The sequence below is a fragment of the Canis lupus genome, chromosome 33, assembly GCF_003254725.2.
Source record: "Canis lupus dingo isolate Sandy chromosome 33, ASM325472v2, whole genome shotgun sequence".
Taxonomy (NCBI): domain Eukaryota; kingdom Metazoa; phylum Chordata; class Mammalia; order Carnivora; family Canidae; genus Canis; species Canis lupus.
Window position 1 is genome coordinate 2,415,118 of NC_064275.1, and position 144,179 is coordinate 2,559,296.

Genomic DNA, 144,179 nt, shown 5'->3' on the forward strand with positions numbered 1-144,179 from the left:
ACATGGAGAAATACATACAGATACATACATACAGATAATGAATATCTACCTGGGACAAGGTCAGCAGTCTCTTTCTAAGGAGTATAGCAGACCCATTCATTCCTTTGATGAGTTTATTTTATCAAAACTTCAGCCTCTATGCTAAGAAACTTTACTATGATCAATATACCAAAAGTCAATGTGTCATTCAGCTACCAGGGACATATATTTACCAAGTTCACAAGATTACTGTGTAAAACCAGAATGATGATTTATCCATTTAAAATAGCATGTATCACTACCCACGGATGGAAACATCCAGGTTAGTAAGTACACATTACAGGAATTTGGTCAAGTCCTATTGATTACGAGTCCCTAAACATACTGTCTCTTCATATCATCATGCCTTTCAAACTTGTGTCCCTGAGTCTTTCTCCACACAGAATATTCCTTAAAGGGAAATTTCTAAATTAAATTTTGACCTTTTAACTCTCCTGCTAAAAAAAAAAAAAAAAAAGCTTTAATATAGTCACACTATAGCCAGGACAATGTCTACGTTGCTTAACCTAATTTTCCATAGTCCAGAATGATTTGGCTTCTACCTGTCTCCCTAGCCTTTTCTTTCACAGATCCTTACCACCTTGGCATTCTACTTCAGAGGATGAAATTTCTTTAATTTCTTGAAAAGGTTGTGTTCTTTCTCAACTTAGGATCTTTGTCCATGTTATTCCTCTCCCTAGATGAGTATTGCTGCATACTCCTCCCCTTTCACTTGGCTGGCTATCTTTTCAGCTTAGCTTAATTAAATTTCTTCCAAGAAGTATTCCCCGATTCCATCTTAAATATGTAAGTATATTAAATGTCCCCAATACACATCCACAGTGATACCTAGATCCCTCTCATCATAGCACTCATCACGCTTTATTGCAAATGGTTTCTTAATTGTGCATGTTCCTCACTAGAGTGTAAGCTCAGTGAGAATGGGCACAATGGCTGTCTTGCTTATTTTTATCTTCTATCACAATTTACAGCATTATAGAAGGCTCTTAAAATATTGGTGAGTGAATAAAGAAACTCACTGTCAGTTTCTGATTTTGCAATAATTTTAATATCCCATGAGAGAATCTAAAATTCAGTATGAAAAGTACATGTTTTCTCTATAATAGCTGGATTTCCATGAGGATTCACATCAGAATCAGAATCCAGATATTGGACAGCAAACATATTAAGGAGATGAATTTATCTCTAAAGACATCTGGGTAAAATAGCTTGATGCATCCCTCTGACCATGAGTTCACCCCAGCAATAGCTGCCAAACCTGTCAGACCACTGGCTGAGTACTCTTTCCTTAATAGTTATTTAGAAAGTCCTAGGGAGAGTCTACTTCTATGATTCTCTCTCATACACATTGTCTCAATGTTTCATAAATTCAACTGCTGGCTGAAGTTGAATATTCCTTCTTCAAATATGTTGAAGTTATGGCTCTATTCTCAGAGGCAGCCTGCTTTGTATCCCCAAAGAGCTAGAAAGGATGCTATTCTTTGTACTTGAACTGACAAATGCTTATACAAAGTAAGTAATTTCTGAACAAATTAATTAAATGAGACAGACATTGTTGATACTAATGGAAAAGTTACTTTAGGTCAACAGATAAAAAAATTGTCCAAACTTCAAGATCACATGGGAAGTTTTGCGAAAAAATATAGATGTCTAGTCTCTATCCTCAGATAAATTCAGTAAATAATGAAATGATCAAGGAATTTATAGAAATCAACAAGCTTCAAAAAAAAATCAGATTCTTTGCTTTTTTTTCTTTACTTCTTTTACTGAATACATATAAATACCCAGATAGTAGACCTTGGCATTTTCACTTCTATAATCTTACTATAAGATTGTGTTGATTAGATGTGTTAAGGCAGCAATTATTTCCTTGGATGGGCTGTGCTAGATTTCAATGTTTACGGTACAATGTATGTGTGGGAGCATGTATTTATATAGATATATGTGAAGAGATATGATTATTCTCCTGATGTAGAATAAGCAAAGTTAGTTGTATCCCTGAAGGCTCCATTCTAATCTCATCTTTACTGGCAAAACATTCTTATCAGACATTTCACAGAGTATTTAACTTACAATGCTACAAAACACATCAACATGTTGCATTGATTTGAGGACTGTAAAAACTACATTATGCAAAATCTTCAACTTGACTGAAGATAGTTTTAATTAAACTTTATAGCTTTAAGCCATCATTTCCATTACTTAGATTTTATTTATAACCAGGACATAGATCTCCATAATTCTGATGGTTAGTAAAATTATGACAAAAAAAGGTGGTATCTTAGTAAAAATAAAAACGACTTAACTCAGAGACTGAAAAGAATTCTGTCAGGTACAAGCTGTGTAAACCAATGTACAGTTTTTTTAAAAATTTTATTTATTTATGATAGTCACACAGAGAGAGAGAGAGAGAGAGGCAGAGACATAGGCAGAGGGAGAAGCAGGCTCCATGCACCGGGAGCCTGACATGGGATTCGATCCCGGGTCTCCAGGATTGCACCCTAGGCTAAAGGCAGGCGCTAAACCGCTGAGCATCCAGGGATCCCCAATGTACAGGTTTTTAAAAAATATATTGTTTATTTGGTATATACAGATTTTATTTCCTCTGCATATTAGGTATGGTTTAAAAAGAGATTACAGGAATAGATAAGGCAGATGTGGTACCCATCCTCATGGGACTTAGAGTCCAGTACGTAACACAGTTGTTAAACAAATATTTACTTATAATTATGCTGCACCCCATGCAAGAAAAGATAGGAGTAACCATTCAGGAAAGTTGTAATAAAAGAATCATATGTCATCTTTTGCAACTGTTTTTTCTTTCTTTTTTTTTTTTTTTTTTTTTTACTTAGCATAACATTTTCAAGGTTTACCCAGGTTTTAGCATGTATCTGTACTTCGTTTTATTGTCAAATAATACTCCATTGTGTGGATGCATCATATTTTGTTAATGGAATTCTTGCTGTGTCCTTTGGTAGAACAATGCTCTGGAATCCAAGACATCCAGGCCCACAAAGCTTAGAGTCTCAGGGAACAGAAGCACAAGTTTTCTAAGTGGGTTCACTGGGCATGATGGAAATAGAAATCGGGTCATTTCTACTTTACCCTGTGCTTCTTGAAGCTGTTACGATCCAACACGTGTGACTGTCAGTGACTTAGGGTGTACACTACATCTTGGGGGAGGGCCCTCTACCCTCTGAGGGTCTTCTCTCCAAGATTGCAGCTCAAAAAGCTGTTTATCATTTTGTCAACTGGCAGCTTCTGAGCCACATGGTATGCAAGAGGACTAATGGATCCCATGGTGATGTACCCACTGCTGAACCTCATTTGCTCCAAAGCAGATTACTCTGTCCAATGAAATGTGATGCAGGATTTGATGCCAGTGAATCAAACACTATAGGCCTTTGGAAGGTGGTGTTGGTTGAGGCCCTGTGGAAAGAAAGAATAAGCAAATTCATTTTCAGAATATTGGTTGATTTTTGTCAAGATGATTGTTATCCCTTGAAGGATAAATGGGTTCAATGGCATCAACCTGTTGCCAACTGGCTAGTTGATCTTCTTAAGTGATGCTGCTGTTGTTAGTCTACATTGTGAGAATTTTAGTTACGTGGTGACAGCAGTAACTGCACCTGTATTGGTGAGTGAGAACTTAGGCTGTTATGTCTATTCACAGACTCCCTTTCTGCCACCACGGGCCATTGTACTGGTATTGAGGTGGGTGGTGACAGTGTTTGGCTACTATCATCTACCTATTATTATATACTAGGCTGTATGATAAATCTGCAATGGCCGATGCTGTCTAGAGGCTGCTAATATGGTACAAAGACTTTTCACACTTTGTGTTCAGCATAATAGCTCTAGTTACATGCCTTTCCCTCAGAATTTTTTGTTTTCTATGTTCCAGTTATTTTTTGCTCACATCACTGACACATCATTGCTCCTGCCCATTAGTTGCTCCATATTCTTGCTCCATGCCACTTTTCTTTCCATGCGAAGTGAATGACCAAGTGCACTTTCCCAAGCTCTAGTGTTTGGGAAGATTTTTCCTCACTACTGCTTTTTCAGGCCACTATAACGTTAAATAAATGGAGCTAACTATTTTGTGAAGCACATCAGCCTTTTGTCTTTTCCTTCTTTTGGTCATTAAGGATACTCCCCTTCCTGACACGTGTCCATTACCATGACTTGAAAGTAAGTGAGTTGAGGAGAGATGATGCCACGGCCTCTGAGTCATCTGCTTATGCATCTTACCTGTGCTTCTGACTGTTCATGTCTGATCCCACATGTACCATTCTGTCTTATGATAAACCACTGTTGGCCTGACATAAGTTTATTACTTTGTGTATCTAGCAACTTTGAAGGCTAGTTCTAATGGCATGGTCCCTGTATGTCCCGTAATCAGGTACTCCACTCCCAAGATCTACTAGGAGTTCAAGACCTATCATTTGAATGTTATATATGTACTGCTGGAAAAAGCCTGGTTAAACAGGTGTCTTATTAGGAGGTACTCTTGGAAAGAATACTCACAAAAGACTGAACAAAGCAATAATGGGCAGAGAAAGAATTTAAACTATGATGAAGAAGAGTGACCTCAGCTTAGCTCTCAGGGATCTCTGAGGCTGAGGTTTTTCAGAGATATTGCAAAATGAGGTAAGGGACTTGCTCTTTGTACCCAGGCACCCATTATTAGGAGATGACTTCCCCTCAGGAAGGGCTTTGCCCCTAGGCAAAGCAATCATGGGGACGGACTCAGTTATGGAAGCTGGGGAATGAATTGCTGCCTTCTCAGGGGGAGATCTTGATGGTGGCCCAAAACTCTGCACCATGTAGTGCTCCTAAATAGTCACTTTTTATTTTTTTTATTTTTTTTTTATTTTTATTTTTTTTAATAGTCACTTTTTAGATCATTGATTAAACTCAAAGAGGAAGAATTAAACACTACGGTCTGTAGTCGGGATTTTTCTCTTCTTCCTCTTGCCTTTTCAAAAGTCCTGTGCATGCTGTAAACCTATGTAAAGATTACATCTTTCAAATATGCAAACTTCTGCTCTCGAAAGCAGAAATGGTTTTCAAGAGCAACCAGTAAAAGAATAGAGGAGCTAGGAGCTCAAGGAGAAGCATCTCTACAAGATGTTGGTTTAGGCAGAGTTCTGCTGAAGGTCATCTCTCCTGATCCTGGAGGATGACTATGGTGTAAGTCGGACTTCCACATCCCTCGGTCATTCATTAACTGCAGCATAAGCTCCAGGCTTCCAGGTCTCTGCTGTAAAGACAAAGAGGCCCAGCAACCGCTGCAGAGCAACAAAAGAAAATCCAAGATGAAGGCTGCAAGAGGCAAAGGCCTGCCAAAAAAGAAGAGGGTACCTCAGAAGAGTCAAAAAAAGTATGGGTAAGAAGGATCTGGAATGAATGGCAAGTGTCAGCCATCGGGAACACTGAGGAGCATCCACTCCCAAGATAATGATTCAGGGGCACCTGGGTGGCTCTGATGGTTAAGTATTTGACTTTGGCTCAGGTCCTGGTTTGGGGTCCTGCTCAGCGGGGAGCCTGCTTGTCCCTCTAGGCCCCTCCCCACTTATGCTCACTCTCTCTCAAATAAATAAAATCTTTAAAAAAAAAATATGACCAAAACTACCTCATTTATCTATTTTTTAAAATTTTCTGGTTTTTTTGTTTATTTGTCAGTTTACTCTCCAGCATTTGGAGGTACTACAATATTCAATTATCCCTCCCTTTATCAGTTGGACAGGGCGAGGCCTCCTCTTTTTGCTTAGAATGTTTTGCTTTCACTTTTTTCCCAAGCTAGTGCAGAAAATTAATGTTATTTTTGTATTGATCTGATTTATTGATTTTGGAAATTGGAGGACACCTATGAGATATGATAAGTATCAAAATGTCAAGTAAAGGCCTGCACTACTTGGAAACATTTCAGTTTTTATGTGAAATGGGTAAGATGCAAAGAGCTTGGCAAAAGAAGATGAGATCTTGGGGGAATAACCACTCTCATTAAGGGTGAGTGTAACATTCTTTGGCTGGTTCCTTCCATACCTCTTGCTCATATCTCTTCCTCCTGACCTAAAATATCTCTTGTTATAATACTTCCAGAACAGGAGCTTGAACCAGGCAGTGAAAAATCAAATAAGAGAAAAGGGGCGTGTGTTTGTGTGATTTATATGCATTTTAGTTCAAAGGTAGTACTTTGAACTGGGTGGGAGATTTCATAGTCTTGTTTCCGTTAAGTAGCAAACATCAGGGCATAAATAAAATATTCTATGATTTTAAAGTCAAGCTAAATCCATCTTCTCTTTGTTATGTTAGAATCCCAAAAGTGCATGGAGGCTCAAAGATACGGAGTGGTTCTGATACTTTACTCAGGGTACCTAAGATATAGCTTCCTTTTAATGCCTTTTGGCTAAGTGACCATATTCATGGCCATTTCTCAGAATCATTTTCTACTTTTTGCCTCTATCATGCAGTTGCAGTTGTCATTTAACAAACTGATAATTGACATTCAAAGACTCATCCATGCAATGAATATGTACATGTTCAGTGTGTGAGTGTGCTCTTTCTTTCTCATAATTTTCTGAAAGGCATGTATTAACAAATAGCTCTTCTGATTAAAGTCTTCAATATATTTTCATTGCTTTTGGGAAAAATGATGGCCTTCTTCCATAACATAAGCATGTTCTTTGCCACCCAGGCTTCTCCTGTTTCTCCCACTTCTTTTGTATTTTTCCCCTCTGTAGCCTAAATGTCAGCTTCCCTAAGCACATTCTCACAATTGTCTAGATAGAGCATACTTTCTCCTATATGTATTTATAACATATATATAAAACATAAATATAAATATACAAAAATGTATTATATAATTATGTAATACATATTATATGTTATATATAACATATTTCATATATATATATATGTATATTTTACTTTTAACTTTCCAGGTTCATTACTATACTGACTCTGATCTATTTTTTAGACCTGATCTCATGTCCAAAATGTTTTCAAAGCTTTCTTTGCCTATTTCCTTCCAGGATGAGTTGAGAATTCTCTTCCATTCTTCTGTATGTAATGTCAACATTGCACCTATTCCACTGAATTGTAGTTATTGGTTTACTTGTGTCTCTGTCCCATCATAATTTATCAAAAGTATTTTATCAAACGAATATAATATCTCAGTCCCTGTGCTTGTGGGACAAAGATAAATGAAATAATCTCTGTTCTCTAGGAGCTCCAAAAGAAATACTATTATATTACAACATAAACATTATAAGGGAGATATGAAAAGGAACCATAAGAGCATATGTGACTAATGATTTGGGAGAAGGGACAATTTGGAAAGACGATAGATGAACACTGACATTTAAGTTGCACATTGAATAATGAGAATTTTTCTGGACTGAGTTTAGGACTAAAGAGTTTTCTATACACAGAAACAGAACAGTCAGAAGGGTTTCTAGAATAAATAATAATTTGTGTCAATGAGAAAACTAAATCTATGTGCAATGAACAAGATTTGTTTCATTATTTCCCTTTCTTTTATAATGTTCATAAATGTACTGTCTTGGAATAGGACATCATTTTTCATGGTACTGTCAGGGAATTGAGAAAAATAAATGGAATGCATTGAATCAGCCACTATACCACCATTCAGAAATAACATTGGCTACATGTGGTAAGCATCATTTCTGGATGCTTCTGTGTGATGTATGGGGTCGAGGTGAGGGGGAAGAGTGAAAAGGAAAGAGAAGGAGTTTTATTTTTATTTTTTATTTGTTTAATAGTTTTTTAAAAGATTTTATTTACTTATTCATGAGATACACACACACAGAGAGAGAGAGAGAGAGAGAGGCAGAGACATAGGCAGAGGGAGAAGCAGGCTCCATGCAGGGAGCCTGACGTGGGACTCGATCCCAGGACTCCAGGATCACGCCCTGGGCCGAAGGTGGTGCTGAACCGCTGAGTCACCCAGAGATCCCCAGAAGGAGTTTTATAACAATGGGATCACAGTACTTAAGGCAGTTGTAATAGAAAAGTATTAAATTTAATTTATACAGAAGAAATGTGAAGTATCACGGTTTAGTTATTTATTTTCACTGTGATACGCAGTACTTTCGACAATGTCTCTGAGACTAAGTAAAGAATGATCAACTTGTGAAGGGGACAAAGATGTATTTTTTAAAACAATTCCAATGAATAACACTAGAGATCAACTCCTTATCATAAACTATTAGGCAATTAACAGTTTTACGTTTCCTATCTCTTCCATACCATGGACACTCAATTTTATTTTTGCTTTTATCATGTTTATTTTGTTAGTTATTTCACTAAGATTCTATTCTAAAGTCAATTTCTCAGTGGCTGTGATTCATTTATTCATTTATTTTTACATTGAATTTTTAACTACTGTTTCCTGATCTCGGGAAATCTAGGGCCTCCATCCCTATGGAATAGGAATGTCCTATTCCATAGAGAAGTCTGTGACCAGCCTGATGCTTACCCCTTCCCCCCAGTTAGTAGCTTGTGTTTTAGATCTGAAAAATGAAAAGAATTTTTTCTTTACTTTAAATTATATAAATTTAAATTATATAACATGTAATATAGCTTTGATTTTGATCCTTTTGTATCATTGCTTGTAGTTGATTCAGTGGGAATCAGAAGTATATCTATGCTATATAACAATGAAACCTCCTTCTTTCTCTAACTGTACTTTTCAAATTTTATTATCTTTTCCTTGTATGGTGCTGCTGGTGACTTTTTTGGCCATAAAAACCCCTATGTTTTCCAACTTATTGGGTGTTAGATAAAAGTCTGTGATCAGTGATGCTTGGGTGACTCAGTCAGTTAAGTGTCTACCCTCTACTTGGGTCATGACCTCGGGGTCCTGGGCTTGGGCCCTGCATGAGCTCCCCCTTTCCTCCCTCTGTCCCTCTGTTCTGCTCATGCTCTCTCTCTCTCTAATAAATAAATATTTAAAAAAAATGAGTCTTGATCATAGTTGACATTACCATCAATATCTAAAAGACCACTAGTCTGAATAACAAATGACTCTTTTTCTTACCCTGCCACATCTTTAGCACCCAGAACAGTGCCTGGTTCAGAGTAAAAATTTAATAAATATTTGTTGAATAAATGAACAAGTTGATATTAGATTATGAGGTAAGAATTGTCTATTGTGAAATATTTTATTGTAAAATTATCCCAGTGATATTATTTGCCTCATTTTGAATCTTCCAGGTTTTATTTTACTTTCTGTCACTTAAATACTATATCGAGGAATTGTTGAACTATTGTTTCTCCCTACACTTTCATCTTGAATGTAAGTTTATAAAGCTAAACATTTTTCTTTGATAATTCTCAAGTAAGCTTTCCTTTCCATTAGTTAAAAAGATATTTAAAAAGTCATAAGACTTTTGTCTAAGTTCTGACATGTAAAGAGCTTGGAGGTCATCACTCCTATTTTTTTGAAAAGAGCAAAGCTGATTGAACACACTGGGAATTAACCACTTTATCTGGATTCATCAAAGAACTGATGTCAGGGCAAACCACCACCTAAAATGTGGAAAGGCCTAAAGATATAGCAACTAATATCTACTTACTTAAAAGAGAAGTCACTACAGCCAAACCCAAAGGAAGCAAGAGGGAAAAAGAAAATCAACTTTGTCTAAAGAACAATGATAACAATTATGGCATGCTTCTTGTAAAAAATCATAATATAGATAGTATACAGTATAGATTAGACTGAGATATTTGAAGAAGGTGCCATCAAATTAGAATTATGTAAACCCAGCAAAATTATTGTCCAAAAGTAAAGGAGAAATAAAGAGTTTTTCAGAAAAACAAAAACTGGGGAAATTTAATGACTTGTCTTACAAGAAATGTTAAATAAATTTCTTCAAGTAAAAGAAAAATAATATAAGCAAGAAACTTGGATTTATAAAGATAGAAAGAGCATAGGAAAATAATAAAGGTAAAATACTTTTATTTTTCTTATTCTTTTTTTTTTAAAGATTTGTTTATTTTAGAAAGAGCGTGAACAGGAGAGGCAGAGGGAAAGGGAAAGGCTCTCAAGCAGACTCTGTGCTGACTGCGGAACCCCACAAGGAGCTGGATCTCACAACTCTGAAATCACAAGAATCAGAAGTGTAACCAACTGTACCTCCCAGGTACCCGGATTATAGTGTTATTTGAAGGTAGACTCATATTGTTTGAAAATATATATTGTATACTCTAGGTAAATCATTGGAAAATTGGTTGATTCTGGGATAGGAGCAGGACAATATAAGATATCCTTTCAGTGTCTTGCAGGGCCAGGAGTAAGAAAGTGCTGAAAAATAATAAAATAAAATAAAATAAAATAAAATAAAATAAAATAAAATAAAAAAATAAAAAACCAGGCACACGATAGAACATGTAAAAAGGACATAAGAGTGACCTGAAAGAGCTGTCAGGGGCCAAAGCTGGAACAATTTGAGCAACAACACAAATAAAATAGAATTGGATTATAATAGAAAATATAAAATAAATATCCATAAGTCCATTCTGAGAGGAGGAAATGATTGGTTAAATTAAAAAATGGAATAGGCATATCTCTTGACCCCCCAAATGCCAAATAATTTATATAGATTCCCATCTACCTTTTAAGAAGTTAGAGCATCTCCTCACTTCTTACCTCTGGGATGAATACCGTAACTTTCCTTCAAATGCTACTTATGGAAAGAGGAAAAACACTAATTTCACAGTGGAAGAGCCTGACAAACACTATCTCAGCCAGATGATCAAGCTCAACATCATTAGTGATACGTCATACATGGATAGCAAGAATTCTTAATGTGATGTGATGAGGAAAACATCTGACAAACACCAACAGAGGGACGTTTGACTTAACACTTGAACAATATTTCTCAAAATTGTCAAGATCATCAAAAACAGTAAGCAAAAGTGTCACAATCTAGAGGAACCTAAGGAGATATGATGACTAAGTGTCATGTAGTATCCTGGGTGGGATCCGGGAATAGGAAAAAAAAATACATGAAGTAAAAACTAAGGAAATCTGGGGCACCTGGGCAGCTCAGCAGTTGAGCATCTGCCTTCAGCTCAGGTCATGATCCCAGGTCCTGGGATCGAATCCCACATCGGGTTCCTTGCGGGGACCCTGCTTCTCCCTCTGCCTGTGTCTCTGCCTCTCTCTGTGTCTCTCATGAATAAATAAAATCTTAAAAAAAATTAAAGAAATATGAATAAAGTACGGATTTATCATAATAATGTATCAACATTGGCTCATTAATTATGAAAAAATCAGACATGAATATTTAATATTTAATGTGATAGTAGTAATCAATCACAATATCCTTGACAAGAATGAAATGGGCATTCTTAGTGGATATGCGTTTCTAAAATTGGTGACTTACCAATGTTTTTCACTGTCCCATCAAGCTTCAGCACCATCTTAGAATCTTAGAACCCTCTAATTTTAGAGATAAAATCAGTGCTAGAAAAATCTTGGAGATCTAGATTACAAGTGATAAGGAAAAGGATTGGATTTTTATTTCATATAATTGCATAAAAAGAATCTGAAATGTGTGGCTGGAGGTGGACAGTACAATTACGTATTAGTTGAAAAATATAATGGAAGGAAATAATCTTCTAAAACTCTTGTTTTCTCTCCTTAATGCTTTATTATAACAGTGCTTAAGATTCTCTTTTCAGTTTAATGAGCAAGGAAATCCAAATTCTGAATCTTTAGTCAAATTCATGGCTGCCTGAGCAGGAGTTCACTCTTAATAAGAGTGATCTTTTGGGGATTCCTATCGATGGCAACCATGGGTGCCTGGTTCTTTACCATGAGACCAGTGGTAAGTGAGAGAAGAAAGTGTGACTTTTTAAAAATAAATCTTTAATTTTATAGTAATTTTTGTATCTGCAGAAAATAAAATAAAATAATAAAGAATTGCCATATATCCCAAACCCAATTTGAAATTTTGGCAGTTTTTTGCTTTATGGGTTATATTGTATATTATATCAAACACTGTTAAATATTTTTGGTGACTCATTTCTTTTGACACGAAGCTGCCCTTACTCTAGTAGGTTAAAGTATTTGTCTTAGATTCTATCTTATATTATATTCTTGAAGTTGAACCAGGTATCTTTTAATTAGATTTTGCCTGATTTTTAGCCCTTAATTTTTATTATTTTAATATAACTGATTTTCTATCTTTTATAATAACACACAGCAGGCTTTTACAAAATGAAATTTAATTTCTATATTGTAATGTTGAGTTTAAATCTATTTGTATTTATTAATTACTTTCATATTTGGACTCATGTCCATTTAAGGAGAGCATTTACTGTTAAACTGTGTTAAGAATAGAAAAAACTCTTTTAGTTCTAATGTGAAATATTCTCTAATAAATGAAAAAAAGCTACAGAATATTGATAACCTGTAATTTGATTGGAAACACACACAAATGTTTATGTATAGAAAATATTTCTGGGAAAATATAGGAGAAACTGATGAAAGTATTTAATATGCTAGAAGAGACATGGGTGGACATAAGATAATTTTCTTTCTGTTGTTGCTATTACTAGTGTTTGGTTTGTAAGATGTCTCTATTGAGTTAACCTCTTTAATGAAGTTAAGATTTTGGTTTGCAAACTCTTCTTAAAGAGGGTATTCTTATATTTCCTTGTGGTTTTTATTTTTTTTCCCATAACCTCACATAAGGAGGAATAGCTTTTATGCCATTTGAACTTTGTACCATACAGATGTAATATAATTGAAAACAATAGATACATGAAGACAGTGGTGCTGTGTGGCAGAATGGAAACCTGAAATTTAAAAAAAAAAAATTCAATGATAGAAAGATAGAACCATTTTTTTGCATGTCTGAATTTGTGTCTGAGGTTCTTATTGGCCAAACAGCCCTTTTTCTGTTTTGATCATTATTAGTTCAAGAAGGAGGAGGAAAGTAATGTATACCATCCAAGAAATTGAGGTAGTGGGTTCGAGTCCCAGAGCGTCCATGGATCGACTATTTGTGCAAGACAAGGTCTCAGTTGACTCCACTGCGAAATGGAGTGATTGCTCTAAGTAGTGTCTTGAGTCCTTCCTAGCCTTAACTTATTTTCGTAACACAACTAATAGCCAAAACTCAAGCATAAAAGTGTTTTATAAAATGACTAGAATATGTAAAATCATGGTGGTAATGCTTTCTTATAATCAACTAATATTCATTTATAAAAGCCTGAGTTCTCTGACTGGGGCTTTTGCTTTGATTTTGTATTATATTTTATTAGTGTTAATGTAACTCAGTGATTAAGCAAGTCACAAAACATAATTTGAATGTCAAAGGGAACAGGGGCCTCTTAATTACCATTTTTAAATGAGCTTCAGAAACAATTTTGAGAGAAATATGACCTTTTGAAAAGAATTCTACTATCTGTAAAATAATTAGACACAAGTGTTCTTTCTCATTTTAGAATTTCGTTGCTTTCTCTGCTCATTTGGTCTGGATGACTGTTCCTTTCTTAGGGCTGCTGTAAGAAGGTATCGCACACTTCTGGGTGGCTTTAGCCAGAGAAATGTATTTATTATCTCACTCTTCTGGGGTCTAGATATTCAAACAGCCCAGCCAGACTCCTGAAATCTGTGGGAGAAAGTTATTCCTCTCTTGGGCTTTTTAGGAAGACATTCCTTGGTTTGCAGCTGCCTTCATTCGGGTCTCTGCCTCTCTCACCACCGGGTGTTCTTTCCCTGTTTCTTCTCTCTTCTCATAAGGACACAGGTTGTATTGCTTCAAGGGCCCACCTTCCACCAATGTGGACTCACCTAACCTCAGCTAATTCCATCTGCAGTGACTCCAGGTCTAAATAATACCACAATTCTGAGATACTTTGGGGTCGGGATTCAACATGTATTTCGGGGGATGCAATTCAATTCCTGCCAATAACACCACACAGATTAAATATACACAGAAAATGCAGCCACAAAATCAGTCTCAGATCATATTTTAAGCGTCCCAAGCAGAGTTCTTCCCAGTAGTTGGTGCAAGAAGATGATGATGGAGGATCAGCGTCACCTTACAATCTAGCAGACAAGCAGTAAGCCTGGAAAAAAGTGAAGATATTATTTCTAGACAACTAAGCATCCTAGCAGAGTTCTTCCCAGGAAGGGCTTATCTATTAAGCTCTCACCTGACTTATGGAAAATAATAGGACACCATTTGGTGGTATTTTTTCAGTGCAGCACACATGGCATGTTCGTGTAGCTTTCTGCCACTTTGTGGGAAGGATGGCACCTGTGACATTCAGACCGGAGGAGGCAGGCCCTCATTAGGCCGAGCTGTTTGCTGCTGCCCAGGGCCCAGTCGATGACCATGCGAATGATTCACTGGCATCCTGTTAGTCATTTCTGATCAACATGCGGTCCCTGCTTTAATACATACCACCAGAATGCATTAACTTCCAAAGCAATTCCTTTTTTCATTAGCTCTCAGACAGGAACCACTTAATTTACACAATAAGATAAGGTTTTGGAAGTCTTTAATAATTACTCTTTTTAATCACTGTTGTGGCCTTTATCAACCCTTCAGTATAGACATTTTTTTTTTGGAGTATTTATTTTTAAAATAGCAGATTTATTATTTTTTTGCAAAATATTTTATATTATTTAATACATTTTGTTGTGATTCTTTTTAAATGTTAAGCAGCATTATCTATCCAAATAAAATTTTTCAATAAGCAGCATTTGTGAATGTATTTTTAATTTTGTTTTCTATTTTGGTAAAAGGCATATAACAAAATTTACTGTTTTAACCATTTCTAAGTATATAATTCAGTAGTGTTAATTATATTTACATTGATTTGGAATTTGAATATATCTATTTTTATAAATTCTACATTTTCTTACACTAATATATTTTTGTGCATGTGTGTGTATACACAAATTGCTACTTTGATAGTTTCTTTAGAAATCTGTATCCATACATACTTTGCCAGGTGCTATTATGTCTGTTTAAGGTATAATTGCACATGGGTATTAATTTTCAAATTGTGACCCAATATAGGTCACATTCAAATAAACAGTATGCATTAAATATTCCAAATTTTTACAAGTATAAAATCAGGCCATAGAATTTAATTGTTAGAAAAAAACTATAAAACTTAGTCTTTGTGTTTGCTGGCAAGTGAACTGTGCCACTGTGGCCTTTGTCTTAATGCTAGAAGTATGAGCTTAGTGACTGAAACAGAGACTGTTAAAAATATTAGCTAAGTCTCTTGGTTGAATCTTGAGCCAATTCATGCTCTTTTTATAGCTGGGGCACGGGAATGCAAGAGCACCGGGTTGGGGGTGGGGGTCCCAGACAAACCAGGTTCAGCCATTGGGGGTTGACAAAATCCCAAGAAGGGAACCAAAGGGTGGAGAGACAAGAAAGGGATTGATTTCAGTGGAGCCAACACCAGGAAGACAGTGCAGCAGCATCTCAAAGACTGTCTTCCAAGTGCCAAAAATACTTCCAGGTTTAAATAAGGAAAATGCAGGCCAAAGACAGGTGGGTGAAGGCAAAATTGACCCCCGTCTTGAAGTCCATCAGGGGTGGGGTCTAGCAAGCTTAGGGCAATCCTTATTTCTTGGTTTCCATCAGAGGATGCTTGACCCTGAGGGCCAAAGCTGGACCCTGAGGCTGGAAAGAAGAACAAGAGGCAGTCCGATCATCTTTCATTTTTGCACACCCCTGGTGCCAGGGATTTAGTAACTAAGGCAACTTATTTCTTTTATTTTTTATTTTTTTAAAAACTTTATTTTATTTATGATCGTCACACAGAGAGAGAGAGGCAGAGACATAGGCAGAGGGAGAAGCAGGCTCCATGCACCGGGAGCCTGACGTGGGATTTGATCCCGGGTCTCCAGGATCGCGCCCTGGGCCGAAGGCAGGTGCCAAACCGCTGCGCCACCCAGGGATCCCTATTAAGCTGAAATCTACATCCTTTCTCTGTGTCTGGGCTTACATTTTATCCCAGTGACAGTCCTTCCTGCATTTGAAGACTGATGTCATGGGTCCCCTTCACATTTACAGGTTCGTTGCTCTTTTCAGTTGTCTCTCCAGAGGGGAACAGACCATCAGGCTCTTTCTTATTCTCCTGTAGACACAATTAAGTTAATCATTTCCCATTTAAATTGTGGGGCAAAAAATGAAAATATTGTCGGAATCTAGACAGCAACTGTCGCCAGGTGGGCTGGAGAGACAGAGGTCCTGTCTGGGCCCTGAGGCTTCCACGCAGCCCCTTGAGGGACACTGCTGGGGGTTACTAGTCTCATTGCAAGAAAAGAATTCAAGAAGGGGTCAGACAGGGTGCTTGAGAAGAGTTTATTAGGTGGCTTGGTCTACTGGATGTTGATAGTCATTTTTTGTTTTGTTTTGTTTTTGTTTTCTTTCTTTCTTTCTTTCTTTCTTTCTTTCTTTCTTTCTTTCTTTCTTTCTTTCTTTCTTTTATTCTCAGGATTGTTGCAGAACAGAAACTGGAGATTTCCCTGGCCAGAGGTTTTGTTTAACCTCTCTGGAAGAATTGATCCATACGCAGCGTGATGTGTTAGCCACTGTAGACTCCCTGATTTCTGCAAGCATGTAGTCAAGGGCCTCTTATAGCCAAGTGGCTTGCTGCCTGATTTTATCTATATGGATTTTTACTTTCCAGGAGGAGTGAACACAGGTATGGCAAGTGGTCGTAATCACATGTAGTCTCTGTTTTGTTTAGCAAGCAATCAGGTAATTAATAAGAGGCATTTCTGTGGAAACAATAGGAAAGCATAGGTTAATGGTTGGAGCAAATTGCAAACCTAGCATCTGAGTCCAGAGTGCTACCAGTGAGAAGATTTCTAGATATCAGGCTTGAAGCATCCTCAGATGGAGTGGAAGCAGGCAGTGGCAGTCTGATGGGGTTTTTTTGTTGTTTTTCTAGTTTGTAATTCAAATGTCTCTGGTGATTCCCTTGAGTAGCCCACAGAGCGACAGGCACTAAGATGATCTATACTTGAGTTTTGTGGCAGTTCCCCTGAAATTGACCTCAAGTTGTCCAGCTTGAGTTTGTAGGGCTTCAGGAAAAGGGCAGTTTTATGTTTTAATGATTTTAAGTCAAGAAATGGAGAAAATTGGTAACCTTAGTTTGGAGAATCATAGTTAGGTTTTGGAGGAAACCAGAAGAATTTAGGATCTAGCCCGGTTTTACAAGCAACAGTAAACCCTCAAAGATAACTAATCAGAACTAGAATCTAATATCCACAAAAGTGTGTTATTGAAACATAATCTCTCTCTAAAATCACTCTCATTTCTATCAAAGATAGCCAAATCAAGACTAATGTGATTGTAAAGCAAGTCTGGTGTTAAGAAAGTTGGCCTGAGGGATCCCTGGGTGGCGCAGCGGTTTGGTGCCTGCCTTTGGCCCGGGGCGCGATCCTGGAGACCCGGGATCGAATCCCACGTCAGGCTCCCGGTGCATGGAGCCTGCTTCTCCCTCTGCCTGTGTTTCTGCCTCTCTCTCTCTGTGTGACTATCATAAATAAATTTAAAAAAAAAAAAAGAAAGTTGGCCTGAGTTTCTACATGAACTCAGTAAGCATAGTGATTGGTCATATAGATTTTTTAGAATCTGCTTTGCTGGAACTTTTTATAAGGAATTTCAGATTGAACTTTTAATAGCGTTCTGAGGCCAGAAACCAAGTCAAATATTTGCCATCAGACTTGCCTGTGATACCTGTGGATCTAGGCAAATTTGTCTTCTGGAGTTCCCCAAAATATTCTGAGGCTTCCTGCACCTGCCAGGAAAGGACATTCTTTACTTACCTGAGAAGGCTACTAGAAACTCCGTGAGCAAGATATCAGGCCAACATTTCCCAGGGGCTTTATTGGCTCCATAAAGTCAACCTTAATCTTTTAAAGCTGTCTGGTCATATCTGAGTACGTGTGTCTCTCAAATGTGACATTCTCATCAAAGCCTTCATAACATACCAGTGTTTCCAGTGGTGTCCTATTATATGGAGAAAGATTCTTATTGAACTTATACAAATAATTATAATCGCTGTAAAAGAAAGAATAGAATACCGAGTTTCGGAATTCTGAAGGTTTCAAGTAGGGAGAAAAGTTAAATGATTCAATTCATTCACAAAGGAATATTCTATCATATATCTGTAAGTCATAGATCCCTTAAGAGAAAATTTCCTTAAATCTGGAAGAGCAAACGTTGGCAGTGTTTCAAATAACAGTCATAAAACCTATGATCATCTTCCTCAATTCATTCAGTCCCATTCGTTAATTCCTGCTTTGCTTGAATGCATCTCTTAGTCAGTTTAATTTTATGATTTTAAAAATATCAGATACCCGTATTTGTCAAAAGTCCTTTTCATAAATTTCTTTGATGATGAAACACATTTTGCAAGAGCATCAGAACAATAACTAGGAATGACAAAGGACCCAAAAATGGACATGGCTAAAGATCTGATGAGAGTTAATTATAATGCAGTTGATAAGTAAATTTGGTTATTTCTGTAACATTTCAATAATTAGAATATTAAGTGATGACCTCATACCAGGACACATTAAAACTTCAGGAGTTTCATATATCTAGTCAAGGACTTGATAAAGACAAAACATAGAAACTTTGTTTTTCTGGACAGATGAAGAAAAAAACCCCAAAACTTTGTAATTTCTTATCAAGAGCAGACCAACAATCCAAGAAAATTTTGTCTTTTGAACAGAGAGAAAAGCAGAATGTCAATACACTTTAAAATCCGTCCATTTCAATTTTAGTCAGTTCTGGCCATCTACAAAATTCTTTTCCCAAGTTTTCCATTCACAAGCCTTCTACAACTTTCTTTTCCATTCAGATTTTGTCTTAAGCCTTCTTGCTCTAAACAGCAACCAAAACTGTATTTCCCCAATGAAAACTGTATTTCCATTTCTTGTATCTGTCTTATACATCAACTTTTCTACCTACAGAGTTGTTTTCCTTATTTCCTTCACTCTAATTACATTTAGCAGAATTTTAACTCTTAGAAACTTAGTCTCCAGTGAAAACTAAGTAGCCACCAGTTGTGAAACAGAATTCTTTAGATCGGAAATTTATGAATACATTTCATAATTTTTTATTTTTAGTTTGTTTTCAAGTGGAGGGGAGCCCTTGGGCCACATAATGCTGATTTGGGAAGTGCTTCAGTTTGAACTTCCTAAGGAGGTTGACCCAAGCTCAGGGGGGTTTTTTGCTCCTCCATAGTGAGGGTAGAAGGAGGAAGAGCCACTGGTGCAGAGGCACCGAGGGTGGTAAAGGAGCCAGTTATATAGGCTGTCCCCATGGTGGTGCAGAAAAAAAACAAGAGGAAGGGAGAAGCAGAAGCAGAGGAGGTCCAGCAAGGCTGGAGACAGAAAAAAGCCCAGACAAAGAGGACTCCAGGTCCTAAATCTCATCAGCTCAAACAGATGAACAGATGCATATTTTCTTTCTACCAACAAAAAGTGAAAATAGGCAGTCCCTATCAGGCCAGGGAAGACAGGGAACCCCCCCCCCCCCCGAAACAAAAGAGGTTTCAGCAGCTGGTTGGGAACACTCCACAAAATTTCTGTCCTGAGGTGGACTGAGCACAGACAATGGACTCCAATTATCATAGTCACTAACCCAGAAACAATGAGGGAGAAGATCCCACACACAACAAAAGTCCGGTAACGTTCGTCCAAGTCTCTTAAGGCATATTTCAGATCTGACAAGCAAGAGAGAAAGCAAACAAAGAGGAGAGGACTCAGGAAAAACAGGAGGACATGTACACAATTTTGGCAGCGATCTGTTTTCAACAGAGATAAAAGGAGGACAGGTAGAGAACCTGAGAGAACACAGGTGTGGTGGCGGATGAACAGAGCTAGAAGGACATAAAGTAGCTGAAGCCATGGTGGATTGAGGTAGGAAGTGAGGAGAGGGGTGTCCTCAGATCCCCTGAAAGAATATGGATCAGGGTTTGGTATAGGGTCATACAGGGCTTTTTGTTGTTGTTGTTGTTGTTGTTGTTGTTGTTGCTAAGGGTTTTATTTCTAACAAGAGGAAAATAATAAAATAAAATTAAAATAGGCTTCAGTTGGAACCAGGTTTCTTGTTTCTTTCTTTTTCTTTTCTTTTTTTTTTTTTTTTGAACAAACTAATTACACACCAACAATCTTCTTTTATTACAACATGAACCCAGGAGGAGGAAAGAAGACAGGGCAGGACAGGGAGAGAAGGTTGAGGTGGTTGTGAGGACGAGCACCAAAAGCTTTCTTCAGATCATAGGGAGCCTGCTCAGCTCCCCAACCAAATTCATTGAAAATAAACAGCTGTGAGCACAGCTATGTGAAGTTTCCTCCTCCTGGGTAGAACAGTCAGGGGAAGGGGGGAGGAAGGAGAGAGAAGGAGGGAGAAAGTGGGATGGGGGGAGGCAGGAAAGGGGAGAGGAGAAAGAGTGAGAGGGAGGTGAGGTTAGTGTAGCATGGCCTGGCCAGGGCCAGAACTGGGGAGAGAAGGGAGAGGAGTTTCCCCCAGTTTGCATATGCACTGGCCTTGTCTCTGGAATGGTGCTGGCCCAGCTCCAGCCACCCCCCTGCCCACCTGCCTATCCATCTGTCTATCTGCCTCAGGTGTCTGGGAATGCTGGTTAGAGGTTACCAGGGAGGGGGACTCCAGGGGCCGGGCCCCCAGGAGCTGAGGTATATGGGATTTCAGTTCCTTTCTCCTAACTTTTATAGAAGAGATCAAGTTGCAGGATGGTGTTAGAGTTAATTAAGACTACCATTTTCTGGTCAGATTTCCCCATCTTCTAGTTTACACTGGGGCCACACAGGGCTAACAAAAGAACATAAGCTTTTTTCTTTTTAGGGTTTTTAATGGGGGTTGATCCCAGTGTCTGAAAATGCATCCCAGAAGGGAAACTTTGGTGATAGAGATGGAATTTCCCATTGTCTGCAGAGAGTTGACTCCCATGAAGAGTGTCACTCAGGGCACTGCTACTTTGTCCCTTTATGGTCACCGAAACAAAGAGTACTATAGGACTACCATCTGCATTGTTCAGGACCCTTTATGTAAATTCTTGGAGCTAAAATACACATCATACCCCTGAGAACCAATTGAATATCATCTTCTCCTGGTGACTATTAAGGTTTTCTAAGAGGAAAGAAGTTAAGGAAAGTGTGATAGTCAATATCATTTTGGTCAACATTAAGACTAGAAATTGCTTTTAAAACTCTTCTATTTAGCTTCTCTGGAAAGACTCAAATTCAGCAATTGTTTTGGTTGGATATACCACCAGTTTTGTGCTTATAAAATAAAAACTATATATACTTAAAAAAACCACAATTTTTCTGAGCATAAAATTGACGTATATTTATTATTTCTTTATAATAGAGGAAAGTATAAAATGACTCCATAATCATTCATATATTTAAAAATTAGAACTGACCATTGATAACACACACACACACTTGTATGTATTATATGAAAGAAGATATTGCTCAGGCTGTTATTTCCTAGTCCTATTGCAATACTACAGGATCTCTATCAACTAATCATAGAGTTTAAATTCAAATATTATATGGATGTGAATTTATTTTATGAAACCCAGGTGGTGTCTCACTTTATTGCCAAACGTTTCTTGGCAACAGGAGGAGAAAACAACTAGAGAATGGATCCTTGTGGTTTGTTGCATTCTTATTTAAGTGACGGTTGTGTTCCAGATCAAGAGCTCAATATCAATTCAATTATAGCCATAGTACCTCACATCCTAAAGCAGAAGAAGTTTAACAATATTGATCTTAACTGACATTAGAATCCTAAAACTCAAAGAAACTTAAATGAACATTATATATATTTACATGGATGCATGGGGACTGATCTTACTGTAAATTATGCACAAAGCATATAAATTTGCGTCAGTTTTGATAAATGTTCCCTAAACTGACCATCATGTTCATCATAAGGAATATTTAAATAAAAATAAGGATATTTTCTCTCTTGGAATATTAATTCATTCTTGGCCAATTATATGAATGACCTATGATCCCACAAAATAAGATACCTCCAGAATTTGAAGTATTACTATTTTTTCTTTTTTATTTCTTTTACCAGATATTCAAGATTTCTGTTGACTTCAGGGAGTGGCCTGCAGAATTTTGCAGAATTACTTCAATTGTGGAAACACTTCATATCCTACTGGAAAGTCATAAAAACAATTGTCTGGTCCTCTGTCAGGACTTTTAAGTAGACACTCCAGTGTAGTACTGCGTGTAGAAGGAGATAACTTGGAGTTTGATGCTCATTCTATTAACTCAGCTTCTGTATGATCTGGAACAAATATTCAAACTTTTGGAGTTTCTTTTGCCATTATTTGTAGAAAGGAGTGAATCCATATCTCTGATTTCCAAGTTCTAGGCTGTTCACACATCCTGTGATCTACAATAAGTTACAGAATTTCAAAAGCCAACACAATGTCATATCCTATCCGCATGCTCACTGGTGCTAAACCTCAAGGGTTTAGAAAGTTTTGAGGGTATGGGGGCTTTTGGATTCATTGCAAGAGTAGAACATATATGCAAAACTATTCAAAATAGTTATGCACGCATTTTTTTTTCATGGAGTTTAAATCTTGCTTTTAAACTTGATTCTAAATCTTAGTAATATTTATCAGGGAAAAACAATATCATATTTTCTTTTTAAGAAATTTAACTCAAAAAAATCCTCCCACTATATGTATTTGGAGAGTGATTTTTTTTAACTTTTTTTTTTTTTTTAAATTTCTGACAGACACAGAGAGAGAGAGAGAGAGAGAGAGAGAGACAGGCAGAGACGCAGGCAGAGGGAGAAGCAGGCTCCATGCAGGGAGCCCAACGTGGGACTCGACCCTGGGTCACTAGGATTACACCCTGGGCCGAAGGCGGGGCTAAACCGCTGGGCCACTGGGGCTGCCCCTGGAGAGTGATTTTAAGTGGGAAAAATAATAGCATTAAATCTTGATTTTAAATCTTAGTAATGCTTATTAGGGAAAAACAATAGCATATTTTCTTTTTAAGAAATTTAACTCAAAAAAAACCCTCCCACTATATGTATTTGGAGAGTAATTTTAAGTGGGAAAAATAGTATCATTAAATCTCTATCGGTAAAACCATCTTAAACTGCTGATATCCAAACCCAAGACTTGTTAGTAACCAATTTCATTTTTTAGCTTGTGATATATACTTTTCAAATTAAAGCCGTCCAAATTTTAATGGTGGCTACTTTTAACCATGCTTCACATCACAACATTTCTTGAATTTAATTTAAAATCATGGCCTACTAATGTAAAAATCATTTTTTAATATTGTACTTAGGAGAGTTAGTGAGCATTTGGTTCAGTAATAAGGTTTGTTTATGCTTTGCAAATATGATAGGAAATTAGATGACTTTTCATTTATAGTTTTGAATGCGTGTATCTGGGATGTAGAAATTATTTTTAGCTTAATAAAATCCCTTTAAAGAAGTATCATAAAAAATGTACAGTATTAATCATATACTTCCTAGAATTAGACTTTAGGATGTTGATATAGTCAATATACATTAGTCTGAACCTTGACTACAAAATTTTGAAATCATAACCTGGAAAAAATACATATATATATATATATATATATATATATATATATATATATATATATTTTTTTTTTTTTTTTTCATCCTGTACACACATAGTCAATTGTAATGCTGGCCATTTTCCTGGCAGCACAGAACCCTGCCAATACAGCATCTTTGTCTATTGATTTAACTCAGCAAGTAGCTATATTAAGATAGATGTGTGAGCCCATCAAACTATTAACCTCAAAAGTGGGTATGACTTTTATTTGTGATAGCTCTTCTATCAGAGTCCTATTTAGTGTGAACTATTTGTCAAATAATAAAGAAAAATAAATGAAACTAGAATGGTGTTATCAAGCTGATGATCCATGAGCTGAATTCTGTCCACAGATGCATTTTTTTTGCCATCATGGTTTATCCAGAAAATGATTTTAAAAATATATTTCCTAGCCAAAGGTTAACCATAAATCATCAGCAGCATGAATGCAGCATTCTTTGCATTCTTTGGTTCCCACCTGCCAACAATTGGCTGTAACTGAGAGCAATTGCTCCCTTATCAAAGAACATGCTTTCTATGCCACCCTACTTAGTCTGAGTTACCCAGTTATTCTATTTTCTGGTCCATGGAAATGTCCGAGTCCTCTACTCCATGGATATACTTTATTCTGCGTCCATACTGCTTCTTGTACGTGCGGCTTAATTTCCTGATGACTGTTATTAGTGCAACCGACAAAATACCAGGGGCAGGGCCTTCCTTCTATCAGATTTTCTTTTCCTCTCTTAGCTTTTATAGTTTTCCTTATTTCCCTGAACATGTTCTCAAAATAAAATCATGTCTAAATTGTAGTCAAGTTTTTTTTGTTTGTTTGTTTTGTTTTATTTCTATTTCTATTTTTGTTTTGTTTTGTTTTATCTCCTAATTTTAAGAATGGAGAAAGCAAGGAACATACCTCCACCCTGACAGAGATATTCATTTGGAGGAAAATGATGAAGTGAAAGGAAAGAGTAGAAAGAGTGAAGGTCAGCAAATGGAAACCCTACTTTGCTTCCCCCGGCAACATATAAAGAACATTCTTCAGATCCCTACTAGGAAACAACAGAGATTAGGCAGAGAAACTGGGCTTAAAGAGGCTCCAACGAATTAAATGTGCTGAGAAATGTATCCTAAATGCCTATCCCCATATATCGTTCAGAGGTTTGCAAATGAAACAGAACCAAAAAGCATGCACAAAAAATACAGCTCAATTTAATCATTCTTCTCTTACTTCTTTATTGGAACACAGAAATTTACAGAAAATAGGGCTTAACCTCAGACATGTTATCAGCAAATGGTCATTCAGACCTAATCATGGACTTTTTGTTCTCAACTGCTACTAGAATTTAGATGCTCTCATTTTTCACTGTTGTTCTTGGTGCTGAGAGCCTTCCAGGAGCACCTCTGGCTAGGGGGGAGTTCTGTTATCAATTCTGCCAGACCTCACGTTGCTTTCCTCTGCCTCGTCCTACACAGACCAGGCAGTGTGGTGGTATTTGTTTCCACTTGGATAGGCTTGAGATTCATGGATATGATCTATGGCCATTTTGTGTGTAGATGTTGTCCATGTTTTTGCTATCCTATTTGTTTTTATTTCTCCTTTTCATTTATTTTGTTTGTTTTGCTTTGTTATTGTTTGGTGTAGATCCTAAGACATGAAAGAACTATGTTGCCATTGCCGTCTTTCCATACTTCAACTGTAGTTTTCTGAGGTGGGGCAAAATAAGACTTGAAAAGAATAAGATAAGAAATTTGAATAAGTTCTAGACATAATCGTAGGCAGGGATAGCCATGAAGTTAATAATTTTAGACTAGGGGAAAATATACAATCAAGTTTTATAAGAATTGTAATTAACTGGAGCTTTCTAATGCTTTTCTCTTCTTTTATGCTTATAACTAATATCTCATCAGGTTCCATCACACTATCCATTTGTTTACTGTTCTTTATTGGTAATCTCAACAAAACTAAATTAAATGAACTCTATACTAAATATCTCTGTTTTGCTTTCAGTGTTAGTCATTTTTTTTTAAATTTAGAGTTTAGCATAGATAGCTTTAGGCCATCTTCTCTTCCTTTTGTTAAATGAAACATTTTAATACCCTATCAATATTTATTTAAAATTTATTTTTAATATTTCTAAGAAGTAAAACATTTAAATTAAATTACTTACTTCCCTAACATGGTCATCTATTAAATAATGCTAACACTCTATAGTTCTCTACGTTGTTTCTCCAATGCTACCTAGGAAGAATAAACTTTCCATGAAAGACATAGTCCTACTCTAAATAGTCTTTGAGATGTAGGTAAGAATGATGTTATTTATGTGGATAACCTTGACCAGACTGTCATTCATAAAAAGCAAATCATTTCCACACTGTGGTACCTTAAATATTGTTTGTAACAAATTACCTGTAGTGCATCCCTATGACTGATTACAACACACCGATTTGTCACTGCACTGTGGCTAAAACCACTGGATTACATTTTGACCTTTCCAATGGCTTTTCTAAAGGGTGTGTGCAAATCTTACATTTTAAAGGAAGCTCCTTGTGTGTGTTGTAAAATGTCATCATAATTTGTCTTCACTGCTGTAGGTATTTTTATTTACTCAGGGGAATTACCTTGCCTCAGGAAGAAGATTTCTGTTCTTGGCATTCTTTAACTTCACCAGAGAGTAATTTTTACAGAATGCCCTCATAGTAACCATTCTAAAGTTCATAAACATGGACTTATTAACACACACTTCTCCTTTGGTACCAGAGCAGTCACGTATAATTGATGGTGTTATGTGACTCTGTTGTTTGAGAAGTAATGGTATCATAAACAGGTGGTTTTTTTCTGATACAAGTAATCTCTGATTTCTCTTGAGCTATTTAGAAATGTATTGAGATATGCTTAGCATTTCATCCTATTCACTCTTAGTAATTGAAAAATATTATTCTAAGGTCAAAACCATTTTCATTTTAGAAGAGATTTTAGATAAGTAAGGTTTTGTTTCTTGGCCGGCACAAAGTCTCACTAGCCATTGGAGTTAGGGAAGAGTACAGCTGACTGTGTTTTTTTGTGTTTGTTTTGTTTTTTTAACTACATATGATCTCAGCTGCCAAAATGTCACTTTACTTTGTAGTGAAATATTTTCTCCTCTGCTGATTGTTACCTGTTCACCCTATAATATGCTTTCCTTCAGAAGTGATCAAATGTCATCTTTACATGTCTTTATAAACAGTATACCTACCTCAGTAGACTCAGCACAGCTACATAAAAATGGAAAAATTCTTATGTTATTTAATGCAAACTCTGTTATTACAATTATTTGAGTTTTATTTTAGAAACATTTACCCGTTCCTTTTTAAGTTCATGAAAAGAAACAGGGACATAAAAGACCAAATCCCCAAGTAATAATGAAGCTTTATTTTATCTAAAACAATGATTTCTTTTATCACTAAACCTTTTAATAGAAATTCCAGTCAATAGTCATATTGTTTGTTATCAATTTTTCTGAATGTTTGATGAAGGAATGGAACAGGTAGAAATACCACAGTGAGTTTTTCTGGGGAAAATAAGAAAATTTTGAATCATGAAATTAAGAATCATTTCGTAAGTAATTTATACGTCTTAAAATAATCATCATATAATTGATTGATCACCCTCACCCCATTACCCATGGCTACAGAAATGACTTTGGCTGTAATTACTAAAACTGAATTTATCAGAAGTATATTAGGTAGCTCAGAGAACTGCTGTGATTGTAAGAAACTAAGCAGCCTGATTGTGCCCCACATTAGACTGCAGATGGAGTTCGGTGAGAGCACCATTCTCCACTAGCAGCACACACCCCGACTTGAAACACTTTCACCATCCACACTGGACTCTGGATGCTGCAACTCAGGAGCTGCCAGTGCTTCCCTCTGGGAGCTGCTTGCTTATTTTCACTGCCACGGCATCCAGGAAACACTAGTCATTTTTCCTATTTCACAGTTTGGGGCAAGCATTCGGATCTTATTGGAAGGCTCTATAGCATATGCTCGCATCCAAGCTGCAAAAGTCTGAGAAAATGAATATTTCTATATTGATACAAGTTTTGCCTCCCACGTGGACTTATAAAGTCACTGAAACATGGAGAAGAGGTTTAGTTACTGGGTAAACTAAAAGGAAAAAAAAATCCATACAAAATGTCTTTTTTTTTTTTTTTTTGCAAGATTTTTTAAAGAGCTATTTTTTTTTCTTTTGTGTTTTACTGGTGTGGATCCTTCAAATACTGTTGAAACTGAACAAATGCTACTACTACATGTTAAAACCTAACCATGTCCAAGCAATTTCCTTCAGTATTTCAAATTATTTATTTTTGTGTGTTTGTGTGTGTGCACCCATGCATGCGAATTGTCAAAAGAGAGTATTGTAATCATTTGCAGAACCTGAATTTCTTAATTTTTTTTTTTTTTGGCTTCTTTTTAAGAGAAATAGGAAGCTCTTCCCAATGGCAGTTGTCTATTCATGAAGTAATTACTTTGTGACAGATTAATCATCAATCAATGTGCCTTTAACAATTTGGGAAGAAAATGCACTAACCTTTTCAAGTTTCTATCCTGAGCTTGGCCTGAGGGCTCAAGTGATTTAGTAACTTATTTGATTTTCTTTTTCCTAAAGTTGAAGAACACACAATTTCTTTGATTTTGCCTTTTATATTCTCTGTGTTGCTTCCTGGACTCCGGTTTTTGACAAAATGTCAAATAACTTAGGGAGAAGGTTTATTAAATGTTGCCTTTATGCCCTGCCACCTGGAGGTAATTCTGGTTCTGGTTCAAATCCAGATTTCTGCCAGGACTTGGAAAAGTTCCTATTTGGCCTTGGGTCATAGTCAAGCTGTGTATACTCAAAAGCCTCAGAAAATATTGAAAATGGAATAGGGGATTCAGTCAGAGATAAAGGCCCTCAGCATGGTTCGTTGTTGCCTGAGAAAATCGACCGTCACCATCACAGTCTATTATGGACATCTCACTCTTAAGGGTACACACCAAACAGAAGCGTGGGTATTTACTCAACAAAATACATGCCCAGAATGTTCATAGAATTGCTATTTGTGGTGACCCAAACTGCAAAGAACCCAGTTGTTCATTCACAGGACAATGGATAGATAAATTATTTTGTGGTCAGTAAAATGAACAGACAGCAATGGGAATGAATGACCTATGGCCATAGCAGCAACACAGATGGATTACACAAAATGTTTTTGAGCCAAAGAAGCAAGACACAAAGAGTATAAGCTGAAGAAGTCCATTTTTTTTTTAAGTATTAAAATAGACAAAATCAATGTGTCCTAATGGAAGTCATGCTGACCACTTTGGATGAGGGGTAGTGACTGGATGTACTGCAAGGGGGTTTTTAGTTACCAGCGCGGTAGTTCTTGGCTTGAGTGCTATTTTCATGGGGGATTCACTTAGTGCAAAACTCTGTAGTTGAACAAATAACTGTACTTTTCTGCATGAATGTTAGAGTTCGGTGAAAGTTAAGGATATAATTCACTAAACTCCAAATAATTTACATTGATACATTTGACTATTGCTTTTAATCTTAAGACTGGGATATTACTCTCTAGACCAGAATAATTTTCAGACTCTTAAAAAAAAAGATTTAGTATCGATTCTGATTCCCCTGAGTATCATTACCATTCTCTATGGAGGAGCAATCCACTAAGCTTCTTTATTAGAGGGCTCTCTCGAGCTGTAAATAAGTTATCTGTGAGTGGCATAATTTTGAAGTAAAATAATGAAACACAGACAGGCCATTTTATTTAATTTTCACAGAAAAATGAAAGACATGCTGTCTGAGAAATATTCAGTGGTAAAATGACAGAGAAAGTGTGTCCCTCTGCAGTGCTTACTCTTAATTCAGATTTTCTGTACTTAATCACATAAATACATAATATTATCACCAGCCTATGTAAATGCTAATTGCTTAGATTTTGTATTAATATGAAGAGATGCCAAATTCCTAAAATTTGTTCTTACAACACCCAGCACCTCCCCAGTTATATTCCTGTCATACCTCTTTGGACTTTCTTGATTAATTGCTAGTCTTTCTAGCTAGAATGTAAGCTCTATCAGAGACTACACGATGTCCACTGTTTAATCTCCAGTATCTTCCACATTAAAGAACATATACTAGATATTTAAATTAGATATTTAATATTTATAGGTGACTGGATGTAGTAATCCAACTAGAGAATTCATGCAGAAACATCTTCCTGACTTTTATTGGGAAATTTTTATGTTGTTCTAAATCTCAAATCCTGATAATAAGCTGTTGGCAAATTGGAAAAATAAGAAAAAATATTTGTAATTCTCCTGTGAGAATTAGAATATAACTATAAATGTAGAAGGATCTGTTACTATCAAGTCAACAGCAAGAGCAGAAAACAGTGATACACATTGAATATTAAGGTCAGCATTTTCGAGAACTTGAACAGGAGCATGTAGGAAGGAACCAAAATCATGCAGTCTTGTTTGTAGCACTTTATATGTTAAAATGTGTTTTTTTGACCTTGTCTTTTGCTAAAGGTGAGTCATTCTTGCAAATAAATAGATGGATTGATAGACATTATACTTTATACCAATCTGATGAATGATATTCCAAGAAATAACAGATAACAAGAATCGGATGCTAAATAAATACTTAAATTAGCAGTTTTGACACATGATTCTGAATCTTGCTGTTACTCTGCTAGCAGCATTCAAAGTCTTCCCAATAATGAACACTGATGTTTTCAAGTATTTGAACTTTTGCTTGGGCTAAAATTCTTAGTAAATATAACTAAAATACTACTGAAATAGTAAAAAACAAAACAAAACAAAACAAAAACAAAAGAGTACTATTGCATATTGTACTAAAAACTAAGGACTAATCCTCCCTTTATAAATGCTACAAAAATGGAGAACAATTAAAAATTTTAGGAATTCCTAAGAATTCCTGGCTATTTTAAGCTTTGTTCCCAAATTCTGAAGATTACTATCTGTTGGACACTTAGAAACAGTTTATCCAACTACGTACACTACGTACTTGATCTGAAGATGCTGTATCTCTTTGGAAAGAAAACTCTACTTATAAAATATAAATTGTCCACATAGCAGAATATATAAGTACCTCTGAAAGTAGGACCTTGACTACAAAGTTACATGAGGTAGAGGAGGAATAAGTATGTGAGATTTCAAGTCTGGATTGCACTGAAATAAGTGGACAAGGGAAGAAAAGAAGGAGGTAATTTTAGGCAATAAAAATGGTATCGTCAAGGCACCTGGTTGGCTCAGTCGGTCAAGCGTCTGCCTTTGGTTCAGGTCATGATCCCAGAGTCTTGGGATGGGGCCCCGCTTTGGGCTCTCTGCTCAGTGGGGTGTCTGCTTCTCCCTCTGCCTCTGCTGCTCCCCCCACTTGTGCACTCTCTTTCTTTCTTTCTGTGTCAAATAAATAAATAAAATCTTTGAAAAAAAGTATATAGGAAAAAAGTATCATCAAAGTATATAGGGAAAAAAATTCTATGGCTAAATCATTAAACACATTTTTTTTTCTTTTTTTCAAGCAATGAGAGTTCATGTTATATGTGGAATAGACTTAAAGAACCTTGATGAAACATATAAAAACCACTTGTGTTGGTGCATCAATAATTGTTGAACAGTAGTGCTTTAATGAGTTCAGAGTTGGCTGGGGCTACTAGAATTTTGATAAGTGTGGAAAATTCTGTGTGTAAGGAGTGAAAGGCACTGACAAAAGTTCTGAATGAGTGAAACCAATATTTAATTAAAAATAATTTCCATCCTTATTTTGAATACATTTATTGAAGCACAATCAATTCCATTAATATTAATTAAAATCTCTTAAATGAAACCTCCCAACATAGATTACATCTATAATATAGCTTATGGTGTTATTTAAAAAAATGTAAAGATACTGAGGTTAGAGGGATTCAAAACAAATGTGAAATATATCTAGTATCAAATTCATTCATTCATTTATTCATTCATATGCCCATCGAATATTAAATGATTCCTTTCTATTTCCCAAATGGTAAATACTGTTGAATCACTTTTAAATTGTTTAGGTTCTTTAAATAGAACCCCTAAACTGTGAGTATGCCTAGAATTTCTCAAGGATAATATGGAAGTCAGTATGGCTAGGTCAATATGAGCATGGCTAGGGCTCCTGATGAGAGAGGGGATCTAAGAGGTAGGCACAGGGCCACAAGTGGTGGGTGGGCTCCAGGTTCAGTAGAGCCTTAAAGGCCTTTGGGAGGACTATGATTTTTACCCTGACTGAGATGGGGGTTACTGCTAGTTGTAAAGAAAAACTGACATGATCAGGTTTATGTTTTTAAAAGATCAGTCTAACTAGCTCAAGAATAGATTATAGGAAGAAAGAATTGAAAACAAAAAGACTAGCTAGAAAGCTCTTATAATACCGTATGATTTCACTTCTATGTAGAATCTAAAAATAGAAAACAAAAATACCAAGCTCATAGATACAGAGAATAGACTGGTGGTTGCTATAGGCGGGAGTGAGGGTGGGTCAAAAGGCTGCAGGAGATCAACAGGTACAAACTTTCACCTATAAAATAAATCATGGGGATATAATATACAGCATGATGACTATAGTTAATAACTCTACTACATATTTGCAAGTTGTTAAAAGTATAGTTCTTAAAAGTTCTTATCACCAGAAAACAATTCATAACTGTATAAGGTGATGGATATTAACTACATTAATTGAGATTACTTCACAGTATATACGAATACCAAATCATATTGTATACCTAGAACTAATGCACTGTTATATGTCAATTATGCCTCAATTAAAAAAAAGAGTCAACCAAAACCAAATCAATAACAAAACAAAACAACAACAAAAACACCAAAAAAAAAACACTCCAAAACCAAACCCAAAAACTTTTGCAATAATACAGGAAAGAAATTATGATGACTTGGTGATGGTTGCAGGGGAATTGGCAACAAATGGTCTGATTCTGGGAACACTGTTAAAGTAGAACTAACCAATTTCGTGAAACATTGAATATGGGTCAGGAGACAAGTGAGCATTCAAAAATAGCTCCAAAGCTTTGGGAGGATGAACTTAACCTCAGTTGTAATTTGGGATATTCTCAGTAAAGCCAGAATTTTGGGAGAAGATCCAGGTTAGTTTAGAAACGTTAAGTTCGAAACGTCTATTAAACAAAGGTATATTTTTAGGTAGCAAACCACGATTTGAAATCACTAATTTCCTTTAAATATTCCTTTAAGCATTTCTTCAAGCATTTAATTTTGTTCTGTTGAAAAATCTCAGTGAAAGCAATTTACAATTATATTTTTAAGAATCCCTCAGCACAAAAGATGCATTTGGAAAGCTTATAAAATCACTGTTCAATTGCTTTCTTATGGATTTCCCTTTTGGAACAAATTTAGCATCTACAAAATATTTTAGTACCTCACAATTTCCTTTCTTTAAGACTAGATCCAGAAGTTTGGAATAATATCAGGCTTGTAGGGCTCAGAAATGACTAGTTATGTGATAGAATAAAGTAAATAACAATGGAAAATTAATAAAGTAACATATTATTTTGTTTTTAAAAGCTCTTAATTTCCTTCTTTAATTCCTCCAACATCCTCCTTCCTTTTCTCCTCTTTCTTTCTTCCCTTACTTTTATTTCAATTATAAATTATTTAATTGAACACTTGGTATATTTTAGGTACTAAAATAAGCATTTAAACTGACATAGAGGTAAATCAGTTGTAGGTGCATTTAAATAATTGAAATCCTTCTTACAGGATCTAAGACATTGTCCTTGCTAAATATAACACGATGTGGAAGATGTTAAATGGAATGAGAAAGGTACAGATAGATTTTTTAAAAAATTATTATTTCATGTTGTCCTTATATTCTATCATATATGAATAAACTTTATGTGCAAAAATAATTGTCAGTTATAAGATGTAGTGTGCCAGGCTTCCCAGTGGTACACCAGGATTTGTCATCAAGCGAACTCTTACTTATTAGGAATAAAAACTAAATATAAACTTTCTAAACATTTTCTATGACTATAAGTATTGAGAAAAAAAGAAAGTGTAAGGGAATTTGATTTTTTTACCTATATAAATTTTAATTACATATCATGCTTATATAAGTCTTGGAAGAGTCTGGTAGAGGGAGTCAACCCCATTTGCACAAATCATCCTTGGCAGGCATTGTTTCACAAGGTCCTTGAAATTCCTGCTTATAACACTGTCTGAACATCACATGGAACTGCTGGGCTTAACTCTTAGTTTTATTTGCAATCAAGCTACTGGATTACTAGATTCAGGATCTTAATTTAGCTGTCAGATACTGTGAAGAGAGCATAAACAAAATCCAGAGTCATGTCATTAGTTTGAATCAAACATATCCGCCCTGAGGAAGCCCATTTATGGCATAAAGATCTCTTGTGCTGAAGAGAGAGATATGAACTCATGGATATGGATGTTGTTTTACAAAGTAGCTGAGGAAGCAGATCAGAATTCTGTAGACAAGGAATTCAAGTAATTCAAACAATTCACTGAAAAATGATATGAAGAGTTTGATGGGCTTCTTATTGTGGCAAGCGTATGATTATCACAACAATACACTGATAGTAGAAATTCAGAAATGAAATGTTAGCATTTAAGTCACTACTAGAGGCCACGTTGGTAACCTTAGCATTCAGAATATGTCTGTCCCCAGCCTTGACTCCCCAAAAGGGTGAAGTGCTAGGTGAGCAATTTGAGAAAGTGGATTCCAGAGACTTCAACCAACATATAGCTATTCTCTGCTCCTAAAAGAGATAATACGGCTGCGAAGCATAAGGTGTCTGTGACTATAGGAGTATGTAATTGATGATGGGTTTGAGACTGACCAAGAGCACGGTTAGTATGGACACAAAAAATAGTAATTTGAACCCACACAGATGTCAGGCCAACTATGTATGGTCTCTTGTTGTTTATATGAATTTTAATTTGAGACCTAAGTAGAGTTTTACTTCAGCCTGGACCAAATCCTGGATCTTCATACTTCATTACACATATCTATCTTGTTTAACATTTTGCCAAGATTCCTACAATACAGCAGAAGCCCTGCTTTACATTCCTGGGTTTCACTCAAGCTAGTTTTCTGGCTTCAGTCTATTTCTGATGTAGCCACACTGCTTCCTAAGACAGCTGATGCAGCTCCTCCAGGAAGCAAACCCATTGAACCTTGTGGCAGGACCTTTTCCACTCTGAGTGTTTTCAGTGTTGCTTATCTTGAAACTAACAATAAAACCATAAACCAAAAGCTTCACTGTTGGGGTGTGTGTTCGCAGCATTAGGGTAATAATGAATGCTTTCAGTATTTTCATGCTACCTTCTCCATAGAAAAATCAAGGTTTTTGTTTTTTTTTAATGTAAGTTAATTTTTATTGGAAATATAAGGTCATTGGAGTGGCTCTCTGATAAAGTCCTCCTTAATTTGATTGTAATTTTTTTCTAAAAATGCTGTCCCAGGTTTCCTCAAAAGACAGGAAATATCTTTGAAACTTAATAGTTGTGTTTATTGATGACAACTGCTTGCATTTATGGAGCTAATAGGACAAAGAATCCTCATCTGTCCTTGTTTCTTTTTATCTTCCTATGTTTGATTCTACCCAATGTCTCAGATCCCTTAGTTTAGGAACACAGAACTGAGTTCTGGTCAATGGGATGTGCACAGAATGGAATGTGCACTACTGGGAGGCCTAGCCCATAACAATCTTATGTGTAAACTTTGGCTCTCTTTTCCTGTGCATGGTGTTCATGGAGCTGCCATTGAATATCAGCGTAGAAGATGAAAACACTAGGGATTCCAAGTGACTCTGTGTAACATAGTTTTCCTCTCTCCCCTAATTGACTCTTTTTGGAAAGTTACTGTCCCACGAGAAGCCACATCTGAACCCAAGAGATGTGACTGAGCAATACAATATTTTGATTTCTAGTCTTTCAGTTAGAAGTAGAGATGAGATGGAATTCTGGGTTTTCTCCTTTGGAGAGGTTGTTCTAGGTGTGGAAAAAGAAACAAAAGAAAGATGTGACCATGAAGTAAACCATCCTTGAGTTAGGTTACTAAGATTTGGGGGTTGCTTGTTATAATAGCACGTAGCAGCTTGTTATAATAGCATATGAACAATACTAAGACTGGAACATTGAAAATAGGGTGCTGCTGTAAGAAAAAAACAATAACTCAAACCAGATGATATTGGCATACTTGTCTAAAAGTGGGAAATAAATACACACTGAGGAGTGATACATGTTAATGAAATACCAGGTATTTTTCACCAGGTAAAATGTTGCCTGTATTAACTTTGAAGATGATCTATACAGCTACTGAGTATGTCTGAGGGAACTGGCTGGAAAAACAAAGAATTAGTGAGTATTGATATTGGTTGCATTTAGTATTGTGTTTCCACAAGTGATGAGCATAGAAAAGATTTAGAAATTGGATGGTTTAAAAGCAAAAAGAAAAAGAAATAGTTCAGAAATGTAGGGCCTTAACCGAAAAGCCAACTGCTTCTAAATATCATGTATTTGGAAATAGGATGGAAAATTCTTTTCGCCACTGAAGGTCCATTAACACCCAGCCTTCTTTGAAGATCAGATACAAGATTGTTTTGTCTTGTTCACCTGCGATCATCCCAATGTTGCCTCTAGTAAGATGACAGGGAGAAACCTGGGGACAAGGGGGCAAATCTGAAGACTGTATTGTGTCCATAAAGAACTTCAAGTGTATTTCTTGGAATCAGTGGAACCAAATAATTTAGAAGTATGAAGATTTTGATGAAATTATGTTAAAGATTCCCTGATCTCAGATTTTAAAAGCTTTTAACTTTTCTAGCTGTCATAGAGCTTTCAGGCCCCCAGACTTGCTCCAGCAGGAAGTTCATTATAAAAATTTGTACAGATCCCAAACAAGGTATGCTCCTAAATCTGCTTTTCAAATATGTCCAAGGACATCTTATTTCTGATCCATTACTGAATTTCTAGTGTATGGTTGAGGAGTGAGCATATTACTGGCTTTTGACCTCAAGCTGTTGGACCAAGAGGACCACATCTGACCCCAACAGAGATGACTGGACAGCACAACATCTGAAATTTCTGGTCTTTCAGCTGGATGCAAAGACGAGATGGAGTTTGGGGTTGTCTCCTTTGGGGAAGGTGTTCCTGTGTGTGTGTGTGTGTGTGTGTGTGTGTGGAAGGAAAGGAGTAAAAGTATATTTGGGGATAGAATGATAGTATGTTTCTCAGAAAGCTAGTGTTCACAAGTGCTTTCCCCCTCCTTTCTAGACTCATAAAAATACAGGACACCTTTTAGTTAGGTTGGAACCATGTACCTGAGTTCTGGTCGGTGGAATATGGATAAAGTGGGGTAAGCTGTTCCCCAGCCTTGACATATGAAAATCTGTCAGATACTATCCACCATCTGTCCCTCTATTCTGCAGTAAAATTGAAAGTCCAGGGTGAGAGTTAAAGATGATGGTGCCACAAGATGGAATGAACTACGGGCTCTGAATAATGACTTCAGTAGAGACCCCTTCTCTTCCCTTATCCAGCCCAGACTGGAATGTAACTTGGGAAACAAATAAACATTTGCTATGTTAAGCTATTGATATTTGGAGTTTGTTTTTTACATGGTTAGAATTTTCTATTACACACACACACACACACACACACACACACACAGGAAATTGAAATTGGGACTGCCTGAAACATTTGAGGAACATAGTTGCAGTATAAATTATATAAAAACTTGCTCCCAGAAATGGGTTGAAAAACCTATATTCTCTTTGTCATCTGGGAAAAAACAAACAAACAAACAAACAAACAAACAAACCACCAAACTTATAGGAGAGAAATTTACTGAGAATGGATGGGGTATGATGATTTAGGAGTAAGTTTAAATATTCTCACTCCTATCCTGAAGACCCCATTTAATGGTGGAAAGAAAAAAAAATGTAGAAAGAGTCTAGACAGAGCTTTAGAAATTCGTAGAATAATCGAGTATACATAATGAGGGATGACAACCCAGGTAGAGTGCTCCCTATAAAGGGATTCTTTTGAATAAAAAAAAACAAAGAGGGAAGAGACAGAGGAGCTCATCATATAGGCCAAATCTATCATAGTTATTGCAGAAGTTAGACTGTCCCTAAAATACAAGCATCTAGGAGTTCTAGATGCCCAGGAGACAAGGGCAGAATGAGCCAGGAAGTAGTGTAGTGAGGCCTAGAGAAACACGGAAAGCCACCACCCAGTAAATTCATGGAAATTTCTGGATCCTTAGGAAGAGCTTATATTTCATTATGTCCAAGCTATGATAGGCCATGTGACAAACTGAAAGATGGGAGTAGAGGGGGTATAGGACACCCAGGTGTGCCTTAGGGGCTGCTGAAGTGGGTCAAAAATAGGGTTTACATGGATATATAGGCTTTGGGGTTTTACTTCCATTAATTACTGCTTTTCTTTCACTGCTGCTCCCCCTATGAAACTAAACTTGACAGAGATCATATCTCTGTCACCTAGAATAACAGAAACATGGAAGGTACACAACGGTATTTATTCGATGAATACTAAATATGTTCTGTTAAAAGGCCTTATTCCCTCAGTCTATATTCTGGTATATGCATAGTGGGGTTGTTGTTTTTTGTTTTTTGTTTTTTGTTTTTTTTTTTTGTCGGGGGTCAGGAAGGGCAGTGAGTCAGTGTTAAGAAAAACAGAAATAGAATATTGTGTTTCAAGATTAGAATCTGATGCCATAATCTACACAAAACTATGATTATATTATTCTAACTATGAAAAACACTATGCCGATCTAATTTCATCTTTGCTTTTTTACCATGGTATTAGGGTAAGAAACTAAATCAGGAAGCTTATTTCAGAAGTGCACTGAGAATTTATTGTTGTCCCACAAGTCTCTAAGTAAGTTATATTCTTACTTTAGCCTGACTTTTTGAAATGATAATCTATTTAAGCTTTCTCTAGTGTTTGTTTCTCACTAATTGTGTTTTGAAGGTCTTCACTGCAAGGGAACTGGGGAGTTTGCTGTCCCTCACCACCACCCCTCTACCTTGTTTGTTCTCTTCCTTGAAATAACAAATTACGAGAGAGAGAGAGAGAGAGAGAGAGAGAGAGAGAGAGAGAGAGAAAACAACACCTGTATCTGCAACTGCCTGAATGTTGGAGTATCTGATGCATCAAGGTGTTGGGGATGTAGTGATACATCTGTCATTGCTTTTCTCATTATTAATGGGATTCTAATTAGACCAATCAGTTTTAATTAGCATGCTGTCATGTAGCAATCTAATAAAATACTGTGTCTAGAAAAATTGATCTGGCCTTGATGCTAATTACTCTCCTAGAGTCTAAGCTTTATAAAAGTAGGAATTGATAGCTTCCAGGCAATGTACGTGCTGTCTCCCTTTCTTTATTTTATCTCACTTACTTACATGCAGAATCTTCTACTTAAGTTGCCTTCTTAATTCATACTGTGTTCCTATTCTCAATTTATTTTAACCACACCTTTGTCTTTGGTGTAAGCTAAAAAGAGTAGGGCTTTATCCCTTGTCAGAAAAAAAAAAATTTTTTTTCAGCTAAATTTTTCCTCTAAGGAATGTACCAGATCATAGCCCCGTAATCCTAGAGGCTGGCTCAAGAGGTGAGGCTGACAGGGTCAGACACAGGTCAGCCTCTGCATAAATCAAAGTCAGAGAGAGCAGGGGCAGTGGCTAGAATCGGAGATTTATGAAGACAGCAACATTAACATTACATAAAATATATCTTAACAATTTTCACATGTGATTTGTTTACTTCTGTGTTTTTTTTTTTTTCAAAGAAGCATGGCATACTTAAATGAATATTTCTAAGAATCAGGTAGCTGATGTTTCCTTTACTGCTATTTAAATCTCTAAAATCAGGATATTTTAAGAAAACTAATATTTTCTTTTAGTCATAAGGCTCTTAGAACACAAATCTTGAAGACTGACTTAATGACTTAAATTTTTAGATTTATTTTTAGCTCATTATCTGCACATCTAGGATTTTTAATGAGATTGTTATTGGAAACAAAATTTAAACATATCTTTCTGCTTAAAAATAAACTTAATTCTGCTTTTTTCTTATTTCCTTTTGAGCTAAATTTATTTTAACCATGTTTCAAATTGAAGGACAGGTAGGATTAATTCAAAGCAAGAGATTTCTTGATCTTCATAAAAATTCCTTTCCAATGTATTATCATAACCATTGGTTTGGACATTGAAGATTTTCATTAACTGTATAAATTTGTTTTTATACATGATCTTCAGAAAGTGAGTAGCTCTAAGTTTCTGAAACCCCCATAAAATATCCTATGTGGCTATTGGGAATATGTTAATGGTTTTATGTACATTTGTGTCTAGGAATCCATTAGATTTTACCTTGGGTGAGATGAGAGGAAAGGCAGATTGAAATGATCACTAACTAGTCTCCTTCTCAGACCAGAGTGACAGTGTGACCTGGCACTGCAATAAGTCCATGAACTATTTGTTACCTGGGCCAACAAGATAGGAGCTTATGCCAGAATGAAAATCACCTGTCCTCAACACATTGTTTAGGTCAGCTGACATTTGCTTTTCATAACGAGACTTTGTTAATAAAGACAGCAGCAAACTGAATTACATTCTGATACAACCTCTTTACTTCATTATGTGCTATCACTTTGAGTAGGCCTGATACAGACAGTCGGGCCAGATTGGAAGCATAGATGCTTTCCTTGATGATAAATATTTACACAGATTATAGGAACAATATGAGGAAAGAGTACTGTTTATTTCATCCTAACCAGCCAAAAAAAAAAAAAAAAATACTGGATCGGTAATTCAAAAATGATGAAAAGTTTGAAAGAATATGACTTTTTCATGAAAAAGTCTATAAACAGTTATCAAGGATAGGACCCTCATTAGACATATAAATAAACATTCGAAAGAATATTAAAAAAAAAAAAAAAAAAAAAGCTGAGAGGGATCCCTGGGTGGTGCAGCGGTTTGGCGCCTGCCTTTGGCCCAGGGCGCGATCCTGGAGACCCGGGATCGAATCCCACATCGGGCTCCCGGTGCATGGAGCCTGCTTCTCCCTCTGCCTGTGTCTCTGCCTTTCTCTCTCTCTCTCTGTGTGACTATCATAAATAAATAAAAATTAAAAAAAAAAAAAAGCTGAGAAAGGATGTGTTGAATCCTGAAGTCAAGGAGTCTACAGGGCCTATTAAGAGAGATTTAAGGCATTCAAGCATGAATTGCTACTCCAAATTCTTTGAAAGTAAGGACCGTGCCTTGTCCACTGATGATTCTTGTTGCCTGGCCTAACCTGCTGTGCTCTTTTCTCCCCACCCATGCATAGCAGCAGATGCTTAAAAGTGACCACTTGGAATGCTTTTCCCATATCTCCTGTAGTCTTTCTCAGTTAAATACTAGTGTGAGACCTACTACCTGGAAAAGCATTTCAGTGAGAAATGAGAGCTAACTAGTTGTTCTGCCTATAGATCAGGGAAAGGAAACAATGTTGTAAATCCCTTGCCCAATTTCTCAAGTAAGCAAGAGTGTTTCTCACAATCCATAAAGGAGTCATTTAGGAAAACAAGCTACTCTGAGTTGTTTTAAGGTAGTTGGGACCAAGAGGTCCAATTAGAAGAGCCATGGAATCCCAACAGATAGAACCTTATGGCATAGGCTGCCAGAAAACCAGAGCTGAGGATAGTGTAGCACACTGCCAGTCAGTGTCTGAATTAGGAGACTACAAGAAAAAGATCCCCAGTGACAGAGGAAGAAATTCTCTGCAGTCATAAAAGCAAACCCAGCTCTGAATGTCTAGAAAGTCTACGGAGAATCGGGCATAGATGATAGGTGGCCAGAGAAAATTTGGTATCAGGCATTCATGACCTCTCCAGACCCCCAAATTTGTCTCTTCCCCTCTTTTTCTTCAATTCCAGAGAAGCTAAAAGGCAGCCTCATGTTATTGTGTTGATGGAGGAGGTTAGAAGTTAGAGGTGAGGGTTATAGCCCATCATATCCCTCTTCCTACTGTAGGCTTGCCAAGCTTAAAACTGTTAGGAGTCAAGGTAAGGGAGGTTATAAAACTCCACACAAACTTGAAGTATTAAATGATTGGACACTTTGCTTACTAAAATGAGTCTGCTTGGCTTGAAGTAACCAGAAAACATTTTATTATCTAAGACTGAGAAATGATATAAAATGTGCCTCAGATAGGATCAGAAGATGGAGAAATAACTAGTTCCATGGAACAGGTTTGAATGGGTAGTAGATGAGGAAAATAAACTTGTGTCCAACTTTGCATTCTGTGAATCCTGCTTATTCAATACACAGAGTTGCTCAGGAAGTTTATTTTCATTTCTACGGACAAACTCATGCCAAGCTAATCCAGATTCCATTCACATAAAAACCATATTAGATTTACCTCCCTCCCCAAATGCTGAAGATATAGCAGTGGAAAGAGAAATAAAATGTTTTACTTTCATGAAGCTTATATTCTTGGGTGGGCAGGGGGAGAAACTTGGTAAACAAAGAACTTTTTAAAGATTTCATATAGATAATGTGACAAAGAGTTTAACACAAAATGATATGATCAGAAAATATGGAGATTAGAGAAACTTTATATTAAACTAAATCTTGAATAACAAAAATGTATCTATGCATGGAGTTGAGGAAAGCTAACTATAAAAAAGGGACCAGGGATCCCTGGGTGGCGCAGCGGTTTGGCGCCTGCCTTTGGCCCAGGGCGCGATCCTGGAGACCCAGGATCGAATCCCACATCGGGCTCCCGGTGCATGGAGCCTGCTTCTCCCTCTGCCTGTGTCTCTGCCCCCTCCCTTTCTCTCTCTCTCTATGACTATCATAAATAAATAAAAATTAAAAAAAAAATAAAAAAGGGACCAGCAAGTGAAAAGTCCCCTAAATGAGAACAAGCACAGTGTTTTAGAATAATAGAGTATATTTTCAGCACATTCTGAAAATAAGAATACTTACAATAAGGCAGGGGTTGGGTTATATATATTTTGGTGGTCTTTAGTGATGCTCGTGAAATGCTTTGGTTCTTTTATTTCTACAGGTCTGAGACACAAAGAAGAATTGCATTTTCTAGCTTTCTTGTGATTAAATGGGGCCATACCAGTAGTTCTGGGCAATGAATTGTGAACTGGAGTGGTATCTTTATATTTGGGGTCCAGCACTTAATTGCCCATAAAAGTCTCATCAAACCTCTTTCTTCACTCTTGTGTGGCAACTGGCAACATTCAAGAGAGTGGTTGATCTATTAGCTTAGAGTCTGAATGACTGTACTAAAGAAAATCCTCCTGTAACCCACAATTGATATGTAGCATTAAGGGGAAAAATAAATAAATCACTGAAAGTTTTAGATTGTTTTGTTTGTTTGTATATTATTGATTGATTGTTCTTGAACCATAACTTTCTCTGAGGGCCATCAGGTCATGCAGAGGTTGGCTTTTATCCTAAGAAGAGAATCCATGCTAGGATTGATTTTAAGGCAAAATGGACATTCTTTGGTTTTAAATTGTGAAATATATTTTTGGCTATTGTGTGGAAGGTTCATTGCAAAGATGCAAAAAAGGAAGTGGATAAAAAACTTAGAAAAATAGTAGACTAATCAGTAATCCGAGCAAGAGATTGCAAACTGCTGCCTGTAATCAAGATGGTAGCTATAGAGAAGAGTGAAGAGAAGCTGGAGATATTCGTGGAATGTTTTAGAGATAATGCCAATAGGCTTACTAGGATTTAAGGTGGGGGGGAGGAAGAAGATAAACTCCAAGTGTTCAACTGAGAAACTGGGGAAATAAATGGTGGAGTGAACTAATAAGAAGGAGTAGATGAGGAACAAGTTGAAAGAGAGATTGAAAATTAGAATTTATATTTAAGATCAAATAGTTACATATCAAAATGAAGATGTCAAGTAGAAAGTTTATTTTGGAATAATGGAGTTTAGTGAAGAAATCATAATGGAGAGGTTAAACTGAAAATGGACAGAATTTGTAGCCCTGGGACTTCATAAGTCACCAAGGTGAGGTCATAGATAGTGGGCCAGGACAGATTTTTCAAGGAAAGAACATTCAACCATATTGAAAACAGATAAAAAAATGAAACATAACATGGGATTTAATCATGATATTTGAAACATCCCTGAATTTACAATCTAAAAAAAATTGCTTTTCATCATTAGCATAATTTTTGTCATAATTATATGATAAGCCAATACAATAGCTTTCCCTTATTCTTTATTTTTGTAGAATGATAATGAAATAGATTGTTTTTGCCTAAATTTTTTTTCTATTTTCCCAAAGGCCTCTCACTCTTTCTTAATTACTTGATAGACAATCTTTTCCTTGAAAATTTCATTTGTCAATCTTCTTATAAAAAATTAACCAGTCAAAATTTTTCAAAATATTATGAAAAATTCAAATATATTTAGCAAGATGTGCAGTTTTCCTAACAATTGATTCGATTTGATTGTCTGATATAAGCAAAACCAAACAATGATGAGAAAGATTTTGATACTTCCAGTTGGTAGCAGACAGGTTTAGTCCAAAAAGTAATAAGCTAACGTAGAGAACTTGAAGAATAAGGATAAAACATTATATATTTTCTCTTTATAAGTTTTTTCCCCCCAGAAGATCATATGTAGGTTTAGGCTCTACCTTTTAAGGTAGATATTATTCGCAAATTATAAGGATTCTAAGTTGGAAAAACAAAAGTTTGAAGAAATATATGTTATGAGAAGCCGTGAAAGTAATTATATTTAGCTATGAGCAAAGGGAAGTTTGAAGGAGCCAAATATTTTCTTAAATATCACAGGAAAGGAATTAGACTTATCATCATATTAGAATATGAATCCCCTACCAGGTAGAGATAAGATTATACAGAGCGATGGAATGTTTGAAGAAAGACAATATAGATCATGAAACATGGTGTGTTCGTATAGTAGGTTAGCCCTCAGCTTCCAGTCCAAGGTTCTTTTAGTATGCTCTCCTATACTTCAGATTCTAGAAAGCTCAAACCCACTTTTCTCAGATTTTCTTCTAGATAAATTTCTGAATAGAAATTAGATTCCATAAAATGATGTCACTCATATAAAATGGTGCAGGCAGAACTGAAGTAGATGCCATCTTTCTGGATTTTTGTTGTTGTTGTTTATTCCATAAAACTGTGAGTGCCCAGAAACAGGTGGGTCATCAGTGACCACCGGGGTCAAGATTTCAGTGTCCAGTCACAAGACGTGTAGTAACCGAAGAATAGTTACAGCATCAGCAGGAGTAGCTTCCTTACCAAGAGAAGGTGAAGGAAGTGATATGTACCATTTCCAGGTAGACACGTACAAGAGCTGATACGTAATTCTTTGCCCGTTTCCTTTTCTTGGCCACAGCAAAGGTAGAAGTATGTGTTGAAAAGAAGTTGCAACTGAGCCATCACACACATAACAGTCCTGAAAAGTCTTCAGGGATGCAATAAATCTTGTCTGAGCAAGAAATATACCATTGGTTTTCTTTTCTTTTTTTTTTTTTTACCATTGGTTTTCTGTTTGTTTACCATTTTTATTTTCAACCACCATGATTTGGTTACCGAAGCATGACCTAGGCCAACGTCAATACCATAGACACTTCAGGTTCAGAATGTGGTGAAACATGTATCATTGTCTTGACAGAAGTGATGAGAAAACTGTCATTTGAGTTTGAAAATTGATAGTCCATGCTATTCATTGGCAAAATAATTTGTGGAATGGACTTTTAAGGAAACATGGGAGGATGATTATGTAGGTAATGACCCTGTAGATCTAGGGGAAGAATATAGCAAAGTAAAGTGAACATGAATAGTGCGTATTGATTACTATTGACTGTGGTTGGAAGGTGTGTGAAAGAAATGAGCTCAGGAAAGAAGTGGACCATTTAACACAACAGGTGAAAGGGAATAGAAATAAACTAGAAATTTAGGGATTTCTAGTGTTGGAAAAGGCAGCTATTTCTCAAGCCTTCAATGTTCATGTACTTGTAAAACATATTAAAAGGGAAAAAAAATAAGTTCATTGGGAATCTAGGTTGCTACAGACCAGTGTCGTTGTCATCGTTGTCTTCTTCTTCTTTTTTAAGATTTTATTTATTTATTTATTTGAGAGAGAGAGCAAGAGCACACAGAGGCGGAGGGAGAACAGATTCCCCACTGAATGGGGAGCCTGGTGCGGGGCTTCATCCTAGGAACCAGGGATCATGACCTGAGCCAAAGGCAGACGTGTAACAACTGAGCCACCCAGGTGCCCCCAGACCAGTGTCTTCTCTTTATCCTCCATTCTCCTCACAAAGTGGAAGTTTGCGTTGCAATAATTCTTCATGTTGGGGCCTATAATCCATCTTTAGTATATAAATCTCTAGATTAAGAGCAACCACATCTAGACCGGATACAGAGACAGTCATCAGCACCAGGAAGTCTTCTATTTGAGTTCCTTGCCACAGTTAGATGGATCCTTGGAGCATTAAAAGCACTAATGGTAGTACTGCTACTATGGTAGTCACCAGTACTGCCTACCAATATTGCTCCTTCAAGACCCAACGTATGGATAGATTTTCCTGACCACTAGAAGTTAGAGGTAGCCATGTGACTTGCTTTGACTGATGAGACTCAAGACATAAGTAACTTTTGGGAGAAAATATATTTAAGAACCATTGAACTGTTTTCTATTTTTCCACCTGCCACACTCACACAAGCCTCATGTTGACGTAGAGACACAATCGTGAGACATCTCAGAGAAGGCTGCTGCCCAAGAGAATCCCTATGGATCCCCATGTAAGGTCTCTTACAATGGACTTTACGTGAGGAAAAATAAAGTTTTGTGTCTGTTTTAACCCAATGAGATTTTGAGGTTTCTTTTTTATTACAATATGACCTAGCCAGAACAGAATAATACAACACATATGGGTTTTGGTCCTCAAGCTAAGTTCTGGTACTGGCTACTCAATTCCCCATCGACCTGATTATGACAGAAATTGTAGCTCCCCTGAATAGCCAGGGCTCATGTAAAATTCTGTGCTCCAGCTCTTCTAGTAATTTTTTATATACCTAATGCTCTCTTACATCTCTTTCTTTTAAAAAATACTTTGAATGAATTCTGTTTCCTAAAACTGAACTCCAACTAAAATTCCTATCAAGGCAGAATTTTACTACTCAAGAACCAGGATAAAGAGTCCATAATTGGTAGATTTTCTGAAAACTCTTGAGATACAATTATGAACAATACAGAAATGAATAGGTGGCCTGAGCTATGGAATGGAAATCTGAAACTCATTTAAAACCAATTTTCAAAATGATTTGCTTAGTAGCTTTAAAAGATCCCAGTTTAAGCCTGTGTGGGTGTGGCAGATAAATTCAAGGTAACTATAGTGATGGCAGCAGCTTTGCCTCAAGTACCTTACCTCTGACATAGCAGGACCCCAGCCACCTCTTCCAGTGACTCCAAGTCTAAGTACCCAACTACGTGCCCCATTTATATTGAATCAAACCTACCAGCAGCAGATACCACCAGGTGTCTGCCCTATTTTTACTTATCCTTCTAATTCTAGATGGTCCGATGGTGCAGGAGGAGGGTGGGGTGGGATTAATCTGCTATCTGTAGTAGGTGACAGAACTTTCTAAAACTCAAAACTGTTCGACATTCCTAACTTTGCCGTGAAGTAATGATTTTTCTTTTTCTAGGAAACGTCCAAGCATTTAATGCAGGATACTGGCAAAGGATATATAGCTGGGAGAGTTTCCCTATTCAGAAAGGAGTCACACTTTTGGTTAGAAATGGCAAAAGAACAACAACAACAAAAATGATTAGTGCAAGCTTCTGCTTAAATCTGTTAAATATGTAATAAGTTAACAAGTTGAATACATATGTAAGTATATATGCATATACTTATATGCATATATTTCCACACAGATACATGTCATCTTATACTCTGGAAATCTATAGAATTAGATTGATGGTATAAAATCTTATGGAGCTCGAGAAATCCTTGCTCCTGGATGACTCTAAAATGAAATGAGTTGTCAGAGCTTTGGATGAGTTCACTGCCAGAGGGTAGGAACCTGGAGAATGAGCTGGAAAATGCTACCAGGCACTTTGGTTTTAAGGTGGTATGCACGAAGGAAATAGACTGCAAAAGAAAATATAATTTTTTTTCAGTAATGAAACTATGTTGGCTCAAATGAAGCTGCAGAGAGTTATATAATGTATGGATGATGCATGTGTTTTAGAAGTAGCTGCTGAGAAAACAGAGATAGTGCCATGTTCCTCCAGTTAGAACTACTATTTGATTTGCTTTTGCAGGTGAAACTGATTTGATGCTTTCATAAAAACAAAGACATTCTTATTCTATTGTAAAAATTTATGGCTAAAAATACTAGTTAAGAGAAAGCATTTCAATTAGATGGTGTTGGCTTAAAAAAAAAATTAAGAGGTTAAAGACTAGCCTCTACTAAAACAGTTACTAGAAAAATAAACAACACTGAACCCTAAGAGATTTGTACCATATTAGGAAGAAAATAATAAATGTGTGATACCAGCAACAGGATGCCAGTTTGAGAACACAGCCTATAAAATGTGTAATTCTCCCTTAGGTATCGTAAATTGACCACATAACCAAACAGAAAGTTTCACTTGTGAGAAAAAGAGATAACGCGTGTAGGTCAACTGCTGAGAAGAGAAACTGTAAAACGGGGTAAAATGTGTTATTTGAGGTTCATATTCTGACACTTGACAGTTGCTTTATTTTGAAGTCCCACATTTGCATTTGATTTCAAAAGTCTTATATTGGGAATCAGGCTTGTGCATGGCCAGCTTGGCTAGTGAATATTATTATAAAGCTCTTTTGAGGAGCTGGTGGGGGGGGGGACAGGGCGAGGAGAGGTTATGGGAGAGGTTTTAAGGCATCAGTTTACTAATCAAGGTGCCCGCAGCTCCAAAATCTGCAGTGCGGTCCTGGGGCCTGGGGCCTGGGGCCTGGGGCCTGGGGTCTGGAGCCTGGGTCCTGGGGCCTGGGGCCTACAGCCTGGGGCCTGGAGCCTGGGGCCTGGGGCCTGGGGTCTGGAGCCTGGGTCCTGGGGCCTGGGGCCAGGAGCCCCGGGCGCGGATGCTGCACATGCAGGGCGAGGGCAGCAGCCCAGGAGCAGAATCCCCTCTTCCTCAGGAACCTTCCATATTTCTCCTCCTAAAACCTTCAAGTGACTGGGTAAGGCACCCCCATGCAGTGGAGGGGGATCTGTTCTACTCAAAGTCCACGGAGTTCAATGTTTATCTCGTGGAAAATACACCTTCACAGAAACACCACGACTATATTTTTAAAATTTTATTTATTTATTTATGAGAGACACAGAGAGAGAAAGAGTCAGAAACACAGGCAGGGGGAGAAGCAGGCCCCACGCAGGGAGCCCCACGTGGGACTCAAACCCGGAACCCCGGGGTCACGCCCTGCGCTGAAGGCCGCCCTAAACCGCTGAGCCACCCGGGGACCCCACCACTGGTTTTTGACCAGGCATCTGGGTACCATGGCCGAGCCGAATGGCCACATAAAATTAGCCAACAAAATTTATAAAATTTATAAATCTTTTCTCTTACCTTTCACCTCTGGTGTGCTTCCAGATCTATGATTGACTCTTGGGACTAAACTTCTAATAACAGCTTAACTTTTCACACTTCTCTTAGGAGGTTTGTATTTTAATGAGAAAAAGTTTCCAACCTAAAATGACTGAACTCCCTCTACGTATACGCTTTCAATTTTACTTGCTTTGCAGATGATGATTATTTTGAGTAATAACCTTTCTTTTGGTCTGTAAATCTAACCCGTAATCAGTTTTCTGTTTTACCTGGATACACTGTTTGTCCTGGTTATAAGCGCCCTAACACTGCTGCTCTCAAACGCCAATTATTCATTCAATTCAATAACGTTGATTGAGCGCCTGCTTTGCGCCAGGACCATGCTAGAAATCTGAAGGTAAACACGGATAATCTCATAAAAGAACTCATAGTCTGCCAAGGGAGATATATATACAAATAAATAGAACACAGTTTGACAAGTGCCACACTAATTGTATAAACTACGAGAGGAACAGAAGGGAGTTCGCAACGGTTTCAATCTTGGGTTGTCAAAGACGTTTTCAGAAATGTAAGATGGCAATTAGCTTTGTGCTGAAAAATGGATGGATTGCAAACAGAGAAGCAGGGAGTGGAGTTTAGCACCCAAGGTTGGGGCCCCACCGTGGGAGGAGCAGAGTCTGTGTACAGCCTCCTGGAGAGGATTGGTGGGGACCAACCCCAGGAGGGTGGGGGGTGTAGTAGGAAGTAGGAAGCCTGCGGCTGCAGATTAGCAGTGCGGATGCTCGGGAAGGGGCTGAGCAAGAAGCAACAGGATCAGATCTTGGTTTTAGAAATTTAATTCTGATAGGTTAAGTGGAAGATGAAATACGGTCGAAGAGAGACCTCGATTCAAATAAACCAACGAGGAAACAGTTATAATTGTTCCAACAAGAGAGAATGTAGAACACAGTGGTGGAGATGGAGAGGGAGGGCGGATCTGGAAATAACCAGGTGGAGAGACGTTGACAGAACATTTGACTAAATGAAGGTAGGGAGATGAGGATTCAAAAATTATTCCTGGGTTTAGCATGACTTCAAATGTCACAATTCCAAGTATTGTAATGAGAGTTTTTCTAAGAGTTATTGGCCCCTTTCCTATCCTTTCAAAGAGGCTACTGAACATAATTTTGCTTAAGAATAGAGACTTTTGCTTAAGAATAGAGACACCACGATGAACATTCTCTATTTTACTTTACTGTAGTCTGTAGTAAAGCTTTATTTACATTTGTGAGACTTTATTTTCTTTTTCTGTTTTTAGACAACTCTCCTTTGGCCATTGTAAGAGGCCTATATATTAAAGATTTCCTGTAATTTCTAGTTTACTGATTCTAACAAGGGGTGGACAGGGAAATCAGAGCAAAGTCACAAAGGAAGTACACTCGTGAGTGGAAATTTTATGAACAGGAATCAGGGAGTGTTTCCTATGGGGTAAAGAGAAAACTTGTCCTGAGGCTTTGTAACAGGTAATGTGTGTGTGTGTGTGTGTGTGTGTGTACACACTCAGGGACTTTATTCACTGTATATTTCAAGACAGTATATTGAAGGGTTTAGATGAACAGTAGCCTGACTCCAGATGGAAAGATTTTATTATTATTAATATATAGATTTCATGTGTTTTATATAAGTGAAAAAATTACTAAATTAGTTCATTGTGGGGATCCCTGGGTGGCTCAGCAGTTAAGCGCCTGCCTTTGGCCCACGGCGTGATTCTGGAGTCCCAGGATCGAGTCCCACATCAGGCTACCTGCATGGAGGCTGCTTCTCCCTCCGCCTGTGTCTCTGCCTCTCTCTCTCTGTGTCTCTCTCTGTGACTCTCATGAATATATAAATAAAATCTTTAAAAAAATTAGGTCATTGTAACTCCATTGTTAACAGTAGAAATGCAGTGTGTTATAAATGTAGTGCTGTAGACCAGACATTGGCAAAACTACGGCTCACAGGCCAAATCTGGCCTGCCACCTGTTTTTCTGTTTGTTTTTCTTTTTTTTTTTTTTTTAATACCTCGAGAGCTAAGAACAGTTTTTGTACTTATAAAGATATATACATATATATATATATATATAAAATAAGGATATATATATATAAATAAGATATATATCTTATATATATCATAAGATATATAAGCATATATATCTTTATTCATTTTAAAGATTTTATCTATTTTAAAGATAGATCTAGATCTAGATATTTATTTAAAAAGTTAAATAAAAAAAGTTAAATATAAAAGACCATATAAGCCCATAAATCCTAAAATATTTATTATTTGGACTTTTGCAGAATAAAATACACAGACTCTAGTTATGAATAATGGCTTACTTCTCATATGTGCCTTTTGCTGTCACCTCTGTTTTGTTTATTCGCTGAATGAGTGATAAACTCATTGAAGACAGGAACAAAGCCATAGATCTGTGTATCTCCCTGAGCATTTGGCACAGTGCATCACAATCGTTCATATCTGTGATTCTGTGATTAGAAAAGTTTATATAGAATCACAAAGCTTCCTAACATTTGTAGGATCCAAAAAAGGGAAGAGGGAGAATGATAAATTCTGTAGAAAAAAAAGAAGCAGCAAAAGACATTCTTATAAGAATCCCAGTTTGAGCTGTCAAGGACCCTCCAAGGCTCATTTCTTATTTTTTTTTAACCTTGTACAAATATAATTAGACTTTTATAAAACACTACCTTGGAAATAGGCAGGCAGTTAACAAAATGTGCAACCATCTAAGTTTTAAGCATTATATGACTAATGCCATTTTAAATAAGGAATGAATTTGTGATGAGCAAAATGGAAGCTTTACTGATCTTCTAAAAAAGAGGTTCTGTGAAAATGCGTGGCATAGTCAATAAAATCTGCTTTCTAAAAGGATATATTATTCCTTTGACTGTATCAGTTTATCTTATCTGCTTTGAAATTGAATAATAACTTCTGTAACATCCATTTGAAATAATTCATATTTGGGGATGCCTGGGTGGCTCAGTGGTTGAGCATCTGCCTTCAGCTCAGGTTGTGACCCTGGGGTTCCGGGATTGAGTCCCACATCGGGCTCCCTGCAGGGAGCTTGCTTCTCCCTCTGCCTGTGTCTCTGCCTCTCTGTGTGTCCTTCATGAATAAATAAATAAAATCTTAAACAAAGAACATTTGAAAAAATTCATATTTATTTAAAATATATTTTCTGTAATATATTTATTTAATAAAGAAAATAGGTTGTTAAAAGAACAAATAGGCAACATTGTTGTACTTCACTGTATGGTCTCTGTGCTAATAGTGCCTTAGTGTGGATATGACTTCCTTTCTGGGTTGTCTGCAAAAGGCAAACCTGTTTTCAGTTTCCTCCTCTGTAAAGTGGGGATGATACTACGTCTTTCTTTATTGAATTTATGTGAAGATTATAAATAAGGCAATATATGTAGACCCCACAGTGCTGAAAACATAACTAGTAACTTTAACTGTAACTTTTCTTTTCATTATCTCCATGCCAAGCAGTGTTTGGCTGTATTCATTGCAGGGATGGAATGTATAGGATGTGTTGCTCAAAAGAGTTTTAATTTTTAGTCTCAATTCTCCATAATTTCTAGGAATCCCTTTCAGGAATGGACTTAAGAGAGAAAAAATATTGTTCTGCCTTTCTGAAGCTATTTCATTTAATTAACAGGATGTAAGTTAGCATCCACAACACTTCTATATTTTGTAGATTTAACCATATTTTTAAAATGATAAAGATATAACTCTCACAGTTCTATTTTTAATGGACTGAAATGGATAATTTGAATTTCTGATAATCACAAAAGGCTTCCTCTTTTGGTCTTATGAATAGAGCACAACATAAAAGTGGCTATTTGTTTATGGGGCCATTAAATTCATGGTCTCACATAACCATCACATTAAAAAATCAGGGAGTAAAGAAGTATTTTAAACAATTGTAACAAAAATCAGATCAAATTTAAAAAAAACAACACAGCAACCACGACAATAATTAGATGATGCATTCCACTATAGACAGCAAAATTGAGAAAGATTATGCACCATGTAGCTGACATATCAGCAATATTTTGCTTCAGGTTGTGTATGATATTCAATATTGAAAAGTATGCTCTTCCACAGATGTCAGTTCTAAAAGAGCTAAAAGCAATTCTTAATAGCTTAAAATACCAAGTAAAAATGCACACTAGTGTGTAAAAGGCACATCCTGATTTGGGTTGTAATTCCAAATAAACTCACATCTACTCAGCTGGATAGAACTTGATGCTATTTATTATCGTTAGTATCCTTAACCATTTGGATAAAACCTATAGAAGTTGGTTCTTAAATATAAGCATCACATATGTAATAAGGCACCTGCTGTTTAAGAGTCTCGATTTTCTGTTTTAAGAGGCACACCGATTCACAAAGCAGGGAGGGAGGACCCTGCACTGTAAGGGTAGAGCCCAGTTGAACCATGTTAGAACAGTATGATTTCAGCTATACAACATTCTGGAAAAAGAAAACCCATAGAGAGTAAAGCAATCAGTGGTTGTCAGGGAGGGATGAATCGGTGGAACATGGGATTTTTAGGAAGCTATTCCGTATGAAACTGTAATGGTGGATACGTGATATTTGTGCATTTTTCAAATCCCGTAGAGCTGAACCCTAATATGACTACGGGCGTCAATAATATATCAGTGTTGTTCCATCGGTTGTTACAAGGGCACCATGCTAAGGCAAGACGTCGGTCAGAGGGGAAAGCGTGTGCAGCAGGTGGAGAGGAGAGAGGGTGCGTGGCATTCGACTTTCTACTTATTCTTTCTGTAAACCTAAAAATTCTCTGAAAAACAAAATCCGCTCATTCGTTTTCAAAAGTAGTGTACACGAAGCATTTTGTCAAGGTAGGAGGGGACTGCTCAAGTCATCTTCAAGAAATGAACACCGCAGACATCCCACAATCAGAGAATTGTAGAACTTGAAGATAGCCAAGGAAAAATGTTTTCTCTCCCCTTCAAGATTTCCAAGGAGAGACATTTTACCACTTTCTTTCATATTCTAGGATTTATTTACCTTTTGAGTCCACCAAACTGCCCTTTTTATTAATAACTCTGTCTTCTCTGAAGTGAAGAGCGATTTAATCAGTAGCCTTCTTTTATCACCATTCTCTGCTAGATTTACTCAAGTAAATTACGGCTTTGTTTTTGTCTTTTGTTTTTGTTTTTTCTGTTCTGATTATGACAAAATGAGCCCAAAACCTCGAGTCCTTTGTCATAAATGTAAGCTACATGAATCAATAGACGATGGACAAAAATAATTCATCCATAGGAAGCCTATCATTTAAAATTTGTATTTCTAATATGGGACTGTCCAATTCTAGAAAGTAAAACACTATTTATTATAGAACATGTGTAAGGGACAGTTACTTTTTATATCGACCCTTACAACTTTGTTCCCAAACTGGATTATGTTCATTTTTTTAATGTAATAGAGGACAAAATTCTTGACTCTCCAGAAATGATTTGACTAAGCTTTTGTTCAAAACTGAATTTCATTCACTCTTTTGATAATGTCAAAATCCACAACTCAAATAAAATGTCTTTATTGAAATAATCAAACAACAAATACCCATTTTCAAGAAAAGGTAAAACCACAAAGGATAGTTATATGTTGAAGTTGACAGTTGCCAAGGGAAGATGCAATAGAGAGCCCATGATGTATATAGCTTATTTCTGGAATAAGTCTTCAGATGAATTAAAATGTTAATGTTTGAACCTTTTGAAGTGCCAATTGTCCATGAAATGATAAATACCCCTGAAGACACAATAAAATGCCCAACAAAACTATAAAGGGCATAATTTCGGTGAACGTGTGCTGTTTCTGAGTGTAATAAATTATGCTATCATCATAGCTATGGGAGGACAAAAGAGATTATATTTTCATTTTATATGAAGAATAAGCACTCAGTCCTAGCATATTTCAAATCAGTTTTCTATTGTCTAATGCTCAACATTAAGGGCTCTTTAATTACCTTAGAAAATAATGTTTTGTATTAATTTGTATTTCAACTATTTGGAAATTACAAATTTCTATTCAAAATGATTCATGGAATCAAGTTAAAATCAGAATATATTTCTTTTCCTGTATTTGCTGTGCTTTAAATTTACACTTCTCTCAATTTGTAGGTGTTAATCATGAGCACTATTTTTTCTCTTCTGTACTCAAAGACGGCTGTTGATACAAAGCTATGAGATTATGACTATCTTACCTAGCAAGTTGAAAACTAATAGCTTGATTATTCAATCATAAATCCTTATTTTGTTATTTTTTATCCTCTTTTGACAATATGATAATACATCATGAGGCTTACTAAAATATTTTACTTTATCATCTCTCTTTTACTGTTTCTTTCTGTGCATACACACACACACAAATATACACACGTACATACGCATGCATATTCCATACTAGAATGTGGATTTGGCCCCCATAATTAGACAACTGCATGTCGCAGTTGCGACTCCCACATCATGGCTTCCTACTAACCTAGTTGCAATATGATGATATTAGTATAATCCTCTGCAAGATCTCTCCTTAATTACATAGAACAAGTATGGAGATTAACTAGTTGAAGCAGGCTGAGTTTTCTGGAAAGTGGTTGCCAAGCTGAAGTTAGGTATGTGAAAGATTTATTCTCATAGGTGAGAAATACCTGTGGAAGGAAAGAGGAGGCAGGTAGGGTTATGGGTAGTTGTCAGACCTGGTTGCTGACCCTACAGAGTCTTTGCTAAACTGGCATGGACCAACAGAGCAAAGCCTATGCATTCGAGGAGTCCTGTGTGGAGAAAAAATGGCTACACTCTTGCCCAAGACCTTGCACCATCATTGATTGAAGGCCATTCTGGAACATATAGGACTTTACCTTAAAATCTAAGGTGAGCCGTGTATGAGCAAAGAGCTAGATGCTGTCAGTCACACTCATCAAAAGTGGGCAGCAAATTCTCTCTCACAGGGGGATCTGAATCTCTCATCTCCATGTCTGTACAGTCCACCTTTTGAACTATGTAGCTTCACTTTGTCACATAGGTTCAGGGAGCAGCTTTTTAAAACATCGGTGGGGCCTCTTTGTTTCCTTTTTTTAAAGATTTTATTTATTTATTCATGAGAAACACAGAATGGAGAGAGAGAGAGAGAAGCAGAGACACAGGCAAAGGGAGAAGCAGGCTCCATACAGGGAGCCTGACGTGGGATTTGATCCTGGGTCTCCAGGATCATGCCCTGGGGTTATGGTGGCGCTAAACCACTGAGCCCCCCGGGCTTCCTGGTGGACCTAATTCTGGGGAGAAACCTGGAATGGGGGAGACTGGAGACTTCTCTGCAGTTGGTCTTGAGGTTGAGGTGTTCATCATTATCCACAATTGATCACCCTGAGGTATCACCTCTATTGATCTTGGTGGATTACCTCATGGTATGACCCAAATTCCCATTCCTTAACATTCTGAGTGCTTGGTAACCATATATTTTTTAAAAAAAATTTTTATTTATTTATTTATGATAGAGAGAGAGAGAGAGAGAGAGAGAGAGAGAGAGAGGCAGAGACACAGGCAGAGGGAGAAGCAGGCTCCATGCACCGGGAGCCCGAGTGGGATTCGATCCCGGGTCTCCAGGATCGCGCCCTGGGCCAAAGGCAGGTGCCAAACCGCTGCACCACCCAGGGATCCCCATATATTTTTAAGGTCAGAGTTGCTGTACTTGTTATAGCAACACAATTATAACACAATTATAATTGTTTACCCAATTCATTCAGGGATTGACCCTGAGATGTTACTTCAGCTACCCCTATACCAGGAAATTCTGATGTTCTCATTGTACCACCTTGTTGATGTTGAATTTAGCTTATGGTTTCCAAATTCATGGAACTCCATCCTCATGTTCTTCATTATAAAGTAGTTTCTTTGTTTTTTTTTTTTTTTTATGGTCAACATTCCATCTCTACCAAGGTCCCGCAGTATGCCAAGTTACTCTTTTTTAAAACATATGTAATTCTCTAATAGAGATGACATGGCCTTACTCCAGAAACTGAGGGGCCTATGATTTCCACTGAAGCTCGCCATAAAGTCCACATTGCATCTTCCACCACTGTAACCTCCAGCAATATGGTAAACTGGATAGTCTGAGTGTCAGAACTGTCTGCACTGCAGTATGGACCTGGTGCCAAGACCTTTCCTGTTCCAGATCTTGTTCACACTTGCAGCCTCTCATGTAATCCTTTGTCTGGGTCAGTAGATTATTCCTAAGTGTGGAGCATGTTATCTATATAATTTAAGAGACTTTCCTAGCATTGGGTGTTGTTTTTAGTAGGTAATGGGTGTAAGAGGCAGTAATTTGTCTTTTGCTTGGAATGGGGAAGTATTGGCATATCCCTGGTCATTGGACCTCTAATTTTTTTTTTAATTTGTGGGTAAAACATTCAATTTGTAATTCTTTGTGGGGTTTACCTCCCAACCTTGGAAGCACATGTAATTTGACCAGATCAGATAGCTACCTCTGGCTCATCCTGCCTAATCAGCAGACCATCATTGTAATCAATCATAATATTCTATGAAATGTTCAGATAATCTACATCTTTCTGTGATAGATGGAAATAGAGAATAGAATGGTTAGCCATGGGGCAAAATCCAGTCGATATTGTGGTGCATTCTATGTGAGTGTGGATGATTTCTGATTTCCTTTCTTGACTGGGATGGACTAGAAAGCCTTAAAAAACTGACTGCATATTATGTACCTGAAGCTGTATTCATATGCCCTAGTAACAATACCTTTATCCAATGTGGTAGCTGTGATTGATCCTACTATTTAATTGAACTTTTAGTAGTCTAAACTGATATTCCAGGATCTATTCAATTTGGGCGGGGGCCAGAATGGTAAATTAAGTAGACATTTAATAAAAATCACTTCCTTTGTTTTCTCGGATCTTTAGTGCATTCATCTTTATTTTTCCTCTCACTCCCAAAAGGCAGTACTATTCTCCCCTGACTGGAGGGGCATGCAGTTTCAGAGGCTTCCACTTGGCCTCCGTTGCTATGATAGCTCTTATGCCATTGCCCAAAGAGCCAATGTGGGCATTACTAAAACTGTGAACGGTGTTATTCTTTAAAAAATAGCATCTGGGAACAGTGCTTGGATTGACAGTCCTACATGACCTATGGTAAACTAGAATTGAGCCAAAACTTAATTCACCATTTGGCACTTCGTCAAATGCTCCTACTCTAAGAGGGACTTATGATAAGGCTTGAAGTCCTCAAGTATCAATGTCAGCTAAATCCTGTGTCCAATAATCCTTGAAAGTCTGTTTATTCCTCTGAGCCCAGCGTAGAGTCATCCACATGAGTAGCCATAGATCCCTTTGAGGAAGGACTGGAGGGATTATTATACTGGCTATGGTATTTCAGGTTTTCCTCTGCAGATCATCAGGTCATCTGTTCAGGCAGTGGGTTCTGGCTGCAATTTGAAAATCTATCTAGATTTGGAAACTGGCAAGGTATTATAATTTTTATTGGAGTGACTACTTTCAGCTTTGTGTTCATCATCTACACACACACGCACACACACGCACGCATGCACACACACCACTGAAGTGGTACCTTTGTTGGCTGTCATTTATTGGACCCTTGTTGTCTTTGAAACATCTTCATGACTCTTTATGTGTTGGATGCCCTTACCCGAGGGGACCATTCCAAATTTGTCTGTCATTATGATGTATACAACCTGCTGGTTTTTGGTGGTTCAACACCACCACCTGCCTCCTATTGCTTGGAGACCGTATCACCATTCCCATTATTTTCAGCAAGTTCTGAGACAGCCTCTCTCCCATCAGCCCTGACATGACCTGACTGTGGGAAGCTGTAACTGAAGTTCTTAATGAGGCCTGTTACTAAGTATTTTTCTCAGGAGCGTATTTCTGATAGCCTTGGGTGAATGGTGTATCTTTAAGGTCATGGAACATAAATCTCTGAATGTTCTCATAATTCTCTGAGTGACCTCACGTAATCTTCAGACCTCATTTGGTATATTCATTCCAGTATGTCCACTTTCCCTGGCCTTTAATCCCTTATTTTCTGCTCTGGCAATTTAGGCATTTTAATCTCACTCATTGTGGCCATTATGTTTTCTAAGCTTCTAGACCTGGTCCTAGCACCAAGTTTGCGCCATGCCCTAGGGGTCATTAAATTAAATCCTATATACCAAGCTAGTGCCCCAAGTCAACAAACTGCCCTTTTTCCAGGCTTCCGTTCTAGTTCCTTTGAACCAGCATCCTCAGATTCCTGACTCACTGTTCCTAGTGATAAATGCTTTCTCATTCTAGCAGTTACTTTAGGGTAATATCTTTGCTGCCCTATTAGTCCCAGCATGGCTTAGCTGAGATATGCAGCTACTTCACTGTAATTATAGGCCTGCAGGGAAAAAGATGGTGGCATTTCTGGAAGGGGCCTTGTGAGAACAAAAAAAATCTGTATTTTCTTCCTGAAACAAGCACTAACTCTTAACAAGAGTGTGGGTGGATAGAACAATTTTTTAGGCTCAGGTGGTCCGGACAAATCCAAGGAGTGAAAATCTTCAGATACATCTACATCAATATTCCAAAACCACGTGTCAGGTCCTGAGTTTTCTTAAATAGGGTCCTGAATTTGGGTTAACAGACCTACCTCAGTTCAACATTTGATGATTTTTAATGTTCAGCTTCTTTTCTTTTTTTAACATTTCATAGTTTTGTTGAGACTTTTTATTACTATAGTAGGTCCAATTTTGATGGTCATGATCATATCAAATATTTCTTACTATAAATAGCAGATTCAAAGTTGGCTGTGTGCCTTAGATGCACACACACAAACACACAATATTGTACACTCCTGCATGTAAACTTATGGAAATACACATTCTTTTTTATTAAAAGCACAATTATATAAAATTAATATAGGGTTTGTTAAGCTTCCATTCACCTTTTTCCGTTTGTCAGCTGCCTGTGATAAGGCTCCTTTTTGTTTCCAAATTCTCTGTTCCTCACACTAAATTTCCAGTTCTTAGGTATTTGCTTTCAACTTTTCATTATTTAGCTAAAGCATCAACTCAATTTAGTAACAACATCTAATTCCTCAGTTCTTACGTCTATTATTTACCTTGTATATTTCAAATGTTTGAATCATGGCACTGACCAGGGTAGTCTTCTCCCTCAGGCCAACAGAACACACTACCAGTGAGTATTTCAATAATTGGACTGCCACGTTGTACCAAGAACAGCCCTTTCCACCAGTCCTACTTTGAATAGGATCCGAATGGACTATCTTCTTATCTGTCACAATAGAGTTTAAAGTTGAAGATATCTGGATTCTTTGCTTCTTCTCTACCTCTCCTTTATGGAATATGGAATGTAAGATGAAATTAAAGGACAAAGTTGGAGAATTTTTTTTTAAAGCCCAGCTACCCTATTATTATCATGCCCTTGGACAGGGCTTACAAACAAACATGCAATATTAATATCCTATGGCTACTCTTAACAAATTACCACAAATTTTGCAGCTTAAAGCAATCCAAATTTATTATCTTACAGTTCTAGAGGTCAGAAGTCCTAAAATTAAAATATCAACACTGCTGTGTTCCTTCTGAAATTCTAGGGGAGAATTCATTTCCTTGCCCTTTTTAGTTTCTGAAGACCACTTGTGATTCTTAACTCATGGCTTCATCTTGCATTTTCATGGACTAATACACAATAGATTTTGATATCTGAGAACAATTGGGGATTTCAAAAATTAGATAAAACCACAATGGATGAGTTCTGAAAACTCTAGGCAAGATACATCTTTTTGATGTCAGAGCTACATGGAAGGTCTCAGGATTTTGGGTCATATCTGGGAAACAATGGGAAGAAAAAAGGAAGAAAAGTGGATTTCTGAATTGGAGTTTTTACAGAACAGGAAAACAACAGTTTATCTTTGATAAAAATGTAAATAATATAATTATTTGATAATAAATAAATTAAAACTGTTAAACAAAATTGGAAGACTGAGCACTAAACTGCCTTGTAAAATTTTACAGAAATAAATTTATTTATAAATTTATTTGTTTATTTATTTGCTGAGCTGAGTTTTATTTACTAGTATTGAAAAATCTCATTTAATTCACTGAGGGGGACGTGATTTTTTACTTCAATTGTTACTTTCATTGAAACTTAGAGATGTAAATCAGCTAGTGAATAATGTCAGAAAACAATTCTCCATCAGTCTTCTGAATTTCCATACTTTTTGTGGAGAAGTGTTGATAGTTTTTGTTCTAGACTATTTATTCAATGATGACAGTGTAGCAAACAGGCTTGGAAGATAGAAATATCATAGTCTTCTTACAGAGAGGAAGGCAGATTTGTTTTCAGTCTAGGAAAACAAAGATAATGTCTCTCTACAGGGCAAAGACTGGGCATGTATCACAACGACCACTCATAAGATAAAGGCCTCCTAAGCTCTCAGTGCCTCATTCTGATACAGGATATTTTGCATGTAGCATCCACTTGGGCCTTAGTGTATAACACTCATGGTACTTGGGGTCAAGAGGAACCAATATGAACCCGGAGTTCATGATGCCTGCTGTGCCTTGCATAATAAATCCGTTTGTGATTAAAGGGTTTAATCCTTCTGCCAGCATCTATGACACTGTGTCTAACTTGTTAGCTTACAAGGAAAGCAAAATTTCAGATTCTTCACAGTTCTTAAAGATGGTAGGAGCAATATTAGAATTTGGGCCATCTGACTCTCGAGCCCTCACTTGAAACCAATAATTTGAATATCACACAATGTCTACTGATACAGCCAGCTAAAAAGAAACTGGTATAAATATAATAAATAAATTTGCCAGTTCCCATAGTAAGATCAACTTTGATCTTCCAATGTTGGCAATAGGAGAATATCTTTACTTCATAAACTTACTTTATCAATATTGTTGTTTTCCAAAGTCTAATTGGCAAAACACTACTCTAGAAGAATGGCCCACAGAACATCTTGAGCAAGTAATTTGGGAGAAAAGCAATCTTGGCACAACTTATCCTTCTTAGAATTTCCTAACACACTAGCAGTTATACTCTCTGAGAAATCCTACAGTAAAGAAAATCATTTGACTTCTTTTACCACAAATATCCCAGACTAATTGATAACAAAACTTCTACTAGCATCCTATGGATCTAGTGTCCCACTAAACACATTTTGGGAATTACTGATTGGGATGGATATATCCCCTGGGCCTATTCCCATCCTGCTATAGCAAAGCTTTGAAAAACTTCTAGTTTAAATGGTTGTACCTGTACTAATAGAGATAAGGAAAGATTTGTGAGTACACACTTCAGCTACAGCAATTATTTTGAACCTTGGATTAACAATAAAATAATCAGAGTGATGCTAAAAAGTTGATTTGTTTAAAACTCCCTGAGCTAATCTAAAGAGTAGTGAGTAAAGCACAAGAGTGATAGAGCAGTAAAGCAGAAACTCACTCCTGGGGAAATCAAAGGGAACAGAAGTCTAGAGTCTATAAATTTTTCTGTCAATATGGTAGCTACCAGCTACATGCCACTGTATAAATTTTACTTTAAATTAAGGTAATTAAACAAAATTAAAAATTCTATTCCTGTCATACTGGCCACATTCCACATACCCAATAGGCACATGAAGCTAGCAGCTACAGTCTTGAAGCACATCTATATAATGTTTCCATCAACACAGAAAATTCTGTTGCACAGTGCTGCTATGTAAGGTCAAGAGTTCTCTCCCCACATGTAGTTAAACTTGAAGGCTGTAGGTTTGTAGTATTCAAGACAGCCAGTATTATTCACTAGGGGAGGAAGGGGGACGTGGAGGAAAACCTGTATGTAATATGTGTGATATACGTATGTATGGGTGTGCACACGTGTGCATACATGTGCTGTGGAACAAAGGTGATTGTCTCATTTCTATAGTGCTGTGAAATGTGCAATGTTCTAAAATTGTAGAATATTATTTTAAAGCTGATGTAAGAAAATATTTTAATGAAAGATTTAACATCCTTGGAAGCCCAGTTATAAGAATTTTTCCAATTAATTGGGGTTTATTGTTTTAATATTACTTCCCAGAAGGACTTTCTTTAATGTCATTACTATTGATCTTTCTCCCTGATGTTTCCTGATTTCTCTGGCTCTTGCCCTGAAATGGCCCCATAAATAGGGAAGAAATCATGACCAATAGTTTTGTCAACTATTTTACAAGATGTTATTAACTTCAAGATCCGAAACTATAATCTAGGTTTTTCTTCAATATACTCCCTACCGAAGGCTAAGAAATATTTCAGGGAACAAATGAAAATAGGCAAAGAGAATTATTTGGCATTATGAAAATACCTCATTGTTTTGATACATAAGAAAAAAATTAAGTTTTTGCAATAGTGGTTTTAATACTTAGCTATTCAATTAAAACTGTGGAGAAATAATAGTGTCCTCTATACAATTTTATGGTTATCAAGCATGTGCCATTTAATGGATGACATGAAGTATATGAGAAAAAACAACCCTTTCTTTATAATTTCTCATATCATTTAAAACAATTACAGTTGGCTACAGGGAAGAATTCTTTGCTATTTCCATTCTATGGGAAACCTGAGAAAGAGAAAATCCAAGCAAATAATCTGCTGACTCTTAAATCAGGTTTATTAACTACAAACTTTCATCAAACAGGAAAATAGAAATATTTTTTGATGAGTGACATAAGGACCATTCTTAACACCCTAATATTGCCTTCATGCTTCTGTCATTTTATGGAATAAAGGGAAATGGCTAAATGCTCTAATTCTTTCTTATATTGTGCACTTAGTGTGTTTTTATTCACTGCAATTTTGCAAGGAATGTATGAGATTAGAAAACAGTATTGATTAAATTTAATAATAGCCTCAGTAACTGTAAAAACTATCCCCAAATGAGACATTTTGAACAGTAGAGAGCATTATAAGATAATAAAAGAATATTATAATCAACTCTATGCCCACAAATATGATAACCTGAATGAAACAGACCAATTTTTTGAAAGACAAAGTCTGTCAAAACCCAACAAGAAGACATAGACGATCTGAATAGGCCTATATCTAATAATGAAATAGAAATAATAATTAATAACCTTCCCAAAAACAAAACACCAGGCTCAGATAGGTTCATTGTGAATCCTACTAAACATTTACAGGTGAAATTATATCAATTTTCTACAATCTCAGCAGAGGGAATATCCCCTACTTCATTCTATGAAGTTGCCATTACCCTAACACCAAAACAAAGACATTACAAGAAAACTATAGGTCAATATATCTTATGAGCATAGATGTAGGAATCCCCAACAAAATATTATCAAATAAAATTCAACAGTGTATATAAATCGCACACAATGACCAAGTGGGATTTATCCTGACTATGCAAGGCTCATTCGACATTCAAAAATCAATGATCACATCAATAGGCTAAAGAAGAAAAATCACATGAGCATATCAATAATACAGAAAAAAAGCATTTGAAAAAAATCATGATACAGACTCTCAGCAAAGTAGGAAGGAGGGGGGGCTTCCTCATCTTGATAGAGAACACCTACAAAATACTTAAAGCTAACATCATATTTAATGGTGAAAAACTTGAAACTTTCCCTGTCACCACCACTGCTTTTCAACATCCTTCTGGAAGTCTTGACTAATGCAATAAGACAGGAAAAGGAAATAAAAGATACACAGATTGAGAAGGAAGAAATAAAAACTCTTTGTTCTGAGGGGACCTGATTGTCTATATAGAAAATCCAAAAGAATCAATGAAAAACTCCTGGAGATCACTTTCTTATGTACCAACAATGAACAGTACAATATGAAAAAAAAAAAAAAACACCACAATACCATTTACATAGGCACTCCCCCAAAAGGAAATATTTATGTATAAACCTAACAATACATATATAAGGTCTATATGAACAAAACTATAAAACTATAAAATGAAAACCATAAAACTATAAAATGAAAGATATAGATGAAGAGCTTAATAAGTAGAGAAATATTCTGTGTTCATGGATAAGCAGACTCAAGATATCAGTTCTTACCAATTAGATCTATAGATTTAATTCAATGTCAATCAAAATTTCAGCAAGTTACTTTGTTGGTACTGATAACTATTTCTACATTACATAGAGAAGAAAAAGACCCAGAATAGCCAATACAATGTTGAAGAAGAACAAAGTCAGAGGATTGAAATTACATGATGTCAAACTTAACATAAAGCTGCCGTAATTAAGACAGTAAGGTATTGGTGAAAGAATAGGTAAGTATATCAATGGAACAGAATAGAGAGCCCAGAAATAGACCCGCATAAATATGGGCAACTGATATTTGACAAAGGAGCAAAGGCAGTGTAAAGGAATAAAGATAGTCTTTTCAGCCAATAGTGCTGGAGCAACTGGCCATGTGCCTGTGAAAAATGAATTTGGACACAACTTATACCCTTCACAAAAGTTAACTCAAAATAATCATAGACCTAGATATAAAATGTAGAACTACAGAACTCAGAAGATAACAGAAAAGAATCTAGATGACCTTGGGTATTGCCTTTGTAATTAAAAAGGCAAATTCATGAAAGAAATAATTGATAAGCTGAATGTCATTAAAATTTAAAACTTGTGCTCTGCAAAATATATTGTCAAGATAATGAGAAGAAAAGCCCCAAGTTTGAGGGGAAATATTTGCAAAAGACATATGTAAGAAAGAACTGATAGGGAAAATATGCATAGAGCTCTTAAAATCCAACAATGTGAAAAGAAACAACCGAATTTAAAAATGACCTCAGATTTCAACAGACAACTCACCAAAATAGATATATGGATGTCAAATATGCATATGAAAAGATGTTCAACAGCATATATCATCAGGGAATTGAAAATTAAAACAATGATGAGATACCAAGACCTGCCTATTAGAGTGACCAAAATCCAAAACACTAACCACACCAAACACTGGTAAAGATGGGGAGCAACTCATATTCATCATTGTTGGGAATGCAAATGGTACAGCCATCTTGGAAGACAGTTTGGTGGTTTCTCATAAAGCTAAACATATCTTCCCATAAAATTGTGCTCCTTAGTATTTACCCAAAAGAGTTGAAAACCTTTGTCCACGCAAAACCCTACACACAGAGGTTTATAGCAGCTTTGTTCATCATTGCCAAAACTAGCAAGCAAGATGTCCTTCAGTAGATGGATAAGCTGTAGTACATCCAGTCAGTGGAATATTGTTCAGTGCTAAAATAAATATGCTTCAAGCCATGAAAAGACATGGAGATTTCATATTACTAAGTACACGTGTATTGATACATATTGCTAAGCGTTAAAAGTAGTTTGGGAAGGAGTGCAGACCTAATGATTCCAACTCAATGACAAGACTACAGACACAGGAAAAGAATCAGTGGTTGCCAGGGGTCACTGGGGAGGGAGCTATGAATAGGACACAGAGGATTTTTAGAGTACTGAAACTACTCTGTATGGTACAATAATGGTTCATACATGTTGTTACACGGTTGCCCAAACCCAGAGAATGTACAAAACCAAGAATGAACCTTAATGTAAACTATGGGCTTTGGCTGATAATATGTCAGTGCAGGTTCTCACGTGTAACAAATGTATGACTCTAATGAAGGATTTTGGGAGTGAGTGAGGCTGTACATATGTGAAGGCAGGGTTGTATGGAAGTCTCTGCACCTTCTGCTTGATTTGATGATGAACCCAAAACAGAATAAGTAAAAAAGTCAGTTAAAATGTTTTCGCATAATTTTTTGCCTGCACCTTTATTAGAATCACACAAATTCAATAAGGTAGGAGATTATCAATCATAGATATAGGCATAGCTAATACAAAATTGTATATATAATTAAATGGATATTATATTGATATATTCTACATTAATTTATATTTAGATTAAATGCATATGTAATTTTTCTAAGCAGTTAGCAGACAATAAGATACGGCTTTAGGAAATATTAAATTAATGCCTTTCTTTGTAATACAAATAAAACTATACATTTAATAATATATAAAAATGGAAAATAACAAGAGGCTCGTGTGAATTAAGAACACAGAGCTGGTTGGGGCATCTGGGTGACTCCATCGTTCAGTATCTAACTAACTCTTGATTTAGGCTCAGGTCATTATCTCTAGGACGTGAGACTGAGCCTCACCTCAGACTTTGCACTCTGCGGGGAGTCGGCTCTAGATTCTCTCTCTCTCCCTCAAATAAATAAATCCTTTAAAAAAAGAACACAAGTGTGGCATGCAAGGTTGATACAATTTTATTTATATATTTATGTATTTATTTTTATCTTTTAAGTAGGCTCCATTCCCAGTATAGAGCCCAACACGGGGCTTGAACTCACAACCCTGAGACTAAGACCTGAGCCAAGATTAAGAGCCCAATGTTCAACCAACTGAGCCCCCCAGGTGCCCTGACATAACTATATTACATTAATATTACAATGTAGTAAATAATATCTCAAACTCAGGTATTTTTTTAGGAGTTTCCAGATAAAAAAGACCACAGCCTGAAGTAGAAGCAGTTGAATTAAACGTCTCTCTCAGAAGTGGTCTTGTAGATAAAATTCCTTACCAAAATATCACTGAAAAGTAACCACAGGAGGGGGAATATTTTATTAAATATTAAATGATGCCTACTTCTAAGGCCAGCTCACAGCAACAGTAACAAAATGATTATATTTGAAAGCAAATGGGTGTGGCACATGCCTGACAAAACAATCTACCCAGTACAGGCTATGATTTTCTTTTTTCTGGAAAGTAGCTAAACTTTGTTAATCTATGTATGTGCAGATATGCACTTCCAGTCCCCACTAGCTCAGATTATGGATGTTCCTTCTTGCACATATTTCTGCTGCTTGGACTATGTTGATCTGCCCACTGAAGAAGAAGGGAAGATCTCCTGAGAGTCTTTTGTCTCTGTTCTGTTTTTCTTAGCCAGGGGAGTGCCGTTTGGAGGGCTAGGTTGCCTTGCTGGACAGTGTGCAATTGTAGGCATTTGTAGGGACACTGCCCTTCCTCCAAGGCTCCACCATCCTAGAAGCTGCAGGCTCCATCTCATTGTGTCACAGACTCCAGCTGACCGGCGTCTTCTCCAAGCCCTCCCTCCAGTCCCATCTTCTCAAGCCAGCCTCTCCTCTTGCAGGCTCTGCACCCTCCCCTCACTTTACCGCCTCCACTAAGCCACAGTCTTCATTTTTCATAGACATCAAATTCCAAAGAGGTGCCTGTCTGGGATTTTGCTCCTGCATCAACATTAAGCCCACGCATTAAGTATGATATAAAGAACTCAAAAGTGAATTTATTTATTCTATTGTTCTGTCAAAATAGGTCTGTTGCTAGCAGGCCTCTAGGTATGCATATGCAATTCACAGGGTTATAAAAGGAAAGGAACAAATGCCAGGCACACAGCACCAAGCTGAGAGACCAAATGTTGAGCAGGGACAGGGAAAGAGCTGAGCGTGGAGGTTAGCAGCGAGACCCGGTACTGACTGCTATCTGGAATATCAAACATTCTAATGAATATGAAGCATGATAAGATCCCCAAGTAATTGGGATGCCTGGCTGGCTCAGTGGTCGAGTGTCTGCCTTCAGCTCAGGGTGTGATCCCAGGGTCTTAGGATCCAGTCCCAGGTCGGGCTCCCTGCCGGGAACCTGCTTCTCCCTGTGCCTGTGTCTCTGCCTCTCTCTGTGTCTCTCATTAATGAACGAATGAATGAAAAAATGAATGAATGAATGAATAAATAAGTAAATCTTTAAAAAAAAACAGATCCCCAAGTAATAAAGAAAGTGGGCATCAATGCCCACCTGGCAGCCACATTGTGGCTAACAATTCAAGGATGAGATGAATAGGACAAAAAGGCATTTTGTAGTCTCCATCAGAAGGAAAAGCCCTTTTGGCTCCCAGAGCAGTACCAAGGGTGTCGGTAAGAACAGGAGCCTTATGAAAGGTGGCAAAAAGGGAGCCAAGAAGAAAGTGGTTGACCCATTTTCTAAGAAAGATTGGTATGATGTGAAGGCACACATGTTCTATACGAAATATTGGAAAAACACTACTCACAAGAACTCAAGGAACCAAAATTGCATCTATGATCTCAAGGGTTATATTTTTTTCTAAAGATTTTATTTATTTATTCATGAGAGACACACAGAGAAGGGCAGAGACACAGGCAGAGGGAGAAGCAGGCTCCATGTGGGGAGCCTGATGTGGAACTCGAACCTGGGTCTCTAGGATCAGGCCCTGGGCTGAAAGCGTCACTTAAACCACTGAGGCACCTGGGCTGCCCACAAGGGTTGTATTTTTTGAAGGAAGCCTTGCTAATCTGCAGAGCGATGAACTTGCATTTAGAAAATTCAAACTAATTGCTCAGGATGTGCAGGGCAAAAACTGCCTGACTAATTTCCATATCATGGATCTTACCCGTGACAAAATGTGCTCCATGGTCAAAAGTGGCAGACCATGATTGAAGCTCATGTTGATGCAAAGACTACCAATGGTTATTTGTTTCATCTATTTTGTGTTGGATTTACTAAAAAGAACACAATAATCAGATTCAGAAGACCTCTCATGCTCAGCACCAACAGGTCTGCCAAATTTGGAAAAAGATGATGGAAATCATGGCCCGAGAGGGGCCGACAAATGACTTGAAAGAAGTCATCAATGAATTGATTCCAGACAGTATCGGAAAAGATATAGAAGAAGCTGTCAGTCTATTTATCCACTCCATAATGTCTTTCGTTAGAAAAGCAAAAATGCTGAAGAAGCCCAAATTTGAATTGAGAAAACTCATGGAGCTTCATGGTGAAGGTAGTAGTTCTGGAAAAGCTACTGGGGATGAGACTGGTGCTAAAGTGGAAGAAGCTGATAGATATAAACCACCAATCCAAGAATCTGTTTAAAATTCAGACATTAAATGGCGACAAAAAATTCTTATTTGTGAAAAAAACAAAAAAGAAGGTATAGCAGGATACTATTTTAGTTCCTCCCTGCTAATGCCTAACAAGTTAATGCTATAACTAATGATAATTTGTGCAAAATATAGTAAATGTACCGTTTGGTCTAAAGAAAAGATGGTGCTCCTGTTGGAGGTGATGGAAGTGCACCAAAGGACCGAAGCCTTACTTACTGGTCTCCAGTCAGCAGGTATTTTGTAACATGTCTCAGAGAAGTTCTGCTCCAGGCTTCAAGGCATGGCGCCTGTGGCACAGACACTTCCAGCTGTAATTCAAACTGTGGCCCCCAGGAGATGCTCAGTGACTCACCCCGCCACGGCCATTGAGGAGCACCTGCCTCTAGCTGGGGAACTGGAGGTCCAGTCTTGGGGGGGGAGAAAGCCACCCTCTGGGTCAGCTATTGTGCATCCTGGGACATCAGGAACAATAAACTATGTACTGATGCCCCTTTCCTTCCACCAATTTGCAGCTCATGGAGAAAAGTGAGGAAAAAAGTAAGGACCAGAACTCCTGCCCATCCTGTTCCTCGATCCTCTGCCAAAGATGCTGTATTTAATTCAGGCAAAAGGGGTCAGAAAGAAGATTTTCCAGGTTTTTTACCTGATGATTCCTTCTTGTTCACAATATGAGCTCCTATCTTCATCCCTCTATCTCCAAATATTGTCATAGGAGTTATGATCACTTTGGCATTTTGAAATCAGTGTTTCTGAATTAGGATTCAAGAAATTATATAAGTTTTTCGGCAATTTTGTTTTTTGTTAGATAGAGAGAACTTATTTATTCATTTATTTATTTTTAGGGAGAACTTATTCAATAAAAATGTTATTGGCTATTTAGTAACTTAATGGGCCAGGCTGATAATATATCTTTATGTACTGATTATCAGAAAAAAATCTATTTTAGTAAGTCATCACTGTATTCTTTCATTGTTATTTTCATTATTGTTACATTCAGTGTACTTCTAAATACAAGGGTATTTGAAAAACAAAGAGTAAGTGTTTTGTTCATGGTAAACTATGCTCAGAGACCAAGACTATCATTGCCAATAATTTATTTAATACAGATTCACTGAGGGGATTAAATTTGTAATAATAATATTTCATGTGCTGATAACATACAGGATAATATCTCTTAATAAACGGAAAATATACCTCAAGCCAATGATAGATTAATTACACTACTGTTCCAGGTATGGGGATAATGGAAAAAAAATAAAGTCCAAATTGAGTTGAGATATATTTTTCTGTGACTTGGTTCCTTTCTGGGTATTGGCTTAGCTGACCAAGAGCTCATGTCCAGTTGCCAACACACATACACACACACACACACACACACACAAATAAGTCCCTTATTGCTAGAGCACAATGCTAGCTGAACAAAGGGGTTTGTACAGGCAAATCTTCACCACTTTGAGAAGGATTAGGCTTGCCGCAGCAGTAGCTTATGTCCATAGGTCTTTGGAGAACTATTTCGATCAGCAAAGGGTAGCCCTCCCAGACTGAACACTGTCACTGAATTCTCACAAATTCTTGGTATTTAAAGTTTCAATGTCCATTATATCATAGTTGATCTTTCATATATTCATATTGATAAGCACTCAATGACACAACTTTGTTGACATTATTCTGAAATAGCCTCTTCAACGTAAACAAATTCACTCTTAGATCTAAACGACTTCACTTAAACCATAAAAATGTGGATTTGAACCCCTTACCAGCAAAGAAATTGGGGTAGTCATTAAAAATCGCCCAAGAAACAAGAATCCAGGGCTGGATGCCCTCCTGGCAGAAATCTACCAAACATTTAAAGAAGAATTATTTTTCTTAAACTGTTCCAAAAAGCTGGAAGAAAGGAAAACTTCCAAACTCATTCTATGAGGCCAACATGACCTTGATCCCCAAACCAGACAAAGACCCCACTACAAAGGACAGTTATAGACCAATATGCCTTGTGAACATGGATGCGGAAGTTCTCACCAAGATACTAGCCAATAGGATCCAATAGTACATTAAAAGGATTATTCACCACTACCAAGTGTGATTTATTCCTGTTTCCAAGTTTCCATTTGTGGCTCAATATCCACAAATCAATCTATGTGATATGCCACATTGATAACAACAACAACAACAACAACAAAAGGACAAGAACCATTTGATCCTCTCAATAGATGCAGAATAAGCATTTGACAAAATACAGGATCCTTTCTTGAGAAAAAACAAAACAAAACATTTCTCCACCATGTAGGGATAGAGGGAATATACCTCCATATCGTAAAAGCCATAAAAAAACAAAACAAAAACAAAAAACCAGAGTGAATATCACCCTACATGGGGAAAAACTGAGAGACTTTCCCCTAAGGCTGGAACGAGACAGGATGTCCACTCCCACTACTGTTATTCAGCATAGTACTAGAATTCCTAGCCTCAGCAATCAGACAACAAGAAGAAATAAAAGGTATCCAGATCAGCAAAGAACTCAAATTTTCACTCTGCAGACGACATGATCTCAATGTAGAAAACCTAAAAGACTCCAGCAAAAAAATTGCTAGACTGATACAGGAATTCTGCAAAGTTTCAGGATACAAAATCAATGCACAGAAATCAGTTGTATTTCTATGCACTAACAATGAGGCAGGGAAAGAGAAATAAGGGAATCGATTCCATTTACAATTACACCCAAAACCGTAAGATACCCAGGAATAAAACTAACCAGAGAGGTAAAGGATCTGTACTCTGAAAACAATAGAACTTATGAAAGAAATTGAGCAAGATGCAAAGAAATGGAAAAACATTCCATGCTCATAGATGGGAAAAACAGGTATTATTAAAATGTCTATGCTACCCAGAGCGATCTGCACATTCAATGCAATTCTTACCAAAATACTATCAACTTTTTTTTTACAGAGCTAGAACAAATAATCCTAAAATTTGTATAGAACCAAAAAAGACCCTGAATAGCCAAAGCAATCCTGAAAAAGAAAACCCCAATGTTCACAGCAGCAATGTCCACAAAGCCAAACAGTGGAAGGAGCCTCGGTGTCCCTCGACAGATGATGGATAGAGAAGATGTGGTCTGTGTATACAATGGAATATTCTTCAGCCATTAGAAACGACAAATACCCACCATGTGCTTCGATGTGGATGGAACTGGAGGGTATTATGCTGAGTGAAATAAGTCAATCGGAGAAGGACAAACATTATATGGTCTCATTCATTTGGGGAATATAAGAAATAGTGTAAAGGATGATAAGGGAAAGGAGGGGAACTGAGTGGGAAAAATTAGAGAGAGAGAAAAACCATGAGAGATTCCTAACTCTAGGAAACGAACAATGGGTTGCGGGAGGGGGTGGTTGGGGGGATGGGGTGACTGGGTGATGGGCACTGAGGAGGGCACTTGATGGGATGAGCACTGGGTGTTATACTATATGATGGCAAATTGAATTTAAATAAAATATTTTTAAAAAGAAAGGAAACCAAAACCAGTGGCATCACAATCCCAGACTTCCAGCTGTATTACAAAGTTATAATCATCAAGACAGTGTGGTCCTGGCACAAATCCAACATAGATCAATGGAACAGAATAAAGAACCCAGAAATGGACCTAATTCTATGGTCAATTGATCTTCAACAAAGCAGGAAACAATATCCAATGAAAAAAGACAGTCTCCTTAACAAATGGTGTTGGGAAAATTGGACAGCCACATGCAGAACCATGAAGCTGGACCACTTTCTTACCCCAGACACAAAAATAAACTCAAAATGTATGAAAGACCTAAATGTGAGACAGGAATCCATCAAAATCCTAGAGAACACTTTTTTGACCTTGGCTGCAGCAACATTTTGCTAGACACATCTCCAGAGGTAAGAGAAACAAAAACAAAAATGAACTATCAGGATTTCATCAAGATAAAAAGCTTCTGCACAGCAAAGGAAACAGTCAATAAAACGAAAAGACAACTGGGGCAGCCCCAGTGGCTCAGCAGTTTAGCGCTGCCTTTAGCCTGGGGCTTGATCCTGGAGACCCCGGAATGAGTCCTGCTTCAGGCTCCCCGCAGGGAGTCTGCTTCTCCCTCTGCCGGTGTCTCTGCCTCTCTCTCTGTCTCTCATGAAAAAATAAAATCTTAAAAAAAAAAAAAAAAAAAGGCAAAACAAAAACGAAAAGACCAACAGAATGGGAGAAGATATTTGCCAATGTCTTATCAGATAAATGTCTAGTATCCAAAATCTATAAATTACTTATCAAACTCAACACTCAAAGACCAAATAATGCAGTTAAGAAATGGGCAGAAGTCATGAATGAATACACATTTTTCCAAAGAAGACATCAGATGGCCAATAGGCACGTGAGAAGATGTTCAACATCACTCATCACCAGGGAAATATTACATATTGAAACTTCAATGAGACATTAGCTCATACCTGTCAGAATGGCTAAAATTAACAGTACAGGAAACAACAGGTGTTGGCAAGGCTGTGGAGAAAAGGGAGCCCGCCTGCACTGTTGGTGGGAATGCAAGATGGGGTAGCCACTGTGGAGAGCAGTGTGGAGGGTCCTCAAGAAGTTAAAAATAGAGTTACCCTATGACCCAGCAATTGCACTACTGGTATTTATACTAAAGTATACAAAAATACTGATTTGAAGTGATTCATGCATCACAATGTTTGTAGTACCACTATCAACAATAGCCAAATCATAGAAACAGCCCAAATGTCCATGGACTGATGAATAACAAAGAAGATGTAGTGTGTGCATATACACATGTGTACATAAGTTATGCATGACCACATATATAGTATATATTATATATTTAAAATTATATGCAACATTTAATGTATTTTATATATAATATAAAATGTTATATTAAAACATACTTAAATATAATTATATAAAACATATTATTATTGTATAATTACAGTATGTATTATACACATATCTAATATATATATTAGATATTCAACAATAAAAAAATGAAATTTTGCCATTTGTGATGATATAGATGGAGCTAGAGAGTGTCATGCTAAACAAAATAAGTCAGTCAGAGAAAGACAAATACCATATGATTTCACTCATCTATGGAATTTAAGAAACAAAACAGATGAATATGGGGGGAAAAAAGAGACAATCCAGAAACTGACTCTTAACTATGGAGAATAAATTGAGAGTTACTGGAGGTGGGCTGGTTGCCAAGGGATGAGTTAAATGGACGATGGCAACTAGGTGTTGTAGCTAAGTGATGAATCACTGAATTCTACATCTGAAACTAATATTACACTGTATGTTAACTAACTGGAATCTAAAGAAAATTTTGGAAACAAAAAAGGGAAATGGATTTGAAATGATAACAAACCAGTAGACAATCTACTCTGTGATTTCAAATCACTTAGAATCACTTGGACGGTAATCCAAAGTGCCTAATCACCTATAAAAATCTAAGTCCCCAAAATTATCAAAGTTTGTAGGTCTACATCACTAACAATATAATTGTCCTTTAATTTTCTAGTTTTGTTACTGCAAACTTCATTAAATCAATTTCCAGTATTATTAGCAAAAACAAAACAAAACAAAACACAAAGAAATCTTTAATATGATACCCGCTTAAACTTGCAAAAGACCAAAAATTAATTTTCTTAAACCCTCAGTTCAGTAAGCTTCCTTGACAACTGTGTTTCCATGTAAAGCCATGTGTATGAAGCTCGAGGGGGTACACACTGGCACAGCACTATCAAGAATGTGCTTGATTGCCGTAACATCAGAAGTCAAGACTGTCATAATTTTAGAGAAGGTATGTTTTTGTTTTTTTGTTTTTCCAATTCCTACAAAGTCATTTTTACTATATCGGTCTTGTCTTCTAGATATTCTTTTATTTATCTTAATTTTTCTAATATGTAATTTATAATTATTAGACTAATTTTAGAAGACTCAGTCTGGAATATTCCTCCGGTTATTTTAATAGTTATTCTATCCTCTATTGACCTCAAATAATTCCTTCTATGGACACATTCATTACCTGTTCTATTTTTACACATTCCAACATGTTATGTTTTTTATTTTCCCTCTGAGCCCAGTTGGATAAGGTAAGTTTTGGCTTAGAGCAGAGAATCAGGGTACCATTTCCCATATTATCCTAGTTGAGGAGGCATCAAGGGTACAGTCATGGGTACATGGACTATGGGTTTAGTTCTATTCCACCAATATATTTTCCTTCTATCACTTGGGGCTTTTTGTGGCTTGTAACTTTCGCTCTCCCCTGTGATACTGGGGAACCACAAAAGTGTGATAACCCAATGTCACATTTCCTGCTTTACGGGAATTTCACAGTTGCCCAAGGAGTCACAGCCACTAAGATGTGTGGTATCTCCTCTGATTTTCGCCAGGTTATCTATAATTTCAGGTGACCGGTATTGCCCAAAGATCATGACTGTCCCGAGTATATTACATGTATTTACCAACCGTAACTGGAATAATTGACAATCAGTCTTTTAAAAACATCTTTTATAGGGACGCCTGGGTGGCTCAGTGATTGAGTGTCTGCCTTTGGCTCAGGGCGTGATCCCGGGGTCCTGGGATCGAGTCCCCGCCCCCTCCCCGTCCGGCTCCCTGCAGGGAGCCTGCTTCTCCCTCTGCTTGGGTCTCTGCTTCTCTCTGTGTCTCTCATGAATAAATAAATAAAATCTTTAAAAATATATACCTTTTATATATTTTTTAGGATCTTATTAGTTTTATAATAATTCCTGAATGCTTTCTTCAGAATATCCAGTCCAGTTTCTATCTGAAAATCATTTCTGTTTCACGGGATGCTACTAATCATATCCATCTATGCACTCGATGATAAACCTGTGACAGCATGTGGAATATGTTATTTTCAAAATCTTTAAAGTCCAAATTAATCTTATCAAATTGAATTTATGTGAAAAACCTGATGCCACTGCACCTCTAATTAGTTCTTTCTCAAGTCCAACAAGGAACAGTAGGGGTTTTCTTATCTTTAATGAATCAATCTTCGGCATGGGTTGCAGGTTAGGCATAAAATTGAATGGATAAAATTGAGCACAATTAGGGAATCTTTATCTAGCCTTAAAATCCTGTGCTTGAAATTTAAAGTATATGCTACTATAAAGTATATACTATATGCTCTTATTATAGTAAGAGTTAATGGTTTTAGGTTCCCTATTTGGGGAGTGCAGACGTGAGGGAGGTAGGCAGACTGTGTGGTGCACCACCATGGATGATAGCACTAAGTGTGAGGTTTCCGATGTGTCCTCTATGTACTCTCCATGGTATTCCGTTTCCTTGGAGTAATAGGGTCCATGAATCTAGAGTTAACTTTCTAGTGGGTGAGTGAGTATGGGTTATAAAATGTAAATGGTGGGTGTTGCAAGTGCTCTAAAGTGAGCTCATGAATATTCAGTGTTCTAATGGTCATGCATCCCTGTTAGGGTGCGCTATAACTGACCCTTGTGAGGGGACGCTGTAGTTGGGTCTAGCCCCAAGGCGGCATCACTGCCCCCGGGTACAGTGAGATAGTTAGCATTCCAGGTGGTAGATTCTTACTGGCCTGATCTTAATATTGCTTGCAGACTGTCTCACCTCTTTGATCTCAACATTGGACTTCCAACCCACATCATCTACAGGCTCCTTATGTGTTCTGTCTCATAAGTAAACCATTCCTTTAGACCTGCCCTAATCTTCGAGATGTTGTCAGTGTAGTAGAGAGTTTCCCATTGAAAACTCCAGGCTCCTGCTTCGCATCTGGTCGTGTTTAGATCAGTGTTAGATTTCCTGCACCCCTAATGCAGGCACTCCTTTGGTGAACCTGGCTTCATAACTCTTGTAACAATTGGCCTGTGGCTTATGTTCACAATACCTATCTCTAAGCCACATCACATGTTCTTTTAATGAATGTATTATTGCTAAAGTTCAAAGTTGAGTAAGTAATTTTTGGCAAAGTCCACCATAATGTTTGGTTCATAGTTTTGTTATTTAGCAACTCATTACTTGAACATTTATTTTTATTTTTTTAAAGATTTTATTTATTCATTCATGAAAGAGATGGTGGGGGGCAGAGACACAGGCAGAGGGAGAAGCAGGCTCCATGCAGGGAGACCGATGTGGAACTCGATCCCGGGACTCCGGGATCAAGCCCTGGGCTGAAGGCAGGCGCTAAACCACTGAGCCACCCAGGGATCCCCAACATTACTTGAACATTTAGTATAATTTAATATTTTGAAGATTAGATTATAATGTATTTATGGCACTGCTGTATCGATGTGTGTTTTACTATAGCACCAAACTGATCATTTGTATTCTTTTAATATGGGTATGAGTGATTCTATACTCTCAGGTTCAATGGAAACATTAAGTAGACATTTTGCCCACATTTGAGATGGGCATATAGCTACTTGTTCAATTTTATCTGGCCATTCTTCATTACTCACTCTTATACCGTTGTGATTTTGTTAAGGAACCACTGATTTATATGTTTATATGTTTTATTATTTAAATATCTTAGTACTAATGAAAGAATTATGTGTTTTGAATTGAGTTCAGAAGGTGAAAGAGAATCAGTGCAGGGTTTGGAAAATACATCAGAGTTCTAAAATTCTGCACTTGATATGGCACTGGTTGTCTCACACAATTAAATTACCAGATTGGAATAAGTTAGGCCATTCTGTGATATAAAGTCTAACTTCTGTGCCATCAGTGGTATGTATTTCTGTGGGACTCTTAAGTACAAATGGTTTTTGTTTGGAAATGGAGATAGTTGTAGTTGATTTTAGGCACCTGTCTGGTAGAACCAATAATTGTCTTATTAAATATATCCATTAATACAGTAGATGCTTCATTATCGGAGTACTTTGTGTGGTCTGTGTGGTGGTTTTATTTCCTCTTTCTTTATAATCATAATGGACTTCTTCATAATCTCCTGCTTTGTCCCATGCCGATATCCACTGCTGATGGCCAGATAATGTAGTCCTTTAGATGAGACCTCTAAGTAACAATTTCATGATCTATGTGTTTCAAACTGTGGTTCCATATGTGTCATTAGAATTGTCATTTCTGGTCCTGCCAGTTGGTAAAAGGAGTTCTAAGAGCATCCTGCAATGGTGAAGCATTGCTGCATTTCTACAAATGCACTTTTTTCGGTCTGTGTTTATTATGCCTTTTTTTTTTTTTTTTTTTTTATGATAGTCACAGAGAGAGAGAGAGAGAGAGAGAGGCAGAGACACAGGCAGAGGGAGAAGCAGGCTCCATGCACTGGGAGCCTGATGTGGGATTCGATCCCGGGTCTCCAGGATCGCGCCCTGGGCCAAAGGCAGGCGCCAAACCACTGCGCCACCCAGGGATCCCTCGGTCTGTGTTTAGAGAGCACATGAAATCTCTCTTTCTCTCTCTGTCTCTCTGTCTCTGTGTGTGTGTGTGTGTCTTTTTTAAAGACTTTATTTTTTTATTCATGAGAGACACAGAGAGAGAGGCAGAGACATAGGTAGAGGGAGAATCAGGCTCCCCACATCCCCACAGGCCTGATGTAGGACTCATTCCAGGACCCTGGGATCACGCCCTGAGCTGAAGGCAGACCCTCAACCCCTGAGCCACTCTGAGGTACCATTTATTTTTTTATTTTTTAATTTTTTTTTGTATTTAGAGTATCTGCAATAGTCCCATCAGTGGGGTAAATGGCAGTTTCTTCTCACTACATTTGATTCCTTCATAGCACGGGGTATTATTAAATTGGATGCTGTACATTTTTCTCAAAAGGGTTTAAATATTTTTTCTAATAATGCCTTATTAACATTACACTGTGGGGATTTGGGTGATAGCTAGTAGCCATGCTTGATCTACTGTGAAAGCCAAATATTTGCCTTTATATTGTGTGAGATTTTGACCCACCAGGTAAGGATCAATGATCAAGGCACCTGGGTGACTCAGTCAGTTCAGTGTCCACTTTTGGCTCTGGTCATGACCCCGGGGTCCTGAGGTAGAGCCTCATATCTGGCTCCCTGCTCCCCAGACAGCCTGATTCTCCCTCTCCCTCTACTGCCCCCCTGAATGTACTCCGTACCTCTCTGTCAAATGCATAAGCAAAATCTTAAAAAAAAAAAAAAAAGAAAAGAAAAAAGAAAGAGCAGTGATAAAGCTAACTTGAGATGTTCCACTGTTTTACTTGCACATTAAGTATGTGTAGGAGATGCAGCTGCACAGAGACCGGGGGCTGAGGGTGCAGAGGATACAACAGAGATATCCATGCCATCAACACGTAGGCTTTTGTTCCATTAAATGAAGATAATAAGCAATTTAAACAACACACCATGTCTAGGAATACTAAATGGGTGGATAATTAGTCTCCAGATCCTGAATGAGCAAGAGCAGCAAGTTGGCCTAACAGATAACTGGCGATAAGGTTTGGAAGGGGTCTTGGCTATGGGTTTCATCCAAGTGCTTATTCTGCACATTCAGCAGCTGCTCTTTTACAACAAAATGCTAGAACACAAAGTAAATCAAGAATTCAATCAGGCTTATTTTCAGAGTCCCTGCAATGATCCAATAATGCACTTAATTGAGTAAGCCAAGGTAAGGAGGTAAAGGATAGGGGAAGTACCTGGTTGCCCTGGCATACACACTGGGTCATAACAGCAAGAGTCAAACTGCGGTTCTCAGGCCAATCCTCATTTTCTGAGTTGGTGTCTCATAGGAGGCATTGTGCAAGATCCTTTTGGGTTCCTGCAGAGGTTGAAATGGAGGTGTCCACAGCTTCATCAGCTTCCCTCGGTTATCTGTTTCTCTATCAGGCAAAGGCTTCCCAGTGAGTAGACGGTGCTGATGGTGAAGGGTGAGCTGGAGAGGGTGGGCTTGGTGACGCTGGTCATGCTTGGGAGTTCGCAGTTATAGTAAGGTGACAGGATGGTGGCCTGTGGGAAAAGTGGAGGATGTCACAAACGGTAGAACTGTATCCTGAGCAGAGAGTAGCCTTTCAGCTGGAGGTGCTTGCATAAGTGCCCTCGTCAGCGCTATCTGTGAAGTATCCGTGGCTGCAACGAGTAGGGCATCCAGTAGTGAGTAATAGGCAAGAGTGTGGCCAGTAGGCAGTATGTCATTCTGACTCCCTTGGTAGTGATTTCAGGGTTCGAGGTGCTTGGAGGGTTCATGCCTGCAACACCAAGAGACTTCTGTAAGTTTCTAATTCTTTCTTGTTGTCATTCTTGCCATTGAGTGGGGACCCACAGCTGTTATGGCCATTACTGGCAGTGTTTCTCCCAGCATGATAGCCCCGCACCATGCTAGGCTGAATAGTAGGCATCCCGCAATGACGTGTATGAAAATGTGTCCACTACTAGGTGTTTTGCCCTCATTAACAGAGTAAATATCAATGTTTTTAGCACCTGCATCGCGTGTTGACACAATAGAAGATGGTGTTCTTCATGCCTGAAAATTTTACAGAAGCATTATATTATTTTCTTCAATTTGATGTAATCTGCCTTTTTCTTTGGTCATCCAGTATGTTTTCTTTTTCTTTTCTTTCTTTCTTTTTCTTAGACTTTTATTTATTTATTAGAGACACACAGAGAGAGAGGGGCAGAGACACAGGCAGAGGGAGAAGCAGGCTCCATGCAGGGAGCCCAACGTGGGACTCGATCCCAGGACTCCAGGATCACACCCTGGGCTGAAGGAGGCGCTAAACCACCAGGCCACCGGGGCTGTCCAGTAGGTTTTCAATTAGTGGCAGGTGCTATGATTTCCAGTTATATGTACATTATTATAATTTTTAATTAATACTTTTCCTTTTAGTTTAGATTCTGGGGCGTTGTTAGTGCTTACTCTTATTTCTGTGAATGACTGCAATATTCATTTAATAGACATTTTTCTATGTCTTTTATATCTATTGCTTAGAGATCTTGCCACTTCCTGGATCTCTTCAGTCTGTGCTTTTCATATCTTTTCCTTGAGCAACTCATCATACCTTTCAATTGATCCAGAGGCAGTTGGGTTATAAGATTACTTAGAAGGTCACATTACGCTCTGTGTTTTGGCCCAATTTTCTATTATTTTCTCTGTGAAAGGGGTTCCCTGGTCAGATTCTATGATGATGGGGATACCATAGCAGGCAATCCTGATTTTCAATGCCCTGATCACCTTTTTTGCTCATCTTCCTGCAGAGGTAGGCTAATCCTATTCCTGACCATGTGTCTACAATGGCGCACACATAGTTTATTTTCTGACATAGGCATGGATCATATATAACCATATAATTTGCAAGAGTCTGTCAGTTTTGATCCAATTGGAGTACTTATTGATGTCCTTCAGACTTTAAACATTTGGCAATTTTCATATCTTTCTTTGAAATTGGAGGTATGTGCTAGGTATATGCATGTTTCTGGTTTCTACCCATGTTCTAGTGCTGTGCGTACCTGCAGGACCTGTTTGATGATGTGCCCATGTAATAATCCTATCAGTTGGTGTATCTGTTTGTTCAGGTTTTATATTCCATTGTCCATCTTGTCTATGTATGGTTATGTTTTTAATTGGTTTCTTCCTTAGCCAGAAATCATTGTGCTTCTTCTTTTTTTAAAAAGATTTTTAAAATTTATTTATGAGAGAGAGAGAGAGAGAGAGAGAGAGAGGCAGAGACACAGGCAGAGGGAGAAGCAGGCTCCATGCTGGGAGCCCGTGGGACTCGATCCCTGGTCCCCAGGATCGTGCCCTGGGCCAAAGGCAGGTGCTAAACCGCTGAGCCACCCAAGGATCCCCAATCATTGTGCTTCTTAAGATAATTGTTAGGAATCCTTATTTCATAGTTTCCCTGGTGAGTTCATCCACCTGGTAATTAAATTTGGTTCCCTCAGAGTTGTACTTCTGGTGTGCAGAGACATGTGTGATGAATGTGGAGATGTCAGCCACTGCCATTTTTTGCCAGGTGTCCTTATTTCCTATCTCGTAGGTAGGAAATGAGTATTCTATTCCAGATGGCTATTCCATTAGGTATTGCACATGAGTCTGAGAAAAGATGTACCTCATTCTGATTTTCCTTAATAGGTTGTTCACTCACCAATTTTATGGCTATTAGATCAGCATATTGTCCTGATTTTGTCAGTTAGACCATCATTAGTCCTCAAGGCTACAGACCACCAACATACTCTGGATGGTGTCATCGAGGCTGCTCCACCCATAAGCGTGCATTGTTAAGTGCTGCAGACCGATGATGGTTCTCATCGCCCAACTGCTTGGGTGGGCTTGCCGTGTGGAAACACTGACACATATACCATAGACATCGCTGAGATTTCCTCAGATAATGCAGAGGCTTGACCAGCCATTGCTATGTCCCATTCTGAAATGTACCATTTCCATGTTAGGAATTTGTGGTCAGGGTGATTTCCTTCTGTTTATCAGGATCTGTCCTTCCTAATCCAGAATATGCTGCTGGAGTTTAAGTATAGTTTATTTTCTCTTAGTAGCTCTGTATTTTGCAGGGCCTCATTGAGTGCCCAGGTAAGCCTTTCAATTGGTTGGTACCTATTCTCGGACCACAGGAAATTTTAGTTCAAAATCTAATTGAACAAAAATTGGGGCCTTGCAGTGCTTTAGTCTACAGTGACCATGTTGTAAGCCCTTATGAAAATAGACACTATATTTGGAGTCCTCATTTATTGGTGCAAATGTGTTAAATTTCCAGTAGTGTTTTATCAAATAAGTAAAAGCTCCCTCTTGAGTCTCTGTCCCCTAAATGCCCTACTCTTCTTAGTTGTTTCAAAGATGAGTTTTAATATTATTCTCATATATGATATGTGTTATATACAATATCTAAGCAGTACTATCAGTTTCTGAGCTGCTTCTTTTGTGGTAGAAGTAGGTATAAAATCTGGCTTGTTTATGACTGGCTCTGGCACTTTCCTATGTTCAGAGGACCAAATTGTGCCTAGAAATTTTACTGTAGTTTGGGGTCCTTGAAATTACCTAGGTTGATCATCCATCTTCTGAGTGTAAGAAATTCAATTAACTCTCTCTTGACCCTAGTCTATTCTCCCAAGTTATCACCATAAATAAAGATGTCGTCAATACAGGAAATAATAGTTTGTGCGTGTTGTGTTTTCCTGAAAGGCCTGGATGTCTTGTATGAGAATGTTGTGGACTACCATCACTGGACTGTTAAGGTATCCCAGTGGTAACCTACTAGGTTGATATTGTCTACCTTCCCATGTGAGGTCAGTCATGACTTGGCTCTCCTTTTCAACTGATATAGCAAAAAACATCTCAACTAAGTCAATTACTATATAATAAGTTCAGGATCCAGTGGTTGATACTGTTTACGATAGTGCCTGTATCTGGGAGTGCTCCCTCATTTGGAGAGAGTGTTCATTTACATTTCTATAATCTGGGATTCCTAGGTGGCTCAGTGGTTAAGCATCTGTCTTCGGCTCAGGGCGTGATCCTGGGGTCCTAGGATTGAGTCCCACATCGGGCTCTCTGCATAGAGTCTGCTTCTTCTTCTTCCTATGTCTCTGCCTCTCTCTCTCCGTGTCTCTCATGAATAAATAAATAAAATCTTAAAAAAAGATAAATTCCTATTATCTAACATAAATCTATATCTTGTCTGGGTTAATAGGCCAGATTGGATTGTAATATGGTAAAATAGTAGGCATAATAATTTGTTCTTTTAGGAGTTCCTGAATTTTCTCCTTAATTTGAGTATGTCTTCTGTTAAGATTATATTGGGTTACATTTGTTATTCTAGATAGGATAGACCATTTAATTGCAGTACATTTTGCTATACATAAATTAGTTTTAGCAATTGTTAAATCCTTTTTTGTTATATAATGTCCTATTACATCCATGTCAGGAAGGTTTTCTAAATTGGGACCTTTAACTAATTTAGCCTTAACAGGAAAGTCTATCATCAAGTGTTAGAATATGTAACCATGTCCCTGCGGTTAATTTCCTTTCTATGTCTTCAATTAGTCCTATTTTATTTTAAGGCTTTCTATGTCAGTAAGATGCTCTTGTATCATTGCTACTTGTGATCCAGTATCTAACAATATAGTATCAAATGTAGTATTTTTATTTACAAATGGGATTTCTATTGATATGGCCACTGAAACATATGGGTGATTTTCTCAGGCCTTGACCAGGAGATAGAAATGCTGAGTTCCTATAGAGGGTTCATCTGGCTTTCTTGTTTTCATCTATCAGCGTATCATCTTTTAATGAGATTAGATTTTAAAAACGGTTATTATTTACAATAAATAGGTTATTAAGTATGTATGCGGATTTGTTCCCCCTAAAAAAGTTAGTTACTTCCATTTCATTGCCACTGTAATTACCTTCTTTTATTATCCCTATTGGGATTTTTATTTCCATATTTAGGATTAAAAGGTGCCCATGTAAATGGCCAAGGCCAAGAGGCCCTATAGGTTTTGTTCTATTAGATCTATATACATTAGATCTTTGCTACCTTTCCAGGTGAACAGGCCAAAAAGTCAATTCAACAAACATTTGTGGAGGACTTCTTAAACTTAAGACAATGGCAGTAAGCACTGTGAAATGCAAAATGAAAAAGAAAGTGATGGATCATGATGTCAAGGAATATACAATATTCAGGGTAACTCAGTGCAGAGTGAGATAGGCAGTGTAGCTGAAGCATTAACGAAATGCTTGGAAAAACTAAAGAGGAGCACCTGGGTGGCTCAGTGGTTAAGCACCTGCCTCTGGCTCAGGTTGTGACCCCTGGGTCCTGGGATCGAGTCTCACATCGGGCTCCCCGCAGGGAGCCTGCTTCTTCCCCTGCCTGTGTTCCTGCCTCTCTGTATGTCTCATGAATAAATAAATAAAATCTTTTTTAAAAAAAGAAAAGAAAACTAGAGAGGGGAATGATCAATGAGAAGGGAAAGCTTGATTAAATAAATGCTGATTGATCTGGACTTAAACAATGAACTAAATTTAGGTTAGCAAAGAAGAAGAGAATTCACTATAGACACAAGTTTATATGGAGATAAGAAAGTAGTCCTTTTTGCACAAAATCAAGATCAAATCAGGCAATATGGTAAACAGCATTTTGCTCCCAGTGTTGATTCTATCAATAGGGAGTTAGAGATTTCCTATCTCCCTTCTCAACTTGGTTTTTCTCCATAGCACATTTTATACTCCAATATACTTGAAAATTTACATATTCGTAGTCATCATGTGACTATCAATGACAGGATTGCTAGCTGTGATCCAGTATCTAACAATATAGTATCATAAGTAGTATTTTTATTTACAAATAGATTGTAAATAACACACACACACATACGCAAATACTCACTTTCTTGCTTGACCTATAGCTAGACTACATTTTCCATTCTTAGATGCATCCACTGTGCAGAAACCCAGGAAAATATCTTTGTGAGATCTTCATTTATTTAAACTATTTGATTAAAATATATTACAGAATTCATGAGTCCCTTTGAGATACAGTGACTTTTTTGTTTTATTTTTTTCTTTAAATTCAGTTAGTTAACATATATTATTAGCTGCAGAGGTGGAAGTCAGTGATTCACAGTCCTATATAACATGCACTGCCCATTACATCACGTGCCTTCCTTAATGTCCATCACCCAGTTACCCCATCCTGCCACTCCCCTCCCCTCCCCTCCAGCTACCCTCAGTTTATTTCCTATGATTAAGAATCTATTATGGTTTGTCTTCCTCTCTGATTTTGTCTGGTTTTATTTTTTCCTCTCTTCCCCTACGATCTTCTGTTTTGTTTCTTAAATTCCACATGTGAGTTAGATCATATGATAATTGTCTTTCTCCAATTGACTTATTTTGCTTAGTATAATACCCTCTAGTTCATCTACATTGTGGCTAATGGGAAGATTTCTTTTTATTTTGATGGCTGAGTCGTGTTCCATTGTATATATACCCCACATCTTCTTTATCCATTCATCTGTTGAGAGACATCTGGGCTCTTTCCATAGTTTGGCTTTTGTGGACATTGCTGCTATAAACACTGGGGTGCAGGGGCCTCTTCAGTTCACCACATTTTTATCTTTGGGGTAAATCCCTAGTGCAATTGCTGAGTTGTAGGGTAGCTCTATTTTCAACTTTTTGAGGAATCTCCATTCTGTTTTCTAGAGTGGCTGAACCAGTTTGCATTCCCACCAACAGCATAAGAAGGTTTCCCTTTCTCTGAATTCTTGCCAACATTGTCATTTCCTGAGTTGTTAATTGAGTATTGACCAGTTTTGAGGTGGTATCTCAATGTGGTTTTTACTTCTATTTCCCTGATGCCAAGTGATGTGGAGCATTTCTTCATGTGTCTGTTGGCCATTTGTATGTCTTTCTTGGAGAAAGGTCTGTTCTTGTCTTCTGCCCACTTCTTGATTGAATTATTTGTTTTTTGAGGTGTTGAGTTTGAGAAGTACTTTATAGATTTCAGATTCTAGCCCTTTACTGATAAGATATTTGCAAATCATCTCCCATTCTGTAGGTTGTTTTTTGGTTTTGTTCACTGTTTCCTTTGCTGTGCAAAAGCTTTTTATCTTGATGAAGTCCCAATTGTTCATCTTTGTCTTTGTTTCCCTTGCCTTCATAGATGTGTCTAGCAAGAAGGTGCTGTGCCCGAGGTCACAGAGGTTGCTGCCTGTGTTCTCCTTTAGGATTTTGATGGATTCCTGTCTCACTTTTAGGTCTTTCATCCACTTTGAGTCTATTTTTGTGTATGGTGTAAGGAAATGGTCTAGTTTCACTCTTCTGCACAGGGCTGTCCAATTTACCCAGCACCATTTGTTGAAGAGACTGTCTTTTTCTACCAGACATTCTTTCCTGCTTTGTTGAAGATCAGTTGGCCATAGAGTTGAGGGTCCATTTCTGAGTTTTTTCCTCTGTCCCATTGATCTATGTGTCTGTTTCTGTGCCAGGACCACACTGTCTTGATGATTATAGCTTTGTAATAGAGCTTGAAGACTGGTATTGTGATGCCACTAGCTTTGGTTTTCTTTTTTAACATTCTTCTGGTTATTTGGGGTCTTTTAAAGTTCCATACCAATGTTAGGATTATTTGTTCCAGCTTTCTGGAAAAAGTTGATGGTATTTTGATAGGGATTGCATTGAATGTGCTGCTTGCTCTCAGTAACATAGACATTTTAATAATATTTCTTCTTCAAATTCATGAGCATGGACCGTTTTACCATATCTTTGTGTTTTCCTCAATTTCTTTCATGAATGTTCTAGTTTCCTAGTACAGATCTTTACCTCTTTGGGTAGGTTTATTCCTAGGTATTTTATGATTTTTGGTGCTGAGATATAGTGGCTTATCAGTGAACATTTAGAATAATGGGCACAGAAGAGTTGTTTCTGTATTGGTTATTATGCATGCAAACATTCTCTGTAGTATTCAGGTCCCATCTTCTGTTAAGATTAAGAAACCTCTACTGGTACTTTATTGTCAAATGTGACATTTCTCGATAATTTCTTGTCTTTCAAGAAAGACAAGTAGGAGAAAGAAGTAGCAATGATATTATTACTAATAATGCCATGTGTTTTTTTTTAAACTGTTTCTATTTAAACCGTGTATATACTCTTTCTTCTGTGTGCCCTCATACCATTTATTTAATGCTGATTGAATCATTACTCAAGACACTGCATTATCCATCATGCTAAGAGTACCAGCTTTCTTTCTTTCTTTTTTAAATTTTTAATTTTTTTCCTCTTTTTTTTTTAAAAAAGATTTTATTTATTTATTCATGAGAGAGACACACACAGAGAGAGGCAGAGACACAGGCAGAGGGAGAAGCAGGCTCCATGCAGGGAGCCCGATGTGGAAATCGATCCTAGGTCTCCAGGATTGTGCCCTGGTCCGAGGGCAGGTGCCAAACCGCTGAGCAACCAGGCGTCCCATAAGAGTACCAGCTTTCAATGACTTTTTCAGAGATTCTTATTGTGCTTTACTGATGATAACCAAAAATGCAAGTGTTATCCAGGTAATACAGAATAGTGTGAAAGATTTTCTTATCAACTTACAGTTACCATTTGGGAAGAATAATAGTATATCATCCAACCATGTCTTCTCTTGAACTCTTAAAGCTGTAATCACTATGTTCTGGAATGTGATCTCTTTCGATGTTGTATCACTGTCTTCCACACATCACCACCAGTGGAGAAGATAGATAAGAAGCCTATGAGTGGGATCCCTGGGTGGCGCAGCGGTTTGGCGCCTGCCTTTGGCCCAGGGTGCGATCCTGGAGACCCGGGATCGAATCCCACGTCGGGCTCCCAGTGCATGGAGCCTGCCTCTCCCTCTGCCTGTGTCTCTGCCTCTCTCTCTCTCTCTGTATGTAACTATCATAAATAAATAAAAATTAAAAAAAAAAAAAAGAAGCCTATGAGTGATGCAAGAAGAGTAGTTGTGTCTATACAATAAATGTCTGTCTATCCTCTGGCGTGGCTTAAGATTGACTTAGATGTGCATGGAGCTACTACATGTAATGGAGGCAAGAAAACAACAATCAAAACGCCCTTTGTCATTGTGGAGCAATAATTTCAAAATCCCAGGAAGGATAGAAGTGTAGCTACTCTTGGAGGATAGCCTGACATATGGCACTTGGCAGTAGCAGGAGGGGCTCATAGAATAAAAGACACCTTCAACTAATAGCTACCACCTGTGGGGGCTGCTGACCAGACTCAGGTCAGAATGGGGACAGTTGAGAGCTGTTGGATATGAAAGGCCTAATGTATGGGCTCATCCTTATGTGGCTCAAGCTCAAGTGCTGATGCCAGTTCATAGGTAGTCTAGACCTTTCAACTCAGCAAATGTCCACCATGACTGAGTCACTCAACATCAGTGTCAACCAATTCAGGCACCTTAATCTCAAGCAACCTGCAAAGAAAAAAACCAATAACATAAATTAGAGAAGGAGATAAACTATAAGACACTCCTAACTATAGGAAACAAACTGAATGTTGCTGGAGGGGAAATAAGTGGGGGGAATAGGGTAACTGGGTGATGGGCATTAAGGAAGGCACTTGATGTAATGGGCACTGTTGTTATATGCAACTGATGAATCACTAAATTCTACCTCTAAAGCTAAAAAAAAAGATATTAAAACATTTTCTGTGTATATATATATATATATATGTTTGTGCATATATATATATATATATCACAACACATACTAGCCAGATATATAGATATCTATAGATAGATATATGTAATATATAACAACACATACTAGCCAGTGGGAGGATGATTTACTTATTAGGCCATCTTCCTGGAGCCAATTCTTGGGCACAGGATCTCAGGGTAACCTTACAGATTTAAGTCCAGGAACTCCTTGTACCATCTACTTGACCCCCTACATGGAGGTAGAGGGTCACAGGGTAACCCAAGGTAAGAAATGGAGGTGGGGAGACCACATAGGACCTAGACTGGGATCCAGATATCCTACTTGGATAGTTTTTCTTGCCAAACCCAAGCCAGTGCCAGGGGACTTAGAATATTTCAAATAAATCACCCTAAAGCCCTGATCCCCAGAGGCGCAAGGCATAAATAGAGGCCCTATGTGCCCATGTCTAAGGGTATTACTTATTCTAGACAATGGAATATAAGCAGAAGTAAAGAGTATTACTTCCAGCCCTGGGATATAAAGACAAAGATTCCACATGCACTCCTTTATTTATTTGTTTGTTGTGTTTGTTTTTCTTCTGTCTACATATTGTATCCCAATACCATCTTATAGCCACATGTTGAATGGATGTGTGGGGCAAAGCAACTCCTCTTTTACCTTGACCCAAAGGAACAATTTTGACTATTTATCTGAATGAGAAATGAACTATTATTTGAACCATTATATAATTTGAACCATTATACAGTTTGGGTTTATTTGTTTTTTTTTGTTTGTTTTTCTTTTTTTTTTTTATTTGCATGCTCTGACTAATACAATTTTTCACTAAAATGTGATCTATTAAGGGTTGGGATTTTTGTTTACTTTGTATTCCATTTTATGTTTAATGTCTGGAAAAGTATCAGAGATGGTAGTGAACTATTGTGATCAATAACACAACAGAAAGACTTTAGTTCTTCCTATTAAATGCATACATTCCCTAGAACATATGGGTCTATTATATAAGGAATCAAAAACTTTATTTAAAGGAATCTATACTGGATTTACCATTGTGGACAATGGTATTACTGATTTAATAGGTCATGTTAGCAAAAATAAGAATATTGACACAGGGATCCCTGGGTGGCGCAGTGGTTTGGCGCCTGCCTTTGGCCCAGGGCGCGATCCTGGAGACCCGGGATCGAATCCCACGTCGGGCTCCCGGTGCATGGAGCCTGCTTCTCCCTCTGCCTGTGTCTCTGCCTCTCTCTCTCTCTGTGACTATCATAAATTTAAAAAAAAATTAAAAAAAAAGAATATTGACACATACACCATATAGCATGGCTTTCTGGAAGAAGCAGCTGAGGGACGCCTGGGTGGCTCCATCAGTTAAGCTTCTGCCTTTGGCTCACGTCATGATCTGTGGGGTCCTACGATAGAGTCGGGCTCCCTTCCCAGGGGGAGCTGCCTGCCACTCCCCCTGCTTGTGCGCTTTCTCTGTTTTTGTCAAATAAATAAATAAAATCTTTTTTTAAAAAAGGCAGCTGAGTCAGTAGCGCAGACTCATTATGCAAGCCTCAATTTTAGTTTTTAATTCAAATCAAATAAATATCATTGAGGGCTACAGAGATGTTTGGAAGCACAGAAATAGTAATCTAATTGTGATTGGCCAAACTAGCTCTATTGCAACTTTAAATTAAAACAAAACGCAGTAAATATTGAGAGGTAGAAGTAATTGGGTAATCCAGATTTTTGTTCTAATGGGGCTAGGTCAAGGTTGATTTCTCTGCTCATTCTCCATTCTGTCTCTGCTTGGCCTATCCCTGTTAATCAGCCTTCCGGGTTGAATAATAGCTAGTACAACAGTTGAACCCAGAGTAGCCTGCTCTATCTCATCCCTAATCAAGCAATGCCAATGTGTGCTGAGTGTTAGAACACTGATAATGAGCAGGAGGTGGGAATTGTTAAATAGTAAGGAAAACAAAGTTTGGATAGGTTTCCTCATAATTTTACATGGATGATGTGAAAATTAATTTAAAGTCCAAAAGAGCAGAGTAGCTTTTAGTAGTAGCATAGCATCGAGCAAAAACTTTAAACTCTGAGGCTAGCTGTCTGGGTTTAAATTTCAACTTTCCTACCTACTAGATTTGCATCTTTGGGCAAATGGCTTAATCTTTGGGCAAATGGGCCTCAGTTTTCTGATATTTAAAAATTGAGGTAGAAATAGCATTTCTTTTATGGAAACTAAATGGATTAATATCTGGAAAGTTGGTGGATTGAGTTGAGTTGTACATTATTATGTAAGAGTTCCATAAAATAAAATAATTGTGTTTGAAATTATTTTATAAAATCCATTAAATGATACACCCAATGTGTGCATATATGTGTGCTTTTCAGGCCACTTGTATTGATCACCTTATGGTTAACTAAATATTACATCTAATAATGAGAAGAACTCCTTTGACAGTTGGGAACTGGTCTGGCACTTACAACTCCTGGTCATGCTGTTGTCTAATCCTGTCGGACAACGATTTCATAGAACAGTGGCATCAAACAAGGCCACTTTGTGACATTGATAATATGTGCAAAAGAAGAAGCAGGAGAAGAAGGGGGAGGTGGAGGAGGAGGAGGAGGAGGAGGAAGAGGAGGAGGAGGAGATTTTGTCCGAGTACCTTCCTCCCTCACAGCGTTCACTCCTGCGTAACATGAGTGGTCACTGCTTCTTTACACATTACAACTTTACACATTACAACTTTAGTCTCACTCCTCCTTCTAGCTGAGATTTGTTAAGATATATAGTTGTATATCTCTACTTTCTGACCTCATTTGCTCTAGAGTGACCTTTTGCTTTCTTGACTCTCCCCCAAAGTCATCTGCCCAAAGCACTCAGCCTATAATAAGCCTTCGCTAAAGCCTTCTCACTGGAGTACTTCAGTGGCTAAGCTGGTTAAACTTTTGCCTTTGGCTCAGGTCATGATCCCAGGAACCTGGGATCCAGTCAGATTTGGGCTCCCTGCTCAGCTCCCGACCCCCCTGCTCCTCCCCCAATCATGCTTGCTCTCACTCTCTTTAAAATAAATAAAATCTTAATTAAAAAATAAAGAAAAATAGGGGCACCTGGGTGGCTCGGCCAGTTAAACATCTGACTCTTGGTTTCAGCTCAGGTCATGATCTTATTAGGGTCATGAGACCAAGCCCTGCATCAGGCTCCATGCTCAACCCAGAGTCTTCTTGTCCCTCTCCTTCACCCTCTGCTCCTCTTCCTGCCCTCTCCCAATCAAATAAATAAATAAAATCTTTTTAAAAATTAAAAGAAAAAGAAAAAGAAAAAGAAAAAGAAAAAGAAAAAGAAAAAGAAAAAGAAAACCCTCTTATCAGTGGTGTGTGGGCTGCCTGATTGCAACTTGTCCAACTACAGGTGGATTCTCAGTGGTCTTTGTCTACAGGACATGGAAACACCATGCACTATGGAGACATTATTATTCATATAGAACATCCACATTTTTCATATCTATGCAGTTCAGTCTAGGCTACCGAAAAGGCTTTGAGAAGTGTTAAATCTGAAATCACCTCAATTTTTACAACTACCTCAAATACAATAAAATAATATGGATTTAAAAAAAAAACACCTTTGTATTTGAATCCAATTCTCTGAGCTAGCAGCGGGTTTTTATGCACTTTTTACATGTAATATTCTCGTTATTCATGTTACATTTCTGTTCCAAGTAAGAGAGAGATTATTCATTGTTTGATTTGGTGGGGGCTGGGTTTTCTAAGGTATTTGTCCTCCTTTTGTTTCCTCAGATTTATGAGGCTGGCAAGCTTTTCTGTCTGTTGCTGAAAAGACTATTGTGCCCGTATACACAAAGTCCCAGCAAATAATTTATTTCAGACCTCCAAGAACAGTCTTTTTTTACCCTCAAAACAGGGATTTTTCATTTCAGTCATCTGTCCAATCTTAGTAGTGATTCTATAATGTCAGTATTCATTTTAAATAAAAAGAAGAAAAAAGTTACAGTTGAGAGGACTTGACATAGATCAGTGGAATAGTAGTAAAAATGATCCTAGATTTTGTTACCATCATAAAAATTTTGGTCAGGGATAAACTTTTAATTTTTAAATTTTTCTTTTTCTTTTTTTTTCTGTTTCTATTCTATTTTTTCTGTTTTTATTCCAATCTCAAATGTTATGAAAATAAATATATATTAGCGAGAACACATTGGAATGGTTAATTAATGATCCCATTAATTCAAAGAACAACACATTTTACTTCAGTTAGAAAGAAACATCTTTCGCCTTGACTTATATGGGTGCTTCTCTGTGTTGTCTCGAGGTGTATCTTTATTGACAGAGCTATATTAAGATTTCCCCACTCTACTTTTATGACTTTGATAATTGTGCCTTAGACTTTATGATTCTATTGCCTGTTAACTGTGCTTTTTAATCCATTATAAAATATTATGATCTTGTCACATTATATGCATATAATTATATATCTTTTCCCATTATTCTGTTATAGAACTAGATGGGACTCTGGGAATTTGTGTAGCTCATTCTCTGAGGTACAGAACAAACTTTCCTGCAACTCTCCTGAAAAATAGCCTTTTCTTACAATTCCCCAAAGAAGGAGATGATTCTTCAACCTTTCATTGTAAAAAAGAAACCTGACTTTTAAAGAAATGACCAGAGAGACCTTAACCATAACCCATAACAACTTGACAAAGGTACACATTTATCATTTGGTTTTGAAGGTCTCGTACTAAACCTTGTGATACTGACATTTCACAGAGTCTGTAGATATTATGTTTTCTTCTTCCCTGTCCTGATCACCCCTTTGTCTACTTGAATATGGGCGATACTGGGATGAAATGTCTGGATTGTTGAACAGGAAAAGATGAGTCTCATTTTAGCTACACTGTTGACAGCAGTACCATTTCCAAACCATTCCTTTTGAAACCTTTCTGAAAACCAGCTGCAGGTCTCATATGAGGGCAAAGATTGGCATGTGTTCGGAAGAATTTGTATGCACATTTTCATCTTGCTAAGACATGACAGTTTTGACTCGAAACTGCTCAGGAATAGTTTTGTCAACATTTGTAAAACATGATATGACTTTACTCATCGAGGAGTCTAATAAAGAATCACTAAGTCTAATAAATCACTAATAAAGTGATTGAGGGAGAATCAGTCTCTCTCTTGCTTGTTTTTTTTTTATATTTCAAAATCGACAATATTTACTTCTGTTGAACTCACATAAAACATATGTTGACATTAAGCAAAACACTCCCATTCTACATACATTTAGGGAATAATTTAACATTTTGGGATGAGGAAAAAAAAAGCGTCAGCATGTGGAGAAACAGGAAATATTTTATTCTGTACCATTTTCAAAAAACCGAAGTAGTACTTCTCACAATCATTACAGAAAGTAAAATATTCTGGTGTTGATAAATCAAAACCTACTTTCCTAGTCGTATATTAGTAGGAAATCTTGTTTGTATTTCACATTTAATCCATACTTTTTTCTGTTTCCTTGTTTCTCTGTAAGATATACATTTTATTTTATTTGGCATTAGCCAACAGCGCAACTTCTCATATACTTTTGGATAATGACAAATATTCGTTATCTTTGAGACTTACTCCCTTTGAGCCCGGAGTCTCATGGATGACCAAAACTTTACACTTAATGTCCCGATATGTGGCCTGGGAGGGATAAAAGGAAGAAATAGTTAGAATTTAACAACAACAAAAATGTTGCTCTTGAAAATCTCAGGTTTATGATTACTTTAAGTGAGAAGCAAGGGTGATCTAAACAGTCACGTGTTTAAGAAAAAAAAAGGTCATGGGATTATGTGGATATACGACCCATGTTGCATTGGTGTTATCCTTACACACAGCCTAGTAGGGAATTAACCTGTGATATTTGTGTAAATCATTCACGGACTTTCAGAATTAGGAGGAATATTAGAGATCAGAGTTGATCCCTTTATTTCAGAGGTAGAAGCAAGGACTCGGAAGGGAAGGCAAGGACTAGAACCAGGATTTCTTTTGATCACATCTCTGTTCTTCCTAGTGCTGAGGCCCTTTTCTCTGCTTTCCCTCTAGTCTAACAGCCTTCCTGTGCATTCCTCACTTCAAGTAGATAATTCAAATGCTATGTGACCCTATTCCACTTTTCCAACTGCAGTCGCTTCCAGGACCTGGCCAATCTAAGGGATGCTGTCACAGAGTTGCCTCGTTAGCAGCATTCCCTACACCTGTGGCTCACCACCACTCGCAAAGTTCAAGCAGAGACACGGGCATTTTCACATTTCAACATGTGATATTGAGATTCTTGGCCTTTCAACATCACGTGCTTACATATCCTGCAGAAACCTACGTGACTGGGATCTCTAAACCCCTCTCCATGTAGGAACTCTCATCAGCAAGAAGTCTGGTCTCAATTCTAAAAGGTTTTAATAAAATGTATGTAAAATAGTTTCTCTTTCACATAGCAGGTAATGCCCTCCTGGTTCTCATGAGCTAGACATGCATTCACTGCATCCTCTGTCTTATATATGAAAATGATGAAGGTGTTTGCAGTCTAAATGTGTAGGTAAATAGTGTTTGAACTCTACGCATCTCCCTAAAGTGAGGTGCTCGGCGTCAAGCCTGATTCACAGAGGCCAGCATGAACCCCAGTGTCCATTAATGAGATGACCAATCTATTCTGAAAATCTCAACCGTTCCTGACTCTTCATTTACCTTTGCTTTTTCCGCATATAGCTTTGTTCGGTCCATGGTAAATGATAGCTGAAACTTCTTTGCTATTCCTGTCACTGAAGACAAGATTCCTCCTTTTGTTGGAACTGCCTTTAGTAAGTTTAACTGACAAAATCAAGTAGAAATGATATTCTGGAACCTCTGTGGCTAGCCTGACAGCTTCCACGCAGGTCCCTTGGAATGCTCGCTGTGGGTCAAGTTGGCTATGTAAGAAGTCTGACTCTCATTGGACAACGAGGCAATGGGGAAGCCCAAACATGAGGAAGCCCACATGGAGAGGCTGCATGGAAAGAGGGAAAAGCCCAGAGAGAAAGAAGCCCAGGCAGTTGTTAACTATTATAGTCATTCTAGCTCAGGAACTAAGAAAATGAGTGAAGTGGCTCTCTAGAATATTCCAGGCCCCTGCAGTGATGATATGGAGAACTATGGAATCCAAATGGCAGCCAGAACCGAGGTGCAAGACATATGATGCATTCAACCATCCCAGGCATATCCAGCCACTTGAGCTCCTCCACCTGGTCCTAGTCGTCATAGTATTAAGAAGCTGTCCCCACTGTGTCCTGCCCAATCTCCTGAACCACAAACTGGTGAACACAATTTCATGGTGGTTGTTTTATGCCATTGAGTATTGAGGTGGCCTGTTATTTGGCAGTACGATTCCAGAAAATTATTTGATTCTAGAACTGAAGTTCTACCTTTACATAAACCTAAAACATGTGGCAAAGGCTTTGGGACCAGGTAGAGGATACAGGCTATGTGTGAAGAGGAGGAGATTAAAGGCAACATGCTTGAGCAGAAGCAGCCCTGGGTGCCCTACACTAACCTCAAGAGCATAATGCTTATTGCTTTTAATGGAAATTTCTCTATAGCCAACCCATCTGGAATGACACAGGGAAATGTTATTTCTGCTTAACTAAACTGACTCAGCCATCACATTATATAGCTTGTGACTTGAAAAATATGGCTACAGCCATACTCAGTCTCTTAAAATCACTCCCAAACTCTGGGTTCCTCCACTCTAGGCTATCTTCAGAAAGACCACCATCTGCTTTCAAAATAATTGAATAATTCATGAGTTATTCTGAATAAAAATTTGATCCTTACGTTGCATACTCTGCAGGTTAAAATTCATAGTCATCATCACATATAAGTATATTCAAAATTTGACTCTAATCACCTTGCTACTAACACAGCCCCAGGATTACCTGGGCTTTTTGGACATTATGTTCCTTGTATTTCTTTGAATGAGCTATGCACTTTCGTGCTTTTACATTTATCTCCCTTGTAAATCCATGCTTATTTTTTAGGTCAAACTCAAAGATCACTTTTATTCTTTTTCAGAAACTCTGTTGCTTTTCCTACTAAGCAATGAAAATTATTCTTTCTAAGGACATCCTGATATACTGATTCCTGTTCTTGTTATAAGGCTTATTGTTTACAGAATACTGTCTGGAAGCCCCGTCTCTGATCCTCCAAAGACTTTGAAATCTTTAAAGGCTTAAATTTGTTGCCTTATCTATTTGCATGTTCTCAGCATTTACAAAAGTTCTGAGCTTACTAAGAGCTTAGTATATATTTGCTTTAAAAAATGGCTATATTTCCATAGGCAGTGAAAATATATTAAAGAATATTCCTTGATATTTCAGCATACAATAATGTTTATCTTCATTTTAGTCTTTAGCTACTCCTTGTTTTATGGAAATAGAAATGTTTAACTTGTAATATGTAGGGTATATAATAAAATATATTGGTTGACTCTAATGATTTATATGTGTCTGTGTTTATGTGATGTGTACCTAGAAGGAAAGGAGTATTAAGTTGGTTTAGAAACTGTATGGTCCCTATAAAAATCAGACAGCTTCATATTTATAGCTTCTACCAATAATTAGATACAATTAGCAATTCTGTAGTAATTAAATTGCATTATAAATTACCTTATAGTTCCTGAATTGTACATTTAAATTATTCTCATATAAATAAACAAATCACGTATACCACTGTATTAAATGATCTAATTTACCTTATTTACTTAATACTGAATGATTTTGCCAAAATGATTTTTACAAATGTTAATCACAAATGAAAATCATTCTAACATAAACTCAAAATATCATCATACTATTCCTAGAAGACTTGAAAGCTTCGAGATATTTTCTTCCTTTCTGGAATGCAAACTAAAACCAATGTATTTCAGTCTATAAATGACCTTAATGAGTAGGACACTTATTACCATTTGGAGAGTAAAATACTTTTTCACTACTCTTGAAAACTTATACCCAGATTATGCTGGACTATTCACTTGTCACTGTACATCTTCTATTTTGCAGGGAGAAATGACTATTACATTTTTTATTAATTTCTTTCTCTATTTTCTTTTTTCCACTAGCACAGAGAATAAATCTAATCTTCCACAGAAAAGGTCTTAAATTATTTCAGAAGAACTTCCCTGGATCTCCAAATATTAACTGTCTATGTAGAGAAATTTAATTTTGCTAATTCTACCATAAAATATATGATGACCTACTCTGTGCCAGGTATTGCACTCGGCAGTGGAGATACAGTCTTACACTGGATATAGGGACCTGTGCTCATGAATTCACCATCCAGCAGAGGAGGTGGGTGGGTCACAAACAAGTAAAATGAACTTTTTTTTAATGCTTTCACTATTTTTTTAAGGACTTTATTTGTTTATTTATTTGACAGAAAGAGAGCAAGAGGGCACAAGCAGGGGGAGCAGCAGAGGAGAGGGAGAAGCAGGCTCCCCAATGAGCAGGGAGCTCCACGTGGGACTCAATCCCAGGACCCTGGGATCATGACCTGAGAACAAGGCAGACACTTAACTGACTGAGCCACCCAGGTGCCCCAAATCTTTCACTATCTTGATGTCACTTCTTTAAATATGCTCAGTTTCTACTATATTCTTATGAAGTTGTTATTCCTAAACTGATGCAATATTCCAAAAATTATCTGATTAGTGATAACTTTAAGCATTACCTTTGTTGCCTATTAATGATAAAAGAAGCAATCTATATCCTTAATTGTGAGTTTTAAATAAACAATAAAGAATTTAATATAGTATTTACTACTTAGAAAATGCTCTATATATGTCAGCAATTGTTATTACATGTGAGGAAATCATAACTAGCTTCCTTCTTTTTCTTTTTCTTTTTCTTTTTTAAAAAGATTTTATTTATTCATGAAAGACACAGAGAGAGGCAGAGACACAGGCAGAGGGAGAAGCAAGCTCCCTGTGGGGAGCCCAATGTGGGACTCGATCCCAGGACCCTGAGATCACTACCTGAGTGAAAGGCAGCCGCTCAACCGCTGAGCCCCCAAGGCGCCCCCCCTTCTTTTCCTTAAATGCAGCCTACATCATGTTAGCTAGTGTAAGGAGCACATTGTTAAGACTACTGGGTCTTTTCCATTCATCCTGCTTATTTATGACTGAATCATCATGTAAATTTTGATTGTTTTATTTTTCAAATATAATTTTCACCTATTTTAAATTTTATCTTCGTAGAAAAAATGTCCACCATTCCAGATGCTGTCTGTATTTCTAGACCCTAATTATGTTACACAATGTAGTTCCCACTCACCTATTTTGTGCGTTCTGCATTTAATCAACATGTCTGCTATTTTGAACATTGGGTAATCTAAGTCCAAAGCCAAAATCTTGTGACAAGTCACTGACCCAACGAGAAGGCAGATATTGTGGAATTACATTTTTAGTGTTTGAGAGATGAGACTTTATCTATAACAAGAGGGATAAAACTCCAGTTTCCTTTGCAAGCACAAGCATATTGTGAGTTCTTAAGTCTTACCCTAATTAGTTAAAAATGCTACTCTGGCTACACTCAACCTTGTTTGGCTCTGGAAGAGATGGTGTAAGATGAGGTTTACTATACAAATACAGACTATCAAACCAACAAAATCACCAATTTATAGACCAGAGGGACAAATTCTAAGTAATCATAATCATAATCATATCCCTAACAATAATAATATTGATATGATTGGTTAATTGAGACATACCATGGTAATTACAAAAAAAAAAAAAAAACAGGAAAGAAAAGAAAAAGCAGACTTAAACACAGCAGCAGATGCCTCTATTACAGCTGCCAAGAGACACAAGTCCTTTTTATGCAGACCATCTGAAATTTATTGTAAAACTTTTGTCGGCTGAAAGCTATCCATACCTACCAGACGTGCCATTAAGGGATAAGTGCCATCTCTTTTACATAAATGATACAATGCCCAGAACAAGTCATCTGTGGAATAACGATATCACTTTTGATATCCCTGAAAATGGTATCAAATAAGCAGTAGACAGATTTATTTTACTTGTAAATGCATACTTGTCTAGCACCCACTCACATAGATATTTGTTTAAAGGGTTATATCTTATTATGCTCTCCTGAGGTACTGCAGAGGCATTTAATATCATCTGCAAGGAGCAGACAAGACGAGAGTCACCATTATCTCACATATTTTTGAATAACTGTCCCTTCAGACCCTTGGGACAGTGTCTCCTTTGTGCTACGTTGCAAGCACTTGGTTATGCTGCAAGCCAGTTATAATTACAGCTGCAAATTAAAAATCTGCCTGAGCTCCTTAATTATCTGAATTTATTCTTCTTTAGATTTTTTTTTTTTTTTTTTTTTTTTTTTTGCAGGTTTCTGAGTGGCTCATCAATTCTGGCAGAATAGGGAAAGAGAATGTTATCTAGGGCTTTCTGCTATTCTTACAGGACTTATTCACTTGCTTTTAGGGTGAGAGCACTTCTAAAATTTCTATTGCCATTAGAAGCAACTACAGATCACTGATTCCTAAGGATACCAGTTTACCAGTATCTTATCCCTGAGGATTCGGGCAAACAGTAGCCCAGCAAGCTGGTGGCATGTTCTTTTGATTCTAGGTCTTGGTGGCCACTAGTTGAGGTTACTTAACCCCCTGAAGATTCAGCAGTGCTCTGTGTGTATATATGTGTGTGTATGTGGGAGGGGGACCCAAAGTTTATACACATTTTCTTCTTAATACGACAGTATTTGATATCTTCTCTTTGACCCCCATCATTGAGTTAATTCAACCCTTCATCATTTATTACCTTTCTTACTGCGCAGACTCCTAGAGAGTTTCCTGGCCACCAATCTGAGCTCTTCAGCTCTAAAGGAAACCTGAAGTCTGAGCAATGAGCTGAGAGTTAGAGGATACTGGATCCTAAGGGCAAAGAGCACCTAACAAAGAGGGCCAATAACAACAATGTTGAAGAAACCCAGTCTGTTGTCAGTTCTCAACAGAAGTGCAATGGAGTTTGTGGGTGAAGCAGTTTGTTTATTTATTTATTTATTTATTTATTTAGAGAAAATGTGTGAAGTCAGAGTTCATAGGCTTTCATTACCTCATTTTATATTTACTCACTAGCTGATCATGACAGCCTCCTGCTAAAAGATATTAATTGTATTTGTATTAATTAATACAAATGAGAGGATGAATATATCAAATCCCCAGAACAGTGTCCCACTTTGTCTTTACTCATTTGGGCTGCAGTAGTAAAATGCCACAGACAGAGTAGCTTACAGATGCCAGAAATTTATTTCTCATAGTTATTGAGGTTGGAAGTCCAAGATGAGGATTCCAGCCTCATGAGGGTTGAGGGAGAGCCTTCTGGGTTGCAGACTTCTTATGTTCTCACATGGTGGAAGGGGCTAATGAGATTTGTGGGATTTTTTAGTAAGAGCAGTAATCTCATTCATGAAGGCTCTGATAACCTCCCAGGGGCCTAACCTCCCAATACTAGCACAGCATGCACTAAGATTTCAACACTAATTTTGAGAGAGAACATTTTGTCGTATAGCACTCGTGTAACATGCATTTAAATTATTTGAATTTAAATTATTTTTGAAAGACAACTGTGAGAAAATAATAAACAAATAAATTACTTTTTTGGTTTCTTCACTTCACCTTTTGCAAAAATGGAAAAATTAAAGTGCGGGATTGTGAAACCCTTAACTTTGAACAATTTATAATTTAATGATCCATAGGAAGAATAGCAAATACTAATTTAATAATTTTTTATTCAAAATTACTCATTCTTTCTCTAGATGATCCTATTTCAGTTAGCATTACATTTTTTTTAAATGTTCTATTTTCTTTTTCTTTCTTTTCTTTTTTTTTTAATGTTCTATTTTCTATTCCTTCTTATGGTGCACAAAGTATTGGAGTAGAAAAGAACCTAGAGATAAGAAATGGGTAGAAGCGGGTATCTTCTTTAATATTGTTGATCCAGGAAAACAGACAAAAGAGCAGCAAGGGGGGCAGGCATGATATTCTTTGGGCATGAAATGTATTTAAGATGTATTTCAGCTAGAGTTCAAGATTTTATTGATAAATAAAAGGAAGAGCTTGGATTCTATCCAGATCTATTCCAAATTAAAGCATCGGTAATAACAACTGAAGTGAAGGAGACAAGAATAGGAAATATTTATTGTTCTTGAATTTCTACTCAATTTTTTTTTCTGACACTATGCTTTCCAAGCTTACAAGGTTAAGAAGAAGGAAGGCTATACATACAAATGGAAATAATACTTGGACCTTGGCAAGACGTGACTTATCACTTTTAAGACTGAAATTCTAATTATTAACAACTGTCAAACATTCTGTTTTAATCTTCTTATAATTTGTAGTAAATATTAAATTGATACTGATCTCAGATGCATGAGAGCAGTTGGTTAGATAGCTATGCGATAGTCAGTGGGAAATATAGTGTATGCTTCTGGGAGGAGGTTTTCGGAAGTAAAGAATGATGCTCTGTGCATTCTGATTGCTTGATGCATATTTTCTCTAGCTACACACAGTAAAATTTTCAGCGTTATTTTCAACCATAAGAAGAAGCAGGCAAAATGAAAATTTATTTTTATAAAGTAAATGGACTGGAGAGAATATATAAGCCTAAAATATTAATTAATATTTCCAGTTCAATTATTGCCGACAATTTTTAAAAGGATTAAATGCACATGATGTAATTAGTATTTGCTGTGAATTACAACTTCCTCTGTAATGAGTAGAGGTAATTTCCTCATGTAAAATATTACCTGAAACTGGAGTCTTCCAGATAACCATCAAATACAGTTTTCTTTGTGAGGTATCACTATGTTTAAGAGACATATGTTGCGGGGGATCCCTGGGAGGCGCAGCGGTTTAGCGCCTGCCTTTGGCCCACGGCGCAATCCTGGAGACCCGGGATCAAGTCCCACGTTGGGCTCCCTGCATGGAGCCTGTTCTCCCTCTGCCTGTGTCTCTGCCTCTCTCTCTCTCTCTCTCTCTCTGTCATAAATAAATAAGTAAGTAAGTAAGTAAGTAAGTAAGTAAGTAAGTAAATAAATAAATAAATCTATCTTAAAAAAAATAGAGACATATGTTGCTAATATCGGCTTAAACAAAATAATAAGGGATTTCCTAAGGCCTATTTAACTACTCCATGAAAAGTGATTCCTTATGAAGGTGATTCCTTGCCCAGAGTTTCAAACTAGATAATATTTTATGAGAAAACTTGTAGAATATGTTACTTTAGATCCTGAAAAGAGAAATACACGTAAGAAAAGACTTATTTGATAATCTATCTTTTTCTGAAAAGCAGACTTTAAAATGTCTATTTATGTTTCCAATTACAATGGAATATCTGTTCAAATCACAAGTAAGTATTTTATCTATTATTGCATCCCTTTATTACTAAACACTGGAAGAATAATCTAATTTCAGCTGTTCTGATTCATTTACACTTAAGCCATCAGCATTTTATGCAGAATGTTTTTAATGCACAAGAAGCTATAATATCTTTAATAGCGTTTTCATTTCTGCATCATAGACATCATATTTTCTTGATGTCTTATGAGTCTTATTTAATAAAAAAAAAGGGAAATGGAAATGAAGAGGAAGTGGTTTTACTTGATTTGGGCTACTTCCATGTGACATTACTAAAATCATTTTTATTTTTATTTTTTTTAACTTTTATTTATTTATGATAGTCACACAGAGAGAGAGAGGCAGAGACACAGGCAGAGGGAGAAGCAGGCTCCATGCACCGGGAGCCCGATGTGGGACTCGATCCCGGGTCTCCAGGATCACGCCTTGGGCCAAAGGCAGGCGCCAAACCGCTGCGCCACCCAGGGATCCCCTAAAATCATTTTTAAATGACAGAGTCCATATAATGATTCAACTAGATTTTGCAGCTATGTAACGGCAAAGAGATGCTCAATATTATTGAAAGCTCTGTGCATATAATATAAAACCCATTTATGAGTTAGGAAAATATGGTAACTTTTAAGTCTCCCAGAGAAAGCCATTTGGGTTTGACCACTCACAATTCTATCATTGTCTCTAAATTTCTCAAGTCATGTTATATTACAAAATAAATCCAATTACATTTTTCTTGCTAAAAGATATAAAGTTAATTAATAGTAAACTGGATAATTTAGAAGGTTTGAGTTATTTGCAAATATCTTCTCCCATTCTGTAGGTTGTCATTTAGTTTTGTTGACTGTTTCTTTTGCTGTGCAGAAGCTTCTTATCTTGATGAAGTCCCAATAGTTCATTTTTGCTTTTGTTTCTCTTGCCTTCATGGATGTATCTTACAAGAAGTTACTGTGGCTAAGTTCAAAAAGGGTGTTGCCTGTGTTCTCCTCTAGGATTTTGATGGAATCTTGTCTCACATTTGCAAATGATGTATCAGATAAAGGGCTAGTGTCCAAGATCTATAAAGAACTTATTAAACTCAACAGCAAAGAAACAAACAATCCAATCATGAAATGGACAAAAAACATGAAGAGAAATCTCACAGAGGAAGACATAGACATGGCCAACATGCACATGAGAAAATGCTCCGCATCACTTGCCATCAGGGAAATACAAATCAAAACCACCATGAGATCCCACCTCACACCAGTGAGAATGGGGAAAATTAACAAGGCAGGAAACCACAAATGTTGGAGAGGATGCGGAGAAAGGGGAACCCTCCTGCACTGTTGGTGGGAATGTGAACAGGTGCAGCCACTCTGGAAAACTGTGTGGAGGTTCCTCAAAGAATTAAAAATAGACCTGCCCTACGACCCAGCAATTGCACTGCTGGGGATTTACCCCAAAGATACAGATGCAATGAAACGCCGGGACACCTGCACCCCGATGTTTCTAGCAGCAATGTCCACAAATAGCCAAACTGTGGAAGGAGCCTTGGTGTTCATCAAAAGATGATGGATAAAGAAGCTGTGGTCTATGTATACAATGGAATATTCCTCAGCCATTAGAAATGACAAATACCCACCATTTGCTTCCATGTGGGGGGACCTGGAGGGTATTATGCTGAGTGAAATAAGTCAATCGGAGAAGGACAAACATTATATGGTCTCATTCATTTGAGGAATATAAAAAATAGTGAAAGGGAATAAAGGGGAAAGGAGACAAAAAGAGTGGGAAATATCCAAGAGGGAGACAGAACATGAGAGACTCCTAACTCTGGGAAATGAACAAGGGGTGGTGGAAGGGGAGGAGGGCGGGGGGTGGGGGTGACTGGGTGACGGGCTCTGAGGGGGCACTTGATGGGATGAGCACTGGGTGTTATTCTATATATTGGCAAATTGAACACCAATAAAAAATAAATTTATAAAAATATAGAAGGTATGAGTTACTGTCTGTATCAAGATTCAGTCATTTCTTCAAGGAGATTTAACCGTTATTATTTTTTTTACCTGAGTTATTTTGAAGATGAACTGCTTATGACCATTCTGATGTGGTCCAAAAATGATCCGAGACTAAAATGAGAGATAGACATAGACTTCTGGTGAAGACTCACAAGTCGTGTTGTCATATTTAGCACTAGAGTATCTTAGTGGCAACGTATTTGCATTGATACTATGCTAATAATAGTGGCTAAGGAAATAAAAGCAATAAAACCACATTTTTAATTTTTGTCACTTTGTACCTACATGACAAACCTTGTTATTATTATGACCATCAACAGTTTGAGAATTGTTTAATTTGGTGATTAAACATTGACTCAGGTAAATCCATGAAATCTTGGAAACATTCAATGCATTTGTTTGTTTATTCACTTATAATTCACTCACTTATCCAACAAATGTTCACTGAGTGCCTACTAAGGCATGCCATTCACTGTTCTGGGTACTGAGGATAGAGCAGTAACAAAACAGAAAAGGTTCCTTGTTTTGATGCTGTTTTCATTCTGTCTGGAGAAACACAGAGGAAACAAATAATAAATATGCCATATGCTTTATGGTGAAAAAGATTATGAATAAAAACAAGGCAGAATGAAATTAAGCAATTTTAGAGAAGGTCACGTGGGACGTCCCTCTGATAACATCGTTTGGTAGACACCTACAAATTCTGTGCATATTTGGGGAAAGATTATGCTAGGCAGAGGGAGGAGTAAGGGCAGCGTCCCCTGGGGAGGATCTGCTTGTCACCTACACAGGGGAGCAGACAGGTCGGTGTGGCTGGAGCAGAGGGAGGGATGATAGTGTGATAGGACACGGGGCTGGAGAGGAGTTATTCAGAGCCATCTTTCCACTACTGGGGGGAGCACGGACATATAACCTAGGGTTTCTATTCTGACAAAGCTTTTATTCTGGAAGGGGCCTTAACACTAATTTACATAGAGAACAACGTAATGCTTGACATAGCTAAATTATTGTGTAGAACAGATTTTATGATAACAACGAATTGTTCTAAAATTAGTTAAAATCTCCTGACCTTGCAGGAATGGTGAAAACTTCTATACTTACCTTCAAACTGGTTTTTATCATACCTGATTCATCCTGCAAAATTATTTGAAATATACAGCTGTAGTTTTCAAAAATAGACCTAACTGTATTTTGTAAAATAAACAACAGCTTATTTAACATACATAAGGCATACATTTTTCAAATATTTATTATATTCCGATTTATGGGCATTTGAAACAAAACCAGCAATCACCAGGAGTCAATATTGGTTCGCTTAAAACAAGCTATGTTACCCTTAAATTTTCTTGCTTTTTTTTCTTCTTTAAGGATTGTCATTCTGGTAGACTAGAGAAATGTGTTAGGCGCTGATAGTCATTAATGTTAGCTGAATCTAGATGCCATAAATCATTTGTTAAGATCTCATGGAATACATCAGACATAAGGAAGAAATAGGAATGTGATTATTATGCCTCAGGTTGAACAACTTCATTACAGGCTGTTTATTATATGACTCTTGTATTCATTCAGTAAGTTTATGAGCATTAACCAAGTAGCAAATGCATTGTCAATAGACTGACGAACAAATGTATTTCTTGCCTTGTTCAACATATAATCAGCAAAGAAGACATAATATACACAATTTCAAGTGTGTTTACACTTACAAAGGCATCCACTGGACCATACACACGAAAATGCTAACTCAGACTAGGGTGTAGACATGGGAAATATTTGCATGAGGTGGCAATAATTTAGGATGTGTCTAGAGGATAAGTGGTTTCAACTAAGTGGATAAATAGATGACAATAGAAGAGAGGTCTCTAAGCAGAGAAAACAGTGAATAGGAAGCTATTCTGATGCCAAGATACCGTGTCAGAAACATTTAAGAAGAGAAGTATAAGTGGAACTTAAAGAGCAAAGAGTAGTGTGAAAACACACCGGAAATAGAGGCAGGGATCAGATGATTCAAGAGTTTTGCTGAATATATTGATATACATTGATATATTGATATATATATTGATAATATGTTGATATATTATTCAAATCGCAATGGGGAGCCATTAAAAGGTAGTATGTGACAAAATAAAACGAAGTTGCAAGTAAAAGAGAATATGTTTATTTTCTGTTATGGGTTGAATTTTGCCCCAGTAGAATTCACATGTTGAAGTCTGAAACCTTAGGACCTCAGAAGGGGGCTTATTTGATTCCAGGACCCCAAGATCATGTTGTAAGCTGGAGGCAGGTGTTTAACCAATGGAGCCACCCAGGCGCCCCAGAACATGACCTTGTTTGGAAGCAGAATCCTAGCAGGTATAATGAATTAAGATGAGGTTACAGTGGAGAATGGTGGGCCCTTTATGTGCTGTGCCTGGAACCCTCATTAAGACCGGAAATTTGGATCCACACACAGGAGAATAGCATGTGACGGGGAAGGCAGAGGTCAGAGTGATGTACCAGAAACCAAAGCTTGCCAGCAAACCACCAGAGGCATGGCGCACATTCTCCCCTAGAAGGAACCAGTCTTGCTCAAACTTGGATCTGGAATGTCCAGCCTCCAAAACTGAGACCATAGCTTTCTGTTGTTTAAGACATCCAGTTTTTTTTTTTTTTAATTTTTTTTTTAATTTATTTATGATAGTCACAGAGAGAGAGAAAGAGAGGCAGAGACATAGGCAGAGGGAGAAGCAGGCTCCCTGCACTGGGAGCCCGACGTGGGATTCGATCCCGGGTCTCCAGGATCGCGCCCTGGGCCAAAGGCAGGCGCCAAACCGCTGCGCCACCCAGGGATCCCCGACATCCAGTTTTGATACCTCGGTACAGCAGCCCTAAAAGTGTTGGAATCGGGATATAAAATAATCACTAAAAGCTGTAGCTTTGGGGCGACTCTTACAAAGATGAAATTACGTAGAGTTCAATGGGAGATCTTCACTAGGTCACAAGTACAAGTAAATGATGGCAGAGATACTGCTTAGCAGTTGCATGAGGTTTTTAAGAAGACGTTATGTGTTTAGCTCACAAGTGTGCCTAATGTCAATCACTGATATAAGGTGCAGCTCAATCAGTGCCCGGTTTCTTAAGGTAGAAGCTTAGATAATTGATTCAGTAACTTTCTTCTTCTCTAACAAAAGTATTTAGAGATACCCATTTCCTTATAAGCACTAGTTCTGTTGTTTCCTTCGAATTTTGATATGTTGTGTTCTTTTTCTTCATTAAGTTCAAAATGTTTCCAAACTTTATTTCAGATTTCTTTTTACCCATAGGCTATTTAGGAGCACATTGTATAGTCTCCAAATAGTTGGAAAAATTTCCAGATATCCTCCAGTTATTGTTTTCAAGTTAGATTCTACTATAGTTAGAGAATATGCTCTGTATGATAAGAGTATTTTAAAGTTTATTTAGCATATTTTTATGGCTAAGGATTCTGATTTACTGAATGTTTTAGGTGCATTGGAAAGAACTGTGTATTTCACCCTGAAGTCATCAACGTCAAGTATAAATTAGATCAAGTTGTTCAGTAGTATTGATCTAGCAGTATATATGCCTTCTCATTTCCTATCTACATAATTAATATTGAAAGAAGATTGGTAAATTCTCCAGTTCTGGTTATGGTTTTGTCTATTTCTTCACATAGTTCATAAATTATTGGGCAGCCTGGGTGGCTCAGTGGTCTAGCGCCATCTTCAGCCCAGGGCCTGATCCTGGAGACCCGGGATGGAATCCCACGTCGGGCTCCCGGTGCATGGAGCCTGCTTCTCCCTCTGCCTGTCTCTGCCTCTCTGTCTCTCATGAATAAATAAATAAAATCTTAAAAAAATAAATTATTGCTTCAAGTATTTTGAAGTTCAGTTACTAAACGCATACACATTTAAAACTATTATGTCTTCTTAGTTAATTGACACCATTATCATGTAATATCCTCTTTAGTCATGACAATATTCATTGTTCTGAAATCTGCCTTATCTGATGGTAATTTAGCCACTACTGTGTACCTTTGATTAGCATTTTTATGGTACATCTTTTTTTTTTCCCAACCTTTTTGCTTTTAACCTAAAATACACTTTTTATATTTCAAAATATATGTCTTATATTTGTACACTATATAATATATGATAAATGAGTATTCATGCTTATTTTAATAGCACTAATCTTCCAGGCAACATTTAATTGAATTTTGCCATTTTATCCAGTTTCACAAACTCTGTCTTATAATTGCAACACCTAGGTAATTTACTTTGAGTTCATTATCAACATGATAATGTTTGAATCTATTATCTTATTTTGTGTTTTGTATTTGTCCTATATTTTCATGTTTCTTCTTCTTTTTTTTCCTGCTTTCTTTTTGATTACTTGATTTTTTAAAAATAATTCCAATTTAATTTCCAACATAGCTTCTTTGATAACTCGTTGTTTTATTTTAATAATTGTACTAGCTAATGTGTTTTTTTCATAATGCATCAGAATCATTTGGAGGGCTTTTAAAAATAGAAATTGCTGAGCACCATTCAGAGTTTTTGAGCAGTTTGGATTTGTACATATGAATTTCACATATACAGTGTCAGAGTACCTGATATATATTTTAATATAATTGGTTCTATATAGAAGGCAAGGGGATGTTTCATTTTTAATTAATATGTATTAATTTATTATGTCAGGTGCCTTCAAAGATTATCACTGGAGACCAGCATTCTGGTCTCTTATGAGTTCATCAGATTCAATTTCAGGTTGAGCTTATAATGAGATTCATGAAATTAAGCAAATGTAGTTTACATTTTTATTTATAGAAATGAACTAGTGAGATCATGTGAAGAAAATACAATGCACATTAAAAATATTTTTTAATTGGGTTAACAGCTTTAATAATTTCATTAAAAGACCCATGTGCAGTCTTTGGGAAAGAAAATAAAAGAAAAGGCTAAAACTAATAATTGGAAATATTTTCAAATCCCTGTCTGACATTGTCCCTTTTTATTTGACTCCAGTCAAAGACACGCATATCAGATATGGTTTTATTGAGGAGCATCCCCATGACAAATAAAAGAAGGCTAGAATATCCTTGGACTAAATCCTAATTTAGTTATTCAAGAATACCTGTTTAGAATATGAGATTACTGCAAAAATGAGACCAAAATAATTGAAAGATAGTTATATGAAAATCACTGTGATAATTTCCTAACTTTTATCAATGGATTAATAGCTTATTCTTAAATAAGATATGTCCATCAGTTTCTCTAGAGAAACAGAACCTATAGGATATATACATATGAATATATGCAAAGAAACTTATATAAGTAATTGCTTATGTAATTATGGAGGTTGGCAAATCCAAATCTGTAGAGTCGACCAGCAGCCTGAAGAGCCAGGAGACTTGATGACACAGGTTCAGTCCTAAAGAAGTCGGCTAGGGGAGGCCCTCTTGCTCAGGGTGGTTTTTGTTTTTGTTTTTGTTGTTGTTGTTGTTGTTGTTTTTGTTGCTGTTTCTCCTATAAAGGTCTTCAACTGATCAGATGAGGACCACTCACATTATAGAGACCAGTCTGCTTTAACAAAAGTTCGCAGATTTAACACTAATCTCCTCCAAAAATATCCTCCAAGTCGATGTATAAAATTAACCATTTCACTAGGGAAATATCCTATTTCCTCTAATCTTAAATTGCAGCCAAAATCCAACATGAAAATAGTAATAAAGAAATATATCTGCAGCATTCCAAAAGGCTCCATTATATGATTGAATTATGCAAATTTTCCTGATAAGTAAGCCTTATATGGACAGCTATTGTATTATGGTCTGTGGTTTTAAATTTCTAGTATTGGGACACCTGGTTGAGCGTCTGCCTCTGGCTCAGGGCGTGACCCTGGGGGTCCTGGGATCAAGTCCTGCATCGGGCTCCCTATATGGAGCCTACTTCTCCCTCTGCCTGTGTCTCTGCCTCTTTCTGTGTGTCTCTCATGAATAAGTAAATAAAATATTTTAAAAATAAAAATAAAATAAAAAATAATAAATCGCTGGTATTTTCTGAAGGATTTTTGTTATTTATTTAGATCAAGGGGTAGAATGAATACTACACTTCCTGCACTTTTAGGACCAAGGCATTAGTTTTTCTGGCTTCTAAGAGTATTATCTGCAGGCAGCTCACTGCTGAGCTTCTCCCCAGAAATTATTCTTCAGAGAAGCCTACAGGCTAAAGTAAGCCTCACCCACAGGTAAGGTAAGCCTCTTCCTGAGAGCTACTTGCATCACCAAACTGGTCAAATGAGGGCACAAAAGAAGGCCCTAAGAGACAGCTGCGTGCAAATCTTCGTCACTCAGTCTGCTTCTGACCTGAAGTAAGGGAATAACAGTACGATCGACAGGGGACCTAAGTCTGCCAGTGAAAGATGGGAATTATAAAAAACAGTGATACTCATTTTTAGTAGCATTTGTTTATGTATTTCTGCTTCTTTTTGTTGGGCATTTTTAAACTACCAATTCAATTTCTTTTCTGGTTATCAGTATGTTCAAATTTTCTATTTCTTCCTGTTTCAGTTTTAGTAATTTACATATTTCCAGGAATTTATCCATTTCTTCCAAGTTTTCCAATTTGTTGGCATATAGTCTTTCCTAGTATTTTCTTATAATTGTTTGTATTTTTGTAGTGTCAGTTGTTATTTCTTTCATTTCTGATTTTATTTAGCCATGTGTTTCTCTTTTTCTCTCTCTTTGTTTTTATTTTTTAAATTTTTTGAGTCTGGTTAAAGGTTTATCAGTTTTGTTGATCTTTTTAAAGAACCTGCTCCTGCTTTTATGGATCTGTTTATTATTTTTGTTTGTTTGTTTTGTTTATTTCATTTATTTCTGCTCTAATTTTTATTTCCTTTCTTATCCTGACTTTGGGCTTTGTTTGTTTGTTTGTTTGTTTGTTTGTTTTTTCTAGCTTCTTTAGACATAAGACTACATTGTTTATTTGATATTTTTCTTACTTCTTGAGGTAGGACTGTATTACTATAATCTTCTCTCTTAGAACAGCTTTTGCTGCATCCCAAAGTTTTTGGACCATGGAATTTTCATTTTCATTTCTCTCCATGTATTTTTTTAAAATATACTCTTTGATTCCATGGTTGATCCATTCATTGTTTAGTAGCATGTTGTTTATCCTCCAGATTTTTTCTTGTAATTGATTTCTAGTTTCTTACCATTGTGGTTGGAAAAGATGCATGATATAATTTCAATCTTTTGAATTTGTTGTGACTTGTTTTGTGGGCTAGCACATGACCTATTCAGGAGAATGTCCCATGTGCCCTTTAAAAGACTGTATATTTTGTTGTTTTTAGATGGATTCTCTCTTTAGCATTACTTTTGGGCATTGTAATTATTATGTGTCTTAGTCTGAACTGCCTTGGGTTGATTTTGTTAGGGACTCTCTATGTTCCCTGAGTCTGAATTTCTGTTTCCTTCCCCAGATTTGGGAAGTTTCTAGCTATTATTTTTTCAAATGAATTTTCTGCCCTCTTTTCTCTCACTCCTCTTTCTGGAATTCCTATAATGTGAATGTTATGTTTGATGATGTCACTGAGTTCCCTTAACCTCTTTTTAAATTATTATTACGATTATGGTTATGATTATGATTATTTTCTTTTTGCTGTTCAGCTTGGTGCTTTCCATTACTCTGTCTTCCAGATCACTGATACATTCTTCTCTCTACTCTAATATATATTGTTTCTTCTAGTGAATTTTTAATTTCAATTATTGAATTCTTCATCTCTGATTGGTTCTTTCTTATATTTTTTATCCCTTTGTTGAAGGTCTCACAGAGATCCCATACTCCTTTCTCAGTAAGTATCTTTATGACCATTACTTTGAATTCTTTATCAGGTATATTGCTTATGTTCATTTCCTTTAGCTCTTTTGCTGTAGTTTTGTCTTGTTCTTTCACTTGGGACATATTTCTTTGTCTCCTCATTTTGTCTAGCTCTCTGTGCCTGTTTCTATGTATCAGGAAATCAGCTATGTCTCCTGATTATGAAAGTAGTGGCTTTATGAAGAAGAGTTCTCATAGTGCCCTGTAGCACATCTGCTATTTACCAGAACTAGGTGCTTCAGTATACTTCTTTTATTATTACTACTATTATTATTATTGTTATTTATTTATTTATTTATTTATTTATTTATTTATTTATTTATTTTTGGTGTGTGTGGGGGGTGGGGAGAGGCAAAGGGAAAGGGAGAAAGAGAGTCTTAAGCAGGCTCCACACCTAGCATGGAGCCTGATGTGGAGCTTGATCTTGTAGCCCTGAGAACATGACCTGAGCTGAAATCAAGAGTTGGACACTTAACTGAGCCACCCAGGTGCCCTTTCATGGGTATCTTTTATGTGTGTTGCTTGTGCCCTATTGTTGTGGCTGAGCCATGTTTGCCTTTAATCCAGTTGACCCACTTGATTTGTGGGCAGGGTTTGGTCCCTGTGCTGTTAAGATGCCATCCTGGGACTGCTGTAGCTTGTAGTTGGATGGTATCAGTAGTCAGACCACATACATGCCTGCTTCAGCCCATCTGCCAGGGCTGTGGTCAAACTAAGCTACAGAGTGTTCTTGCATTTCCCCCTGAGAGGCTTTCATTGGTAGGTGGGACTAGAAATCAGACTAGATATTTGCCCCCAGGCTGTCTGCTGGGGCTGCAGTTGAGCTAGAGTGTGTGGTTATCTTCCTCTGTCCCTAGAAAAAGAGTCATTTTGGAGTGACAAGTCCCTGTTGGGGCTGCTTACAGGATGTGATGCAGTAGGAGCTGCTTTGGAGAGGTTCCTGCCTAGTGGGTGGGCTAGATAAGATTAATCCACAGGAGAATGCAGGATCAATGTGGGCCAATGCTAGCAATGTAAGTGGAGAGTTTTGGAGTTGGTTCCCATAAATCTGTCTTTCTAGACTGGCGAGGGGGGGTGGTGCAGTAGACAAATGGTGCCCTACCAGTTCTTTCATTTGGAAAAGTCTCCTAAAGATCCCTGCCCCTCCAGCACACACTCTGAGATTAAACAATAAATCTCTAAAAATACCCCAGGCACTTCTCAAACTGCTGTGTCTTGATGGGGTTGATTGTTAAAATACCCAGAGGTACACCCTACTTTCTATAAATACTCAGGAAGGTAAGCCCCACTGGTTTTCAAAGTCAAATATTATACGGACCTATCTTCTCAGTGCAGGTCCCCCATTTCTGGGATTTCTGCTATGGGATCTGCTCCCTTCCTTTCTTCATACTTGTTGTGTCTTTTCCATTTGTAATTGGTCTTGCCAGGGGTTTGGTTCCCAAACACATCTCCACCACTCCCTCACTTTTTTGATGTGGCCTCCTCTTTATGATTAACTGTGGAAAGTCTGTTCTTTGAGTTTTCAAGTCAATTTCTGGGTGAGTTGTTCTGATGTGGCTGTTATCTAAGTATGTCCATGGGATGAAGTGAACTTAGGGTCCTCCTACCCTTCCATCTTCACAGAAGTTTCAGCACTTAGTTATTTTCAACCTGAGAAGGATTTTATAAGAATTCCTGTCATATCACTGTAAATGTATTATTAACTCTACATATTGGATGCCTAGGTGGCTTAGCGGTTGAATGTCCGCCTTTGGCTTAGGGTGTGATCCCAGGGTCTTGGGATCGAGTCCTGCATCGGGCTCCCCAGAGGGAGTCTGCTTCACCCTCTGCCTCTCTCTCTGTATCTCTCCTGAATAAACAAATAAAATCTTAAAAAAAAAACAAAACTCTACATATCTATTTTGAGTGAATTGCTTATTATGCTTTCATTATTCCCTTCTTGACCATTATTATTAATCAGGGTCAATTACAAGGTGTGTTTGTCTACCTGCTCAAACTATTGTCTAAGAGCCTTACCAGATAAAATATGATTAAAGTGCTTATAAGAGTATTACCCCTGCTTTACTTTCATTCATAAGGAATGGTGGCATTTTGTTTTGTTTTGCTTTGTTTTGTTTTGAGAGAGAGAGAGAGAGAGAGTGCCCAAGAAGGAAGGAAGGGGCAGAGGGAGAGGGAGAGAGAGAATCCCATGCAGGCTCCACACTCAGCATGGAGCTCAAGGTGGGGCTTGATCCCATGCCCCTGAGATCATGACCCAAGGCAAAATAAGACTTGGAAGCTTAACTGACTGAGCCACCCAGGCACCCTTGAATGGTGGCATTTTAAATCTGATGTTTTATTTCTGTCATAAGTTTTTTCAATCCTTTCACAAAATATTGAGCTGTCCTCTAGCTTACTGACCTTGTGTTTCAGCACTTGGCGTTTAAGATTGAACCATAGATGTTATTTTCCTGGATTATAATAAGATCTGATATTTTAGTAACTATCCAGTTGATGGGAAATCATCAGATGAAGAAAGAATATATAGCCAGTTGCAATCTGATAGAATATCAGATTCTGTGAAGGAAAAATATAGAAATATTTTATATAAAATACTTTATATATGTCATTAGACACATATGAACAATTATTATGTACCCACCTGAAACATAATAGTCAAGCTATCTGACTTGTAGTTTTAGTTTTACACATTCTTCAATTTCTTTACAATGAAATCCAACATAATGCCTATTACAAATACAAGATCGTGCAACTCTTAATGGGGAGTAATAAGACATTCATTAACTAAACATAATCTTCTGAAAACATCATCTGGTTCCTGCTTTTCAAGATCTCTAATAGAGATTTCCCCAATTTCCTGACATTTAATAATATGGTTCTGATACATTGTTGAGAAAGAGAGATGATTTATAGTTGGCAGCTACTTCAGACAAGCATTTGGGGTATGGTGAAAATTTATTTATATAGTCTGCTTACATAGACCAATCATGTAAAAAGGGTATTTTGTCTTTCAGACATAATTTTGTCCTTAGGGGCAAATTTAAGAGTCACATTATATTCAAGAGTGCTATTTCTTCACAGCGTTATTTTAACTGTGACAAGATTTTAATACCGTGTAGGATACTCACACACACAAAGTATGTTAACCATATGATTTAGGCATAATTTGTATTTTATTAACTGTATCATTTTGTGTTTGTTTTGTATTTTTAAAAGAATTAAAATCAACATATATTATTCTCAAGGAGTGATAGCAGAATATTCTCAACCATTTTAGTGGCTACTAACCTGGTAAATCCAGTAAAACTTATTCATTTGCACAGCATTTCCATTATGTTTTTTAGTACCCTAGTTGAAATCATAGAGTAATATTTAGTACCCTGATTTGAAATCCTAAGCAATATTTACCAAGAAAACAACACATTAAATTAGGGCAATTTAAATAGTGGGAAAAAAAAACCCACATAAGACTGAAAAAGCTCTTCACAGGGAGGTGATAGTAACATATTGGGGTAGACACAGATAGATTTGTGAAATAGGCAAATACTCTGCTAAGTGACTTCCTTCCTTTTTCCCAAATCCTTATTTCTCATTTTGGTGTTTTATCTGCTAGGTAACCTATTTCTCATTTTATCACCAACTTTTATTACTTCCACTGGTTCTTGTTCCCATCCAATAATTAGCCATCCACTCTTTCCTTTTACAACGGCAGATGCTCTAAATGAACAAAGGAGGCCCTGCAAACCCTCCTTGTAAACCTTCAAAGACAGACAGCCCTAGACAAACTAACTAGTAGTATTTGTTAGCCAGGGAGTCCTTAACTGTGCAGTACCTAGCCTATCTAGGATTGCTTATTTTAAACAAATCTGGAAATTATGAGTTTATGGGGCATGGCTTTACTGAAAATGTCACATCAACTACAGAACTAATCTAAAATAAAGATGCTTCACGCTGAAATGGTTCCTTCCTGTGCAAATAATATAGCCACATAATTACTTAGAATTTTCTTATGTTGATCTGAGCCAGAGAGTATTCTAATGAAGTGAGGAAGGACCAGACTGCACTCGAGGTCCTACACCTCTCCTTACCTTTTCTATGCCATATGATTACTTCAGTCTTCTTTTCATAAGTCTGATTTGTCAGTCTGGTCCTTTGTGTTACTTCAGCATCCTGCATAGAGTTTCCTTCCAGGATTCATGTCAAGTTATCTCCAGACTTGCTATCCAGGAGTTAGAATAGACTTATAAAAATTGACCACAGATTGATATGACAAAACTGTTATTAAGGCGTTATTATGTCACATATTATCATCACTTTAAAAAAGGTCTGTAATTTAAAGACTTGACTCCAATGGAATAAATTAGACTTTTAGTCAACCCAAATTCATTAGAAAGCAGGTCTCTGGCTACACTTCAAATGACATATATTGGAATTATCTTTTCTGTATGTTTGAAGAAAATTGGACTATGAGTCAAAGAAACATAAGTTTAATAGTTTTCCTCCTTGTTAAAAGAACTAATTATCAACAAGATGCAAAAACAGTAGAAGGAAAAGTCTGCTTAGGAAAAGCTTTACCAAACCTAGTAGAATTTCTTATCTTTATTTTTACGTAAACTATTTGATATGAATTTTTAGGAAGGGCTTAATAAGAATTTCATAAAAGAGCACACATAAATAGGAGTCTCACCTAACTTACTGATGCAGATTTGAACAAATTTAAGAAATGATTAAAACACTTTGTGTTATACCAAATTTAGGGGTTTATTCACTTGGAAATAGAAAGGTTGTATTGATAAAATGAAGGCAGACATGTTTAATTATGAAGAGCTTCATTTACATTTCAAATTTAATATAAAAATGAAGGTCTATGAAATAAACTATGTTTCATTCAGGCATTTCTTCATGAATTATAATATTCCAGACAAACTCCCACAAGGGTAAATATATTTTCATCTTCCACAGGTGTAAAAAATCTTCTAAGGAGCACTATTTCCCAACAAATGAAAATATTTCCATCTCTAACCAGCCTTGAAAATGTTACTCCTAGGAATAAATAAATTTTCTATGATGCTAAGGCCCTTATTCAGGATCCATTATGTCAAAGGCAGATTAAAATATATCTTTTTCCCATCTGTGAATTTTGTATTTCACTCCTTGTGCTAGCTTCTTCTTTTCTAAGAAATAGAGATATTTCATTTTAATGATGATGATAGTCTATTATTATCCTCATGTGACTATAAAGGTGATAACAAGAATGTTGCATTTATCATTCAGAAATTATGCTTAGAACACTTTATCAGTATGCATGCTTAGAAATCCAATGCTCTACTACTTATTGCTATAATTAATTAAGAAATTAGTTTTATTTTTTATATACTAAAATTCAATTCAGTATGTTTACTATTGCTTGAATTCATATAAACCGTAAATCAAATTATGTCCCTCAATGTATCTAGTGATTATAATCAATAAGGGTCTGAGTACTATGGCCTAGCAAGTGAATATTTATTCTGTCTGTGTATATTAGTATGTGTGATGCCAAATTAATTTTAATAATAGTAAGACAGAGGGTTGATTAACAGCTTTATCACACCCATATGGTGATAATTGGAATTAACTCTTACTGTTAATAAAAAGAGAGTCTCAAAAAAAAGTAGTGTTAGTAAAAATAAGAAACTAATTTAAACTTTTTTACTTCTAAGAGTACTTTTAAAATTGATATTAATATGTGGCTAAATTTGAACAAATTAGATGGAAAGTATATCACATTTCCTATGTGAGAGCCAGTTTTCTTTCTCTTTTTTTTTTTGAGAGCCAGTTTTCTAATAATTTTGTTGAACAATACACATAAGAAATCAGAAAGCAAAATATTGGGATTGAGCTTAGGTATTTATATAATTAAATATTTAGGCAAGCTCATGTTTATATAAGCACATACATTCACATGCACACATAGACACTATATGTTTCAATTTTGGTGCTAAAATTTGAATCTAAACACCATAATATCATATGGGGAAAAAGTGCATCTCAACAGCCATTACATACACAGTATAATATCCTTCTATTAAGTTAGCAACAATAATTCCATGTATTCCTAAAAATACTTTCTTGGAGTGAATAGATATGCAAAGAAAGTTGCATGAAAAGGAATGATGACGTAGAATTCTGGGATGATGAGTATCTCTGCTAGTGAGAGGCAGAAAACAGGTTGGGTGAATGCATATGGTTAGATAGAGGTTTGCCAAGTCCTAGCTTTATCTCCTTCAACTTTGTATTGAAGTGTAACATTTTTATAGAAAAGTACATTTTTCACAAATGGATAGACCAGTGAGTTTTTGCAAACTACACACATTGTTTTAACTGACATTCAGATCAAAGATTAGGGCCTTAAGAGTAAGCTAGAAATATACCCCTCTGCTTTCTTTCAGTCATTTCCTCCTCCTCCCATCCAGCGTGAACATTTATCCTAACTGCTAACATCATAGATTAGTTTGTGCTTGCTTCTGTAACTCATATAACTAAAATCAAATGGCATCTACTCTACTATCTGGTTCCTTCAACATTATGGTTGTGAAATGAGTCCATATTTTTGAGGTATAGTTGGAAAGGGCTCATCTGGCTGCATAGTTTCTTTGTGAGAATGTATCAAACCTTATTTTTTTTCCAATTTGAGACTATTACAAATAATGCCTTTACAAATAATGCTAGTATTAGTTTTTGGTGAACATGTGCACATGTGTATATGGTGAATATATATCTAGAAGAGCAATTATGGGGACATAAGGTCTGTATATGTTCAACTTAAGCAGCTATTCCCAATTAGTTTCCCAAAATCATTGTAGCAACTTGAACTACCATGTTCCATTATCATCACTATCATACTCCGTATCTGTGCCAACATTAGTTTCCTTCTTTTCCCCTCTCCTTTTTTTCTTCTTCTCACTTTAGCCATTCTCATTTGTGTTCAATGGGTATCACTTTGTGGCTTAAATTTGCATTCTCTTTATTACTAATGAAGTTGAACTTCTTTACATAAATGTATTGTCAATTTTATATACTTTTGTGAAATACATATGCAACTTTTCTGCCATTTTTCTATTTTCTTTTTTGTTGTTGTTGTTCATTTCTCTTTCTATGTTTAGACATGAATCTTTTGTCACATAAATATATTGGAAAACCTTTCTTTTTCTCCATGTATTTTAGTGATGCTTTTAGCAATCAAATATCTTTTACTACATATTAATTTGCAAAATTTTCTTTTATGTTCATTGATCTTTCTTTCTTGTTGAAGAAATACTTTTTTCTCTAGACTCATTGTAATTTACTGTGATTTATTTGAAATAGTTCCTTTTACTTTAGACATATCTGTGATTATGTATGGTTTGAGGTAGAAATCAAAATATAGTTTTCCTCATTTGTGTATCCAACTGTCCTGCTATCATTCATTGAAAATACCAGCCATGTCCCTACTACACTATACTACCTTTTATTTGGTGCTAATTACATTGTTGAAAATAATCAAAGTTAAAAATCAACTAAATGAAAATAGAGTACAAATTGACCAATGATGATAGTATAAAGAACTAACGATTATGTTCCATTTTGACTAGCTTGTGTAAAAGACAGACAGACAGACATAAAGAATATAGGGGAATCAGACCATTAAAAACATGATTCTTAGTGTCTAGTCTAAAAAACAAAAATCACACTATATCTGAATAGAAGGAATTTAATATAAGAATACTTTTACACAAGTATGTGGAAGTGAAAGAGCAGTGAGGCTCTTACTATCTGGGTTTTATTAAACCCAGAATTATTAATTTCAGAAAGCAGGTTCCACTTGTAAGACTGAAGAACAAAGGCGCTGGAGTTTAGGGTGATTAGTGGTCTATGACCTGATCATTGTGGCACCTCATGGGCCCAGGGAGGCTGGTTGAGTGTGCCAGAAATAAGCAGGAAAGTGGAGAAAGTGTGGAGAACTGCTGAAACCTTAGTAAAGTTACACTTTTTGGAAGCAAACAGAAATAAAGAAGTTTCTTCTTTCCTGCCCCTGCTCCAATATGTCTCTAGTGCTCTTTATTGGCAGAATATAATAGAAGGCCAACTGGCAAAGAATTGATATTGGTAGAGTTCTTAGCCTCAGTATGAAAAAGCAAAATACAGCAGAGCAGATTTGGAATTGAGAGATAATAGGTTAAAAATGGCAAATGATAAAACTAATTTGAATATTAAAGCTAGTTTATTATTTCATTCACATTTTGATTTTGATTTAAATTTAAATTAAATACTTGATGTATATTAACATAAATCAAAATTGCAAGTTATTTCATTCAGAGTATGTTTATATTTATTTATATGGCACTGCACTTCACATATTTTCCAAGGTTACATTGTTAAATAAGCCATTTTTCTTTTTTTTTTAATCTTATGGATTTCTATAACACAAATTTATCATTTAAGTGTGACGATCTGTTTTGGTTAATATTTATAATCTCAAAGTTTTTCCATTTTCTAGGTACATTATTTTTCATTACCTAACTATTATTCTGTCTACATTATCTTCTTCTGGTGTCTCCTATGGTTCAAACTCTGTGAAATGGTCATCAAAGCATCCCGATGTGTCAAAATAATTTCAGGGGTGCCAGGGTGGCTCAGGTGGTTAAGCTTCTGGCTTTGGCTCAGGTCATGATCTCCAGGTCCTGGGGTTGAGCCCCGCATCAGGTTTCCTGCTCAGCAAGAGAGTCCGCCTCTCTCTTTCTTTCTCTCCCTCTGCCCCTCCCCAACACTATTCTCTGTCTCATAAATAAATAAATAAATAAATAAATAAATAAATAAATAAAATCTTTAAAAAATAATTTCAGCCATGTCTTTTAAAAGTAATTTCCTTTAAAATCATATTCTTGCATGGATTTCCCATTATAGATAAACAAGATATAAAAACTTGTGATAATTTGCAAATAAAAAAATGTGCATTTTTAGCCTATTTAGGGAATGGCATAGGAAAACATAAAAATCCTCATCTGAGTTGCATCATTTTTTATGCAGTAGCCATAGAAAATGATTAAGAGGTTATTTAAAATGTGTTACAAGCTTATGGAGCTGCATATAGCCATCTGGGAGAAATGTAAACATACAACAGAAGAACATAATTCCAGCCTATACTTATTGATTATGTTGACTCCATATCAGAAGAATGAGTTAATAAAATGAAAAACCATCAATAAAAGAAGGTGGTATGTAGGCCAAGAAAATATCACTTTATGTAGGCCAAGAAAATATCATCATTAACTATATACCCTCCTCCTTTTACTGATTTTGCTATGTTATAGAAATGTATAAGCACAAATTAAGCTTTAGGAAGAGATAAGGAAAGAAAAAGAATAACAAATAAGTTTGTTTCCCTAAACTAGACTGAAAAGGTAGCAGCTCCCAAATTTCCAAGGATAAAATAAGTTCTGATTATAATGTCCCAAAGATTTCATATCTCATTAAGTGAAGTAATAAAGAGTTAATTAACTAGTTTTTTTTTGTTTTTTTTAGTTAACTAGTTATTAATAAACTAACAAGTTAATAATGAGAATCTGAGCCACTGTAAACCATTAAAAATCAGCATTGCTAGAAAATACTAGTTTTTATCCTCTTTATTTCTATGACAGTATGCACAAATATTTCTTTCAAAGTTAAGTTAAGAAAATATATTAAAGTGTTGAGTTGGTGGTTTCTGATATAAGAGAAAAAGGAAGATATTTCTCTTAACAGTTTATTTGTTGAATTTGTATTGGTGTCCCCCTTAACAGATGGTACAGATAACCAAAGTGCTAGTTAAGATTACAAATCATAAATTCTAGCGTACTTTACCAAAAACACTTTTATCTTCAAGACTAATAAGCCAATAAGTGAAATTTCCTTTTTCTTTCTTTTCTGCTTCCCTTTCTTCACTATTGGAATGGCTGTTCACAGTCAGAGGTTGGCAGAAACAGGAAGAAGAGAAATGATATGACTGTGAGGTTGGACGGTACCTGCCAATCACATTCCCAGGGTGGCTGACTGCCAGGGAGAGTTCTCAGGCTCAGAATACCACAGAGCTGCTGCCTTGACATCCTTGCCAATTTGGAGAAGAATAAAAAACATAGGCAAATGAATATAATTTCCAAAAATAGATCAATTCTTGAGATAAGTTAGAATTTGGAAAAATGGAAGTGGACTCTATTTCTTTCTAAAAGTTGATGTTTTAACTTAAACTCAATATTTAGTGATGAAGACAGAGTCATAACAAATTAATGATAAAGACACACACATTCATAAACATAAGTATATGTAATTTAATATCAGTGATATAGGCTGATTTAAAGTTCCAAAGGATCACTTTGAAAGATTTGTAATGTATATGTATATAATAAATTAAGAGATAACATGGATTTAAAATTCACACTTACTAAAGCCTTTTTCATCATACCGTGGTCTCTGCATCAAATATTATCAGACTATTTCCTGAACTAATTGAAGTAAGTAGACATTCAACAAACTGTGCAGGACACCTTGACTTGATCAATTCCTTCTCTGCTATTCCCTTCTTGGGTCAAGAAGTCAGACTCCCAAATATTATTATTTAACTGTTTGTGTATCTAAACACAATAATTGACAGAAAGTAATGTTAGAATTTAGGATACTGACAATAGCAAGATATGACAACTAAGAGATTGAAGAGAAAACTAAGATATTAATTAAAAATAAGTGATAAGAGACTCTAGGAAAACTTGGATCAGAAGTTTGCAGGTCTCTAAGATGACTTGACACAGTATAGGTAATTTTCTTGAATAATAAACATTTCTGAATCATCAAATCCTTTGAATCATTATCACCATCATCATACTAGTTAACGTTTATTGACTGATTACAAAATGTCAGGCACTGTTCTGAATGCTACTTGGCCTGTTAAGAGATTCAGTGGTAATTAAAAGAACACAGAGATTTTGGCTTAAATAATCTTCATCCATGGTAACAAAACTTTGTAGGAAGTTTATTATGTGATTATTAACATTAATATTAACATTAATATTATTAATATGTTATTATTAACATTCCTATTTATAGTTTAGGGAATTAACATAAATAAAAGTTAAATAAATTGCCAAGAACACATCACTTAGAGGCAGAAAAGCTAGGTTTTGAATCAAAAGAACATGGCTTGAAAGAATATTTAATGCCTGCATTAAACTAGGAAATGAGATACTGTAAAATAAAATCTAGAATTTATTTACTTTTTCTGAAATCTAACTTAAATGGAGTACTCATATATCACAAAAGATATATTACTCTATTTGCATGGTTGGCACTACTCCCCACCACACACACACACATACGCACACAAATCCCTGCTAGGCTGAATCACTTTAAAAAGGAAAGTTCATAAAACACATATAGTTACAAATACAATCCTAATTAGAGCTCTGGGGCTCATTTTAGATATTTTCAGTCTATAAATATAGTCATTCTAAGCCTTTAAAGTGACATATGTTATCACTTCTGCTCCTACTATTTATTTACGAAGGCATTCTTTCATTCAAAACTCATTATTGAATTACCAAATAATTATATGCACCAGATGCTGTACTAGGAACTAGGTGGATGAAACAAATTTAATGCCATAGTCTCTACTGTTAAAGATTTCAGGGTCTTGTCTAGAAATACAAAATGACAGGTAGATTTACTACTGTGAAGACAATGCATTAGTTAGTATGAGATATGAAGGGGAGCAAGAAAAAAGATACATGAGCAGGCCTGAAAATACGTGAGAGGCAATGAAAAAGCCATCCTCTAGGACTTGATATTTGACTTGAGTCTTAAAGGATAAACAGAGTAGACAGACCAAGTATGGCTGGAGAGTAGAAAGGCTTCTTGGGAAGAAGAGGTAAGAAGGCCTGGAAGCAAGGAACGTAGTTTGCTTGGAGTAGGTGATGTGGAGTAGAGACTAGCAGTGGAGGTGTTAAGCAGGAGCCTTGAAAATTATGGTAACTTTCTTGCCTTTTAGTCTGTAACTTATGGGCAGTCTGTCGATAAATTAGACACAGAAGTGATATAGGCTGATTTCAAGTTTGAAAGGATCACTTTGAAATATTTGTGGGGAAAGGATTTGAGAAGGGGATCCCTGGGTGGCGCAGCGGTTTAGCGCCTGCCTTTGGCCCAGGGCGCGATCCTGGAATCCTGGGATCGAGTCTCACGTCCAGCTCCCAGCATGGAGCCTGCTTCTCCTTCCTCCTGTGTCTCTGCCTCTCTCTCTCTCTGTGTTATTATAAATAAATAAATAAACAATCTTCTTATAAATAAATAGTATGAACATTCTTAAAGAAAAGAAAGGATTTGAGAAGGACAAATGTAGAAATAGAGAAATGACTTAGTTTATTGTAGAAGTTCAAGAACAAATGAGGAAATAAACTAAAGTTATGGTAGTAGGATTAGAAAGCAAAGAATAGATTAAAGTAATGCAGAGAATGCATCATTCAGAATTTTAAGATTGATCGAGTATGTGTTTAAGGGAAGAATGTTGAAGTCAAGACTTTCAGCCATACAGCTTCAAGGCTTAGGCCAAAGATGACAATACTAAGATACAAAGGACAGTAAAAGCAACTTGAGAGGGAATGATGTGTTCATTGTGGGCACTTTGAGTTTGATATGCCCTTAGTGCAGGTCAGTTGAAAATTCTAGCAGGTGGTTTGACAGATACATTTGAAATAAAGGTTAAAAAAAAAAAAAAGCTGGAAATGATAGATTTAGGCAATTCAGCAGGCAAAGGCTGTGTAATAAAATTCCCTCAAGAAAAATGTAATTGAGATCAGTGCATCAAGACAAAAACTCTAGGGAATGCAGATATTGTGCAGAACATTGTAGATGTCAAATATAATGTCTTCTTTAAAAAGTAATCTGATGGATATCTTGGAGTAACTTACATGAAGACAGAGATATTTCAGCTCAAAAATCATAGATAATTGCATTGGGTTAGTGGATTTCACCATTCCATGAAAAGTCAAATTGTGTCCAATTTCTAATGAATAAAGGAAAATTCCCTCCAATATTTTAAAACCATTGTTAACAATCTCTTACTAATTCTTTCTGCCTCCTGACTGATACAACTGGACAGTTAAATCAAAGTTTCAGCTTCCTCTCCTCCCCTCTCTCCCCTCTCTCCTTCCCTCCCCTCCTCTCCCCTTCCCTCCCCCCCTCCCCTCCCTTTTCATTTCTTCTTCTTCTTTCTTCTTTCTTCTTTCTTCTTTCTTCTTTCTTCTTTCTTTTCTTCTTCTTCTTCTTCTTCTTCTTCTTCTTCTTCTTCTTCTTCTTCTTCTTCTTCTTCTTCTTCCTTTCTCCTTCTTCTTAACTAAGCATCTGACGATTGTCTTTATTGGAAAACCGCAATTTGAGGGGCTCTCATTTTTGGTTAATGGTTTAAAATATATTCCCTTCTCTTCTCACTAATGCTAGATGTCCAGTTTTTCTCAGATGTCTACCACTGCCCAACATAGCTCACCAGCAGAGGAGGCTGACCTGGCTCTTAGCTGCCACAGTCAGCCTATATCTCAGGATCGGGCCAAGGCCCTTATGAATTTCAGGATTGGCACATGACACAATTCACACTTATGAGATTCCTGGTGGTTGTCTCTAGGAAATGTCTTTCTTTCTTTTCTGGGGAATTATCTGGAAACATTCCACTCTTTCAGCTTCTAGTACCATTGTAAGAAATGTGAAGCTAGAAACCCATGCAGTCATTTTTGTTCTGTGCCAGCTGTAAAGAGATCTACAACAGGAGAGAGCTTTGAGAATAAAGAGAAAGTTCTGTAGTGGCCTTTACCCCTAGGTCTCTAGTTAACTGGAGAAGTAAAAAATGTTACCATTTAAGCCCACTCAGTTTTAAAATATATATATATTTGTAGCTACAAGCTTCTTTTATCTGTATTCTCACTGATAATTCCTCCTGTTAATCTTAACACACTATCATCTATTATGATTTAAATTACCCATATAGTCAGCAAAAATAAAACCAAATACTTATATTTGATTTTGGCTGTAACACACACATGCACTCATCATTTGCTTTCCATTGATGTTTCTTATAGTGAGTTTTAGTTGTCAATACGGAAGGCTGTTCTTCAGGTAGTATTTATGGTAAGGAGGAAAGGGAGAGAAAAATATTGCTTACAGGAATGGTACTGCTTCAACAAACAGCAAACCACAAAGGGATGTGAGGAATGCAAGAAACAGAGCACAGTTCACATAATTCACAATTTTCTTCCAAACATCATATGAGCTAATCACACCTTTCAGAATAAGACTTTCCTCAAGGTGAAATCTAGATCTAAAACATTCTAGAGAATTTAATTTATTTGTTTAAAGATTTTATTTTTGTGTAATATCTCCACCCAACATGGGACTCGAACTCACAATCCTGAGATCAAGAGTTGCATGCTACACTGATTGAGCCAGCCAGGTGCCCCTGGAAAGTTTAATTTTAAAAATATCACTTGAAATATCTGATTAAATAAAAGTAGAGATTTATTATTTCCTCTGATCATCTAAATAACCCAACCTTCTTTTGCTATCTTTACATGAAAATTGGTTTAATTAAAACACACACACACACACACATAAACAATTTTTGGTAAAATTGTTGTGATAGGCATATAATAGTCCTCAGGTCCTGATGTTTAGAACCTGGGTGTTTTTCCTTGTATGGCAAAAGGGCTTTGTAGATGTAGTTTAATTAAGGATCTTGAAATGGACATATCCCAGATTATCTACATGGGCCTTACATATCATCACAAGTGTCCTTATAAAAAGGAGGCAGAGAGAGATTTGGAGGCAGAGAGAGATTTGAATACAGAGGAGGAAGTAGGAGATGCGTCGACTAAACCAAGAGGTTGGAGCTGTTGGAAGAAGAAGTCATGAGGCAGGGAATGCAGGTGGCCACCAGAAGCTAGAAAAGGCAGAGAAACAGGTTCTCCCTTGAGTCTCTAGAATAAGCCAGACCCATCAACACTGACTTTGGTCCATTAAAACTAATTTTGGGCTTCTGACCTCCAAAGCCATTTAATGATAAATTTGCATATTTTAAGCCAAGTTTGTAGTAGTTTGTTACAGCAGCTACAGGAAACTAATACAACCATCCAAGCTTTTTCCTGAAGATATCAAATAAACCAATTTCACAGACGTTATTAAAGAAGAAATAATGGCTACATGGTAACTGTGAGGAGACCTAATAAAGTCATACTGTGAAGGAAAGATACATAAAGGTATTAGAGAAAGTTTACTGATGGGGTTATTATTTTGTTTTGGGGTTTCTTATTTTCATGTAGATTCTGTCATTTTAGTCCCAGAGATGTGTCCTCTCTCTCTAAACCTTCCTTTCATAGTCCTTTCTTCTCCCGGTCTTGAGATGTCATCCAGATTTCACATTGTTGGAACTATTGATGACCATTTACCGACTACTCATTGAATAGTCTGCTTGGTGAAGACTTGGTCTGTGCTGATTTTAATGGAACACAGAAGTTTTGCTTGACTCTCTTAGTCATATTCCAATTTTCCCCATAGAGAAAATTAAAATGTAGCTGACATGCCCCTAAGATATTACAAATTCACATTTTAAAAATCCAGATCAAGACTTCTTAAGCTACTCTGATATGAAGCACCAAGTTATTCTGTAGAGACTCCTATCCCTAATCATGAGAGAGAATGGAAGCTCCAGCACCTCTCCTTCTCACCATTCAAACTAAACTCTGGTTTAATTTGTTGTACATATTGGTCTTGCTACATGCAATCTTACTTTTGCATAGAAGTCCTCAGCTCACAAATTTTGAAATAATATATGTCAGGCTGATGCCAGCACTCTCCCACATAATATGCAGAAGAAACCTATATATTATTCATTTATTAGACAAATATGTATTCTTAACCTTTTTGTTTTTAAATAATTGCTTTTGCCAAAGAGATTACTTCTGCATGAGAAGTGCTCAATGGCTTTTAACTTCAAGTACAACCAATCTGGATACATTTTCTACCAAATACAAAGAAGGAGAGTGAAAAGCACATTTCTTTTTCTCTGAGCAGATTCTTATATTCCATTCTAAATCCAAATTTACATCCATCTGGGGTGATTTGTTAGGCTCTTTCTCCCATAGGGTTTTTGGTCCCTGAGCCATGTTCTCTCTTCATGTTTGGTGACTCACACTTTCAAGAGAGTGAACAAAATTACAGATAGTATAATTTGAGGCACTCTGGTGTCTTGCTTAGAAGAGGTGTTAACTTCAGACAAAACTGGATTTTACTTCAAATGGCTGACCTCCAACAGTTTTTTAAGAAATATCTTTAAGCCTCAATTTCTTCATCTGTAGGACAGGGAAAGTAGTTCCCATGTTTCCAGGTTGGGTATAATCATTGTCTAGTACCATGTACCTGTCCATAAATGACAGCAGTTAGTACTCAGTTATACAATAACAAATAAATATTCAGCTATTTTGTTTGTTTGTTTTATTTACAAATGATACACATTTGTTGTTAACAACAAATCGCTCATGTTTTCAAAATACGCATTGTATTTTTTGAGAGACTAAATGGAAGATGGTGTTTATTTAAAAAAAAATAATGACCTGAAGCAAATGCATTTTTGAATATGCCTTGAAAATTAAAGAATGAATTAAACTATTCAAATGTAATTTATTTTCTACATTGTAACAAAATATAGAACCAAATAGGACAGTAATAAGTATCAGACAGAGACAGAGTTTATAAGATAATGCTAGGACTATATTTTAAATTGCCTTAAACTGTAATTTTTTTTAAAGTTGGAATGGAGAAGATTTGTGCTAATTCAAAATGCAAGCACCATACTAATTGGTAGCTTCAGGTCGGAAAGAATGCAGCAATATATTCTATTTTCTTTAGAAACACTAAAAGCGAATTTAGAAGTCTTAAAGTAGCATCATCAATGAATTGTTTTATTATCAAACCTATTCCCCTCTCATTCTGACTGTCCTACTAAAATCTGTATCTATAATCTTAGCTCCTTCCTTCTAAATAATGACAACATCATAATGGGTTGTTAATTTTAATTACATTCCCTGGGCTAAATTTTGCTGTCAAGAACTTATTCTGAACTCTTGTAGTAATCACAGATAATTTTACCTGAATATTCAAGAGCAGAATGTGGCCCTTTTTGATTAGAGAGATTGTAAATTAGTAGCTTTATTATAAAGCAGTGTCAGGTCAAATATTTTTGGCTTAGCCCAGTGTGTCTGTAATGCTTCATTTTCTTAATTATTTCAGATCCAGCTTTTACAACCTAAGAATTGAATTAAGCTCCACAAATTCACTGAAACCAAAAATATTTTGTTTGGTATTGAACTTGCTACTTTGCCAGGCCGTAATAGCCACATTAATCTGGAATGACTAAGACTTTCCTTCATTTCTGTTACCTAGAGAAATACACACAGAATATCTATTGAGTTCCAAGTATTAGGTACAATACACAAAGGACAGAGATTCTTGCCATTAATGGACTTAGAGTTAAATGAGAACTATCCAGTGAAAGACAATTATGCATAGGCCGTATTAGATGTGGTATAATTTTAGGGCTCCTAAAAAGGAATCATCTATGTGCAACCCAAAATATGTTGCAGACTGATTTAATGCTGAAAAATTCTACCTCAAAGCTTATTTTCTGAGAAGATAGAGTTATAAAATTTTATACTTTGGGAGGTTATTTGCTATGTTATTTAGCAAATTTAATTTAGTAAAAATGTTAAGCAATATTTTAATCATCCATCACTAAGCAAGTTTATCAGGTTGTTCTCAAAAGACAGTTCATTGAAAGGGACTCTGCAGATGATTAAGAGTATGAGAGCATGGAAGGTAAACATCATTAGCTGAAATTCAAACTGTACTTGCCAGAGATGAATACTCCTAAAAATCTTCCAGATTGTTCAAAGTAAATATTTTTCTTAAAAGGAGTTAAAAAGGGGAAAAGCAAAAATATTGAATTTTGTAGCAAATCCAATCAGCAAATAATTATAGCCTCCAAAGACACCCTTAAAATATACTAGTTCTAAGGAAATTACATTTAAATATTGGCTGAAAGAAAAACAAAAACTATTATTTTCACAAGTTTCTTCTTAAATATGTAAACTTCAGATCTCTGCAGATCATTCTGGTCCTTCTAAGAGAGAAAAAAGAAAAGAAAGAAATTGTCTCATTAATTCTGAAATAAAGTTCACTGAAGGAAAATAGTCACCACGTTGCAACTCTATTGAGACTGAAATAATCCTATTCCTTAGAATGTCGTTCATTTGTGTACTAATGCTAGGTCGACGTATTATTCATTCGTGATTTTTTTTTTCAAAAGAAAGCACTACTTCTGCACAAAATGAGATTAATGCACAAGACGTGCAAAAATCTCACCTCTCAAGCAGCAGAGGAGTGCACTTGGAGCGAGGCAGGCAGGGATTGCTAACGGACAACATCGAGCATTTACAACTTTGGGAGGCCTGAGCTCACAGACTAATCAATCCTGCTGCACAAGGTACTAGGAGAACTTCACACCCAGAGGGAGGAGCCAATGCCATCATGATAAAACGTTTCCTTCCTCTTAGCGAGTTTTCCAGCTACAACCAGTGATTTTATTCACAAACTGAATTGAATTACTCTTTGTAAATTATGGCCACTTATACATATTTTGAAGGGGGAAAATATGTTCTATTCTATCAAAAACACATTTTGGATCCTGTTCATTAGGGGCACACCTTACAATGGTAATTATGTTTGTGGGCCAAAAAGAAAGAATTTCAACCCCTTCTTATGACCCTGAACTTCAAGGATTTATTGTTCCCATTACGGGCGTGGCTGTGAAGGGTGAGAACTTAGGACAGAGGCTGATAGCATGACCACGGTGGAAGGCCACCAAAGCCCTAAGAAGGGGAGACCTCCAACAAACAGTGATAGACTTGATCTACAGAGAATCTACACCTCACCCCTGTCTCTAGATGAATTTGAAAGGGAAGGTTTAATTGCAAAACTTGTGTGAAAAACCTTCACATACATCAGAACTTCCTGGCCACCCTTGTATTCTATGTAATTTATGTGGACTACAGCACCTTCAAGGCCTTTTCCATTTGAAAAGCATATTTAAAAAATAGCTTTATATGTTAGGGAAGACAGAGCTTGAGACAAGATTTTCTCTTTTGTGGCTCCAGTGCCCTTCCCCTGCACAGTTTTAAAATCTTAGGACCTCACATAAAGACACACATGAGCTATAATACTGTAGGATAGGACATCAGGTTTGTTTTTTTTTTTTTTTTTTTTCAATATTCACTAGAGAAACAGGATTTTGTTTGCTTAACCCACATTTGCCTTTCCAGCGTTGGTTTCCCACTGGACTGAAATAACTAGTTAAGAAACTATTTATCTGCTCCCTGTTCATTCTGATGATCATTTAGTTGGAAAGAAATATATTATATTAGGTCCCGTGTTCTAACTACCTTGAAGTCACTAATGCTGTGAATTGGATGGTTAATCAAACACTGAAATCTTCGGTTTATGTGACTCCAAGATGAACTAAAATCAAATGCGCCCTAAAAATGATATCCTCCTCTTGCTAGCTATTTTAAATTAAGAAGCTGGAAGCATTTTTCACAGCAATAGTCAAAACATTCTCTCACCTCCCCCACTACCTTCTCCTTATAACCTGTTAAAATAACACTGTCTACAATTACGGCATCATTTGTTATGCATGATATAATAGACTGCAAATATAAAGAGGTATTATCATTACTTTTGTCCTTTGTTCTTTCAGGCCAGAATATTGCATACTTCTTTACTTTGACATTTATTGCTTTTAGATTGGTAATAGAATGGTTTGTGTTGCTCATTATCTTGAATGATGATAATATTAGAGGTTGGGGAGTCTGTGTTCTCTGTTAAGGGAAGTAAAGACTTCGTATAATTTAGCAAAGGTTATTACTGGACAATTACCCAGAATACAGTTCAAGTCTAATAAAGTTTAGTCATATCCAGTCTTAAATAGAACATTTACTATGGTTCCTGGAAATTGGATAAGGTGATATTCATATATACATTTTGCTTCTCCTTTTCACAAGTTCACCCAGGCTGTTTCACCGTAAAAATTATGATAACATAATTCGCCTCTAATAGTGGATGAAACAAAATGCAAACTTATTAGGTTTTGAGTTATGGAGCTTTATTTCATTTGGTACAGGCATATATTGGTAGATTTCAGTCTCTTACAATACTGGGAACCAATTTCCTATACTGTGTCCTGACATATAACTTTGTTCTCTGTGAGGCATCTCCAAGTCCTTCAGACCTATATCTAAATACTCCATAAAGTTAAATGAAAAAGAAAAGAATTCAGCCAGAAAAATAATTTTCCCACAGTGAGTCCAAATGATCATGTCTGCAAAAAACAATATCCTTCTATACATAATCGGCAAATAATATAAAAGTAAAATTAGAAAAAACTCCCCAAAATAATCAGTAACTTCAATATTAGGGGTAATACAAATTTAAATAGTGAAATGTATTAAAGTATGTTGGCTGGGGGTCTGGCATGGGACTAGTCCTCTTCAAGTGAGGCACAAAATTTTCATGGATCTGATGCTAATATTATTTGTTTGAAAAGACAGTTGAAGGACAGATTACTTTTTAGTCTATATAGTATCATAAAGAATTTGGAAAAATTTCAATCTAAAACTTCTGGGAGGAAGGAAGGAAGGCATGCATAGTGACTGGTAAAGCACTAGAAACTCTGCCCAAACTTGTCTACCAGTGTAACCAAATATATGTAAAAATATATATATTTAAATTTACAATATGTAATGATTAAGTAAAATTTCCGATCACCGATACACCAAAAATCTTACATTTGTCAGTGTTTCTATTATTTCAATAGAACATTACCTATTTGACATGTTTGTTCATTTATAGATATTTCATTCAATTCGCTTTTTTTTTAGTTCTCTGATGACATGTTTTCTTCTTAATATTCATACTAAAATATAATATGGTCCATATTACTGTTATAGAAATAGAAATTTTTCCTACATCCTATTAAGAAAATTTCTGATACTTCAGTAAAGTGGCTAATTCTGTCATGAGGAAACTTTAAAAACAGAATCTATGAAAGAAGACAAGTCATGTTGGTTGAATTCAACAGATACACGCTGAGTACCTACAATATGTTAACTGCTCTAGCTATTGCTGGGCATAATTTTCCATCAAGACACAGAACGAGATGAAGAATGTCAAAATTTTAAACTATGATTCAAATTATATGTGGAACTGCTTTATAAAAAATTATTTATGCTTATCAAGCACATTTTGGATAGCTGAGTTTGTGATTTTCTTTCCTTAAGCAGTGCTATAACAATTGAGATTTAATGTACCAAATCCCTATGTGTATAGGAGATTTTGTGCAATAGTAGCAGGACTTAATTACTATTGAACAAAAATATTTAAGACACACTAAGAAAGAAGTTGTATATTGATTGAAGTTAAGTCGCCTGCCATCTGGATCACTGCATCTTGTTCACTGTGCATTCAACCAATGTAAATAGAAAACATTTTTCATGGCATGCCTCCATAACAGATGTTTTGTGAAGCATCATGCTAATGGAAAATGCTCTGAAAATTGAGCTGTATGATATAGCTGGGGGTAGCTCAGGTACTTTGGGTGAAGATAGATTAAGCCGATGTTACAACAACCATTCATACATTCATCAAAATATCCATCAAACCAATAATAATAGAACAAATAAGGAATGTTGACCTAGATAAAAATGAATAGATAGATTATGTACTTTAATTATTTACAGATTTGTATGGTAGACAAAATAAATACTGCATGCCAACTGGTAATAATTAGCAAAAACCAAAAAACTTGAAGACATTGTTTAGTTATCTACTGCTGCACTGTAAATTACCCTAAAATATCACTTAAATACCACACATTTATTATCTCACAGGCATAGTTTAGCTTGGCCCTCTGCTTCATGGTCTCATAAGCTTCTGTCACGAGGTCATGTAGGGTTGAGGAGGGGTCTTCCAATCTTACCTACTTGGATGCTGTCAGGATTCAGTTCCTAGACAGTTCTTGAACCGGGGGCCTCAGTTGAGAGGCCCTCTTATTGGCTGTTGGCTGAGGGCGGTTGTGATTCATTGCCATGTAGAGCATGGTGGCTTGTTGACATGGTAACTTACTTCATCAACACCAATGGGAAATAGAGGGGAGAGATTGCTTTCAAGATGAAAAGAACTATATATATCTTCTAACATAATCACAATAGTTTCATCCCTTGAGTGTTGCCATATCCTATTGTTTAAAGCAAGTTATGCAAGGGGAAGGGATTACATAAGGTTGTTGAAACTAAAAGGTGAAGATCATTTGGGGACACCTTAGAAGCGGCCTGCCACAGAAGCTTAGGAGAGTATATGACTAAGATAACTTTTCCCACAATAATGAATTACACTTCAAAGGCTTCTTGGAAAAGATTTCTATACTTAATAATTATTTTTATGTCAATCACTGGACTAAAAACGTTGTCAAACTCATCTAATTTACCCTCCAGAACAATGCAATTTGGATTTTACTGTCCCATTATGTAGATGAGAAAAATTAAAACAGACATCTTCAGTAATTTATCCAAGAGTATATGGCCCATGAATGACACTTTCAATATTCAAATCCAGATAATTATTACACTATCAATTATATCAACCACCATACTATATAATTTTATGAAGGAGTTTACATTGAACTATGATTTCAGACTTCGTAACTGGTATAAAAACAGGCACAGGGGAAAGCAAAATTAAAGGCATAAAGTGAGAAAAAGAAGCTTTCTTCCCATGAATAAGAACTAGGTCTTAAATTGGGGTATTAAAGTGAGTATTTAGAAAAAGGAACAAATGTGTGTGTTAAATAAAAAAGCATAGGGGTGCCAGGGTGGCTCAGTCAGTTAAACTACTGACTCCTGATCTCAGCTCAAGTCTTGATCTCAGGGTGGTGAGTTTAAGCCCCACATTGAACTCCACACTGGGCATGTGGCCTAGTGAGAGAAGGCAGGAAAGAAGGAAAGAAGGAAAGAAAGGTGTTATCAGAAAGGGAGACAGAACATAAAGACTCCTAACTCTGGGAAACGAGTTCGAGTTGGTGGTGTAAGGGGAGGTGGGCGGGGCTGGGGGTGACTGGGTGACAGGCACTGAGTTGGGCATTTGACGGGATGAGCACTGGGTGTTATTCTATATGTTGGCAAATTGAACACCAATAAAAATAAATTTATATAAAAAATGAAAAGCATGTGGAAGTGAAAAAAAGAAGGAAAGAAAGAAAGAAAGAGGAAAGAAAGAGGAAGGAAGAAAGGAAGGAAGGAAAGAGGAAAGGAAGGAAAGAAGGAAGGATGGATAGAATAGTCAAAGAAAGAAAGCATAGGATGGTCAAAATTTCTGATTATAGTTCGATAAAATTTAGGTCTTTGGCTCATTTTTATCTGTATGACCTTTGGTCAATTATACAATCATACTGAACCTCTATTTCCTCATCTGTAGAATATAGACAGCAGTAAAGTTCAACCCATAGAAGGGTTCTATTGGTCTGAGCTAATTTTGAGTTAATTTCTTTGACAAAATCCTTTGTTAAGCATTAGCACTCAGTAAATATTTCCTAGAAATATTATTAGTTTTTTTTTTTTTCAATAAAACTTGGGGTAAAGCAGAAACAAAGAAGAAAAAAGAATCAGAGAGTATTGGCATGAAGAGATAAATCATAAACAAGAAATAAAAATGAACAATAAATATAATCATCAGATAATTACAAATTAACCTAATTTCATTTTTAATAATTACACTGGAAAAATAAGTCAGTTAGTTAGGAAGCTTTGAGACAATACTCTTACACAACGTTTTAGAATGATTATTTTTATATAGAACACAGTGAACTTTATTCTACATTTCAATATGGAAAATGTCAAACATTTGCAAAAATAAAGAGAATGTATAATAAATCCAGTATAATCCCACTCAGCAACGACAGTTATTAATTTATGATCAGACAGTTACACCTTTGCATATTGGTCTATCCATCATTTTTTATTGGGTTTCTCGTTATAAGATCCAAAATAATTAAAAATAATTCCTTAATATTATTGAGTATCTAGGCTGTGTTCAGATTTTCCCAGTAGCTTTATAGTTACTTTATATGGCTAAAGAGTAATCCATGTTATGGTACATGAGAATTTATGGAAATATTCATCAGTAGAAGAACATTTATATTGTTTCCAATGTGGGATAAAGGGTGTAAAATATGTAAAGTGAGTATAAATATTCATATTGAAGACTTTTTGTGGATACAGATTTTCATTTTTCTTGAGTAAATACCTAGGAATGGAATTGTTGAGTTCTATAGTAAGTAAGTAGGTCTAAGTTTAAAACAAAACTGCCCAACTATTTTTCTAAGTCACCGAGTCATTTTGACTTCTCATATCCATAATACATAAAAGTTCCAGTTGCTCTACATTTTCTCCAATACTTAGTGTTGTCAGTCATTTTAATTTTCGTCATTCTAGTGAGTATGTAACAGTATCTCATTATAGTTGTTAATTTGTATTTCCTAGTGATAATTATGTTAAGCATGTTTTCATATGCTTAGGTAACATTTGTATAACTTTTCTTGAAATATCTGTCCAATTTTTGCCCATTTTTAATTCAGCTTTTTATTATTGAGTTGTAAGAATCTTATATATATTCTGAATATAAATCCATTACCAAATGTGTGTTTTGAACTTATTTTCTCCAAGTCTTTTCCTTTAATTTAGTAAATTTTCTTAATAGTATCCTTTGAAGAGCAAATTTGAGAAATTTTAATTAAGTCTAATTTCTTTTATGGTTACAAATATTCTGTACCCTACCTAAGAAAATTTTGCTTAACCCAAGGTCGCAAACATTTCCGTTAAGGTTTATTCTGGAATTTTTAGTTTTATCTACACAGTTAGGTAAATTACACATTTCAAGTTAATGTAGATAGTATACCTACTAATGTATATGTATATACTTACATATAGTTTAAGTCCAGGATCAATATTCATTTTTTCCGTATGAATATGTAATAGTTGCAGTACCATATTGAAAAGACCATCTTTTCTTCTTTAGATATTTTTCAATTTATCAAGAATGAGTTGAAAATATATATATGAAATATTTCTGGACTCTGTTGTTCAATTGGTCTGTATGTGTTTGTATAAAGACCAATACCACATTGTCTCAGTTATTGTATCATTAACTGAAGAGTTTACATTAGGTAAGCTAAACTTAACTCTTCTAACTTTGTTCTTTATCAAGATTTCTTTAAGTATTTCTGGTCCCTTGCATTTGCATATACATTTTGGAATCAAGGTATCAATGTCTACAAAGAAGCCATCCTAAATTTTGATTAGGATTACAGTTATTATATAGATCAATTTAACGAGAATTGACATCTGAATACTGCTGAGCTTTCTGATCCTTGAATATAGTATATCTTTCTATTTATTTATCTTCTTTAATATTCTCAACAATAGATAATTAACTACTCCAAAAGTGTTGTGCATTTCTTTATGTTATTGTAAACAGTTATTTTACAATGTCAGTTTCCAATTTTTCATTACTAAAATTATTCATTTTCAAAATACATTCAATTTTTGTAAATTTAGTTTTGTTTCTCTGAATTTGCTAAGTTCACTTATTAGTTCTAGTAGATTGGTAGATTCTCCAGGATTTTTTGCATATAAATTATATGTATGCCACTTACTTATTTTTCTTGCACTTTTCCACTGGCAAGGACTCACACATTGAATAGATGTGGTAAATTGGACATCTTTGCCTTGTTCATGATCTTAGGAGAAGAGAGGCATTCAAACATTTATCATTAGATTGGATATTAGCTGAAAGTTTTGTAGATTCTCTTTATCAATTTAAAGATGTTGCCATCTAATCCCCGTTTGCTGAGAGTTATTCCTTTGTTAATCCTAAGTGATTGCGGAATTTTGTAATAATTATTTTGAGCTTTTTGAGATGACTACACTTTTTGTTTTTGTTTAGTTTGTTCATATCATGATCACATTTTTGTTTTGTTTTGTTTTACTGTTACAAGAAAATTGCATTCCTAGAATAAACTATACATGATTATGATGTATTATCCTTTTAATATATTTTTTGGTTTGATTTGTCAACATTATGTGATAGATTTTTGCAGTCATATTAAAGAGAGATATTATTATGGAGCAGTTTTTATTGTGTTTTTCTGGTTTTGGTATCAAGGAAATGCTGGGCTCATAAAATATATTAGGAAGTATTTTATTCTCTTCTATGTTCTGGATTTGTGGAGAATTCATCAGTGAAAGCATCTAAGCCTGGAATTTCTCTGCGGAAGTTGTTTGGATGCAAACTTAGTTTCTATAATGGCCATAGACTATTACATTACCTATTATTCTCTTCAGTGAGTTTTGATAGGCATACTTTCAAGGGATTTAACCATTTCAAGTTACCAAGTAATAATAAATATTTATTAGTTGACATAATCCAATACATTCTTGAATTTCACTTGTTGAGTTTTTGGCACAATAACGTTCCATATCATCCTTCAGTGTCTGGAGGATTTGTAGTGATGTTCCCTTTTTCCTTCCTGGTATTAGTAAATTGTGTTTATCACCATCCATTTGGCTAGATCTTTATCAGTTTAGTTGGTATTTTTAACAGAAAAGGCTGGGATGAGGGACTCCTGGGTGGCACAGTCAACTAAGCATTTGGCTCAAGTCATGATCTCAGGGTCGTGAGATCAAACCCAATGTCAGGCTCCATGCTCAGTGTGGAGTCTGCTTGAGATTCTCTCTCTCTTCCACTCTACCCCTTCCAGTCATGCTCTCTCTCTTTCTCTCTCAAAAAACAATAAATCTTAGAAAAGGCAGGGATTGAGGGTGACACCTTGGAAGAAGTAGCGGGGGACTGACTTGGGAAATGTATTTGGGAGCAAAAGTTCTAGGAGAATGATGTGACAAAAAAAAAAAAAACAGTCATAATCTGGAGATTTAAATCAGACAGCCCATTGTCAATTATAGTGAGCTACATGGACCAATGTTAATCATCTATGACCATTTTGAGGATGCAATGTGTTGTCAAGGTTGAGGAATTGCTTGACTATCTTTCTCATTGATCTTGAGTGATGACATTTCATTGCATCTTGATGCAGCAGCAGAAATAAATCTTTTCTATGCTCTGAGATTTTTTTTATTTATTTGAAATTACTATTATTATTAATTACTATTATTATTATTCAGCAGAAAATGTGATCCTTGATACTTAGAAGTGGAGAGGTGGTATGACAGGGAAAGCATTATCACTTGAAAATATTCAGACAGGGATAAAACCTATGCACTGACAATAATGAATGAGATGATTTCTCAACAAGTACATCATTCAAACTATTTTTCTTCCTTTGCATTTAGTTCTAGGCATTATCCTTTATAGGGCTAACAGCACTAAATAGTTAAAGATAATATAAGGATAAATTCTATGTTTGACTTTTCTTGGTGAAAAATACTCTCCAAATCAATGAATAATTGAATGTTTTTCTCTTATGTAATCAAAGGGTTATGATTAAATCTTCTATGCAAGTTGTATCCATGTAACACAGAACTGGACAAATTAAGAAAAATAAATTGTCAAATTCATTTTATGGTGAGCTGCCTACAAAATGACTAGTTTTCTGACAATCTTATTTTTCAAATAGTTATTTCATTTTTTGATAATTAGTAGTTGGACTTCATGAATATTATTGATTTTGCATCATTAAATATTATGATAAAAATATTTAAGTGATTGTATTGATTTATTTTCCATAACAGAAGATTAACTTACTATCTCATAAATCAAAGTAGTTTGTTGCGGAATAAATGTAGATTAAAATAATACTACAATTTCTTGTACTTTTTGGGGTTTTTGATATGTAATGCTATCATTTATGATCCTCAAGTTATTTCATTTTTCTTAAAACTCTACATAGCCAGACCTAATTTAGTGAACCTCTGCCAAAAGCAGAAAACTTCATTAACAAATTAGTAGAATAATCAGAAAATGATAAGCCATAATGACAAACCACAAAGCATCCAGACTTCTATTTTTAAAAATCAGTTCTGCAAGATTTTTGCCTACTGAGTTGACAATTGCTAAAAATATTACAGCTCCCAATTTTTATTGCCTATATGACAGATGTGGTACATGACCAATTTAATATACAAAGTAGCATGATTTATGATTGAGATCTAATTAAATTTAGTTTAGATGTAATGTAGAAAAAAAAAAACAGGTCACAATCCTACTATATGCTGTCTACAAGAGACTCATTTTAGATTCGAAGACACTAATAGTTTGAAAGGATGGAAAGGGATATTCCATGCAAATAATAATCAAAGAATAAGCAGGAGTGGCTGTATTAATATAAGACAAACTAGATTTTAAATGAAAAAGAAGATTATGAGAGAGAGAAGAACATTGTATATTAATGAAAATTTCAATTGGCAAGCAGGTGTAACAGTTATGAATATTCACACACCTAATAACAGTCTATCAATATATATGAAGCAAAAATTAGCAGAATCAAAGGGAGAAACAGATATTTCAACAAAAAATAGTTGGAGACTTCAATACCATACTCTCAGTAATGGCTAGAACAACCAAACAGAAGGCAAATAGGGAATAGAGGTCTTAACAAAATAAACCAAGAAGATTTAATAGACATATGTAGCACACTCTATCTAAAAACAGGACTCAATAACTAGGTATATATGGGACATACTCCAGGGTAGACTATGTCAGACCATAAATTTCCAGTGAGTTATTAAAGTTAAGAAACATACATATCATCAAAATACATTATCAGGAGAGTAAGCAGGCAGCCCATTGAATGGAAGAAAATATTTGCAAATCACATATTTAATTAGGAATTAATATCCAGATATTAAAACTCATAAATAGAAAAACAACCTGATTCAAAAATGGGCAAAGACTTGAATAGACGTTTCTCCAAAGAAGATGTATAAATGACCAATAAGCACATGAAAAGATGCTCAACATCACCAATCAGATTATTAGGAAAATACAAGTCAAAACTAAAATGAGATAACATATTATATCTCACAGGATGACTTTCATGCAAAAAAACTCCAGAAAACAACAAATATTGGTGAGGATGTGAAGACATTATAATCCTGGCACAGTGTCGAGAGTGTAAAAGAGTACCTTCACTGTGGAAACAATATGGCCATTCCTCA

The 144,179-nt window shown here is 36.5% G+C and overlaps 1 pseudogene; it reads left to right on the forward strand.

Moving 5' to 3' along the window:
* Positions 1-69,316: 69,316 nt before the first annotated feature.
* On the forward strand, positions 69,317-70,371 carry LOC112641075 (40S ribosomal protein S3a-like; annotated as a pseudogene).
* The last annotated feature ends 73,808 nt before the right edge of the window (positions 70,372-144,179 follow it).